The sequence below is a fragment of the Eptesicus fuscus genome, chromosome 10 (assembly GCF_027574615.1).
Source record: "Eptesicus fuscus isolate TK198812 chromosome 10, DD_ASM_mEF_20220401, whole genome shotgun sequence".
Taxonomy (NCBI): Eukaryota; Metazoa; Chordata; class Mammalia; order Chiroptera; family Vespertilionidae; genus Eptesicus; species Eptesicus fuscus.
This window is the reverse complement of record NC_072482.1, coordinates 46,766,967-46,911,145: the sequence shown is the minus strand read 5'-3', so window position 1 is coordinate 46,911,145 and position 144,179 is coordinate 46,766,967. Positions and strand designations below refer to the sequence as shown.

Here is a 144,179-nt window from a genome sequence, read left to right as displayed (position 1 = left end):
AGAGACAGTGTCAGAATTGAGTTGAATGGCAGGATACCCAGTTGGTGTCAGACAGTTGCTGGTGGTGTGGCGGAAACCATTTATTGGTTTTGGGTTCAGAACCCCTTAAAAGTGGAACATACAATGACATAGAATACCAAGAAACAAAACCCAAAGGAGACAGAAGCAGAAACTGAAAGACACAGATGAAGAGGGACAGACAGAGCTTGAGGGAGACAAAATAAACTCAATAGATTTCTGAAGTGCATTTATCAAGATAAGTTGCTTTTGTCACATCCTGCTGTTTGTGAATGGGAGTAAATCCATTGCCTGTTATCACTGACCTTTACAATTCTGATTAGCTGCTCAGCAACTAACTAGTATTCCCCAGACAGCCTTAACTCTGCACTAGAGGAGATAGCCACAACAGGTCCCTGGGGTGGAGGACGAGGGGAGGGAACCTGCTGAGGAGGCAATGACCACACTGGCTGTACAACAATGATGCCTCATAGGCTTCTTGCCTATGGATCTAAAAAGTAATAATCATACCATACATTTATTAAATTTAAAAAATACGTTCTATCTTTGCAACAGAGAAACTGCTTAGCTCCACTCCATGTACTGCAAATGTAAGGCAGATCTGGTTTAAGTTACACAGCAAACATCACACAGACTACTGGGACACAGAGGTGGGAGGTGAACGCCTATCGCCTGGCTCTGAGCCACAGGTGCTTTCTCGCCCACCTCATCTCCTCAGTAACCAGGGAGAGAGCCAGACACTTTGCTGGACAGCAGCCTGGAAATGTTTGTTCTTCTGAGCCTTCATTTCAGAACACCTTCCTTGACTCTGGTTTCAGGCAATGAGATTAGCAGATAGTTTCTCCAACACAAAGATCTTGGCAACCATCTCAAGCAGCAATTTTAGGTCTCCTCTCCCCATTAGTCACCACCACTACCCCCCAACAAAAAACACGCAAGAGGAATTTAAGGCAGAGAGTGTAGACTTACACACAAAAAAACTTCAACCCAGGACTAACACAGAGATCTTCAGTCACTCAGCACTCCTCCTCCTCCAGCTCCATCAGACTTAAAATATCCCACACTGAGCCCACAGGCCATTGTCCTCCTCACCCCTAAGAGAATGAAATAGTTCCACTATTATGAGAAAGATGCCGTTCCAGGGTAATGATATATAAATGATCTAAATATGGTTCATCACATAATTATCCTAATTATAATTTGAGATGAATCAGACATTTTCCTATCAATAATAAGGGAAACTTGTATTTTCGTTTTTATCCACATAGACGCACCATAGCGCCTTTTTATAAGTTTCTTTAAGGTACTTCAGAGATCCCCAGAGTTTTAGGAGCTATAGGCCAGGAAATGGGGGAAGAGACCAAATAAATATTTTGTATTATGTTACAGTTTCTTTATTTGTTTTGCAGAAAATCTGTAGTGCTGGGTTAAGTTAATGCATATTAAATTGTGTTTAATAATCAAATCCTTGACCTAAAAGAGCCTTATGTTAATACACAATAGTATTAGGCTGAGAATTGTGCTCATGATTAAGATTCCCTTTGCAAGAAACTAAGTCAGAACATGGAATTTGCTGTTAGTAAAAGTCACATTGCCAACAGTTCTATGAGGCCGCTGAAAATGATCAAGTTGACTTAGAAAATAAAGATTTGCCAGGCAGATGTCCTTGGCAATTCAAGGCACCTTGAAGGGAAGAGCATGCTCTCCCAGAATCATTGACATAGCATTAGCTTTAACAGTCCAAGTATATGATTTCTGTTCACAATTAAAGACTCTCAGAGGCACCCATGTACTCCACATCTATGTCTCTGGAGTAAAAAAAAAAACAACCTTTTTCTTAAATTGATTTGCCCTTTGTCACTGTCACAGATATGTTTTCCCTGTTTTGACAGGTAGTTGTAATTCTATTAGCAGCCCATCGACTTCCCTCTGAAATCGATCAGTGTTGGGCTGGCTGGGTCTTCTTAAACTGGCTGATTTATTGCTTCTGCATGTTTTTAGAGAGAGAAAGCACATGCATGCTCACAAGTGAGCTAAAGGGGCAAGGGGTGGGAGAGGGGAAGGAGCAGAAAAGAGATACTCCTCTGTCACCACGGAGCATAAAGTATCTAAACAATGTTTGAGAATGAATCATCTTTAGCCTCACTGTTGGCTGTCTCCATGGCAGTGAGCTGTAACCTTTTGTCAGCAGCCTAGCTGAGAGGCCTGCTGATATCAGCGGTATAAATGACTGTCAATTTCTCCCATTAATTTATCTTGCTGTCTCCTGTATAAACTAGAACAACTTGCCCACGTCAAATGTCCTCGATGTCAACCTATCACGTTTTGCTCTTGCACGTAACATCTCTAAGTAACTAGAACATGATGAGTAGCTGCCTCCAGGTACTCCTGTCTCTGCCTGCAATCTTGATCATTGAAAGGAAAGCACCCAAGCCAATTTGTAGAAGATCAGTTTGCCAGAGGTCAGAGACAGAAATTGCCAGTGCATTTTGTTTAAAGACCTATATCAGAAAAGAAAAAAGGGGAGGGGAAGAGAAGGGAGGGGAGGGGAGGGGAGGGGAGGAGAGGGGAGGGGAGAAGCTTAATAAATACCCTGGTCTAAAAGTTCCATCCCAAGATTTATAATGGAATTAGCCAATGCTAAATTAAAATAGTATGTGTAAAGACCAGGCAAGCTGAAAATCAGTTGATTTTTCAGGTACTAAAGAACAAATCATTGCACAGTTAAACTGAAGGTGATTCTGTTAACTTTATGAACATGAATATTAACACCTCACATGTACCATTTATAGTTTTTTTTTTCTTCAGCAGTATAGTGGAGAGGTAGAATTATTACTAGGAAATACAGTTAAGTAGGCCAATTCCACTTTTGCACACTTTCTTCTCCAGTTATATACCTCCTATATCTTTAGGGGTTTCCTCCAAAATACTCAACTCATCCTTAACTTCTAGGATAACACTGGAGCTTTCTCCATCTTCTCTACCCAAACCTTTTTAGATGTCAGACTAACAAAGTAAAAAAGTATGGTTGATATAAATGATGAACTAACAAAATTTAAGGTATTAACTCTCCCAGTAAGATTATGCATTTTAACTGGGAATTTTTATAGACATAATACTGTAATGCAAAGGGAGATAAATGGTGAGAACTCTGGGCACCACTGAAGACAGATTGGTGGATATTTCTCAGCAGGTACGCCTTTCAACAATTCTCAAATAATAGTCCTAATATGGTGCTGGTTCTAAACCGCAAACAATAACTCTACTGTCCTACAGAGCCCTGTGAAGAGGTAGCAGCCACACAGAAACAACACCTTCCCAAAGACTTTTCCATGGTCCCAGTTTGGAACTGGAAGAGCTTGGCTTCTCAGATCAGGAATACAGACTTCTCTTGCAAGCTCTGACTTGTCCATCTTGGCCAGTACTTCAGGTTAGTTACTCCTTTTCAGATCCTCCAACTCCTCTTCACTACATTTCTTCCCCAGTTCCTCACACATTTCCTATAAGAAATCTCCCATGCCCAAAATACTCGTGGTACTGCTTCCTGGCTAAGCCCAGACTTATACAATTCCCTGCAGAGGCCACGTCCTACACAACAAAAGGCTGTGCACGTGTGCATCATGCACAGTCATAAGTGATTACCCGTTACCAGGTACCATAATCAAACATAAACCTACACTATCTGTCTGAGCCTCTGATTTATGTTGTGATAGATGTAGTTTACAATTCATTTTTTAAAAGTATCATTTTGAAAGCTGAGACTGATTTTCAACATGAACTCTCTATGCATCAGCTAAATTAATGATATATACAAATTCAAGTTTCAAAAAACAAATTACTAATGAAGTGATCATCACCAAAAATCTTGAAATCCCAAGCTAAATAGGTCATGGTATACCATATATCCTCTTAAGTAAGGGTACTAGGTCATGAATATTTATAGTTTCTGATCAATATTAGTCCTAAGTCAGAGGTTTAAATGTTCTAGATCTCAGGACACAGAGCACTCAAGACAAATGCAGACATCAATGTGTGTCCTACATGAGATTTCAAACAAGTTGTCACAGTGGAAGGGGGATGAATAAATGGGAGAAAGGATTGTTTTGTTTTGTACACTTAACATGAGATCTACCCTCTTAACAGATTTTTAATTGTGCAGTATGGTGTTGTTATCTATAGGCGCAATGTTATTCAGCAGATCTCTAGAACCTATTTATATTGCATAACTGAGAAACACAGGCCATTAAGGTCTGGTCATACCTCCACTAAAACCAATGTTGATTATGTGGTCTCCAGGTGTCATGATTACAGAGTTGAATCAGTCAGGTATTGACACTGATGCTGACTAGAATTTAGCATATCATTTTGAGTTGTTCAAATCTAAATCCACTAAAATTACATCTTGAAACTCTACCATATATAAGTGCATTAGTCTGTTAGGTCTGCCATAACAAAGTACCACAGACTGGATGGCTTAAACAACAGAAATTTATTTCCTCACAGTTCGGAAAGCTAGTAGTCCAAAAGCAAGATGCTAGCAGTGTTGGTTTCTGTTGAATTCTCTCTCCTTGGCTTGCAGTGTCTTTGCCTTCTCGTTGTGTCCTCACAAGACCTTTTCTCTGTGAGCAAGTATGCTTGGTGTCTCTTCCTCTCCTTATAAGGACACCACCAATCATATTGGATTAGGGCCCCACCCTATGACCTTTGTAAAGTTCCTCTCTCCAAATATGATCACATTGGGGGTTAGAGCTTCAACATATGAATTTGGGAAGGTAGGGAAGGAATTTGAATTTGAATTCATTTTTCGTATGTCCATGACTCAAGTTGGAGTCTTATCATATATGCCAAGCAGAGATGTTATCCATTCACAACTGCTATACATTTACAATATTAAAATTTGATGTAACATTCATAGATACTGATTTCTAATTATTTATTTGAAACTTGAGTATGTTTGTAATGGAGAAAGAAGGAGCTTAAGAAAAGAAGAGGCTGGAGACATACAGTAGGAACTAAATGTGCAAAGAAAGGTAGAAAATCAGGTACTGGGTAGTAAGTAGATGGAATGGTGGTATAAACAGATAATAAGGAAGGCCTGGAGATGTAGAAAAAGAAAGAAAATGGGCAGAGGGGAACACATGTGTGTGAGCATGCTGATTATAAAGCATAAGGCCAGGGGATTTGGGAGGTCAACATATAAAAGGGATAAACTGGCCAGCATATAAATGCTGTTTTGTTCTAATGCTCACAACTGGGCCAATCAAACTGGATCAGAGCCAGGTCCACATATTGCTGTGGAAAGGTGACTGCTCACAAGAAAGCTGTGCAGGTGACAGGTGCTCTAACATCTCTCTAAAAGGGACACCTGTTTCTGGCACTTAACATGCATGATAACAAATTGGGACTTCAGAAGGGAATAACACAAACTTCTTTCATGAATTTTACCCCATTTACTGTACAAATTGAAGAAAAAATATTTTTTTAAAATATACATCGAGTTCAGCTCTCTCTAGGAAACACTCTCTCACCTTTCCCCACCTCCTTTCTCAAGGTGTGTTTTCCTTGCCTCTCTCTTTCTCCTCAGCTTCAAGGGCCCTTCTTTTGCCTCTGTAACTTGTTTATTAAGCCCATTTCTTCTATGGCTCACTTCTACCTCTGTGACTTTTAAATAAACTTTCTCTTATAGTTTGAGTCTTGGCTCTAAATTCTTTCTTAGCTGTAACTCAAGTACAGAGGTTGCTGAACCAAGGTCAGGTCTGAATCCACTGGTCTAACACCTGGTGCTGTCTTGCACAAGCACACTCACCTCAGCCCACACCCCACAGCCTTACAGCAACATACCCAATACTAATAGGTCAAGGCCTAGTTTAGCTGCTACCTTCTCCATGAAGACACTTTCAGATGAGCTATCTCTCTCTGAAAAAAAAAAAAATACAACAATAGATACCATGGTCGAAGAACTCCCAGTACAATTTCTTCTTCAGAGTGGACTAAGTTTTAAAATCCCATCTTTAAAATCTAAGAAGCTAGAAAATAACTCTAATACGCAGAGCTTTTCTTGTTTGCCATTAATATCAAGTGCTGCTAGAGTGCTCCAAATTGCACAAGCCATACAGATAAGCACAATATCTACCTCTGAAAAAGCAAAAGCATTTTTCAGAACAATACTGTAAATAGCACAAATAAAAGGCGGCTTCTCTGAAGTTGCTCAGGTGTTAGATTACATCTGCAAAATTAAAATTACATCACAATATTCTTGTCTGATTTTTAATTTGCTTTAAGCCAAATAAACATGAATAATGAGAAAGAAATTTCAGCCTAGAAGCCGATAACATCATAAACCATATATAGGACACTTGATTGGTTTCAATCATAGATTTCCATCATAAAATCACACCTGCATGGAAAAAAGTTTTTTCCAGTTTCTGTATTGTCCCTTCAAAATAGCCATTCCTTGCTAAAGGACATTCAGTTCGATGCCTGGGACTATCAGTTATTAGGGCTTGTCAGCAGTCAAAATCATTCAAATATATTTCCTGCACCCTTTCAAAACTATAAATAAAAATTTTACACTAGCACCTACTGAACAAAAGGATTTAGGCTAAATGACAGCAGTCAGGATTTAGGTTAGAAAGAAATATTCTGTGATGAGGGAAGTTAAGATATCAGAAAGGGTCATATTGATAAAGACTAGAGCCCCTCTCTCTGAAACTATTTAAAAACTAGATGTGTTTTTCTCAAAGATCCCATAATAACAAAAAAAAAAAAAAAAAAAGAATTGCATCTGTTCATTGCTATATTGATTATCAAATCTCACAATTCCATTTCCAGCCTGGAGGTAGAGACAAAGAAAATGAGTTGTGTATGATGCTTAATGAATGAGAAGGACCAGAAAAGGTGTAATGGACGTCAAGCTAGTGTGCTTAATAATCTTCCTTTGTTCTCACCACCATGACTGGAGAGCCACACCCAGTCACAGACCTTCCTGAACCGGCCCTGCCAGTGTTCTACATCTCAGTCTTTTCATTTACCTGTTCTTACTTTTCCAATGTGTCACCATAATCTGGTTCCAGGATTTACTGGGTACCATTTAAAGTCTTCATAAGTTCAAATAAATGTGATCCTAGATTTAAAACTAACTAAAAAATTTAACAGCTTTATTGAGATACTAGAGGCAAAATGTGTGCATGGGAGGGGGTGTCCCTCAGCCCAGCCTTCACCCTCTCCAATCTGGGACCCCTCGAGGGATGTCCTACTGCCCGTTTAGGCCCGATCCCGGTAGGGCCTAAACGGGCAGTCAGACATCCCTCTCACAATCCAGGACTGCTGGCTCCCAACTGCTCACCTACCAGCCTTCCTGATTGCCCCTAACCGCTTCTGCCTGCCAGCCTGATCACCCCCTAACCACTCCCATGCCAGCCTGATTGATGTCTAACTGCTCCCCTGCCAGCCTGTTTGCCCCCAACTTCCCTCCTCTGCCGTCCTGGTCACCCCTAACTGCCCTCCCCTGCAGGCTTGATCACCCACAACTGCCCTCCCTTGCAGGCCTGGTCCCTCCCAACTGCCCTCCCCTGCTGGCCATCTTGTGGTGGCCATCTTGTATCCACATGGGGGCAGGATCTTTGACCACATGGGGGCAGCCATCTTGTGTGTTGGAGTGATGGTCAATCTGCATATTACTCTTTTATTAGATAGGATAGAGGCCTGGTACATGGGTGGGGGCCAGCTGGTTTGCCCTGAAGGGTGACCTGGATCAGGGTGGGGGTTCCCTTGGGGCATGGGGCAGCCTGGGCAAGGGACCTGTGGTGGTTTGCAGGCCAGCCATGCCCCCTGGCGACCCAATCGGAGGCCCTGGTATCTGGGATTTATTTATCTTCTATAATTGAAACTTTGTAGCCTTAAGCAGAGGCCAAAGCAGGCCAGGGCTGTAGAAACTTGGCTTCCTCCATCACTGGGGGCAACCCTAGCCTCCTGCTCTCTCCAGCTCCATGGCTGCTGCCATTTTTGTTGGGATTTATTTATCATCTATAATTGAAACTTTGTAGCTTTAAGCGGAGGCCTGGGCCAGCCAGGGTGTGTGGAAAGCTTGGCTTCCTCCATCTCCGGGGAAACCCAAGCCTCCCTCCTGCTCTCTCGGTGGCTGCAACCATCTTGGTTGGGTTAATTTGCATACTCGCTCCTGATTGGCTGGTGGGCGTGGCTGGTGGTGTAGGGGAGTGATGGTTAATTTGCATATTGCTCTTTTATTAGATAGGATAATTCACATGCCACACAATTCACCCATTTAAAGCATATATTTTAATAGCTTTAGTATATTTACAGAGATTTATAACTATCATCACAATTTCAGAACATTTTCATATGAGCAGAATCATAATATATGGTATTTGTATCTGGCTTCTTTCATGTAGATAACATTTTCAAGGTTTATCTATGTGATAGCATGTCTCAGTACCAATTCCTTTATTTTTATTAATTGTAAAATATACATAACATAAAACTTAGCATTTAAACCATTAAAAAATCAATTAACTGCTCTGAGTTTCAAATTATTCATGAGTAAAATAACTCCTGCCCTACCTACATCACAGGCTTGTCATAAGGATTGCATGTAACAATGTCTATGAAAGTGTTTTGCAAACTCTAAAACATAAATCATTTGATGGTGTCATTACCGTATTTTCCGGCATATAAGACGACTTTTTAACCCAGGAAAATCTTCTCAAAAGTTGGGGGTCTTATACGCCAGAAAATACGGTATTTACAATTTAGAATTAAAGTGAGTTATTGCCAAATGATGGGTGGGTTACCGTATTTTCCAGTGTATAAGACCCCCAACTTTTGAGAAGATTTTCCTGGGTTAAAAAGTCGTCTTATATGCCGGAAAATACGGTACCATTATAGTAGTTCCCCCATTATCCTTGATTTCACTTTCCACAGTTTTAGTTACCCATAGTCAACCACAACATCAAAATATCAAAAGGAAAATTCTATAAATTAACTATTCGTACATTTTAAATTGCGCATCATAGTATTCACTTTATCTCATCACAAACGCATTGTATCATCTAACATCATCACAAGAAGTAAGGTGACTATAGTACTGAAACAGGAATTTTAGGGGTAAAATAGGACAGGTTTAGGAAATTTTAGAAATTAAGGGGACCATGGAGGAAGCACAGGGCTGCAGAGCAACCGAAGGTATATTTCCATAGAATAGGGGAAGCTGGAAACAGCAAAAGGTCCATATTTACAAAATAAAGAGAAGGAAGCCCTTCATCCAGAGGAGACAAAGAAAGCCCAAAGGGAATAGAAAAACAATAAGGAAGGAGGGGGGAGAACCTCACATGTCCCATGTGAGGTTCAACCTTTGAGCCTAGGAGTTACTATAGTGACCAGGCTAAGGGAATAGTGACCAATCAGAGGGTATATCTAGGCACTAGGATCTGCAGCCTTTATAAGCCAAAGGGAAAAAGAACTCAGGGGGACCCTTTTCCCCCTTCCCTACTTGGGAGTCCATTCTGTGGGACTCTTTCCCTCTCCCCACGTGGGAATCTGTACTTATTCTTCAATAAATCTCCACCTTTGCTATACTGAAGCATCCATCTTATATAAAAACTGCTGTTTGAAATTTTAACCCTGCTATTTGGCTTCTGTAAATGTTTTCTTGCTTGCTTAAATAATAAGAAAAATAAGACTACTCCCACTTCAGAGAGGCCATTAAACCTTCCTCAGACAAAATTATCAGTGCAGACACTAGGCCAAGCCTTTGGTTGAGGTCTCAAAGCCCCAACATATAGGGGCTCTTTAAGAACTTGCAAAGGGTGCCAGAAACACCCCATATTTGGGAGACAAAGAAGGTAAAAACATATAAATAGGGAAAATTCCTCCATGTTGGGGCCCAGAATTTGAGAGACATTTTCCTCTGGACCCACATGTAATAAATGTAACTCCAAATTCTCCGAACATTGCTTGATTTATTCCGGTTCTCTATAACAATACCACTTTCTATCCCTGGATTCATTCTTCGATTCTGGCGGACAAAGAATCCAGGTTCAAATCCAAAAATTCCATCTCAGTACAATAAGATATTTTGAGAAAGATAACCTTTATTACAGTATGTATTTATAATGGTTCAATTTTATTATTAGTTATTGTTGTTATTCTCTTACTGTGCCTAACTTATAAACTAAACTTTAGCATAGGTATGAATGCCTGGTTAAAAAAAACAAATACCAGGCATTCATACCTATGCTAAAGTTTAGTTTATAAGTTAGGCACAGTAAGAGAATAACAACAATATATATATTAGAGTCTAGAATTATCTGCAGTTTCAGGCATCCATTAGGGGATCTTGTAACATAAACTCTGTGGATATGGGGGCAGGGGGGTGGGTGAGAGTGGCTACTTTATATGACAAGTAGCTGTACAATCAGATTCAAATCACAGAAAAGCAGACTGCACTCGGTTAAAAATATATACATAATACACATGCAGTGAAAAGTAACCAAACACCAGCAGGATGAGGGCAGGGAATAAAAACCAACTGAAATGTTTACCCAACTTTTTCTTGGACGGATGGAAACCACAAGGTCTCTGCCATACTTCATATTCTCTGGGTCTCCTGTGTTTTAGGAGACAGCTTTGGCCCTTCCACTTTTCAATCCTTGATATGGTTTTCAACCACTTTTGCTACACTGAGAATCACTGTATTAAAGTCTGCTGACATCCAGCTCTCAGGAGTCTAGACACTTGTGCAATCTTAGAAAACATAGAATATGAATCATGATTCTCTTTAGTGTCCTGTGTTAGGCCCATGAGGGTTTACATTTAAATTCTAACTGCAGGCTCACCTGTGTTTGCCCTGTGGTACATTGTTAATCTGGGAGACTTGAAACTTTTTTGAAGGCAGTGGCATGGCAAAACTTTCTTATACACAGGAGATAGTAAAAAACCCAGAGAGATCAGGAAAAGTCATATGGAAATTTCTATAGAATCACACAGTATTTCTAGAACACACTTGTCATAATAATTAAAATTACTTCAAGGTGCCTTGTAATATATGAAAGTACTAAATAATAATTGCAAAACTGTTTGATAACAGACATGAAGAAAAGATGAAGTGTCACAGATAAGTTCTCTTTTATTTTAAAACCTAATGTAATAGAAATAAATTATGGATCCCAAAGAGGCATATAAATTCTAAAACTCAGCTAAATATTACCAAGACATAACCAAGTACTTGATGGCTTATTATGTGGCTGCTTTCTTTACAAAATTCATTGAATCTATTTTTACTCTGAACTTTTAAAACAATATATAACTTGAAATTGCACTAAATTTCTCCAGGAATTAAAAGTGGTATCCTTAAAACCAAAATGTTTTTATGATAACGTAGATAATTCAATTCCTAATTGCACAATTTTAAATGATGATACCTAAACCCATAATGCCCAAATTAGTATTGCATGTAAATACCAAAAATAATTCAAGAGTTAATTTTTTATTTAATAGACTATTTAGGTTCTTCAATTACCCATGTCCATGCTGGTGTATGATTTTTTAAATCATCTTACAGGTTTTCCTTCCAACAGAGCTCTACCTTGGTTATTTTGTTTGGCTATGTCAAACATCGAGGTTATAGTCTATTCCTTACCTTGAGAAATGTGTATGCTACTGAAAGCTAAAATACCAACATGTATTTATGGTGTGTTAGGCTTTGTACTCTGTTAGGCTGTGGTAGAAGATGGACCCCACACAAGATCAGTTGAAAATCAAGTCTATAGATAGCTAAATTGTGATACAGGATACAAATGCTCTTGGAAATCTAAGGAAAGGAGAACACTAAGGAATGAAATAGTTAAGTATAATCTCCCGGGAGCAGAGGATTTGAGTTGATTTTTAAAAGGTAGTGTAAAAAAATTAGCAAAAAAGAAAGAGAACTCATGGCCATGGACAACAGTGTGGTGATTGCAGAGGGAGGGGCAGGGTGAAAGAGTGCATGGAGAGGATAAATGTTAATGGGGAAAATGAAATAAAGTAAAAAGATAGTGTAGGATTCAGAGGGAAAGGTACTGGATTTTCAAGTGGGGAAAGGATCATGATCAAATTCTTTAACGAAATCAGTCAGAAATCTAAACTGATGGGAGATAAGGGGTGATGTTATAAGGTAATGAAAGATAAGCTTGACTAAGTAGAAATCATTTTGTAGAATCTTGATAACTTGACAAAGAAGTCAGACTTAATGCAATAGGCAACAGGGAGCCATTAGGCTAGTTCTGAACAAGGATATAACATGGAAGATTAGTGTTTAAGGAAGCTTCAAGTGACAATTATATGCATGGGATTGAATGGGAATGACACAAAAGCTATGACACCAATCACCAGTCACTTATAATCTAAATGGTAGTATCAGAATCAGAAAGAAAATATACAGGACTAAATACCTGGAAGAGAATTCACTGGCTATCTAATTCAAAGCCCTCCTTTGTTCAGATGTGAAAACTGAGCCTTTGGAAGATTGTATGGCTTGTACAAGTCAATCATCTTTCCAGTTAGTAGCAGAATCAGGTCTAAAACCTAGGTTTTTAGAAAAATTTTGAAGAAATTGCAGGACTTAATAATAAGCAAGTTTGGTAATCCTATATAATAAAAGGGTAATATGCAAATCAACCAAATGGAGGAACAACTGGTCATTATGATACGCACTGACCACCAGGGGGCAGATGCTCAACAAAGGAGCTGCCCCCTGGTAGTCAGTGCGCTCCCACAGGGGGAGCACCACTCAGCCACAAGCCGGACTGGCGGCTGGTTAGTGCAGCAGTGGTGGCAGGAGCCTCTCCTTCAGCGGCAGCACTAAGGATGCCCAACTGCGGCTGTCAGTCAGACATCCCCCAAAGCCTCCCGGACTGCTAAAGGGCGCAGGCCAGGCTGAGGGGGAATGTCACACACCTGGCCTCTACTATAAATAATAATAATAAAAATGAAAAGCACAAAGCTTACCTCTGTGACTTAGAGTCTAGAGGTGAGTAGTTTAACAGTGCCACAATTAACCTTGAGGGAGAAAACTGGCTTGGGGAAAAAACTAATGACCAAGAATCTGATTATGAAGAATTGCAGGTGATGGTAGACTATCTAGGTCAGTGGTTCTCAACCTTTCTAATGCCGCGACCCTTTAATACAGTTCCTCATGTTGTGGTGACCCCCAACCATAAAATTATTTTCATTGCTACTTCATAACTGTAATTTTGCTACTGTTTTGAATCATAATATAAATATCTGTGTTTTCCGATAGTTTTAGGCGACCCTGCAAGCGGTTCTCAACCTGTGGGTCACCTTTCTGTAGCCTAAGACCATCGGAAAACACAGATATTTACATTATGATTCATTAACAGTAGCAAAATTACAGTTATGAAGTAGCAACGAAAATAATTTTATAGTTGGGGGTCACCACAACATGAGGAACTGTATTAAAGGGTCGAGGCATTTGGAAGGTTGAGAACCACTGATCTAGGTAGACATGTCCTGCAACAATTGGAAATAAGAAACTGCTGGGAGCTTCTACAGTTCTACAGTTGCTGCCTAGAGCTCTCCCCAGACATCTAGTTTCATCATATATCCAACTGCCGGGGTTCTTTTCCCAGCCTTACAAAGGGTTCAGCATTCTGGAGAAAGGGGCTGCATGTAGATGATTAAGGAGTCCAAGGACGAAAGATAGTTTTGAAGGGCATTGGGGGTCAGAGGAGCTTCAGCTGAAGGAGTTAGAAGACTTCCCTTGACCAAGGACCCGTGCTTTTATTATACACAATTTGTCCCAAGGCAAGGTGGAAATACACACTTCAAAGGGTACAGTATCAAAGGATATATAGAAACATTGTCAGTTTGGGGAATAATCTACAGCTGTTCAGGTGTTTGGCCAACAGGAGGCAATAAAATGCCCTGAGCTGTCTGGCAGCAAACAATCCTATTCAGGTTTGGGGGAAGTGCCGTGTAGCCGTTTCCAACAGGTAAACTACATGTGTGGCTCACTCTTGTTGAGCCTCCAAAATCCCATCAACCTTTTGACGGAACTCTTGTAATTATTACATCCTGGAATTGGTTCTCGGCATCCAACCACTCATCTGAGACTGGCACCTCCAATTTAAATTGGCCAAAACTGAATTAATTATATTAATTCTCTACCTGCATTAGTACCATTATCCATGCTGTTAATTCACTGGACAAATATTTATTGTCACTGAAGTCACAAACATGGGATTCATCTTCATCTCCTTCTTTTACCTCATTGACTCTGGCTAGTGAGTGACCAAATCCTAGTTGGTTTTTCCTCCTTTCTATCTGTTCATTCTTATTATTGCCATCTTGGTTTAGACCCCTGTCATCTCATGCCTGGTTTATGACAACAGTCTCCTAACTGGTTTCCTGGATTCCATTTTAGCCTTCCTTCATAAAATTAATAGAATTGTCTTCTAAAATGCAAATTAGACCATCATATTACTCCTGTACTTATAATTCTTTAATTACTATTCTTATAGTCTATATAGAGTTTGAGACCCTCACAATTTTATTCTTATTTTCTAGAGCTCCAAGCAATGGAAATGTATGGAATTATCTAAATATTTCTATCCAGTTTACATCAGTATCTTTGATTGGATAACTCTCTCTTCTTGGAATACCTTTCTCTCCAAATCTCCCCTATTCATAGTTTCCACCCCTTCTAACTGCTGAACAACTACCCCTGTTTCAAAACTGAACTAAAAAAATGATCTTATCTATATAAACTTTTTTTATCTTCCCTCATAAAGTAGAATCAATAAGCCTCTCCTGTGTGTCTTCTTTGTACAGAACCCATATTAGTCCATTGCAAGTGAACTTGAATGCCTTATATCTTCTTCTAGACTGGATGGTCTTTGAAAGCAGAAACTATATCCTATTCACCATTGTATCTTCTAAAAAAGAGCCTCGTTAACAGTGGGTATTTCTTAAAGGTCTGCATTTATGTATTGTATAGACACCTGAGATTTATCTGAATAAAGGTAACACTTGAAGGATACTAGACATGCAAAATTCCCAAAAGGGGTTGCTTCAGAGACCTAGATAACAGTTAAGGTCCAAGAATAGCTAAAGAAGTCATTGGGGGCGGGGGGGGGGAGACAGAGAAGAAATGAAAAGTACTTTCTAAAAAGCCAAGGAAAAAAAGAGTTTTAAGAATGAATGAGAGAAAATCATTCAAAAAGAGTAAAAAAAAAAAAAATTAAGATATTTGTAATACCATTACTCTAACAGTGAAAAACTGAAGACAATCCAAATCTCCAAAATGGGCACATTTTGACATAGAATACATGATGCCAATATAGAGTTAATTATAAAATATAGGCAGATCAATACTCATGTAAAATAATGCTAAGTGAAAAAGTAGAAGATAATGTTGTACAACCCAATGATTATGATCTTCTTTTTTTTTAACCCTCACCCAGGATATTTTTTCCATTGTTTTCTAGAGAGTAGAAGAAAGGGAGGAGGGGGAGAGAGAGAGAAACATCAATGTTAGATATACACATCACGATTGGTTGCCTCCCCAATGCAGCCGAGGTACATGCCCTTGACCAGGAATTGAACCTGGGATCTTTCGGTCCATGGGCCAACACTCTAACCACTGAGCCAAAACAGCCAGGGCTGATTGTGATCTTATTTAAAAATACATGAGCTTAAATTAAAAAACTAAAAATGAATGAAAATACTGTACTAAATAAAGGAATTAAATCAATTTTTTCTGAAATATTTTTGTTTCATTAAAATGTTGACTTTTTAAAATGCTGGGTGTTAGTATTAAATTCAATTTAAAAAGGTCAAACAGTTATTTATAATCATAAATTACCTGGGCTTGATAGTTACTACTAAAAAGTATATAGCGCTGGTTCCTTTTATAAAGGAACTAAACAGTACATAACAAAAGTCATAAAGGCATGGCTTAATAAGTTCAAATCTTTATTTTGTGGGCTTTTTAAACAAATCATACCTTCACTGATCAGCATGTGTTATTTTATGCTTGTGGTGGCCCTCTCTTTAAAACACATATAAGCATATATTGAAGACCTAATTTTAGGAGTAAAAGTGTTAAGAATACCAAGTCCCTTTATTTCTAACCAGACACCTACCCAAGGCATTACTGCCTTGGCATATCATGAGATAAGATAAGGTTTGGGAGTAGATAACAGGTGGCAATAGAAGGAATATACCTCAATGTAATAAATGACAAACCCACAGCCAAGATCATACTTAATGGGGAAAAACTAGAAGTGTTTCCCTTAAGATCAGGAACAAGACAGGGATGTTCACTTTCACCACTCTTATTTAACATGGTATGGAAGTTCTAGCCATAGCAATCAAACAAGAAGAAGAAATAAAAGGTATCCAAATTGGAAAGGAAGAAGTAGAGCTGTCATTATTTGCAAATGACATGATACTGTATATAGAGAACCCTAAAGATTCTACTAGAATAAATAAATTCATTAAAATAGCAGGATGCAAAATAAATATCCAGAAATCAATTGCATTTCTATATACCAATAATGAACTATCAGAAAGGGAAAATAAGAAAACAATCCCATTTACAATTGCATAAAAAAAATACATTGGAACAAAATAAACTAGCCAAGTGGAGACAGACTCATGGATAAAGAGAACAGACTGATAGCTATCAGGGAGGAGTGAGGTACTGGCTGGGTGAGATGGTTAAAGGGATTAAGCAGAGAGAAAAAAAAAAGAAAGATTCCTAGATACATACAACAATGTAGTGATTGCCAGAGGGAAGGGGGGGTGGGGAGGTAGAAGAAGGTAAAGGGGGATAAATGTTGATGGAAGGAGACTCCAATTGGGATGGTGAACACAATGTAATATACAGATTATATATGTAGAATTGTATACTTTAAAACTATATAATTTTATTAACCAATGTCACCACAATAAATATAGTTTTTTAAAGAAAGAGATGATAAAAATTAAATTGACAACAAAAACCATGCTTATCACCCTGTCTGGTATATAACAGGCACTCACTCATTACTTTATTCATTCTACCAGAGCATGCAGAGCTTGCAGAGTACTCTTCCATGTGCTGGAAAGGCTCCAGCCTCCCAATGTTTATGTTGTGGAGATCAATCAATAAGTATGTAACACAAAAATAGTGACATCCCTCACTATCTAAATCAAATCAATTACTGACAGTGTATTAGAAGCAATTATTTTTAGGGAATAGGAGTAGCAAATTTTTTATAATGAATTATTTTCACAAATATTATCAGAACTACTCAAACATGTATTTAACAATATATCAAGGATATTTATACAATATTAAAAAAAATAGGTTGAAATAGAAGGGCCAAATTAAAACACCATAGACAGGCAAGGTAAATTAATGAATCAAATCGAGCTTGAGAGCACATGCCTGTCCATAAGAGAGTAGTAGCTACTCAACTCCATGACCAGTTGCTCTAAAGAAATGCCAGCACAGTGTTACTACAGCTTCACATTAAACAAGAGAAGGAAGAAATACAGATTGAAATCTTCCAATTTTAAACGTCTATTGAATGAATGATGGGACTAGTGAGTAATTGGGGTCTATAGCCCCAGCTTGGCCTAATAATCACAGGTCACACATGAAGGTCATAGCTTGGAGATAGGTTTTATTTCACTTATGCTGTGTTTTGTTTTGTTTTTAATATTTTTTAATGATTTCAGAGAGCAAAGGAGAGGAAGAGATAGAAACATCAATGAGAAACATCATTGATCGGCTGCCTCCTGCACATCCCCTGCTGGGGATCGAGCCTGCAACCCAGGCATGTGCCCTGACCAGGAATTGAACCGTGATCTTGTGCCTGGTTCATAGGTTGATGTTCAACCACTGAGTCACCATTGCCGGGCTCTTATGCAGTGTTTTTGAAAATGTTGAGCTTCTGCTTCGTTCCAGGCACTGAGCTAGGCAAAAGATTAGTAAGAGTTTTCAGGAGACATCCCTCTGGTCACACCCCTGAATAAAGTTCACAGAGAAAACTGGGGAGGCCCCATGAGAAAACCAAAAGGAGGACTAGGGTGTGCCATGGCATAGAAGTCAAGGGACAATAGAATTCCAGTGGTATAAGGACTGAACAATATTGTTAAAATTGAAAACAATATTGTTAGGAAGTTATAGGTGACATTAGGGAGAGATATTTTTGGTAAGTGCTAGTGACACAGGTGCAAAAGCATAGAGACATAAATGGGAGAAGAGGAATTAAAGGCACCAAATATGGATCATTCTTTTGAAGAGTTTAAATAAAAAGGAGAGGAAACATTGTATAGTAGTATAGAATGACATGAGGGAGGAATTTATTTTAAGAATTTTTAAGGATGATAAAACCTTGAGTAGGTTTGCAGTCTAAGGGACAGCCAATCAGAAGACCTTTTCCCTGTAAAAGGGACTAGGGCATAACATATCTATTTGAAATAGTTAATTTCAAAATATCTTCTGAGATAGTATTCCAGCTCTAGAGGATAATGACAGTTACCTGAATCCAATCCACTCCACATATGCTCTTTAAAAACAAAACAGTAACAATAACATGAAATCAACAAGAAACATAAATAAAATCACACATGACCCTTCAACATTCCTAAGAGAGAGAATATTCTGAATTTTAAATTGCCATAAATAGAGAAATGAACATGATAATCCAACAAAATTTTTAGAATTACTGAAAGCTTGTGGAATTAAAGTATGGGAAAAGGGACTCTGTGAAAAAGAGGAGTGGAAAACAGAGGACAGAGACTAGACACAAACAAAAATACCCCCAGAAGAAGAAAATCCAACACTAAGTGCCAAAATCCTGAAAACAGGACTTGATAGTTCATAGCACCAGCTGTGGAAGGAGCTAAAATGGAAGAAGGATAGAAAGTAACAACCTTCAAGAAGCACTGTTTCTGGGGAAGAATCATGTTAAATAGAGAAAGAATAGTACCTCTGGGAGGCATAGCATCCTACTTATTAAAGTGAAATAAAAAAGAAAGCTTTTAAAGTTCTACAAAAAGAAAAAAAGAAATACCAATCCCTCCACCTGCACCACACTACCAATATCATTTATAATAATAAAAGCGTCATCTGCTAATTAGACCAGACATCCATCCGGACGACCTTCTAGACAAAGCCAGGGCTGCGAGGGGAGGGAAGCCCAGGTTCTGGGTGCCTGCCGGCAGCCAGAGGGAAGCCTGGGTCCCAGGCCTCTAGTTGATTAATAAGACTGAACATCATTATACTTCAGGAAATAGTGCTCTTTTTTAAAAAAATATATTTCATCGACTTTCCACAGAGAGGAAGGGAGAGGGAGAGAGAGTTAGAAACATTGATGAGAGAGAAACATCAATCAGCTGCCCCCTGCACATCCCCCATTGGGGATGTGCCTGCAACCAAGGTACCTGCCCTTGACCGGAATCGAACCTGGGACCCTTGAGTCCACAGGCCGATGCCCTATCCACTGAGCCAAACCGGCCAGGGCAGGAAATAGTGCTCTTAAATTAAAAACCCTATCTAAAAAGTGCCTAGAAGTAGGAAAAATTAGCTCTATATAAAGCTGATATGCAAAATTGTATTTCAGTTGATGAAAATTCTCTTGCTCCAAAAAAAATCATTTGACACAAGAAAACTACCATTCTCTCCTAACTAAATTAAATAACATCAAATGAATATTTTGAAAATTAAGAGAAAATTAGATTTAGAAATTCAAAAACTAAGGATTTTCTTTTAAACTAGAAAAATAAGCATGGATATTGATTAAATAGAGAAATTGATGTAAAGGACAAACCATCCCAGTAAAGAAATATAAATTATAAGTTGCCCAGGACAGAACAAATTCAAATGAACATTTAATAAAGAATGATTAGAAGGCAGAATAACTACCAAGAAAATTAAAATAAGATTTAAAAAAGAAAAAAACAAAAGAGATCATAAAAAGATACTTAAAATGGAAAACAGGAAAAGAGGGTCCAACATACTTATAGTAATTGGAATCCCATAGAAGAAACACAAAATAATACACCAGAACTAAAATTTAATCAAGAAAATTTTTCTGAAAATGTGAGATAACAAATTTTACATATTTAAAGTTATAACTGATACATGAGAAAACTAAATAAAGCAGTCCCAGTAAAACTACTGTACTTCGCAAACAAAGAAAAATTCTCAGTACCTGCAGACAAAAATATCAAACTAGTTATAAACTACTTTTGAACACTGGCTAGAGAGTAAAAGAATTGCAAACAAGTCTGGAACTCATCTTAATAGGTTTATTTTTGTGGTTGTAAAGGTGCATGAATTCTTAAACTATTTTATGTGCATTGAAGGGATAAGCAAATAAGTGAATGTGTTGATGTTGCCAGAAGCCAGAGACATGCAGAAGAGACACGCAAATATGGAATGGAGAAAAGCAAGTAAAGGCAACTATTTTTCCTAATTTGTCATCTTCCTTTTAATAAAGAGACACTTTTAATTTTTAAAAACTCCTTCTGACAGTATATGCACATTAAGAAAAATACCTATATTTATATTCCCTCAAACATATTCCTGAACTTTTCCTCACAAATATAAAATGTACACCCTCCACCCCAAACCCTAGAAGTCACCACTCATGCCAAAATGGAAAAGAAAAGGAAAGGAACAGAAAAGAGGGAGACTTTAATGAACTGTGAGGGTTGGTGGGAGAGGAGTCATACTCTCTCTGTTGTGCCTTAAACCATACAATCGCAGTAGGGAAGGACATCAGAAGAGAGAAATATGATCCTCCTCCACAGAGAAATTAAGTATTTTCTTAGGTTTAAAAACTTTTTAATGAAAAAATGTCCTGTTTCCCAGAAGCACCTTTCCAGTTAATGATCTTTAGTTTCTCAGTTAGCTTATGCTGCACAAATTCCTTCTCAGTTTATAAGGGAAGGGGCATTTAAGCTGTGAACTGCAGGATATGAGCTGAAGCTGGAGTCCTTAGGGCCTACTCATGCTTGGGCTACAAGGACCTTTGCTCCTTGGATTGGTGGAGCTGACTCAAGGTTCTAGCACTTTCTTGAAAAATCACTGCACAGTTAACTTTTAAATTACTGAGAATAATTGTAGAGATCAATAGAAGACACCAACCTCTAAAGTAACTTCCAACAGCATAATTTGAAGAAGTAGAATACATGAAGCAGTGATGCACAGAAAACCAGGTCTCATCTCTAATTAGAACATTTTCTAAGCTTTCTCTCTCAAGAAAACCAGTTCATCGGTTAAAGCCGTGGTCGGCAAACTGCAGCTCACGAGCCACATGCGACTCTTTGGCCCCTTGAGTGTGGCTCTACCACAAAATACCATGGCCTGGGCGAGTCTATTTTGAAGAAGTGGCGTTAGAAGAAGTGTAAGTTTAAAAAATGTGGCTCTCAAAAGAAATTTCAATCGTTGTACTGTTGATATTTGGCTCTGTTGACTAATGAGTTTGCCAACCACTGGGTTAAAGGATCAATTTGAAACATGGTTGGTTTACAAATTTTCATTTGGGGTGAAAAAAATTACAGATAGATATATTCAAACCAACATTCTAAGTAAAACTGTGAGACTGATTAATTACTGACAGTTAATAAAATTATAATGGAAAATTGATTATTCACTAGTAATTAAAAGCTATTTTCCACATGTCAGAATGAAGACAGCCTAGGAAGCAGAAAAACATAAAACACCCACTAGAGCACCTCGTTCAATCCGAAAAAGAGGAAAGACGTTTAATACTGTGTCCCCAGAAACATAACTTCCTCCCTTAAACTTTGATTTTATAACATTTACTTGCAACAACTCAATAAATGCTTGCCTCATGACTAGCCATTAATCTGATTAGCAAAACAATTTTTTTTCTTTTATAGCTCAATCCTGTTTGACCTAGAGTAGAGATGCCACAAAACTCTATTGTTTGTGTGTGTGTGTGTGTGTGTGTGTGTGTGTGTGTGTGTGTGTGTGTGTGTTTTCAAGTAAATAGTTTAGAGGCTATTTCCTATCTATGGAAATTCCTGCTTAACCTTCATCACAAATGCACCCATCTCATTTCATTTTTGTATGTGTGGTTCAACTATTCACTGATGTGATGTCTGAATTACAGTGCCCTGAGCTAAAAGCTATTCTTTTAAATAGAAATAAGAAAATAAACTCTCCTTGAGCAGATCAATTGAACCATGATTTTCCTCACTTGAAGGGATACACCTTTATAGAAATAGGCAGCTAGGGTGCTAGCTGGCCCTTCATCTTTCTTTAAAGGAAAGTCACACCTTCTGTCCTGAGTGATTGGTTTGACCAATCATTATTCTATCATCATCCTTCCCAGGTACAGACTCAAAATGTGGTAAAATTTAGATCAATTTCCTTTTTATTTCATTTTTCCTAAATGCCCAGGTCACATACTCTACATAATCTGTTCATATTATCTTAAATATTTACCTCTACATTTGCAAAATTAAAATTCAGATCCACTGTTCAATTGTCCTTTTTTTCTATTTCTGAGTAGAAATAGCTTCTGTAGTTTCTCATTTGTGTGAGACAAATTAGGTATTACCTATGTTATATTTTGCTAAATTTTAATACTTATTGTAATAAAACATGTAAAAAAAAAACACAGAGAAAAAATGGAATAAATAGGAGTTATAAATATATGTTAGGACCAACTAAATATCATCAATAGTATACAGTTGTATTCTAAAGCCATATGAAGGTTTTCCTGCTAAACATTAGGCAAACTGGAATACTCTGTCCTGTTTATTACATAATTAAGTATATTTACTGTAGGAGAATTAGGAAAACACAGGTATAGATATAGAAAATTAAAATCTCCCATAATTCCAGTGCCTGCAATGACTGTTAACATTTAGTCCTTTCCTATTTTAACTATGTCCTTTTCAATTTTTCCCATTTTTATATATATTGTTTTTTTTAATGTATTTTATTGATTTTTTTACAGAGAGGAAGGGAGAGGAATAGAGAGTTACAAACATCGATGAGATTGAAACATAGATCAGCTGCCTCCTGCACACCCCCTACTGGGAATGTGCCCGCAACCAAGGTACATGCCCTTGACCAGAATCAAACTTGGGACCCTTCAGTCTGCAGGCCGATGTTCTATCCACTGAGCCAAACCGGTTAGGGCCATATTGTTTTTTCTTACAGTAGTTGGCTTCATACTGTGTAGCCTGTTTTATAATGTACTTTCTATGTCAATAAATATACATCTAAAACATCATTCTTTATGGTTGCATTTTATGCATTTTATGGATATCCTATTTAGATTATCCAAACCTTAGAAGATTTTTAGGTACTATATCTGAATCCATTGTTTGCACATAAGTTTGACTTAATGATTGCTTTATAATAGTTAATGCATACTGTCCAGGCTCCACTTAAGGCCTACTAGTGTATAAAAACATCAGCAATAATGTTTAGCTCTTAGAGGAAACCATGCATAATAATGTGAAATCCCATTAAATACATTTTCTTATTGAACTACAGAATTTAGTTCCTCAGGCTCGTCTTCTATCAATTAGAGTGATAAGCAGGCACTCAAAAGCTAGCTTTTCAATTATATTTTCTACCTTTCAACTGAAATGTTCCTGTCATTGCATATTGTGTAGTAATTTTGAAAAGGCTTCATCTTAGCAACCAAGTGATAACTTTAAAACCAAGAATCTGAACCAATTAATTCCTAACATTAATTACCTCTTTTAAAACAAAGGCACTTTAAAGTAAGTGACTGCAAATATACTTTTTATTCCGCTAACAGTCCTTATCACTTTTTCCCCAGCTCACAATTCTGTTGACAACTCATGCTCAGACTCAAATCGTCATTCAAATCATAATTAAAGCATAACTCTGAACTCTGTTTATACATGCTAATTCCATAGCCACCAGATGTAAAAGCCACACAGAAATTCCTATAGAGTATTATTAGCTGGCAAAGAGCAGAATTAAGATGCACAAAAGTATCTTCTATAGCAAGTAAATATTTTGGTTTTAATTACATTATTACCTAGTTTTATGCTACTAATTACTACAATTTATTCTATAATTGACTCTCAGAAAAAAATATTACCAGAGCAATTCTGCAGTCTTAAACTGGAGATAATATATACTTGCAATTTTGCCTAACTCCTCAGTTTCCTTAAAAATATAATGCAATTTTTTGTAGTAGGTTTGATAAATCTTGTTCCTGTTCTTTCATTAATATATAAAGTTTTCATAGAGTACTATAGTTATTTGCTGATTTATTTCTCAGAAACTTTTAAAATTGTATTTTCAAGCCAAAGAAAATGTATTAATTCATCTTTACTGCCCAGCACCCAGTCCAGAACTTGAAATTTAGTAGGTACTCAATTAATTTTATCAAATAAATTAATGAATTAATCCTTTAAAGTAGTCCTTTGTAGGAATCCCTTTCCACGTCCCGCGTGGTCCAGGGTTCCGGTTCAGGGTTCGAGTTCTGGAGAAGGGCCGCACACAAATGAATGGAGACTTGAAGAAATTCAATTTGGCGAAATGGGGGGCCAGGCAGTAGTCCACCTCTAGTGGGAGAACTACCCACTGCTCTGGCCCTGCCATCCCTTTTATTGAGGCTTTGGGGAAAACACCTTAGGCAAGATAAACAGAAATGTACATGTAGCCCTTAGGCAGGAAATAACAGAAACTTACATGGGACAAACAAAGGTGGAGGCTGCTTCAGCTAACAATGTCTCAACTAAAGGGTGAGTGGTTAGAGCAATTAAGGTTGTTGACCAGCCTTCCTGGCTTCCTGTCAACTTCTCTCTTTTAGTGAAACTGATTTGTTTCAGGCAGTCCTTTAACTTAACATCATAAGAGCATTATTGTTAAATACTAGCAAGTATCTATTTCAGTCTTTACAGATTAAAAACCTGAAGCCTTTAGAGCAAAAGACTGAACATTAAAAACAATAACAGTTTGCCTTAGATGGAAAACAAATGAACTCATTCTGAGACTCAGCAGTCATTCATAAGCCACTTGAGCTGCCTGCCGTCTTGCAGTTTATGACCTCAGTGAAGCCTTTCTAGTGAAATAAAGCCTTGTGTTCACTCTGGGGCCATCTATTGTTCTCTTTGTAATTTGTAACAAATTTTAAAGGTTATAAATGTTTGTGGTGAAGCATAGTTGCTGAGCTGCATCCATTCACACATAGGTGCCCCCCCCCCTTTTTTTTTTTAATTAACTACAAGACCAGGGACTGGCATTTACTTGCTTCATAATAACTTAATCTTACGTACCTTTGAACTCAGGATGTTTTTCAAATGCCATGATTTATGTCCTCCTTAGTCACAAAGTAGTCAACCTCATCAGATTCAACTAGGCCAACCTCATTCTCCTAGGAGCAGTAGCTAGCAACGAAAAGTTACTTCTTAATGAAACTGTAACTGGACAAACAATGGGTTACAGTTTTTCTTACAATATTAGTTGGTACCCCAAATTCTATTGCTGCCCACTTTCAAAACTATATATACTTGAATTCTTTTCAAATTAAAAAAAAAAAACACACCCTGACAAATTGTTGCAAATTAAAGTGAAATGAGGGGAAATAAGCATAAGTATACACATTTTAATCTGTCTACCACTTTTAAGCCTATTTCCTTTTTGTTGCTGTGCTTCTTCTTTAATTTCTCGTGAACTAATGTGCCCTCTTATGGTTAAAATAAAAATATAATCAGAACCATAAAAGAAGTGCAAACATATTAACTGCGAGGAATACTTTTATTTAAAAGGTATTTATTTGACTCAAACCTATGCCTTCAAGATTAAAATGGAAATGTCTTTAATAAATAATAAGAATATGCATTTTATTTGTTCTGAATGGTAGACAATGCAAATAAGGTTCAGTAAACAGACCTTTGTCGAATAGATTTGTGCTAGTTCCTATTTTAAAGTGTTTAAATGTTTTTGTTATTTTGTTATTAATTATGTCTATAATTAAGTCTTGCATATATTGAAGTTGAAATATAGACTGAGGTTATTCCTATTTGGATATTATAATTCAAGCATTTAATTTAAGAAAGCTATTACTGAAAAATAGATTATTTGGATTCTTTCTTCATTTTTATTTCTTTAACCTGAAATGAAAGTCTACCACAACCTCTAAAAAATATAAACATATGCATACAAAAAATTAAATAGCTATGCTATTTATTTGTTCACAATTTACTCTCAGTGATCTCTTATTTTTGGTTCAATTAAAACATCAGAAAGTAATAAAGATTCAGAAACTACCCAGTTAATGTGACCTATACCAATAGTCCACTGAGCTAAGGTAAGGATTTAGGGAGAAATTGTGTGGATGATTAAGCTTGGTTTACTAAGTCCAGGAAAGTTAATGTAGTTCTACAATATAATATTTCTAACAAGAATTTAATCAAGAAATAAAAACATATATACAGAAAATATAGTTAATTCTGTCTATCTAGAAGACTAGAATGGAAATCAAAGCCATAAACAGAAAATATGCTTAAAGATTTTCTGCCTTATTCAACCATTATTGTTAGTATTTTATATAATTTGCTTATCAAAGAATGATAGCATGTTCATAATATGGAACTTTCAAGTCCTTTCAATTGTTGAGATGTTCTTTAAAAAGGGACACCGCCTTTCCATGCTTCAGAAGATAAAGACATTCTTTTTCCTATTATATACATGGGGCAACCATCATTGAGGTGAACTGATCTACCAAATACTGCACAGAAACTGTGACGGAAGCAAGATTAGAATTTAGAATTCCTTATGCAGTTTGCTGATTTGGTCTGGTGCTTTGTGTGCATCCCAGGAGTGTGATTTTGTTAGAGAGAAAAAAAAATTCATTTTCCTGAATTAGATTTCTGACTTTATCTTTCAGCACTAGATTTATAGAATACTAGGGGCTCAGTGCACCTTGAATGGAACTGTGGGCTGCGAGGCTGCAGTGGGCACAGGGACAGGTCTCAGATCATCCTCCATGCCCCTGTCTGGCCTCTCCCACCATGGCCCCTGGTCCCTTTCTGCCATCAGTGCCGCTCCCTCCACCACTGCTCCCACATGCTGACCTAGCAGGCCCTGCTCGCACCCACTGATGGCGCAGAGTGATTGGGGCCGGTGCCAGAAGCAGGTGCAAGCAGCGGCTGCTGCCCAGATCACCCCTGAGGAGCAGGGGGTGGTGGAGAAACCCTGAGGGGCAATTGGGGCCAGCAGCTGCTGCTTGCACCCACTGACAGCGCTGAACCATCAGGGCTGGCGCCAGGCACTGGCAGTGGGTGCGAGCGGGGCCAGCGCCGACAGCAGGTGCGAGTGCACCTCACATGATCTCACTCATTTGTGGAATATAATGAACAACATAAACTGATGCACAAAAACATATCCAGAGACAGAGAAGCATTGATCAGACTGTCAAACCTCAGAGGGTACTTACAAAAGGTAGATTAAACCTGGTCTGATAGGTAGGGGAGGGTGCGGGAAAGGGAGAGATCAACCAAAGGACTTGTATGCATGCATATAAGCATAACCAATGGACACAGACACTAAGGGGGGTGAGGGCTTGAGTTGGGGGGGGGCAATGGAGGGATAAGGACACATATGTAATACCTTAAACAATAAAGAAAAAATAAAAATAAATAAAAACTAAAGGGATTTTTAATAGTATATATGGCCCTAGCCGGTTTGGCTCAGTGGACAGAGCATCGGCCTGCGGACTGAAGGGTCCCGGGTTCTATTCCAGTCAAGGGCACATGCCTGGGTTGCGGGCTCGGTCGCCAGTAGGGGGCCTGCAGGAGGCAGCCAATCAATGATTTTCTCTCATTATTGATGTTTTTATCTCTCTCCCTCTCCCTTCCTCTCTGAAATCAATAAAAATATATTTTTAAAAAATAGTACATATGGAAAAAGTAGTACATAAGCTTTTTAAGATAATACTTTGTTTAGATTTTAACGCTGTATTTTACTATTTTGCAAAAATACTCAATAAGATTCAAACAAATTAGGGTAGGATAAAATATCTGGTGAATGCATTTTTAAACTATAATCACTGAGAATTACTGTAGTTTCCATTATCATTTTCCTACTACTTATGTTACTTTTGATTAAATTATTTATCTTTTATTTTGTTTTGCTTTTTGTTATATGTTTCTACTTCTATACTTTGAAGATGGAAATTATTTTCTCCCCATAGTACCAATATTCAATAAAAGGTCCTCAATAAGACTGACCAACACAATCAAGATTGAGATTGCCAGTTTAAGAAATACAAGCAATTAAGACCCAGGTGAATGCTATGTTCTCATACTAAAGAAAAACTCAGACACAATATATCAAAGGGTTTAAAAGTATATGTCATAGATGTATGTTTACACCAAAGTCAATCTAATGATAAATTATTATAATTAAAGATATATTGGTTGATAAGGATGAAAATAACTGCCTAAAAGACAAATAGAACATATATTAGAATTGGCAGTATATTGCTCCCAGTTCCTGAATGTCATAATTCCCCACTACACAGAGAGCTAAAAATTAAGAAATGATCAGTCGAATGGTTCCTCAGTGATTTCTCAGCATAGCCTCAGCATGGTAGAACCTCTGTTAAGGTCTCCAACAGGTTAGTGGTAGCCAGGACTGCAGCCTGTGCCAAGAAGCCACAGTGCATTGACTAGAAAAACCTCCCTTTGTCCCTGTTTCTACCAGCTCTTTTTCATCCTAGTATTCCCTGAAAGCAAGAGCAAGGCTTTCTCGTCTACTATAAAAAACTGCAGCCAAGGTAGAGTTCATGGGTGATCAAATAAATAAATGGTCAGGAACCTCCATTCCCTATCTTTACTCCCCACCTCAGTCAGATGCTCTTTTTGCCTCAGACTGTTCATCCTGGGCTCACCGCCTGGATATCACTCCTTGAAGCCATATACAAGACCCACACCTTAGCAAGCGCAATGAAGGGCACCCATAAGTGCAGCTTCATTCTGTAATTTCTGATTTATAATACCAGATATTTTACAATTGATCTCTAAGTGTCTACTTCAAAACCTCCTACCCTGGACTTCCAATTTTTTATGACTCCTAGGATTGCAAACCTCTGAGGTCTGCTCAGCCCTTCAAATATCACTGCTGTTCTATGCCTGCCTCCACAACCATCAGTGCTAGCAGCATGAGAAGCAGAATAAGGTAATGGCTAAGACACTGGAACCAAAACGCTTGGCTTTGAAGCCCATCTTTTTTACAGTGTACTTACTAGCTTTGTGACTTTGGATAAGAAATTCAACCTCTCTAGAAATCAGTTATCTATAAAACTGGGATGAGTAACAATCTTACATAGTTATCATGAAAATTAATCACATTTTTACAAATAAAATACTCAGAATAATGCCTGGTACATAATAAGTAATCAAAAATGTTAGCTATTCTTAGAATGGAGAATTTAACTTTTCCCTCTGTCATAATGGCAGAAGACCTAAAAAGGCAATTAAATTAATTTTAATGACTCAACCATCTGGTAATATTAGTTTCTTTTTTTTAAAATTAAGGTGCTCATAAATCCAAGCTTCCCAGTTTAACCTTGTTGTCCTGGGATAATTATTAGAGCAACCTATTTTGTTCTTAGTGTCCAGATTTGGACAATAAAGTATGTAATCACCCTAATTATGATATAGAATTCTCAGTTGTTCTCCCGTACAATTAGGAGAATGAATTAGATGGACTCTGAAATCATGTAAAACATAAGGGTTTGTGTTAAAATAGATAATATTTCATTAAGATACAAATGTATTTTGAATTTTGTTAAAATACAAATGGAAAGAAATATTTGAATGTTTTATAAATATAGTCTAAAATATTATAAAGTGCTGTTAGGTTTTGTTAAGATGACATAACTTGATGGATTTTTAAATTTTAAATAAGAAGAGTTTGAACTTACATGTGGAGATCTTTAAGTTCACTTGTTCAAAAATGTGTGAGAGTCACTCTCCTTCAGTTTTTCCTCTCCTACTTGCTTCCACTCCCTCTTCTCTCCCCTAGATGTGAGGGTGAGTGAGGGGTGTTCAAGAAGAAAGAGAGCTTCTTCCTCTCCTTAAACTCAACCTTCAGATCAGGGTTTCCACCCAAAAAACTGGCCAGTTTCCCATTCCAGCCTGGAGAGCAATCATTCCGATAAAAATATTATCTGAACTTCTTAAATGTAAGGAAGGAAAAATAGATTTTTGCAAGAGTCTTTTGTCACTGCGTGATATCTACAGAATGACAATATCAAACCTGAGAAGTGCTAACATCTTCATTTAGATCATTACTAACATTTCAAAGTACTTAAAGCAGAAATAGCTTCTGGAGGATGACAGAAATTTTTAAAGATTAAATTTAAATACACCACATGAGAACTGTTTTTATTCCTTATCTCTTTTCCCATCACACAGAATAGTTTCTCCAATTTGAATATTATACTATTTATGTCCACCTTCAAATTAATTACATTGCTTTATTATAAGTCATGGATTGATAAAACTTATAAAATTTAGACGAAATAGGTATTACTTATAAAGCATATATTGCAATCAATGCTACTTACTTAAAAAGTTGATTAATTATATAAACATAGTTCACAATTATGAAAAAAGAGACTTTTATATACCTCAGTAGACATGCAAAATTTAATCTTAAATAAGAATCACACTATAATTGCTTGATTGTTGCAATGAGATGAAAGGAAAAAAACAACAAGGGTCCTACAGAGAACAAGACATTGTGAAAGTAATCATAGAGGGAAATAATTGTTACATTTATGATTCTTTCGATTATGGATTATGGAGACGACTTCTTAGCAACCTCTTCAGTTTCAAGACAGCATGATGTTTTATATAATAAGGCTCTGAATAAAGCAACTATTATCAATAGTGTTTGCAACTTAATTGGCTACCTTTGAAGTTAAAAGGGTCTTTTTGCTTTCTAACTTTGATTCACAGCTGTATTTTAAAACATTGCCATTCTGTCCAGCTGTTTAACCTCCATTTATGTTCTTAGAGTCTCTGGAGGATAGTGCATATATGTTTTATTAGAGCTGAGCAACATTTTCACAAGGGAGGAATAAGCGCAAATTCTATTAAACATCTGTTAGTTTATGTGTTTATCCAACATGTCTACACTGCACCCCTATCCTATTCATGCCCTGGAGGGGGGGTCCCTCAGCCCAGCCTGCCCCCTCTCACAATCTGGGAGCCCTCAGGGGTGGGAGGCAACCCGGCGAACAGGGGAAGGCGACGCCCCCATCACACCTCTGCTGCTGCCATTGCTGGCAGCACAAGCCTCGGCCAACCCTGGTTACCTGGGCCTCGGGCAGCCCTGGGCAGCTGGGCAGCTGCCATCCAAGGCTTGCTTGCACCTCGGGCTGGCCCTGGGCGGCTGGGCAGCTGACATCCAAGGCTTGCCTGTGCCTCGGGCCGGCCCTGGGGCGGGGGCTGAGGGACTCCAGAGGCAGGCACATGCAGAGTGGCCAGACCCTCCTGGGGGTGGGCCCGGCTGTGCCACGCACCTGCTGTCCTGGCGGGGCTGAGGGGACTGGGCACCACCATCTTGTGGCTGTGGGCGCTGCCATCTTTGTGGGCGGGGCAGTCAATTAGCATATTCCCTTCTTATTGGTTGTGGGTGCCACCATCTTTTGTGAGGGTGTGATGGTCAATTAGCATATTCCCTCTTTATTAAATAGGACTTAACATTAAAAAGAACTTCACCTTAAACCATAAGCAGAATTTCTTAAGTTCTTAACCAAGGCTAGCCTCTAATGCCTAGCCCATTTACCAGAAATAGTACTAAGAAGGGCGCGTTCCCTGTTTAAAGGTTTGTCTGGAAGAAGTATTGGTGAAGGCTGATGTTCTCAAAGGTATCTACCCCAACAAAACACCAGTTAATGAAGATGGCTGCTTGAGAAATGAATTTCAATGCACTGGTTTAACCAACCAAAAAGAGAGGAAGATTTGGTGTAACCAAAAAAAGGGGGAGACTTACTAATATTAATACTGTAAAGAGGGAAGGAAAGAAGGTAAAAATGTACACCTCATTATTAAAGGGGAGATCAAGAATTACATGACCTAAAAATCTTGGAAGGTTAAATTTGGGGGAAGGAAATATTCATCTCAGGTTAATCTCAATGATCCGTTTCACTTGATTTTTCTGCAGTGAGGTCTCCACTATAATATGACAACATCCTCTTTAATTAATGCCATAGAAAATAAGTGTTTATTTGATGCCTGTTAAGTGTCATTTGATCAGTAATACCAACATAGAAAGTGTAAGAGAGTGTATTATTAGATACAACAATATTTAAAGAGCAATACACTGATCACAAAGTGAACTTTCCCACTGTGATATCACTTCAAGTGACTTTGTGTTTTGATTGGTTTCACTTAGAATCTATGTTTTTCCTGGATCATCTATGCTTATACAAAACTATTTGGAAGGAAGTAAATGCAGTTGCAGGCAGTAAGGTCCCAGTCTTAGATCCCACTTCATCAGCCCCTGTAGGGAAGGAGTCCTGTCCCCCAGCCAGTTCCTCCTGCTGCTGGCTCTACACCCTGCTGGCCCTGAAGAAAGGTATATTATAATTTCAGAGACATTGAAAGGCTCCCAAAAAAATCTCTCTGTGAAATCCGGTACTGATAAATTCCCCCTTTTATGGCTTGTCCTGCATCTCAAACAATTGACTCCAGAAAGCCCGTATTAACCCTTTGCACTCGCTTGCTTTTTTCTCGATTCCTTTATTCTAATGCTAACCGTGTCGAGTCACACTCGACATCTGAGTGCAAAAGGTTAAAATATAAATATGTTACTGGAAAATATAATACTTTAGCATCCATTATGATAGCAACACCAACTTTGTAACTTCCTAAGCTCTTTGTTAGAAAAGGCATTAAATAACAAAGTTAGTTTTCATTCATTCAAATATATATTGTCAGTCTACCACAGCTAGACTAAATGCTGAGAATTTCAAAATAAATAAAACAGTGTCCTACCCTCAGGAAGTTTACTGCCTGGTTGGGAAGTTGGACATATATACAATCATTTTGTTGCATGTACTAGATAAGTCTTAGTAAGAAATAATTTGAAAACAACAAACAGAAACACTTGGAAAACTTGGAAAAAATAAATCAATTACTAGAAGCATACAGTCTTCCAAATAGGAAGAATTAGAAAACCTGAATAAACTTATTACAACTAATGAAATTGAAGTAGTAATTAAAAATATCCCAGCAAACAAAATTCCTGGACCAGGTGTCTTCACAGGCAAATTTTACCAAACACTCAAAGAAGAAATAACACCCATCTTTCTCAAAGTATTCCCAAAACTTCAAGAGGAGGGAAGATTCCCAAGCTCATTTTATGAGGCTATTATTCTAATTCCATTATCCTAATTCTGTAGATAAAGATGCTACAAAGAAAAAAAATTATAGGCCAATATCCCTAATGAACATGGATACTAAAATTCTCAACACAGTATTAGCAAACTGGATCCGGCAATACATTAAAGAGATCATGCACCACAATCAAGTGGAATTTATTCTGGAGATGCAAGGTTGGTACAATATTTGCAAATTAATAAATGTGATACACCACATAAACAAAATGAAGGATAAAAACCACATGATCATATTAATAGATGCAGAAAAAGCATTTGATAAAATCCAGCACCTATCCTATATAATAAAAGCCTAATATGCAAATTGACCGAACGGTGGAACGACTAGCAGAACGACTGGTCACTATGAAGCACACTGACCACCAGGGGGCAGATGCTCAATGCAGGAGCTGTCCCCAGCCCACAGGCCCCAGGCCAACCAAGGCGGGTGCCAGTGGGGGCCCACCCAATTGCCTCACCGGTCTCCCCGCAGAGGGAGGTGACTGGCAGTGAAGGCAGGGGGCAGGGCAGGCGAGCGGGTGACACCAGGCTGGCCAAGGCAGGTGCCAGCGGGGGCCCCCCGATTTCCCCGCCAGTCGCCCCACAGGTAGGCCCTGATCGCTGGCCAGGCCTAGGGACCCTACCTGTGCATGAATTTCATGCACCGGGCCTCTAGTTTATGATAAAAAACTCTCAGCAAAGTAGGAACATACTGTATTTTCCGGCGTATAAGACAACTGGGCATATAGAAGATTTTCCTGGGTTAAAAAGTCGTCTTATACGCCGGAAAATACGGTACCTCAACATAATAAAGGCCATATGTGATAAAGCCACAGCCAACATCATACTGAATGGGCAAAAACTAAATGTTTCCCTTAAGATCAGGAACAAGACAGGGATGACCACTTTCAACACTCTTATTCAAGATAGTACTAGAAGTTCTAGCCACAGCAATCAGACAAGAAAAACAAATAAAAGGAATCCAAATTGGAAAGGAAGAAGTAAAGTTGTCATTATGTCATTATGTCATTATTTGTGATTACATGATTCTGTATAGAGAAAACCTAATGGCTCCACCAAAAAACTACCAGAATTTATAAATGAATTCAGTAAAGTAGCAGGATACAAAATTAATATTCAGAAAACGGTGGGATTTTTTAAAATATATTTTTATTGATTTCAGAGAGAAAGGGAGAGGGAGAGAGAAATAGAAACATCAATGATGAGAGAGAATTATTGATCAGCTCCTTTTCGCATGCCCCCTACTGGGGATGGAGCCCACAACTTGGGCATGTGCCCTGACCAGGAATTGACCTCCTGGTTTGTGGGCAGATGCTCAACCTCTAAGCCACACTGGCCAGGCTCAGTGACATTTTTAAACACCAATAATGAACTATCAGAAAGAGAAACTAAGAAAATAATCCAATGTACCACCCATAGCCATGTAATTCACTCTCTCTATCCCCATATCAATTTCTTTGAAAGAGAATCTGAAATAATTGTCACTTGAATACAATAAAGGTAGTTTCAAGGTGAGCCTTGAAGAAAAGGTAAGCATCTTCCAAGGGAACAAATGGGAAAAACACAATCCAAGCAGACAGAATGTCATGTTCAAAGGTATGGATGGAGCAAAGTGGCCTATATAAAAATCTCTGGCCATGAAGCAATTGATTATGCTAGGAAGACAGCCAAGGACCAGATGACAAAGTACTTTTTATACTCTGCTACAAAGTATGAATTTTATCCAATAGTTTATAGAAGTGGGGTGTCAAATATTTTAACCAGAGGAGGGACAAGTGCAGACTTGGGTTTTAGGGGGGGAAAAAACTCTGACAGCAGGTAGAAAGATGAACTATAAGAAGACTAGACTGAATGCACCACTCAATAAGCTATTGCAGTAATTCATACAAGAGATGGAGCTATCAAATAGGACTATGACAAAGGGGATATAGAGGAAAGGATTAAAGCATATTATGAAAACAATCTAAAATGTAATTAAGTCAGTTCAAAAAACTGAAAAACCATACGCTTTAATATGGGAAGAGAAGGAAAGTCTAAACCAAAGCCAAGGCAGATGCTAAGGGGTGAACCAGACATAGGAAGAAGAATACACTGGCAGAGAAGAGCACAGAAGATACACTTTGCATTCTTTCCGATCTTTCCTTGGGGCAGCCTTTCCTATGGTCTCTGAATATTTTAACCCAAATAAAGGCAGACTCCCAGTCTTCAGGATGTGAGCACCAGGGGCGGCAAAATAATTGGTAATCAAACCTTTATCAAAGGTTTACTCTAGTTATCCTGCCATTTTATTAAAATGAGTGTCAATTAGGCCTACCACATAAAAGGACAAGAATTCATTCCTGGTGAAGCCTTAACTTGCAGGTGCCAGGCCTTGTGTCATTATGTGTTTAATTACAAGTTTTTGTGGTATTGTTTTCCCTTGAATTCCAAGAATAAAAATTTAAAAATGAGAAATGTGAACTTCTCTGATGATCCCATGACTTTGAAGCCACATATCTGAATATATGATCTCTTGCTTTTGCATTTAGAAGCCCTGGGGAGTAACATTATCAAACTGATTAAGAATGCGTAAATTTTCATAAGAATATGCAATCTTGGCCAGCTCAGCACAGGGCACTGAAGTGACTAAGTATCAAATTAAAGATTATTCATTTTTGTGTGGAATTCACTCCAGCAAGAAATTGAACAAGGGGATTTAAAATCCAAAAACAGTGGGACCACCTCCTGAGACATTATTAATTATTAGTGGGCCTCGGTCTTTCAGTTTCTTATCTCCCTATACACCCAATGCTCCCATTGCTTTAAATTATTATCATTATTTGCTAAATGCCTTCAATGTACTTGGTACCCTGGCAGGCATAGAAAAAGGTATCATACCTGCCCAGGGGTTTTCTTTTGAAATTGCACAGATATAATTTAAGTTTGAAAATGGTCCTCAGTTGTCAGTTACAGTCTTTTCTACAGGCATAGAAGCAATAGAACAAAACTAAAAGTATATAAGTTCATCCACCTTCTTTTTTCCCCTTGGGTCTTCTTTATATTCCACAGCCTGGTCTACTACCCAGAAAACAATATCACAGAAATATGCCACAGGTCAGTAATGAGAGGCAATCAAGAGCTCTGAGTAAATGATGAACACTTAGGAACAATCCTGCATCTGACTTCTCACCTTGCTCCCTGCTGTGTGTGCTGTGTTCACAGGCAATGGCAAGTGACAAGAGTTGATTAAAGGGTAAAGTCGTCTTCCCTGTCCCTACCCCAACCAGTCCAATAGTTTATAGAAGTGGCCATGACATTGCCAGCAATATCCACACCCTGTTCAGATCTTCACCATTCTCTCAGAAACCTTGTTCTTCCCAGACATTTACTGGTATACTCCAACTCCTGTGACAAATGTCTCAAGAGAGAAGTGGAATCTGAAACATAGCCTCTGATTTAGGTCTTTCTGTATACATTTGTGTTTCCATAAATATCTAAGTGTATAAAAGAAAGGAATAATGGCAGTAGCCTTTCACCTCTATTTGTTCCTCCACCCTGTTATTACTAATAAAAAATAAAAAAAAAATTCTTTTTAAAAACAAAAAAGGCTGTGTTTGTTTACCTTAAGGTCAGATAAGTGATGGGGCAAAAGCAGTGTTCAGGGCTCTATTCTACCATAGGATAAAGAAAACCCCAGACTAAAATCCGCATTATTAACAGGTGTACTGGTTAAAAATGGCGGAATTTGTAATCAAAGAAAACACGATAATTTTAAGAGAAACATCAAAAGTGCTTTATTCAAAGTAATGCCCATCGCTAGCTACACATTTTCCCCATCTTTCAGGTAATTTGTGGATATCGTCCCAATAGAACTTTTCTTGTTTTGAGGCAAACCATTCAGAGACCCAATTTTCTACTTCTTGGTACGTTTTGAAGAGCTGCTCAGAAAGTGCGTGTGCCATCGATGGGAACATGTGGTAATCTGAAGGAGCAAGGTCGGGTGAATACGACGGGTGGGTTAATACTTCCCAGGCAAGATCTTTTAACGTGTCTTTAACTGGTTTTGAAGTGTATACTGGTGCTTTATCATGAAGCAAAATTACTTTGCCGTGTCTTCTGGCCCATTCTGGTCGTCTTACGATCAAAGCATGGTTCAAATTGACCTGGATGTTCTTTGTCTTTCACATCGAAATCATCACTTTTAAACCGTTTAAACCAGCATTCACAAGTATCTTGAGATGGAGCATGTTCACCATAAGCTTCCCAAAGTATACGATAACTTTCAGCAGCACTTTTCTTCAAAATAAAGTAATGAATTAAAACTTCACGCAAATGCTCTTTTTTTAGCATGAAATTCAACATTTTTAAACGTAAAAATATCTATGATGTTAACACCTTCAGAAAATTTGACATAAGAAGTTTTGAAGCTTGTTGTCAATACAACAAAATAGCATACATATCAAATCACATATATATCAATATATGTGTAACTCCATCTATTGAAAAAAATCCGCATAAGTAACCAGTACACCTAGTAACTAGGGTATTCCCTGCTTCCTCTGTCCAGCAGAGAAGAAAAGGAGGAGTTCTTCCTGACGGCACAAAAAAGAACCATGAGGTAGACCCAGAAATTCAATCACTGAAAGTCACTCCCTTATACAACATCATTACACATAGTGAATTATCTAAATATGAGCACATGTTTTCCTTTGGAATACATATTCCTTGAAGGCAAAGCTCTTATCTGAGCATGAATACAATGAACAGTGCATATGGATACATTTCCAGAAGTAAGTACTTAGATATCTACTGCATTATTGCCTACTGGCTTTACCCTCTGCTTTAATTCCCACTAAAGCCAGCTCTTCACTCACTGCAACCCAGCAAGGCACTACCAACCATGCCCAATTCCACAACTAGCAATATCCAACTTTGTCACTTCCTCTGGTCTTCTCTTTTCAGTTTCCTCTCTGTATTCATTCTATCCTGCATTCCTTCCTCTAGGCATGTTACACACACATTCATTACTGATATAAGGATTATTTACTGAGTGCCTACTATATACAAGACATTGTGCTGAGTATAGGCACAGTTAAGTTTGGAGTCCCTGGAGTTTTAGCATTCCATTCATGTCTACTCTAACCTACCAATTTCTAAAATGTCAACTAGGTCTTAGTCCACTGAAGCAATATGAACCTAAGTTCTTATTTCTCATACTCCTGACATTTGTCTAGATTCTTGAATGCATGCATAGTTCTTTTCTTACTGATCCTTTGCAGTATTATTGTTTGAACCACCAAAATCCTAGCCCATTTTCTCAGAATGAACCCCAGATGTTCAATCAAATAAATAAAATTGCCTTCAATAGATAGCTCAGTGAAACTTTTTTTACAGAGATTGTATAAAAGTAATTTTAAAATGGTTTTGTCCAGAGATAATTGAGGAGATAAAGAAAGAAAAAAGGATGAAAATTATAATAAAAGTAAAATAACTAAAATCCTCAAAGTAAGAGGTACAACTGTATCATGTTTGGTGAAGAAAAAAAAAAAGAGATTTCTCAGGGGTAAATGAGGCAGAAGCAAGTGTTCCTTTGATCAAAAGATTTACAGCATCACCTTGCAATCTGAATAAAGTATGGTTCAGTCTATAAAAATAGAATATACATACTTTTTTCTGATTATATGGATATAGCACATCTGTAATATTTGTACACTAATCATGCAAAATAAGTTTGTTAAATAACAGATGCCCATTTCTCAAATTTTAGCCCCCATTTCATCTTTAAAACCTTGCCAAATACCTATAAAAATAAGAATAACCAGGAGGGAAGCATATTTTAAGAACAGGTTAAATGATTTATGTTTGGATCAGTCCTCTGCTTTCTCTTATCCACCCAGACAAAAGCTAATATATGATTGTCAGATCTGGAATCCCTAAATGTCATAAACACAAAAGCTGGATAATCTATATCAGGATGGGATGTAGGGCACAGAAGGGAAGGGAGAGAGAGGCAGAGAGATTACATTTAAAGAAAACATTTCATATTACATAGTTTCTAAATGTTGGTTAAAGGAATAGTTTAATCTTACTGAAATATATTTTTCCTAGTTTCTGTATTGCCTTAATTCTTTCCGTCCAAATTACTACTTGTTATTCTTCCTTGTCAGTAAATATCCTATTTTTTCCATCTTTTCTATAGATATTTTATTCTTATATTTCTCCAGGTTTTTTCATCCTTGCCTCTTCTCCCCTTTTCATTTGTTTATGTAATCTATTCCTCTCTCAGCCACTTTATTTTTTTTAATAAATTGTATCTTAAATCTGGTTTGTATACAGTCAGATTTATAGATAACAGTGGTAGCAAATACAGGATGCTAAAAACAAGTATAAGAACAATAGATATATCATCCTATTTTTAAATTTTAAAATATCAGCTTTTTGTTTTTCTCAGGGAGGATGCTTTCTTTCTTTTTATTGTTATAGCATGTTTACTCAGTTAAAGGTATACGTGTGAATCAACGTTTCCAACAAGAACCCAAACCCCAAGCGAGAAGCCCAGAGAATCCAGGGTCTATAGAAACTTGCCCGGCCTCCACTTTTCAATAAGAATAGATTTGGGTCTGGATGAAGTCACCCATGTGCCTCTGAAGAAACAAATGTCAGAGCGACCTATTAAAATCAACCCGGAGCTAGGTAGCAACAATGAGCTGGGGATTAGCATTGACAGCTCCCTTAATGTGATTCTTTGGGACAGGGATTAATTTAATGTGTTGCTGTCAAATGAAACAAAAAACGAGATGGATTTACTAATGACTCTATTCTATACCACACATTTTTCCACCCCTGATCTATGTCAGAAAGAATCTGACAGCAGAAGAAAATAATTTTTTAAATGAAAAGGAAGAAGGCACTGCCTTGTCGACAAACTTTCAAGAAGAGAGTTTTCACTGGGCTCACAAGAGGGAGGAAGAGCATAGGATGCGGGGCCACGTGGCGGGAGGTAGGTCTTCGGAGCAGTCTGGCCACCACTGCAAGGAGGGAGCTCGCAGAGCACCAGAGCAGGGACCTGGTGTCCGGTCCCGGCTTGGGTACAAACTTCCACGATGGCCTTAACTTCTCCAGGCCTCCTTTGCCTCTGGTGTGAAAGTAAAAGTTAGGAGGCTTCCAAATTTCCTAACTCTAAATTGCTAATCGCTCAAAATGGAGGCCCCTGAACCTGCTGGGAGTTGCAAAGAAAACTCCGCGGTGAGGCTGTGACAGAGAGGGGGCGAGTCAAAGAGCTAAGGTTGATCTTTAGCAACAGTTTGCCAAGTCAAAACGCTAAAGCCTCCTTAAAATAATTTGGATTCTTCTTTGTTCTCCCTAACAAAGAAACTTTAATTTGCAGTTCTCTGCTGAGAAAGACAATGCAGACAAGCCATTTTCAGGTGAAAGGTGTCTCGTCAATTAATAATCATTAAGCAATCACTACGGATTGGCAGGAGCTATTCATCGAATAGAATGCTCTCATAACGTGAAACTGCATCGATTTGCGATATAGACTGTGCGGGGCATTGTTCCTTTGTGACTGTTTTGTTTTTGTCCTAGGAGGTGCACAGCTCCCTAGTCTTAGGTATTTGTGTACATTTATGTACGTTACCCTGAGGTTCGTAAACACCCCCGTTTCCTCGGGTCTGAGTCTGGTCTCATGGAGAGGGGTCGTTGTCCCCGCCCGGCGCCTGAGCCCTGAAGCCTGTGGTTATATCGGCACCCATCAAGCGCAGTCCCCACCCGCAGCCCTCCGGGAGCATTGTTGGGTCCGGTCGGAGCTGGAGGCGCGGCCCCGAGGAGGGGGCATCCCCGTGGCTGTGAAAACCGGCTGCAACCCAGGAAGAACCTGAAAATGACGGGGAGCGGAGAGATGTGGCGCCTCTCGCCTTTCAGCTCGCGCCTCACTCCTCGGCCCAGACGAGGGAGGGGACCTCTGAAGGCGCCCCCGGGCCGCGCCCCTGACAAGTGCTCTCGCTTGGGGAGGCAGTGACGGCTCCCCGCCCCGCCGTCTCCACGGCGATCTCCTGGTGCCGAAGCTCAAGTCCCGCGCGGGTCCTCGCTTCGCCCGCCCCGCGCGTCCCTTCCCCGGGCGGATAGCGGCTGTGGAGCCGAGAATCCTGGCTCTGGCACTAAACTCGGTGGCCTTGGGCAGTTACCTAACCCCTTAAAAATCCACGTTTATCCACCGGGTAAACGAGACCAAAGATGCCGTCTCCATCTTCGTTGGAATCCGTTTCCTTTTCTCTGTTCTACCTTCTCTCTTCTCTGGCTTTTGCTGTCACTTTCGATCCTGTGTTTTCCCTTGATTTTGTCTCTCCAATTTCTCAGAATCCTTTTTCTTCTCTTCTCCCCACCGTCCCCCGCCCCCGCCCCCCGCCCGGCCACTCCACCCCCATGTTCATTATTGTAGCCAGCAAATTCATCCAAGATTTGTTTCCACTTCCTGGGCTCTGAGCTCTCCAAAGCAAATCTTAATCTCCGTACGCCCCGCTCCCTGGGCCACCCCAAATAATAGGGCAGTCAAGAAAGAACTCTGCAAGACACATACATGTCCCATTGCCTCCCCGACTTCCAACCATTAAATTTCTATAATGCGAGACCCCTAACACCATCGCTGCCCTGAGGTCAGAGGCCGCTGTGACCCAGAAATCTATGCAAGGGCTCAACAAAAGTCCTCCAGCCACCAGCGAGCGGAACCGGGAGGCTGAAACCAGAACCCAGTCTGGCAATTATTCGTCTTGTTTCGTACAGAGAAAAACAAACTTGTATATGATGTTCCATACTCATATATGAACATATTTTTAATCTTCGAGTAAGCTGAAATATGCAGTATAAGAAGAAACAGCACAAGATCTACTCAAGGTTTTGTGTGTCTTTTTAAGCATGTCTGTAAATTTTACCTATATAACTGAGGTTTATTTCAAATCAAGTTCTTAATTATTGAGGTTGGTTAGAAGAGACAGAAAATTTAATTGCCTAAAACTTGAATTGCCTAAAAACGAAGAGCTGCATTTATACTCACTTATGGAAACATTTTAAAAGATGTCTGATAATGTTATTTCTTTAGAATAACAAAAAACTACTATATACACTATCATAGTACATATAGTATAAATAAAATACTGTAAACTATAGGCAAAGTTTGTATAAGAATTTCTTTTTAAAAAGCTAAGGAGAGAAAAACTCTTAAAGAAGGCTAGATAGAGAATTTTTAGTTGCTTGCCAGTTACCTCAAACCTAAAAGTATCAAGTTTCCTTTGAAATTATTTCTCAGTTTTATTAGAATCTAATTGAAGATCACCTGTAAAAAATGTTGGAGGAAGGAAGACAAGTAGGAAAATATAAATTCAACGCTTAGTTTTTGAAAGAGTAAAAGAACCACAGTACCACCTTGTGGAGAAGAGAGATTTTTTTTTTTCATCTTCTATATTCTGGTTGTTTTATTTCCCTCTATTACTCAGTCACATAGACCTACACACATTTTAAATAAAAATTAATAAAGGCATAAGACAAAAACTTGGGTCTATATGAATAAATTATAATGTCTTCTCTAATATTTTAAACACACTAACATGTTTATAGCAAAATAAACTGTAAGTTTTATCAACAAGTTAAACATAATATATGGTATTAAGAAATTGTGCTCCTACCTGGGCTGGGTGGCTCAGTTGGTTGGAGCATCGTCCCCTATGCTGATGTTTCACACTCCCTTCCTCTCTCTCTAAAATCAATAAAAACATATCCTTGGATGAGGTTTTAAAAAATGGTGCTCCTAAATTACTAACAATACCAGAAATTAAATGTTAGGTATGAAACAGTAAAAATAAAATTATGTGTACCTTTTAAAAGAAGAATAATTATTTTAAAAATGAGTTTAAATTTCACTATTAAATACTATTTGTGCTTTTTAAATACGTATTTTTTGTTCAGTTGTTAGGACCTGGAAAATGCATATTCTTAGATAAAATACAAAACAATGTTCTATTTTTAAAGTTGTTTGTCTCATTACATTTAAGATTGGCAGAGCAACAAGACATTTATAGAACCTATATTTGCTATTTTAACAAAACTGTTCTAGTCACTTTGAGGATATAAAAAGGGCATAAATCATAAAACTTGGATTTTAAGAAGTAAGATTATAAGCCAAGAAATGCAAAATAAAAAGTGTTTCTCTACTCTGGTACATCTGGAAATATCTTACATGACACAAATGTTCCCTGTCTTAAATATGTTTTCTGTAAGGCATGAGAGAATTCCAGGGTTACCTGTAGGCATTCTTTATTCTCTGTGCTTTAGAATCAGAGAGCTTGTATATCCCTCTGACCTTCAGGAAGGACTAAATCAAAAGCATCCCGGGAAGAGACCAGTGTATTTCAAATTGTGTTCAGCAGAGCCCTGGGGGCTGTCAAAAGATTATAAGGGGAGAAGAACATGGAGAGAGGCCCCTCACTCCCAGCTTCTACCAACTGACTCTGCTTTTATCATTTTATATAAATCCAGTAAAGAACGTTTATTAACAAATGCACTTTAAGAGCAGCCTACCAGGCTTCCACATACCACATTCTTCTTTTTTCTTTAAAAAATAGTTCATTACAAAATGTATACAAGTTGGTTGTTTTAAACACACACACACACACACACACACACACACACACACACACACATTCAATTAAAACAGAAGTATATTAAGTTAAAAATCTCTGTATCACAACTCCAACCATTCATTTCCCAAAAATAGCAGTTAACATTTTGGTTTGTTTCTCCCAGAAACGTTATCTCTGTGGGCAAAGATACAAGTGTGTGAGCACACACACACACACACACACACACACACACACACACATACACACACACATACACACACACAGATTATTTGTTTTAAGAAAACAGGATTATATCAACTTTTTCTCCCTCAATAATATAATAGAAATATCTTTCTGTGACATTACATAAAGAACCACCTAATTCTTTGTAATGATTCTATATTATCCAAAGTATAATTTATTTAATCTCACATCTATTGTTGAATAGTTGGATTTCTGCTTTTATATCATGTTCTTCCCCCGACCAAAAATACATTTCCTACACTCTACAGGCTAACATCCACACACACACAAGTTTCTGTTTTTTATGTTACTTCAAAGTAACCACACTAGCAACCTATGAGAAGCAACAATTTCAAAAAATGTAAAACATAATTTCTCAACACAATATACTTCTCTACCCAAACATTTTAAACACAATAAAATAGGGTTGGTGTTAATTTCTTCTCAAGAAAACAACAAACATACATCCTTTTTAGATTGCTGCAGTGCCTCAAGAATGGGGTTTATGCTTTTTGGAGCAATTTGTCTGTGTCTACCAATACTTAAAATGTGCATATCTTTCAACCTAACACAACAGTAGCTTTTCTATAGGACTATTCATACAAATTCATTAATTCATTCAACATATTCATTGAGCCAATCTAAGTGCTAGTAATTTTGCTAGATTCTCATGGAAGAGTGGTTAAAAGAAGAAAAGAAAAACTCAGGGGTATATTTATCAGTGGGATAAATCTACACTGAATAAATAATTACATAGTATATGTGTCATTAATTACAATAAATAGTAATAGAAAAATTATAATAAACTATTTTAGCACTGGATTTTTTTTTCTCAAAGAGCTACAAACTATTACTAGTATACAATCTCTCATTAGACTTTACCTTTTAAATCCAATCTTTGGTAGTAAATTTCTAAAGCATTCCACATATGTCCTTTCATTTTTTTAAAAAAATACACCTCAATATACAGACAAGCCACTTAAGTCTAATGAACATTTGATTGAGATTGGTAAATCACGGCTTTCAGCTCACTTAATAAATTTAATCTTTTTCCCAAATTCATTGTTAAAATACTTAGGCCTTTATGTCTTACCATCCCCTTCATTTTTCTATTGTGAATTCATTTTAAAAATAAGGATAAAATAGGATTTTCAAATATTTAATAAATACTGTGCCTAAATAAAACCAAGAAAGGTAAAGCTAAATTTTTGGCTACCAGTCAGTGCCAAACCTGCACTATTTCAAAATCATTGATGATAAGATGGTTTAGAAGAATCCAAATTCAGTGTACAGCAGGTAGTTTGGATGTGCCATTGTTTAATGGATTAAAGTCTGCAGTTTAATACATGAAAAAGAATGCATGAAAGCTAACATCCAACATAAAATATAAGATATTTGTATTGGAGGAATAAGACCTAGAAAAAAGATGTGGACTTTATCAATGGTTTAGTTTTCAGGGATGTCATTTGGAATAGTAGCAACAGATACCAAGATGAGCCCACAGAAAATGTTTGAATATATCTAGAGGACAAGTGAGATTTGGCCATTAAAGGTCTATTTCTATAAGAGACCAAGGATGCTCCTGGGAAGTAACTCATCTTTAGGTTAGCAGAGACCTTAGGAGTACCAGTAAGGTACCAAGTAAGTGTAACAAGCTAATGTCAATACTAAGAGATACTTTTGGCCATGTTAGCAAGCTTATGTGAGATGTGTGGAGACTTCCTGAAAGCACTGGTAAGAATTTAAGAGCCCAGAATGATCTCAGAGCGGGCCTGGGGGATTGTGGAGGTAAGAAGGGTGGAAATGGAGGGGAGAGGATAACCAGAGAGATATTATTTTGTTTCTCTTAGTGTGACCCTGTGACCCTTGGCCCTGGTGTACCCTAAGGAATGTGAGTTAAATAACATAACTCAATGCCCTAACTGGGAAAAGTCATTAGGAAGTTGACACTGTGCCAAGTTCTTTCTTTCAAGTTTGGGTTGATTTTAAATTTTGGAAGCAGAGTTCTTTTCTATTAGAATCATGAGAAGAACAGATCACTGGAGAAAGATTATTTGAGGCCTCATTAATGACACTAACTGGTGTAAATCAATGTCTTGAAACTATGATGGGGAGGAGGGGAAACCCTGGCCTCTGGAGTTTGGGACAGGAATTGACAGGGAAAGGGGCATGAGGAAACTTACTAGAATGGTAGTAATGTTTTATATCTTGATTATATAGGTGCATTTATTTGTCAAAATTCAGCAAAAGTATACTAAAGAGTTGTGCATTTATTATATGTAAATTTTACCTCAAAAGAAAAATGTAAAAAATATTGAACTCTTGTTAATGATATGAATGCTGAAGTATGTAAAGGAAAATGTATCAACGTCTGCAATTTACTTTCATCAGTGAATACATCAAAAACTAAATGCATTTCCCTAGCCCCGTGGTCGGCAAACTGCGGCTCGAGAGCCACATGCGGCTCTTTGGCCCCTTGAGTGTGGCTCTTCCACAAAATACCACGGCCTGGGTGAGTCTATTTTGAAGAAGTGGCGTTAGAAGAAGTTTAAGTTTAAAAGTTTTGGCTCTCAAAAGAAATTTCAATCATTGTACTGTTGATATTTGGCTCTGTTGACTAATGAGTTTGCTGACCACTGCCCTAGCCGGTCTAGCTCAGTGGATAGAGTGTGGGCCTGCGGATTGAAGGTTGTGGGCTCGGTCCCCAGTAGGGGGCGTGCAGGAGGCAGCCAAGCAATGATTCTCTCTCATCAATGATGTTTCTGTCTTTTCCTTCCTCTCTGGAATCAATAAAAAATATATTTTTAAAAAATAAAATACTAGTATTGAGGAGAAAAATTAATTTCTTGGACATAAGATTTTAAGATTAAAAGAGGCCACAGTAGGCTAAGATTTAGTGTTTACACCCCATCTAAAACCAACAAAGAACCAGAATGAGATGGGACTAGGCAAGATCAGTTATGTCAGCTATCTCACTGCTCCTGCCTCTGACTTCCCCAGCACCCCAGGTTATACTGATTTTCCCATCTGTAGGGTCAATCTTTGCCTGTTTATCCTGCCATTCCATATGTAGTTAATATGGAAACATAAACAGCTGTCCACTATATGACCATCCCGACTGACATACACATCACCCTCCAAACAAAGAAGCTCAGAAGCTGACACACTTGTCCATATTCCCAGTCTCATCATGTGGCTTCCTGAGCCTCTTCTGCCCACACTCAGGCTTCAGATTCAATACCCCTATGATGACCAATGATTTCTGGGATTACTCTGGCCCTTTTAATTCCAGCTCTGGGGAACTAGTTGTAAGGGTGGAGTTTCTGTTTTGGTTCTTGTTATCTCATCAGGTTTCTGTGGTCACTCTCCCAGTTTGGTGTCTGAGGCCCAGACTATCACATAAATAGATGATGACTGCTGTACCAGAATGACCCCAGGACAGGCGGCTAAAGAAGGCTAAAAAGGGTCCTTGACTTAGAAGGCATGAGGCTCACAAAAGGGTTGAGATGGTAAAAGCTACATCTAAAGAGCCGGAGATCAAGCCTCATAGTTATGCAACAAATATATTTAAGTTCCTACAATGTGCCAGGCACTATGCCAATCACTGAGTAATTCGGTGGTGAACAAAATAAATATAGTCTCTGACCTCACAGAGCTTACAGTGGTGGAGAGGTAGTAAATAAACACAAATTAACAAATACATATACACATTATTATAAAACTACAGAAATAGGGTTCTTTGTCAGAATATTAAGGAGATCCACTTTAGACTGGGTGGGGAGTAATGTCTCTCTGAAGAAGTGTCATTTAAGCTGTGACCATGTGAGGTGTCAAGGGGAAGAAATTATCAAAATGAAAAGGAAAAGATACAAAAGTTTATGTGACAGATTAATGTTAGAGGAAAGGGAAGAAAATTTATTTGACTGGAGCAGCATGAGTAAGGGGGTATGAGTTCTTGGATAAGGTTTCAGACAAGTGAGCATGGGTCAGTTCCTGGTGAAGGCCTTTGGATTTTATTTAAGTACTAGAGGCCTAGTGCATGAATTGGTGCACTGGTGGGGTCCGGCTGGCCCACACCGATCAGGCTGGTTGGCACGTCATAGCAACCAGCTGTTACAATCGCTTGGCTTTTATTATATATATTATTTATATATATAGATAATGGGAAACCACTGGGTTTTAGACAGAGAAATGAAGTCTTCCTGAGTACTATCTGCTCCAGAAATGGCTCCAGTGCTGGGTACCAAGTCTTCTGGAATAATACAAGAATGTAAGTTCCAAGCAATCAGGAATTTTTATCTGTGCTGCTCACTGCTCTATTTCCATGCCCAAAGTAATAGGTAAACATTTGTTGAATAAACAGTATATCTCTAAAGATAAAAGATCTGATATATCATTGTAGATTTAGGTCATACTTAGAGTTTCAATGATTCTGTTCTCCTTTATGCATCTAACTATGGTTTTTACATCATAGATACCTCTTATTGCTTTACAGTAAAGAAAAGGTAACTCTCTAGCACATACTCCAAGAGCAGAAAGGCTTTTAAAAGAGAAGACTATTTATTTGGTGTTCTGATCACAAGTCTTATTGGGAAAGGGAGAGTCTCCCTTATAGTTTCAGATAGTCTAAATAGTAAGCAATTGGAACTCAATGGTTCATGTAAGTAAGAGTCCGGGGAAGTATACCCAGGCACCACTGGACCCAGATGCTCAGGCCTCATCATAGGATGCTAGTTCCCTCCATCCATGCTACAATTCCCTTTACAGGCTTTGTTCTCAAGCAAGCTCTTCCTAAATGGCCAAAAAGACAGTTACTAGGAGCTCCAGACATTCAGACTACCAGTCCAGCAATCCTAGCAAAAAGAGAATGCCACTTTCCCACAGTGCTAGCTGAAGTCTATTGGCTCTGATTCCCTGACTCGGTTTACATATCCACTCCTGAACCAATCACTGTGGACAAAAGAATGTACTATTTTTCATGGCCACATCTATTTGGTGTTCCCACCACTGAAGCGGGGGAACAGTTGATTTCGCCTAAAACCCAAGTATAGAGAGGGGTCATTCTCCAAAGGAAAACCAAGATGCTTATGCCAGAAGAAGGGAAAGTGAATGTTGGGTGGACAAATAAAAAGCCAACTACAGACTGATAAGAATCATTTCTATGTGCAAAGAATATTAAAGACAGAGAATAACTAATAAACAATTGGTCTTTTTTTTTTCCAAAGGAACACACATATTATACAAGTGCAAATCTTAAAATAAGTTTATGTATATAAACTTTCTGCTGTTTCCTCCAGGTTTGGATGAGTGCAAATTTCAAGTGAATACTCCAATCCAATGCATGAACATGAAAAAAAAAAAAAAAAAAAACCCTAACTCTTAAATTATAAATGTTTACCCTGACTTATGTCAGGAAGGCAACAACCATTTATAAGAATTTTGTGCATTTCTAAGGAAGTTTTAACTTAATATTTTATAAATTAAGCTGAAAATTGCTACAATGTGGAAAGCTAAATGTGGTACTTATTTCAAACTGCTAGATGCTATTCTGCATAACATTAAGAATAATTTGTGGGTGGTGAAAACATAATACCATATACAGGTGAAGTATTATAGAATTGTATTCCTAAAACCTATATAATTTTATTAACCAATGTCACCCTAATAAATTCAATGAAAAATAAAAAAAAGAATCATTTGTCTTTTGGACCAGTTATTTCCATAATTTAAAATGTATTCTGTTTTGAGCATTTTTATATTTAATCAGAAACTTAAAATCTTAAGTGTAAATATCATTGAACCAAATATGAGAACATTGAAAAATGCTGATCTCAATGAGACATTAGTGGAATAATAAAGTAGACCCTGAAACAAACAAATTCTACAATAATGAAAAGTTATTTTTTAATAGAATTCTTGAAATAGAAGAATGACTGAAACTGAAAAGAGAAAAAAAAAAGAATTAAGTAGTCCTACCAAAAATGCAAAATCAGTTAACTATAACCAATAGGAAAAGCATAACAGAGGAAATCTGAATCTTGCAATGTAAGTACTGGGGGGGAGGGGATTTAAACACATTGAGTAGAACCAATGACCTATTAACAACTATTAACATTTGTGAGACTCACATACATTTGCAAGAACATCATGTAAACATAGCTGGAAACTTTAAGCTTCCATGAGGGTAGAGAATTAAAACTAAATAATCATTATTCTTACTCTGCTATAGCTCTAAAGCCTAGCATAGTGCCTGGCACATAATAGACATACAATAAGTTGCATCCAATTCAAAAATCCTATATATTAAAAATGCAAATTGACCGAACGGCGGAATGACCAGTCGCTATGTCATGCACTGACCATCAGGGGGCAGATGCTCAATGCAGGAGCTGCCCCCAGCCCAAAGCCCTAGGCCAGCCAAGGTGGATGCCAGCAGGGGCCCCCCCGATTGCCCTGCCAGTAGCCCCACAGAGGGAAGCGACCGGTGGCGGTGGCAGGGGTGGGGCCAGCAAGCGGGTGGCACCAGGCCAGTCAAGGCAGATGCCAGTGGGGGCCCCCTGCCAGTCACCTCACAGATTGGCCCTGATTGAAGGCCAGGCCTAGGGACTCTACCCATGCACGAATTTTGTGCACCAAGCCTCTAGTGGCATATATAATCACTTAACCCAGTTATTTCCATTATTTATTGGGTTATTTGATCTGGAAGTGAAACCAGTTAATATAATAAAGCATCTACATAAATTTAAATCTACAATCAAATATGCCACTCATATGTTGGGGTATGTTTTTCAGGCCTGAAAAAGATACAAAACCCCTACCATCTGTATTTAGTAGAGTTGCACTGCCACAACCAAGATCCTTCTTGGATTGTTTGCAGAATACCAAATTCTTAGTTGGGTTTCCCCAAGAAGCAAATCCTAAGATAAGGATTGAGTGCACTTGGTTTATTTGGAGCAGTGACCCTCACAGAGGGATGGGAAAGTAATAGAAAAAAGGAAAGACATTCAACACAGGAACATTGTAAGGCAATTACCCCAGTCGACACCACAAGAAAGCTCTAAAATTATTACAGCAAAGGGGTGAAGAACCTGAGTATTTATACCTTTACCCCATAGATCAGTGGGTTAAGGGCGATCACCTGAGAGACATTAATTTCCACATTTTTTTAGCCTCCCCAAGCATGTGGGCAAAGTGGATTAAGGTTGGCCCCTCAACAAAGATGTCATTGCTGGCCCTTGGAAGTCAAGCTGGGATGGGTGGAAAATAGTAAAAGAATCTGAGAAGATATGGGTGAGACACTCATAGTGTCTGCTACACTAGGCAAGCAACAATAATCTCTCTATATATAAAACCCTAATATGCAAATAGACAGAACAGCGGGATAACCGAACAACTAACCCAGTCGCTATGACATGCGCTGACCACCAGGGGGCGCACGCACGGTACATGGCGGCATCAGCTGCAGTGGGATGGTGGAGCAGGTGAGTGGGGACCCAGACCAAGGCAGGGGGCTAGTCGCTGTCATCAGGGTGAGCCTCTGGTGGTTCCTGAAAATTATTTGCTCTTGCGCGCCGTGGTCCCACCTAGTGCTCACACCTGCTGCCGGCACTGGCCCCGCTCACACCCTCAGGGCTTCTGCACCTCCCCCTGCTCCTGAGGGGCGATCAGGGCTGGCATCTGCCTCTCGCACATGCTGCTGGCAATGGCCCTGCTTGCACCTGCTGCCAGCACTCAGCACCGGTCCCGATGGCTCAGCACCATCAGCAGGTATAAGCAGCAGCTGCCAGCCCCGAGGGGCAATCAGGGCAGCAGCCGCCGTTCGCACCCGCTGTTGGTGCTGGCCCCAATAGCTCTGCGCTGTCAGCATGTGGGAGCAGCAGCAGTGGGAGCAGGGCTGTCGGCAGACAGGGGACTGGGGGCCAGAGCGGGAGGGGCCGGGCGGGGTTGTGGAGGATGGGCCAAGACCCGCCCCTGTGCCCACTGTAGCCTTGTGGCCCACAGTTCCTTTCAAGGTGCACGAATTCATGCACGGGGCCCCTACTTGTTATATAACAAAAGAGGCCCTAGAGTAAAAAAGAGGATATGATAATAAAATGATTCCACTTTGTTAGTTTAATAACAAAGATGGCTTATATTGATTAAGTTTTGAATTGTCTGGATGTATGAGTAGGGTAAAACTTACTCTCAGTTGATCATGTATAACTTCTTAGCACCAGGCTAAATATATTTTAAGGGCACTATAGTTAGTGGCCACTACTATCTACACTCAGTAAATCACTGTTGCTTGATGAAGGAGTGAATAAATGACTTATGACTGAGCTATCCAGGAACAAATATACCAGAACAAAATATGCACTCATAGTAGCCCACTTGCTATGAACTTAAATTTTTTTAATTCACTTTTGACAACAGGGATTACTTTGATGCAGGACTTTTTCTTCTGTGAGACAGCCATATACTGTTTTAGCCATACAGTATCAAGAATATAAATAATATATTAAACCCCAATAATTTCCCCCTAATATAAACACAATTACACAGTAAATTAAAAATCTAAAGTAAAAAAGCATCTTGAAAGATGTACAGTTATTTAATTTCTTTTTCTCTGTATGTTCAATGTCCCACATTCTTTCTCAAGATCTAATGGCATTTCAAAGCTAAATTTTTTTGTATCTTTTATCTTATTTTTTTAAATTTAATAAAACTTTATTGTTCAGATTATTACAATTGTTTCTCCTTTTTCCCCCCATAGCTCCCCTCCACCCGGTTCCCACCCCACCCTCTGCCCTTACCTCCCCTCCACTGTACTCATCCATAGGTGTACGATTTTTGTCCCGTCTCTTCCCACACCCCACACAACCCTTTCTCCCTGAGAAATATCAGTCCACTCCCTTTCTATGCCCCTGATTCTATTATATTCACCAGTTTATTCTGTTCCTCAGATTTTTAATTCACTTGATTTTTAGATTCACTTGTTGATAGATATGTATTTGTTGTTCATAATTTTTATCTTTACTTTTTTCTTCTTCTTTCTCTTCTTAAAGAATACCTTTCAGCATTTCATATAATACTGGTTTGGTGGTGATGAACTCCTTTAGCTTTTTCTTGTCTGTGAAGCTCTTTATCTGACCTTCCATTCTGAATAACTTTGCTGGGTAGAGTAATCTTGGTTGTAGGTTCTTGCTATTCATCACTTTGAATATTTCTTGCCACTCCCGTCTGGCCTGCATAGTTTCTGTTGAGAAATCAGCTGACAATCGTATGGGTGCTCCCTTGTAGATAATTAACTGTTTTTCTCTTGCTGCTTTTAATATTTTCTCTTTGTCTTTTGCTCTTGGCATTTTAATTATGATGTATCTTGGTGTGGTCCTCTTTGGATTCCTTTTGTTTGGGGTTCTGTGTGCTTCCTGGACTTGTAAGTCTATTTCTTTCAGGTGGGGGAAGTTTTCTGTCATTATTTCTTCAAATAGGTTTTCAGTATCTTGCTCTCTCTCTTTTTCTGGCACCCCCATAACTCTGATGTTGGTACGCTTGAAGTTGTCCAGGAGGCTTCTTACACTATCTTCAAATTTTTGGACTCTTTTTTTCTTTTTGCTTTCCCGGTTGAGTGTTTTTTGCTTCTTTGTATTTCAAATCTTTGACTTGATTCTTGCGTTCCTCTAGTCTGCTGTTGGGTCTCTGTATATTTTTTATTTCAGTCAGTGTATGTTTAATTTCTAGTTGGTCCTTGTTCACATCCTCGAGGGTCTCGTTAAATTTATCAGCCTTTTCTAGGAAATTTTTGAAAAACCTTATAACCGTGGTTTTGAACTCTATATCCAGTCATTTGTTTTCCACCATTTCTTTCGTTTGTGATCTGTTTCTTTGTCTCCGCATTTTCGCTGCTTCCCTGAGTTGGTAGGGTGGCTTTGTGTGCTAGGGGTCCTATATGGCCCAGTGGGTTGGCCTCCCAGTTACCTGAGGTGGACACTCTTGGTGCACCCCTTTGTGTACTGTGTGTACAGCCTTGTTGTAGTTAAGTCTTGATTGTTGTTGGTGTCACTGGGAGGAATTGACCTACAGGCCAATTGGCTGTGAGGACCTGCTGTGTTTATAATGGAAGAACTGCTGTGCTGGAGACACGCTTATGGGGCAGGACTTGTTTCAGTGGGACTTTGGTGCTCACTGAGTCTGCCTCTTGAATGTGTCACTTATGGATGTGAGAAGAAATCTGGTGTCGTCTCACACTGGCTCTGGATCTCCAATGGGGTGCAGGTCAGCTACTGTCTGAGGCCACCCAGCAGGAGCTACAGTGAGAACTACAGTTTTCTCCTCTTTGCTTGGGGTTTTGAGGTTTTGGAGCTGTCTGACCAGAGCTGCAGTTTGTTAGGTTAAGCTGCGATAGGGTAGGCCACTTATATGCAAAAGCCACTGCGTGGAGCTTGGGTGGGTTTGTAGATTGTGCGGGGCGGGGTCTCAGGGAGTCACTAGGCTAGGGCGTGACAAACAGCGATGGCTGCCAGTCAGCCGTCTCTGCGTCTCCTCGTTTCCAAGTCCCCGTGTCCTGCGCCCCAGCACAGTAAACAATGATTGCTGCGCACACCTCTGCAAGAAAGTCACCCTCACTTTCCGACCTGATGGCAGACAGTCCAGCTTCTCCCCGTAGGGAATTGGGTCCCCAGCATCTCCCCAGAAACTGGAGTTCAGAGTAATAGGGAGCTTGTCTCCCTTTGGGTTGAAAAAAGCAGCGCGCCCAGTCGCCCGCCACCAGCCCGATTCACGCGCCTCCGTACCTCAGCTCTTCAGCACTTGTGCACGTCTCAATGCTCTTTTCTCTTTCCTTCTAGTTGTAGAACTTCCACTTAGCCAGCTTTCCTGTGGTTCTGGGTGATAGACCTTTTGTCTTTTAGTTGTAGTTTTGAAATTGTTGTGTGAGGCAGCAGTTTAGGTGTTTACCTATGCCGCCATCTTGGTTTTCCTCCTAAATTTTTAACATAGATTTTATTTCTTATTATAAACCTCCAGTTAAATTTTGTTACTTTCAGAAATCGTCTGTATGCCTGTTCAGTATGCTTCAGTGGAGGTGAATTATCATTTCTGATACCTATTTTTCTTTACAAATTAAGCTAAAGGCACAGGAAATAATGTATTCTTTGTTTTTCAAAGGGGATCGATTTGAGTTATTAAAGTTGATAATGAGCCTTTTAGAAAAAAGCAGAAATCAATTCTGAGCAGGAAAGTTAAGGTAAGCAATATTATAAGAAACTGAAACCAAAGATGACTTCATTTTTGTTAATTTAATAAGTACCATGTGTCAATTAGAATGTTATTGTTTTTCTTTTAATGAAGATGGCTTATACCAATTAATTAAGTTTTAAATTATCTGGATGTATGAGGTGTAAAAAATATTTAGGTTGATCAAGGATTGCTTAATTTGATCTCAGAATAAAATTTCCCTTTAGGCTATGAATTGCATCCAGTGTAGACCAGGATAATGATATACCTTAAGCAATTGCCATTTATCAAGAAAACCAGAAGTATTTACTAGAATAAATCTCTAAAGAAATTTAGAGATTTAAAACCCTAACATAAACTGAATGATAATACTTAATATTTTTATCCTCCCCAAATTATCAGTATCTCCTTAATGCCATCCAGCATAACATCACATTTAATGCACTCATTACTTTGAGTAAACCAATAAAATGGAGTTACTGAATTTATAAAACCAAAGATTACAGCCAAAATCAAGTTGTTCTCAGCAAGGTGAATGGTCCCATGGACCCTACTGTAAACAGTTTTCAACTTCAGTCAAAAGAAATATATATTACAAATCAGAACAAAATCACTAACATCAACTTCCTTTTTTTAAACAATAGGAAAATGGGCCCTCCTCCCTGTTTGTTCAGTGGTTAGAGTGCCAGCCCCTACACCAAAGGGTCTAGATTCAATTCTCAGTGAAGGGCACATACCTCAGTTGCAGGCTCAACTCAATGTGCGTGGTGCAGGAGGCAACCAAATGATGTCTCTCTCAAATCAATGTTTCTCTCTCTCTCTCCCTCCTCCCTCCCTTCCACTCTAAACATCAATGGAAAAACATCCTCTGATGAGGATTAAAAAATAAATAAATCTATTAAACAATATTAAAGTGATACCAATAAATTTTAGTTCTTCAGAATGAATTAAAATTATTTATTAAATATATGCCAGTGCGTATATAGTATGACATTGATGGTTCTGAACTCTGACTGGGCTATGAAATAGAAAGTAAGGCTGCCCCAGTCACATCTTAGACCTAGTGTATCAGAATCTCAAGGAGTAATACTCACTAACTTATCTGTAGGCTGAGGCTAACTTGTTTCATCATGTTATCTATTTCTGTTCTTCTATATAGAATTCATTCATATTAACATTTTGGAGCACCACATATTTTCCAGGCACTGTACTATATATTTTCACATACCATTTCAGATACATTAAGCTTTAGAGATAGACTGACATGTTAATAGTTAACAATATTGCCCTAACCGGTTTGGCCCAGTGGATAGAGCGTCGGCCTACAGACTGAAGGGTCCCAGTTTCGATTCCAGTCAAGGGCATGTACCTTGTTTGCGGACACTTCCCCAGTAGGGAATGTGCAGGAGGCAGCTGATCGATATTTCTCTCTCATCGATGTTTCTAACTCTCTATCCCTCTCCCTTCCTCTCTGTAAAAAATCAACAAAATATATATTTTTAAAAAATAGTTAACAATATTGATATGATTCATATCCCTATAAATAACACAAACAAAATAATTTATTTATTTTTGTTAATCCACACCTGAGGATATTTTTTTTTCCATTGCTTTTCAGAGAAAGAGAGTGGAAGGAAGGAAGAAAGGAGGAGAAAGAGAGAGAGACATCGATTGGTTGCCTCCCACACAAGCCCCAACCAGAGGTGGGGAATGAACCTGCAACCCTGGAACCTGCCCTTGATTCGGAATTGAACCCATGACCCTTTGGTGCACAGGGCAATGGTCTGACCACTGAGCAATACTGGCCAGGGCCACAAAATATTTTAATTTTGATAGGAATATAGTATAATTCACATAGCATAACCCACTTAGCTCAATACTGACCTCACAGTTAGGCTTCAAATGTTAAAAATTTATCATATTAGCCCTGGCCAGCATGGCTGTTGGTTGGGCTGCATCCTGTGCACCAAAAGGTTGCTGGTTGGGTTCCAGGTCAGGGCACATGCCCAGGGTTTCAGGCTTGATCCCCAGTGGGGTTCGTGCAGGAGGTGGCCAAAGGATGTTGAGCTCTCACACTGATGTCTCTCTCTCTCTCCCTCTCCTTTCCTCTCTTCCTCTAAATGAATAAAAATATTTTTTTAAATTATCAGATTATTTCCTTGTTTTTAACAATGCAAGCTAAAACTACTAGTGTGGGTTTAATAATCCATGCTAATATTGTCATCTGCACTTCAGGTATGATATTCCCTTAAGAACAGTTGTCATAATTCATTGCCTGAGTGTCTTATAACACTTCTAATATTTCTTCAAATATCTGAGCACTAAATACTGATTTCCCAAACTTAGATAGAACATGTGAATATTGAAGATTAAACTAAAACCCCCTTTGAAGATTTCCTGTTTAGACTATTTCCCTTAATGTTCTGAATGCCCCTGGGCATAACTGAAAGGCCCTGTTACTTTTCCTGTACCATGTGTTAAAGTTTAAGTGAGTTACATCATTGAATCGATTAACAGTTTTTAAAAGATTAATTAGCATCCCAACAGAAATTTAACTGAACTTTTCATTAACACCTTAATCTTGATAGTACCAATTTTCCTCTCTGAACACTCTGAATACCCAGAGACGGCTTCTAAATATGGAGCCTCTATTTACTTAATGGAGCTTTATACCACTGAGAGCAGCTCTGTGGGGTGCTGGGGAGCTCAGAGGAAGATGTGAAATGGGCCGCTAACGAAAAAGAATGCAAACTAGGCCCTCTCAGCCTTGCAGATTTCAAGCACTATATATCCCTTACTCTGATTGCAACTTCAGCAGAGTGAAGTGGTTTGTTTATTGAAATAATGAATAGTAGATGGCATCCATTTTAGTGGAAAGTTTTAATTTGTGATTCCCTGAGGCTGTGTGAAATGAAGCACCCTTATTTATTCCTATAAATGAAGCCAAATTGCTTCTGGAATTTCTTCAGAGAAAGACCATCAAGAACATTGATTTGACACATTAGTCTCTGAAATAAAACATTTAATAAATGTGCTTTTGTAGTGAAGAACATTATTTCTATCAAGATTATTTTTATTCCTGAAGTATGTTATTAACTGATTAAGTTTCTACTTTTAAAAAGTGCCCTAGCCCTGACTGGTTTGGCTCAGTGGATGGAGCATCAGCCTGCAGACTGAAGGGCCCCGGGTTCGATTCCAGTCAAGCGCATGTACCTTAGTTGCAGGCACATCCCCAGTAGGGGGTGTGCAGGAGGCAGCTGATCAATGTTTCTCTCTCATCGATGTTTATAACTCTCTATCCCTCTCCCTTCCTCTCTGTAAAAAATCAATAAAATATATTTTTAAAAAAATAAATAAATAAATACTGCCCTAGGGCCTAGCCAGTTTGGCTCAGTGGATAGAGCGTCAGCCTGCAGACCAAAGGGTCCTAGGTTCAATTCCAGTCAAGGGCACATGCCTGGGTTGCAGGCTCGGTCCTACGTGCAGGAGGCAGCCAATCAATGATTCCTTCTCATCATTGATGTTTCTATCTTTCTCTTCCTCTCCCCTCGTCTCTAAAATCAATAAAAATATATATATTTTAAAAAACTGATGCTGAGGACATCGTGATGTTTAAGCCTGCCTCAGAAATTCAGAAAATAAAAATCTCTATTCTGTCTGATTTTACGTTTATTTTAGTTAAATTATCAGTTATTTCTGAAAGCAATCATTAGCACCACAATAAAATCTTATTATAAAACTTCAATGAGCAAATGGATTAAACAGTAGTGAGTTTTTAGAAATATGAGGCTAAACTTTACCCTTGCAAAATCTTAAAAGAGAACTATCTTAAAAATTAGTAATTTTAAGAATGGAGAGATTTAAATTGCCTAGGAGAACAAAACAATTTCAAAACTCTCAAATACTTAAGAAATATCCATGATAGAGAGGAGAATAAAGATGGCGGTGTAGGCAAACACTTGTACTCACTGCCTCCTACAACCACATCAAAATTACAACTAAAATACAGAACAACCATCACCCAGAACCTCTGGAAAGCTGGCTGAATGGAAGTCCTACAACTAGATAAGTAAAGAAGCAAGCACATTGAGACTGATGGGAGGTGCGGAACGGGCTGGTCTGGCACCCACGTGTGTCGCTTAATCAGGAGGGAAATCACCTCTGTGGAGGCCAACCAGAAGAGCAAGGGGTCCCAGGCCCACACCAGACGCCCATCCCAGGGTCCTAGACCTGGGAAAAGAAGTCCCTACTGGCAGTATGAACTACCAGCTGTAAAAACCAGTGCAGGTGGACTGAGTGACACACAGGCTGCTAGAGACCCAATTGCTCCCCTTAAAAGGCTGGCACCACAAACTGAACTTACAAGTTCCTGCTTCCTCTGAGCTCCAGTGGCGGGTGAGGCTCTGGGGGACCCAGACACATATGAGGAGAAACTGGACTGTCTGGCAGGAGCTTGGGGGTGGCTTTCTTCTAAATAGAGGTGCTTTCAAGGATCATTGCTCCCCTCCTGGGACAACCCCCCCCCCCCCGGCCCCCGGTGCAGAGCTGACTGGTAGCCATTTCTGTTTGCTCTGCCCTGGTGATTCCCTAAGATCCCACCCCACCCAATTTACAACCCCACCCAAGCTGTGTGCAGCAGCTTTTGCATATGAATGGCCTGTCCTTTCTCAGGCTAAAAACCTGTCAAACAAGCTGCAGCTGGGTCAGGGAGCCCCAGATCTATCAATAAAAGGCCCAAGACCTGGCACCAGCACCAGCACCAGCCTGCCTTGCCTCACAGCTGGGCCTCATCTGGGCACTTCCAAACCCAATACAAAGAGGAGGATTCTGCACATCTCTCTGTAGCTCCTGCTGGGTGGCCCTAGACAGTGGCTGACTTTGCACCTCCCTGGAGACCCAAGAGCCAGTGTACCCAGTGGTCAGAGTCAGACCATACCAGATTACAGCTCTTCACATCCGTAAGGGACACACTCAAGGGGCAGACTTAATAAGCACCAAAGCCCCACTGAAGCACGTCCTGCTCCATAGGAGTAGCTCCTGCATAGGAGCTCTCCCACTGTACTCACAGGCGGCCCTCACAGCCAATTGGCCTGGAGGTCAATTCCTCCTAGTAACACCAACAGCAATCCAGTCTCAACTACAACAAGACTGTGCTTACAGCCCACAATGGGGTGCACCTAGAGCCTCCAGCTCAGGTGACTGGAGAGGCTGAGCCACTGGGCCCTATAGAACACCTACTACATAAGGCCACTCTACCAACTCAAGGAGACATAGTAGCTCTACCTAATACATAGAAACAAACACAGGGAAGCAGCCAAAATGAAGAGACAAATAAACATGTCACAAATGAAAGAAATGGAAGAAAGCAAACCACTGGATACAGAGTTCAAAACCATGGTGGTAAGGTTACTCACAAATCTTCTAGAGACCTCCAAAAAAATGGAAAAGGACCAGTCAGAAATTAAGCATACACTGATTGAAATAAAGAATAATATACAGCCCTAACTGGCTTGGCTCAGTGGATAGAGCATCGGCCTGCAGACTAAAGGGTCCCGGGTTCGATTCTGGTCAAGTGCATGTACCTTGGTTGCAGGCACATCCCCAGTAGGGGGTGTGCAGGAGGCAGCTGATCAATGTTTCTCTCTCATCCACGTTTCTAACTCTCTATCCCTCTCCCTTCCTCTCTGTAAAAAATCAATAAAATATATATTTTAAAAAAGAATAATATACAGGGATTTAACAGTAGAGTAGAGGATTCTGAGAATCAAACCAACAATTTGAAATATGAGGAAGCAAAAAACACCCAACCAGAAGAGCAAAAAGTAAAAAGAATTAAAAAATATGAAGATAGTGTAAGGAGCCCATGGGACAATTTCAAGCGTACCAACATCCACATCATGGGGGTGCCAAAAGAAGAGAGAGAGCAAGATATTGAAAACCTATTTGAAGAAATAATGACAGAAAACTTCCCCCACCTGGTGAAAGAAATAGACTTACAAGTCCAGGAAGCACAGAGAGTCCCCAACAAGAGGAACCCAAAGAGGACCACACCAAGACACATCATAATTAAAACATCAAGGTCTAAAGACAAAGAGAGAACCTTAAAAGCAGCAAGAGAAAAGCAGTTAGTTACCTACAAGGGAATGCCCATATGACTGTCAGCTGATTTCTCAAGAGAAACTACGCAGGCCAGAAGGGAATGGCAAAAATATTCAAAATGATGAATAGCAAGGACCTACAACCAGGATTACTCTACCCAGCAAAGCTATCATTTAGAATTAAAGGTCAGATAAAGAGCTTCACAGACAAGAAAAAGCTAAAGTATTTCATCACCAGTATTATATGAAATGTTGAAGGGTATTCTTTAAGAAGAGGAAGAAGAAGAAAAAGAAAAAGATAAAAAATATGAACCACAAAATGGCAACAAATATATACCTATCAACAATTAAATCTAAAAAAATCAAAATAAATAAAAAATCTAATGAACAGAATAAACTGGTGAATAAAATAGAAACAGAGGCATGGAAATAGAATGGACTGACGAGTCTCAGAGGAAAGGGGGTTGGGAGGATGGGAAGAGATTAAATAAAGATCTTATATGCATATATGCATTACCTATGGACACAGACAATAGGGTGGCAAAGGCCTGGCGTGGGGTGGGACCTGGGTGGAGGGGGTAATGGGGGGGGGGGAAAGAGGGACATCTGTAATAATCTCAACAATAAAGATTAAAAAAAATAAATAAAAATACCATTGCTTTCTCACACCATGTAATTTTAAAAAATAAATACACAGTATTAGAGACAATGTTAAACACTGAATTTGTATAAATATCAAATATATTTTTCAAATTTTTGGTAGAAATTTTAATAACCTTTTCTTCATAACTTTTAATATAAAAATGTATACTTGAAATGGCTACTATCAATTCCTGATCAAGACATTTTAAGAATGAGTTCTTTGAATTCTTTATTGTCATCATCAAAGAAAACTTTGTTCACACAAGTAAATGAAAAAAAGTATAAATTATGTTAAAGACTAGTAATTCTTTCTTTTCTTTAAATGGCAAATGTAATGGTCAAATTCTTGTGATAATATAAATAAATGAATTTTGAAACCAGTTGAATTTTTCATGCCACATATTTCAAAGACAATGGTACTTTATCTGCAGGACACAGGGGCACCACAAATGCAATTGCCTTGCAGCTAGCTTGGATGGAGGGGGACTAACGTTAGCTACAAAGAGAAAGGTCAGCTATCTGTAATGTCAGAACAAAGGCTGCCTTGAAGCTGCATCTACCAGAATACTCTACCTTCACAGACATACTCTTACCGGCCACACAAACCCTTCTAGCAACTCCATGGTTCTGTGAAAAACCTAGGATGAAGATATGAGATAAACTTAAATATTAAAGAAATGCATACATTTGGGGAGCTGCTTTCCAGCTGTGTCATTGAAATGCCATAGCTATCTTCTGTGTATTGCAGTTTTGAATACAGTGCAGCTGAAAACTACTACTGAACTTCCAGAAAAGAATATTTGATCAAGTTGGACTAGTTTGGTTCTGTGACAAGGAGTTAAAAGTAGCACTTTCTAGGTACAGAGCTCAGCCTAAACAGACTTATGAATAACTAGTAGCCCTGTGCACGAATCCGTGCACCAGTAGCTCTCTGCGGGGCCTGGCCGCTCCGCGCCCACTGCCCAGAGGATCTCCACGGCCCAGGGGCCCATCTGCGGCTGGGCACGGAATGAAGCAAGCATTCCGCCAGTCCGCTCATGCTGCCCGCTGTCAGTGGCCGCCCCTCCGGGACTGGGGGACTCTGGTGGGGCTGAGAGGACTGGGTGCTGCCATCTTGTGGCTATGGGTGCTGCCTTCTTTGCGATGGAGTGACAGTTAATTTGCATATTTCCCTTTTATTAGATAGTATGAACATGTGTTGGTTGCATACCTTTCCCTGCTTTGCACCTCCCAAGAGTCTTCAGATTTTCCTCTGGTTAGCAGCTGCTCCTTCTCAAAGCCCATGCTTCCTTAAGTTCTGGATATAAGCTAAGATATTTGCAACCTCAAACCTCCTGGCCTCCATTCCTCACTCAAGAGTAAAGTTGCCAAGGGCTTTTTCTTTTTTTATTTCCATTACTTTCCAGAGAGTGGAAGACAGGGAGGGGGAGAGAGATAAACATCAATGTGAGAGACACATAGACTGGTTGCCTCCTGCTCACACCCAGAAGACTAACTGGGGCTGGGGTACATATATGCCCTTGACTGGGTATCAAGCCCGAGACCCTTCAGTCCCTGGGCCTACACTCCAGCCACTGAGCCAAACCAGCCAGGGCACCAAAGGCTTTTGAAAAAGGAAGTTCCTGCTCTTCTGAAATCGCTACCAAAGAGATTCTCTCCGTCATTACACTGGAAAGTGCAGTATGTCAGATGAAAAATGACCCACAGGGATGAAAACAGGGGAAAGGAAAAAATCTTACTCTTTTTATATATAAACAGAAATATGCACAGAGTATAAAAACAAATATACAGAATATCTGTGGTATTAACACTTTAGAGGGCATTAGAAAAAGTCTTAAAACATTCCTTGGGGAGGCAATCCTATATAATAAAAGCCCAGCAACCAAAACAGTGGAACGACCAGAATGACCAGAGACCAGAACAACCACAGCCCCTTGCCCAGCTGACCCCGTCCCCCAGCAGGGACCCCACCCCAATCCAGGGCCCCCATCAGGGCAGGCTGGCCAGCCTCGACCCATGCACCAGGTCTCTATCCTTTATACTATCCTATATAATAAAAGGGTAATATGCAAATTGACCCTAATGGCAGAATGACCAGAATGCCCGCTTGACCAGTCACTATGAGGCAACCCGCAACAGGGGCGGAGCCGATGAGTGGGCAGGAATGGCCGACCTCTCGGTCCCTTCCCCCGGCCATCAGGCTCCAATCGCCCGATGGTGAATGGGGAACCGGGGTGGGTGGCGGTAAAAAAATTGAGGTTAACTAAGATGGATTCAGCTCCTCTCCCTCATTTCTCTGTATTGACCCTTGAACAACACAGGGGTTAAGGACATTGATCCCCGTCATGCAGTTGAAAATCCATGTATAACTTCTGACTCCCTCAAAACTTAACTACCCTTGGTATCCAAGGGGAATTTGTTCCAGGACCCCTCACAAATACCAGAATCTATGGATGCTCAAATACCCAATATAAAATAGTGAAGATCTATGCATACAGTTGGTCCTCCACATTTGCAGACTCCTACCCACAGATCAGAAACAACACAGATATTTACTGGGGCGGGGGAAGACACCCACAGCCCTAGCCAGTTTGGCTCAGTGGATAGAACATCGGCCCATGGACTGACAGTTTCCAGGTTCAATTCCAGTCCAGGGCATGTACCTCGGTTGCAGGCTCGATCCCAACCCTGGTCAGGGATCATGTGGGAGACAACCAATCAATGTGTCTCTCTCACATCCATGTCTCTCTCTCTCTCTCTCTCTCTCTCTCTCAAAATCAGTGGAAAAATATCCTCAGGTGAGGATTAACAATAACAAAATAAAACAACACCCACAAATCTGCATATAAGAGAACCCACCACTTCAAACCCCTGTTGTCCAAGGGTCAACTGTACTTAGGATTCTGATCACAAGTGACAAAAATACAACTTGAATTACCTTAAATGAAATATGGAAATTTACCAGTTCACATAATCAAGTCACAGAATGGGAGAGGTAGATTGGACCTTGGTGATGACTGAATCCAGAAATATAAACACTGCTGGGACTTTATCAGATGCTAGTGAAAAGGTGTCAGGCAGACATCCCTCTCCTCCCCCCCCAAAAAAAGACAAGATGGTCTGCAAGCAAATAGACATGAATTGATTTTAGACTAATATGAATATCCTAAGTCAAAATCAGTGGATAAGACACAGAAGCAGAAATATTGGGGTAGATGTTCAAAATCATGTAGGAAATTCACTTTAAAATGCATCCAACAACAATAACAAAAAGAGCCTGGCCGGTGTTGCTCAGTGGTTGAGCATCGACCTATGAACCAGAAGGTCACGAGGGTCATGGTTCATTTCCGATCAGAGCACATGCCTGGTTTTTGGGCTCAATCCCCAGTACGGGTCGTGCAGGAGGCAGCCAATCAATGATTCTCATCATTGATGTTTCTAGCTCTCTCCCTTCCTTTCTGAAATCAATAAACATATATTTTTAAAAAGATAGATTCATGTATGTATGTATGTACTGATGGACATATGTGATAAATCAAGCACAATAAAATATTAATGGTAGAATCTTGGTAGTAAATATATGTCTTCACTGTAAATTTTTCTGTATGTTTGATATTCTTCATAACAAAATGTTGGGGGTGGGAGGGGTTACAGGCAGAACAGCAGAACAGCTTCATGGCTATAGTGATTAGTCCCTTGTCAGCAGAATTCTAGTCCTAAACCAAAGGTATAGAAAACACCTCTTGCACTCCAAGGGAGGACTGGCAAAAGCTATTCATTCATCCAGAACATATAACAAATATTTCTTGAGTTCTCATTTGGTAGCATCCACTGTATTAAAATCAAGGTGTTAAATCAGGTATGACCTGCAGAGTGAGAGCACAAGGTTAAAAGGTGATCATTCTAGTTTGGGAATTCGTATAGAATAACTACAGGTAAAAATGGTTATCCCATTGCTTCAAATTGGTTTTATTAGTGCACTAAGCATCATTTTACATGTAGAAATAAAGCTGATTTCTTACTTGGACAACTGAGTAGATGATGGGATCCTTCATGGAGACAGAAAATGCACACAGAACAAGTATGTGGTATGTGATAACTTTTAAATTTGCTTTTAGAATCTTGAAATTTATGTGTTACATCTCAATAGAGATGCCCAATGGGTTCAGAATTCTGGAAGAAAACCTGAGTGCTGGGAGAGATTGAGAGTCATCATAACAGTGTTATAGTCAAAACCCTGAGTAAAATCATCCAGAGTATCGTGAGAAGATATTATTCTTTCATTCTTTTATCCATTCACCAAGCTCTCATCAAGTGTTTCTAGAACTATGAATAAAAAATAACAGTATTTTCCAGGAATTCATAACTTTTTTCTTTTTTAATCTTCACTTGAGGATATGTGTTTATTGATTTTTAGAGAGAGAGGAGGGGAGAGAGAGAAACATCAATCTCCTACTGAGAGAATTTGACATCCTTGGTCCTTAAACCTTCATCTCTAACTCCAATTTTCTCATTAGGCTTCAAGTCAAACTAACTAAATAGAGAATAACAGCTAGTTTAAAACTAAAAATTCTATTGATAGCACAACACAGGCCCTACTATCCGCTTTGGAGATACATTGACCTAGGTTCTACTAGCTTGTGAGGACCATAATTGTTTTGACAAGGAGAAATTGAGATGTTCTAAATCACAGCCCCTGAAGAGCGAGACAGAACTGTTCCTTTATTGCCTGTTGGAGTTTTGGATTAATATCCAGGTGGCTATTTCCATAGATTATTTTAGTCAGGCATCATTTAACTGCAGGAGCCTCTGCTTGCTGTTTACACCTGGGCTTTCCAGAATGCTGCCCACAGCCAATGTACAGGAACAGGCATGTCTTTATGTGGACATAGAGCTGGCCTCACTTCACCTCCTCCCACCCCTCTGCTTATAACTAATGTAAATTTTTGATGTACAAAAATGCTTGCAAAACTCTACATGCTACACATGCTGTCTTTTCTACCTAACCATACTTCTTGTGATTTAGACTCCATGTCCCAAGACTGGTCTTCTTTTTGGCTAGCATTCAGGCTCAATGAAACCTTACTTAAAAAATACACTTCACTATGGAAGTCAATTTTTTTGTTTAACATTTTAATCTTTGAGTCTATTTTCTCATGTCCTGAAAATGGCAAAAAAAAATTTTTTTCAAGGCTATTATTAATGGTTAATTATAAATGCCTGGTGCTCCACACTCTATGTGTACTATTAATGCAACCCACAACTTCAGATAAACACAACAAATTATATCAAATTATAAATACCTACTTTATCTAATATTAACTTCTGTTCCTGAGCACTCAGTCTATGTATTGTTATTCAGGTTACACGCGCTGGCTTGCTCTGTATTATCTGCTTTAGAATCTCTCTTAAGAGTCACGGGCTGGTTCAAAGTAACAGTAGTAACTGCTTCCTTCCCTATATATTGAGGGAAACACATTTTCCAAGAATCCTTAAAAAAAATAGTTCAGCTTGGTTTAGGAGTACAACTAGAAAGTAAGTTTCGTCACAAAAACAGTCCAACACTAGCCCGGCTGCCTGCCGGTCTCTGAAAAAACGGGAGCGGGTCCATAACAGACGTCAAGAATCTGAGTTGAAACCAGAGCTTTCAACTTTCCCGCTGGTTCCTACAAGGCCAACCGCACCGACGTTCCGTCTTGCTCTGCGCCACTTCCGTTCGCGCATTTTAAGTACGTCAGAGCGTTAGCTCTCGCGGTACCAACTGTTGCTGAGGCACTTTAACAAAGATCTCGCGAAGTTTGTTCTCCAGATCCCAGTTAGCCTCTTACCCTCCCCCACCACACCCTCAAAACTGTTCTTCCTTTCTCTGTCTCAGTTACAACATTCTTCCCTCCCTCAGCTCTCGTCCCCCCCTCCCGTTTCCGATTTCAAGCCGGAACCGGAAGTCTAGTGGGCGGGGCTCGGCGGCGGAAAGCGCAGAGGAGCCGGAGCGGGGACTCGGCTGTGGCCGCGGCCCCTGTCCCTTCCACGGGTCGCCGTGGCTCCAGGCTGAAGGCCGGTCCGGAGGCGGGTGGGCGCGGGTCTCCCCCGGAGTGTCCGGGCGGCAGCCTCCCCGGACCCCCCCGGGCTCCGCGAGAGAACATGTCTACAGCCTCCGCTGCTTCCTCCTCCTCCTCGTCTTCGGCCAGTGACATGATCGAAGCCCCCTCCCAAGTCCTCAACTTTGAAGAAATCGACTATAAAGAGATCGAGGTGGAAGAGGTGAGCGAGGCCCGGCTAGGAGGTGCGGGCCCCGGCCGGTCCCGCCTCTGCCTAGTCCCGACTCTTAGGGCGCCTCTCTGTCCCTCCGATTCGCGGCGCCCCGCGGGGTTCACCCGGGAGTCCTCATCACCCCACAGAGACCGGGTGTAGAGGGAACTCGAAGCGTACAGCTGCTCCGAGGTAGTTCTCTCTTTGCCTTACTTAGGCATTCTTGAGTTGGATTTGCTGCTCAGGTGCCCGGATTTGAGTCCTCTCAAAGGGGAAGGTGAACTGGTGAGACAGTTCATCTCTAAGTAGTGAATCCATCCGAGACCGTGGCCGTTCTGGAGTGTCCTTTCACCGAGACGCGGCGCTCTTCGGGGCCGAGGATTGTTCATCTCGCTCTGCCTGGCACGTAATGGGTGCTCGGTAAATTTCTTGATAAATTAATGCATCTTCATGTAGAACAAAGTGTTTTCCCCGAGTGTGGAATGGTTTCTTTCGCCGATTCCTTAGAGCAGTAGTCAGAATATTAAATGTTCTGCCTTCAATTGGACTCATTTAGATGAATTTCAACATGAGTAATGCAGGCTGCTTACGATGAAAAGCTATTTCAAGTAGCATATTCTGAGGAGATAACTAATGATTTCCGTGACAACTAGAATATAACATCAGCTCAGAAATCTCTGTTAGAAAATCCGAATCCATTCTCTATGCTGTCGTAATTTAAGTCTAGAGCAAGGTAATAACGTGTCTTTAGTACATTGCTTCTTTTCAAATTCACAGAGGAGTAGATTGGTTCTAAGGACCATTAACATTTAGAAAAGTAAAAACTGTATATATTTTAAAGACTCACTTTGTAAAGTGTTAAACTTTGGTTGAAAATACTATCAAATATTATTTGTGCATCATTTTTAAAATTATTAAGTACTTTGCATTACATATGCCATGAAGAACCCTGTATGTCCTATATTATAGATTCTCAGTTATCACTACTTTCAAAGTCCAAATTATTTTTAAGTAGTGGAACACTAGAAGTAGTGAGATAATTATCATTTAACAAGTAAGTGTTTTTCTATGCATGTTTTGGAAAAATAATGTATTAATCATATTTTTTATTTCATAAAGTAACCTTAGAGATCACTGAGAACAACCTTATTTTACAAGGTAGTATAAGTGGGATGAGAAAGGCCTTTGGAGTTAGAGGAAGGTCCAATATATCAGCTATACCACTTTATAGCTGTGTGGTTCAGAGCAAGTTTCCTATCCCCTTTGAGCTTTAGTTTTCTAACTATAAAATAGGGGTAATTTCTATTTCATTTATTTGTATAACAGATCCTACTAGGCAATATGCAAAACACCAAACACAGTGTCTGACACATATTACTAGGAAACTGAGTTCCAGAGAGGAAGTGACCTGCTTTAAGGTCACATGGCTAAAAAAGGACCTGTATTTTGAAAAGAGGGGGGAATTTTTTTCGTGTGTATGTGTTTTTTGTGGTGTTTTTTTTTCTATTGACACTATGATAAATTCCTTTTTCAGAAAGTTGATCCAGCTTTCATGGCTAGCATTCTTTCTTTTTTAAGAATAAAAATTCAGTGAGTCAGTATAAAAGAATTGCAGTTTTTAAATAAACATTTACGTCTACTCTGGTGAACTGTCACACTTGTAGACTACAAATTGTTATATAATAATAACTTGTACTTCATGGTCAACCAAATGCTTTCACAGACTTACATCATTTGATCCTTACAAATTTAGTTTTTGCACACTAGTTTCTAAAGCATTTTACATTCTTGCTTCTTAGAGGAATGAAGGTTACTAAGAAGATATTTTGCTGCTCTTCTCCCAATGCCATTTAACTTCTGATTAGGTTTTTATGTTTCCAAAGACCCTTCTTTGAGTTTAGATAATGTTTCAACCTTTCTTTGGTATATTTAGGACATTCCTGAGATCTAGATTTTTGTTTTTAAATGAAAATTTCTAATATTAGGCAGTCATTTAGTTTTATAGTTCTTTTAAATATCCAGTTTATTTGCATTTTAAGGTTGACTTTCAGCCTTTCTGATGTTGAAGCCATTACATAATTTCCATCACATATTCTTCATATGCACACATTGAAACAGTGTTATGTGATCAAAAAAGTATTTTATATGTACATGTAAATTGCCTATAAATAAAAGAAAATCATAATCTGTATTTCTCACATAACAATGTAATTGAATCAGAATTATATCAATTCAATTAGAAACTGTTAGGAAAACATTCCAACTACAAGTCAAATAAATATGCAATCATTTAATAGGTGTACATGTTCCTGATATTGTGACTCAGTAATATCAGTGTGGCATTTCCTAAATTCAATTCTGATATCAAATTATGTAAGGTTTTAGCCTTAGAAATTTACATAGGTACTTTTTAAAAAAAAAGTAATTTAGTTTTTACCATCTGGATCTAAGTGTAGTGAATAAATTGTGAGGTATCTACTTCGGAAACTAACTTCAAGAAGTGGTTAAAGGCAGTGTGGTATGGTGACAAGTGTATTGAGCTGGGTATTTAAAAAATTTAGATGCTATACTGATTCTGCCATAATGTAATTCAGTAAATTTTAACATCTTCTGGACCTCTGATTTCTCACATGAAATGAGGGATTCGACAAGATCATTTAAGATCTCTTTCCATTCTAAAATGAAAACACATTTATTGTTTCCAGTATTTATGCTTTAAGGACAGTGATCATGATCTCCCATGGAATGTAGTTGGGGCAACTAATCCAAATTAGACAGGGCAAGTGATATCCCCATTTTACAGATACTGACAATTGATCATTGAGTTTGTTTTGTCAGAAGCCTTACGCCTAAAATGGTAGAGTTAGGAATTGAATTTGAGATTTCCTGAGTCAGTTGCTCTTACCACTGGATGTTTCTTTAGTTCTTTCTAAAGTACTCTATAACCAAACCTTATTTTTTGAATGAGGAAACAAATACTGATTTCCTTTATAGTAATTGGTCCTGAGCACTTAATGAACATTCTCCTCCCTGCACAGTACTGCTAAGGTACTGAGAAAAATGAATAGAAGAATCTTAGGATTCTCTCCTTTGAAATTGTGACTTGTGAGACAAGAATAAACACAGAACAGTTAATAATTACATTTTTAGGACGACAAATTTAAAACTATGAATATAACATAAATTGAGCACTAAAGCTATAATTCGAAAGTAAGTTTAACCACACAAGGCTTCATTGAGTGGAAAAGAGTTTTTAAAACTAGATGTTCAATAAAGTAAGCATCGAAGTTTGAGAAAAGCAGTAAGATGAATTTTTTGCAGTTGTTTCTCTGCCTGGAATGAATGCTCTTCTCCCCAGAAATTCAGGGCTGGCTCCTCACCATTCAAGTCCTACCTCAAATGTTACTTTCTTAAAAAGCTTTTCTGAGCAACCTAGATCTTTGTCACTTCTATTTATCCTTAGGGTGCTTACCAGTAACCAAAATTGTGTATCCCCCAGCAAAATGTAAGGTGCCTTATTCATACCTGTAATTCCAGTGCCTGGCACCTAGAAGATTTTCTATAAATGTTAGTTAAATGAATAAATGAAGTTATTACAGCATAGCAATGAACATTTAGTGACCATAGGTTCTGTTATCTGTGATAAAACCAGTGGTTAAGATTAGTGATTTGTCTAAGGCAGCATTTATACTAGAAATGAAATTTGATTCTTTTTGCAAATGTAGATTCCATAACACTCCATTTTGCCTAGCAAATACTTTTTGTTTATCAGGGGTCAGGTCCTGTGAATAAGCCAGGTATTGGTACCTTTAATAAAACGCTAAATAGACCATGTGTGGTATAGTTGCTTTTTAAAAGGAAGACTCACAGTGTTGACCTCAATTATAGCATACTAGTGGCCCAGTGCACAGATTTGTGCACATTGAAAGGAAATAAATTAGAAGAAATATTTTAATATTGCTATTCACCCTTTCTCTATAATAGAAGTGTCAACCAAATTCACGATCGACAATGACAGATCAAAACACACGTGTGCGATTGCGCCAGCGAGCGCTTTATATGTATCGTGTGTGCGCGCAAGTCAACTTAGCCTTTTATATATAGAATAAACTTGCTTAATTAGACCTGCTTTCTGAGGTAGCTAAACTTTTTCCAGCCCACTGAAGCACCCCAACTTCTCTTTCAGGTAATTGTCAGCAACACAGCAGTAAATATCAACACAAAGCAGATTATTATTGTAGATCACTCAGGGCGAACAAAGGGTAAAAAATTTAACTGCAGCAGTGTTTGACTATATTCTGCACAGTGAGAAAACCTGAAGTCATTTTCAAGGTCCACCATTTCTTACTTCTTTTCAGTTGGGTCAAGTTTCTAAACTTTCTAAAGCTCTGTTTTCTGGTTAATGAAAAGAAAATAGGATTCTACCAAGTCTCCTATCTACCTACTCCAGGACTGCTGTGAGGATCAAATGATATGAGGCACGGGAAAATGCTTCACAGACATTTGGTTAAAGTGTAAAATGTTTGCACCTGGCTATAAAACAAGTCGTGTTCCTGGGTTGAAGAAACTGCAAGGAGGCTAGTTGCTAGGGAGAGGAAGCCAGGCATTGCTACATGACGTCATTACCCAGCACCCACAGCGACCATTTCCGGGCTGGGCTGGGCTGTGGGTCGCATTTTTCGCCATGGGGTCTCAGCAGCGGCACTGGCTGCAATTTGGTGGGTTGTTGCTCCAGGGTGGTGGCGGGGCCTGTGTCCCACTTGGGGGAAGCCGAGTGTTGCTTTGTTGGCGCCAGGTCCGCGGTGCTGTTTCTTTGTAAATGGCCAGTGCACGTCATGACAGCTCCTGAATTGAGCGTCTGCCCCGCGGTGGTCAGTGTGCATCAGCAACCGGTCGGATTGTCAGAAGGACACTTAGCATATTAGCCTTTCATATATATATAGATGAGCAAGGCACATATAATCATTGCACCATATATATGTTCTTAAGCTTCATTATAGAGACATGCAAAGGCTTTGTTTTAAAGAGAAACGTGAAGAACTTTGGAAGTGATATATACTTTGTAGTTTTAGGTTATGAATATATGGGCAGCTGATAATAGAGAAAAACCTAATTTAATGGTAGTCTGAAAAAAACTGAGTCCGTAGGTTAGTCAGTATTTATTATGGATATCCAAAATTATTAAAAAACTCTTCTGTGTGAAACTTCGTGATCCTTGGTTTCAGTAGATCTGGAATGTGATCACATTGAAGAGGTAGGCCAACGATAACTTTTATGTTGTGCATGTATAGTTTAAAAGATGATACAAGTATATTATTTGAAAGAAAGGCCTATTAAATGGGTCAGATGTCTTATGGCAAGCTTTAAAGACATCTTATGGGTCAGATGTCTTATGGCAAGCTTTAAAATTTCTCGAAAAAAAGTTTGAATCTTTTGTGATATCAAGTCTGTCTTGTCAGCCCATGGCAGTTGTACTCTGCCATAGTTAATTAATAGATTTTGAAGTTCTGAAATAGCTGGAAGTTCCAAGTTCTAATTAATAAATGGAAAATCTATGCTTGTTCTATCACGTTCCAGATTTCTAGCTAGTGTAGTGGCAGCATAGCCAGGGTCCATTCACATAGTCCATAGAACAGGCCAAACCAAACTGACAGCTATAGTCACTGAACTAAAAATAACATGAATTGGGGACAATTAAGAAGAATTATTTCATAGTAAATTCAAAGCACAAGGGCATACATCCTTTTCAATTTAGTTTTTAGATATTTTTCTTTTTAATAAACTGACTTGGATGAAGGAATGGAGTAGTCTTCCATCCTAAGGAAATTAGTTTTTAAGGAGTTGCTTTCTTTATACACACACATACACACCAAATTCTGATTTTTTATTGTGCTTTTTAATGCTATTTGCCTGGAAATATCCTACGTACCATCTCTCTTATTTTTCTGTTACATTTTTAAAAAAATATATTTTATTGATTTTTTTACGGAGAGGAAGAGAGAGGGATAGAGAGTTAGAAACATCGATGAGAGAGAAGCATCGATCAGCTGCCTCTTGCACACCCCCTACTGGGGATGTGCCCGCAACCAAGGTACATGCCCTTGACCGGAATCGAACCTGGGACCCTTGAGTCCGCAGGCCGACGCTCTATCCACTGAGCCAAACCGGTTTCGGCCTGTTACATTTTTTATTAAGAAATTAAATTTAAGTCTGCCTTACTACATGAGACTAAAGTTGTGGACCCCTAATCAAGAGGAGACTAAACCGTGGATGGTGGAGATGCATATCGTAAAAAAAATATATATTGATCTAAGGACATTTTAATTTAGAAAACATTCATAAATTTAGAAGGGAATATTTCTTTTTTTAAAAAAATATATTTTATTGATTTTTTACAGAGAGGAAGAGAGAGGGATAGAGAGTTAGAAACATCGATGAGAGAGAAACATCGATCAGCTGCCTCTTGCACACCCCCTACTGGGGATGTGCCCGCAACCAAGGTACATGCCCTTGACCAGAATCGAACCTGGGACCCTTGAGTCCACAGGCCGACGCTCTATCCACTGAGCCAAACCGGTTTCGGCTAGAAGGGAATATTTCTAAATTGACTTCTTTAAAACCAAAGCCCTCTTTGCATTCCTCTGTTCTTTTATTTTTACAGATGAGCGATTGTGAAAAATATCTGAAATATTATTTTTAAGTTCACCATTTTAGATAGATGTCTATGATGGGGGAGATACTTATAATTTGGATGTACACCCTTTTTTACATTCTTGGTGAAAATTGATCCTTGGAGAAAGTTGGCATTAGGATAATGTATCAAAGAAATTTGTGTTACTCATATATGGATGCAATCCAAAAGCATATTTGATTTGTGAACTTGAATTAGAATTTTGGTAAAGTTTTGTAGTTTAAATTTAGGTTTTTCATTATTTATCTTAGTTGCCAGTGTATGTCAGTTTGCTGTCAATGCCACTTTTTTCTATGTGGCAAGAAAAACATTGGTTTGCTCACAAGAATTCTCCTTCTTTCTTATGCCCAAGATGGAATCTCAGTGCTCTGGAAAATTTCCATAAATAATATCAGCAGCAGGGGAGGACTCTCTGGTCTATGTGATGGCTTGCACTGAAGAATCCTGTCTCAGTGTTAATTATGTTTTTAATAAAACCTAATGCAGTGTTTCTCAAATATTAGAATCACCCAAAGGGCTTGTTTAAACATAGATTGCTGGGCCCAATCCTTGGACTAAGTAATTTGGAGTTGGAACCTGATAATTTATATTTCTCACAGATTTCCAGGTGATGTTGATGCTTCTGAACTAGAGACCATCCATCCTTTGAGAGCCATTGGTTTATTGCTTTTGCTGTTTTTATATCTGTTTCTTGAAACTCTTCTCTAGGCTTCTTGTGACACTCCCCTGGTTTGCCTGTCTCCTTATTGACTGTTCCATCTCAGTTTTTGCAGGTTCTTTCTCAGTTTGTGTTTGAAGTGCTTCAAAGCTCACTTTTGGGACCCCAGTATTTATATATTATTTTTTTGTGATATCATCCAATTGACTAGAAATACCAACTAAATGCTGATGACTGTCCCAAGTTCTTATCTCCTTCCTGACTTCTTGACTCATGTTTCCACTATATTTCTTGGTATTTCCACCCAGATATCTAGTAGGCATCTGAAACTTTGTATTACTGAAACAGAACTCTGTGTTATTTTTAAAAAATCTGCTTGCCCAATTGTTTTTTATCCTTTATGAACTGTTGCCTAGTCTACGTCTTCCTCTCCACCCATTTTGCCTACATCCAATCAATCAGCAAGCTCTTTTGACTTTAGCTGTAAAATATAACCCAGATCTGCCCATTTTTCTGCACTACCATCAACCTTGTCCTCACAGCTACCCTCTCTTCTTTGGGCTGCTATAATAGCCCTCATATCTGATCTCTCTGTATATTCTAGCTTCCCTCCAATCTATCCTTCACATAAGAGCTAGAATGAATTTTTTTAATGTGAAATCATATTACATATTTTCTCAAGTCCCTCCAATTGCTTCCCATTGCTCTTAGACTGAAATTCAGAGTCCTTATTATGGTGCAGAGAACCGTTCAGGATCTAGACTCTGCTCAGCTCTCCAGCCTTATTTTGCTTCACTCTTCTCTTCTCCAACTGTGCACTCCCCACACTGAACACTATTTCTCTGGGTCATTATTAAAATGTCCTGTTTCTCAATGAGGCCTTGCAGGACTACTATGTTTAAAATTTGGAGTGGGGAGAGTGCATGTACATGTATGCACATACAAATTACACTCCTTTTCTTCTTAGCACACTTATCATTTTCTAAAAATTATATATTTTTCTTATATCTTGCTTCTTCTTTGTTTCCAATGAGAATATAAGCAGTAAGAGCAAAGATTTTGATTTGTTTGTTTACTTCTATGTCTTGAGTGCCTAGCCTATATAGATGGGGTTCAAATGTGGTCCAGTAGGGAATGAGGGTGTTTTCCCCCTTAGGGCCTTTTACATTAGTTATTTCTTCTTTGGTTGGTTCCTTGTGCCATTCATTATAAAGTTAGTAACCTCCTCAGATGCCTCTCCCATACTATCTTGCCCTAAGTTTCCACTAATGTCTTTGTCACATCATCCTATTTTTTCCTACATGGCATTTTTTAGAATCTGATATTTTTTTTATTCATCTTTGTTTATTGACTGTCTTCTTTCCTTTCTCCTTTAATTGAAAGTATATTCCATGTAGATCAGGGACATTGTCATATTTACTGCTATATTTCTGATATCCCAGAGGCATTGAAGAAATATTGGTTTCAGGAGTAAACAAATGAGGTTCATTGTTCTCTTGGCATAAGCCTCACTTGCACCTCTTGAAAGCAGGAGACCTTACCCCATTTCTCCCTGCTTGCTGACTAGATCTTCCTCTTTGGCTTTTACTGATCATCAAACTTTCAATATGTCTACCATCCCACAGCTTCTGATATAGGTTCCAACACTGTGCCCAGCAACAGCCTCCTTCCTGCAGTCTGAAGATTATTTAATTTTCAGTTACCTTGCTTTTCTCTAGGCAAGATTCTTTCTGTGTCATTTCCATGTTCTGTTGGGGCTGAGCAAACCTGAGTAGGGCTTCCATCTGTCTGTCTCCCTTGCCATTCTTACTCATTTGTAGCTTCCCATGTTGGCAAAGCATATTCTATGAGGCTGCCTTCCTCCAGAGGTTCTTAGTGAAAAGTAGGGGGATAAATCCTTTGTGCCCTCTAATCCCTCAGCTTGTTTCAGAAGGGGAAGGGGTGGTTCTTAGCTGCTGTCACGTACTCTCATTTTTGGCTTTCTTCAGCTAGGGATTAAAAAAGTGTTTTGTTGTTTTGTCTTTAATTTCTTCTCTATCTCACTTTTATACCATAAAGGCAGGGGTCAATTCTTTACATATTGTTTAATTTTCACCCTTAATATCTCTATATATATGCCATTTAAAAAAATGAAGTCATTTTTTTGATACTGCGACATGGTGATTTATAAAAAATATATATTTGGTCTTTCAGATGACCAAAATAAAAATTTTATATATATTTGGTCTTTGTCCAGGGTTCCAGGCTCACAGTTCCCCAAAACCTCAGAATTTCATAAGTGAGGAGAGCCATAAGGATGTCTTTTGTTATGTTGATGTGGTTACTGTTGGACCACACCTGAGGATGGGGGCTGGTTGCCAGGGCAACCAACCTTGTGATTAGACTTTTGGAACTTTAAGTCCCACCTCCCTGACCTCCATGACTTGGAGTGGTGATGACTTGGAGGCTGAATCAGTGGCCAATAAGGAATGATTAAATAAACCATGCCCGTGTAATAAAGCCTCTATAAACACCCAAAAGGACAAAGTTCGGAGAGCTTCCAGGTTGATGAACACATGCGATTAGAGGAGATTGTCACACAGATTGGGTATGGGAAGTTCCCATACCTTGCTCTATGCATGCTCTTGGCTGTTCCTGAATTATATTCTTTTACTAGGGGCTCAGTGCACGAAATTCATGCACAGGGGGTGGATCCCTCAGCCAGACCTGCACCCTCTCCAATCGGGGAGCCCTCTCCAATCCGGGAGTTTGTGTCTGTCTTTGCAATCATATGAGTGAAATGTCTGAGACCCCAACCCAGTTTGGTTTGGTCTTTTTTTTTTTTTTTCTTTACTCCATTGGTGGAGATTTCCTAGAAGTTGCAGGATAGCTTCCTTTTAATTTTTCCTTTACACTCTGACTTTACTTATGTGTCTCACCTTTGCTTTCCCTCCATTCCCCACCTGCAACATTAACTTGCTCCAGGCTCACTTTGCTCTAGTGTCTAGGAGATTCCCTCAACGCATCTGCCACCATTACTACGATTCCCAGCATTCCTGGTGCTCCTTGCGCTCTGGGCTTCTGCTTCCGGTCCAGGGGCTGCCACCAGAACTACGATTCCCAGAATTTCTGGTGCTCCCCACACTCTTGGTTTCCACTTCCGGTCCAGGGTCTGCACAAACCACAAGGACTTGGAACTCCAGCCGCCCCAGGCTGGGCTGACAGAACCGGACACTCCAGTGGTGTCCCCAGGACCCCGGCCGCTCAGTGCCGGCGCACACCGGCCACAGGCTCAGAGTGGGCAGGGTCCCGGGGATGCCTGCCGCCCCCAGCTGCTTGGCGCCTGTGCGCGTAGGCCTGGAGCGGCTAGAGGGCAGGAACACCTGCCGCATCGCCACGGCAATGCTGTGGGCGTCCCGCCCTGCCCCCGGCCACTGAGCGCCTGCGTGCATAGGCCTGGAGCAGCCAGCAGGCATCCCGCCTCACCCCTGGCTGCTTGGCACGTGCGTGCTGCCTACAGGCCCACCATCTTTATCAGGTTAATTTGCATATTCACTTCTGATTGGCTGTGGGTGTCGTGGAGATACGGTCAATTTACATATTTGTCTATTGTTAGTATAGATAATAAACTGGCAATCTAGTAAGTAAAATATTTGTCTGAATAGCTGCTTTAGCAAATTAATTGAACCAAAGAAGAGTGTAGTTGGTTAGAAGCATAGGGGGGTGGGAGTCTTGTAGAATTGAGCCTGTAACATGTGAGATCTGTTGCTATCTCCAGGTAGTGTCCGAATTGAGTTGAATTTTAAGACACCCAACAGGTATCTGAGAATTGCTTGGTGGTGTGGATAAACTTCCCCCCACACACACATTGGAATTGGTGATCAGAATTATTAGATAGGCCGAAACTTAAATTCTTTAAACATTGACTCTATGCATCTAACCTCACTCCTTTGAAGTTATAGCAATTATTTTTCCTATCATGTAATTCAGTTTATATGTACAACCTGGGTGAGCATCTTGGACTTTATTATCATTTTTAGATCTGTTATTCCACCATACTTATAAAATAGCTTATGGCCTTAACTTGAGTCAAGGCTTTTTGAGGCCATGGGCTCTCATTTTACACGACTATTCCTATTTTGTATTTGAGTGTTCCAAAAAATTGCTTTCTTAAGCATTGTGTTCCCATGCTTTTAAGTTGAAAGCTCAGAGTCAGCCATAGTCTCAGCACTAGGTGGCACTTGTGCATCACAGTTAGTCATACATACCTAACACAATTTTTGCAACAAGTGCATGATGCACAAATAAAATGTTTGGAATCCCTATGTGGACATTCCTGAGAATAGGAAAATGAATCAAGAGGAGACCTACTAAATACTAGTTGCTTTGATGTATTTGTAAGTACATGGTTGAAGAATATAGCATATTACTGCATAATCATAATATCATAGTAATATCAAATAGATAGGAGGGTCTCCATCCATACCTTCTTAGCCTATGTTGCCATAAAGTTTAAATTTGATTTAGGACCTGTTTGCTATTTATCATGATCAATTGTAGAAATATGAGTAGTGCAACACTGGTTCATATCCAACTCCATGCACTTATTGTTCTTTTGTAGTATTTAAGAAATGCCTGGTTTTGACTTGTGAACCCTATAGATATTCACTGAGGAAAATGTAAGCATCTCTTTTTTACTGTTGAGAAAACAGGAGCTAAAAGACATTAACTTGCCCAGCATCATAACTAATACATAAACAGAACCAATGTTCAGACTCAAGTGTCTTGGGTTCTAGAGCCCAAATATGCTCTTTCTATTATTCTGATGGTGCCAGGTTTACCCAATGTCCATTTATGTTAAAGCAACTGGATGACAAGTGCAAATTACTAATGTCGGTTCCTTTCTCTTATGAGAGGTGTGGAGTAGAGCAAGAATCTAAAGAGCAGGAAAAACCTGAGCACCCTGGGCTAGGAAGGGAAAAAGGGAAAGTCACCAAAGGAAAGACTGGCTACCAAAAGTGTTGGCTTACTTTTGCCTAGCGTCAGTCCAGTTTCCTTTAAATAAGCCGATGACACACAGAAGCTGAATGGTGAATTGGTCATTACCTACTATAGGTTTTAAATCCTGGCTTCTCTGAATACTTACTGACCATGTGATCTTGGGCAACTTGCAAACTTGTGACTTGGTTTACTTACCTTTACAATGGAGGAGGATTAAATGTGTCATTTTATGAAGCACAAAGACTGGTACCTGGCATATGGTAAGCAATAAATGTTAACCATTTGGGTGGTTTTATATATTAAGCAACATGAGAAATGTCTATAATTACCCTAGTAACAGCCAACTTTGTTACAGAAGAGTTTTGTGTCCAGGAATTTGTTCATGTAATTTTGGCTCAAGTGAAGATTCCTCCTCCAAGGGAAGATATAGCTGCTACTTTCTGAGATATAATACAGATATATGTGTACAAATTAGCATTCCTAACATTCTAGTGTTAGATTGCCTGGTATCAACCAGATTGCTATTTACTAACCATATAGCTTTGGGCAAGTGAGTAGGCACTTAGTTGCCTACTACATAGAAAGTACATCATAAATGAGAACCATATAGGGAGGTAGATTTTTCACTTAAGGAAAAGTAAATAGATCCAATGGAAGTTGAAAGATCGCAGTAAATGGCACTTGAATAAGGTTCTTTACAATGATAGACTCTAATGATGGTTCTATTTTGTTTAGTTGTTATTTTTATATTATGGCAAATCTCAAACATTTATAAAAGTAGACTAGATTGAGAGAGCAGAGAACCCATGAGGGACCTATCAGTTAACTTCAATAATGATATAATACATGACCAATCTTTATTTTATTTTTTAAAGAATAATTTTAATGATGTATTTTACATGTCAAAATACATGCATTTAAAGTGTAACAGTGATATGTACAATTACTGAGTTGTACAGCCATTACTATAATTCAGTTTTCAAACTCCCCCCCCCCCCCCCCCCCGGGTAGTATTCTTCCTCCTCATTTACAGTTAATCCCTATTTCCGCTCTCAGCCCCAGGCAAACCACTAATTTACTTTGTATCTCTATGGATTTGCCTTTGTTGGACATCCTATATGATAAAAGGCTAATATACAAATGGACTGAACGGTCACTATGATGTGCACTGACCACTAGGGGGCAAACGCTCAATGCAGGAGCTTCCCCCGGTGGTCAGTGCGCTCCCACAGAGGAACGCTGCTCAGCCAGAAGCTGGCTTCACGGCTGGCAAGTGCAGCGGTGGTGCTGGGAGCCTCTTCTGCCTCCACGGGAGTGCGAAGGATGTCCGGGGAGTGGGCTGAAGCCGTCAGTCAGACATCCCCCAAGGGCTCCTGGACTGTGAGAGGGCACAGACCGGGCTGAGGTCCCCCCTGCCCCCAAGTGCATGAATTTCGTGCACCAGCCCTCTATAGTTTCATATAAATGGAATTGTATAATATGTGGTCTCTCATATCTGGCTTCTTTCACTTAGTGTAATATTTTTTTAAATTCATTGATGTGTTAGCATGTATCAGCAGGGTTTCTTTTTCTTGACAAAACATTTTATTTTAGACATAATGCCGCATTTTGACTGTCCTTCACAGTGGCCAATCTTTTATCTACATTTTAACCATTCCCCTTCCCTGCCCTTCCCTGTCTAATGCTACTGAATTATTCAAAGCTATTTTTAATTTTATAAATATGATAGCTTAAAACATTGATTATGTTTCTTTTTATCTTTTCAGACCATTTTCTCTCTCCTCATCTTGTCTCTTTTATTTCCTATCTTCAAGAATCTTTTTTTGTTTGCTGTTTTGGCTTTACTTGAGAATAAAGAGATATGTAGGTCATAAACTTTCAAATATAGAGACAGATGCTTTTCTGTGCCGCGCCAGCACAGCCAAGGGTTCAGCGAGCCTGAGGGAGGGTGGTGAAGGATGAAGAAAGAGACAGACAAGAGAATAAGTTGGGTCTAGGTGGATCTTCTGTGCCTTGCTGAGGCCACAGAACAGATCCAGACTGCAAAGCTAATGCTTTATTTATAGTCAGGGGTAAACAAGGTGATTTACAATGCTCTTGTAAGTTTCACTTGTTTTGGCAGCACTTGCTGCCCCTCTCACAGCTCACTAGCTACCCAGGAAAGATCTAGGGAGCAGTCACAAGATCAAGCTTAATTATGCTAAGAGGGCTGTGCCCTCTAAGCTGGGACTTGTTTGCGACTTTGCCAGCAGGTCAGTCTGAGGCTTAACCCTATAACCACTCCCTACACTTTTCATTTATCCTCACTTTAGTAAGTATTTCAGATTGGCTTTAGTGTTATATGTTGGGCTGGATTTGCTTGTTTCTGATTCTCATGGTGTGTGTTTTTTCTTTTTTAACTTAGGTTGTTGGAAGAGGAGCCTTTGGAGTAGTTTGCAAAGCTAAGTGGAGAGCAAAAGATGTTGCTATTAAACAGATAGAAAGTGAATCTGAGAGGAAAGCTTTTATTGTAGAGGTAAGATGAAATGTCACTTCTATTGTATAGTTTTTTCACCTAAGATATTCTGAATTTAATTATGAAAAAATGTTTCTCAATTGTCACTTCTCCGCGAACTTGAATATCAGCTATCCTATAGAATAAAAGCTAATATGCAAATAGACCAAATGGCAGAACAACCGGTCGCTATGACGTGCACTGACCACCAGGGGGCATGTGTGGAACATGGCGGGCGTTGGCCACGGCAGGATGGTGGAGCAGGTGAGCGGGGGCGCCAGTCGCTGTCATCGGGGCAAGCCTCTGGTGGTTACTGAAAATTCTTTGCTCCCACACACCACGGTCCCACCTGGCACTTGCACCTGCTTCCGGCACCAGCCCCACTCACACCCACTGCCAGAGCTGGAGCCGCTGCTCGCACCCACTGTCAGCGCCAGTCCCGCTTGCACCTGCTGCCAGTGCCCGGCACTGGTCCCAATAACTCAGCGCCATCAGCGGGTGCGAGTGGCAGCTGCCGGCCCTAATCATCCCTGAGGGCTTCTCCACCTCCCCCTGCTCCTAAGGGGTGATCGGGGCAGCAGCCGGCCACTTGCACCCACTGATGGCGCCTGCCCTGCTCGTACCCGCTGCTGGCTCCGGCCCCAATTGCTCTGTGTCAACAGCGGGTGCGAGTGGGGCCGGTGCCATCAGTGCATGGGAGCGGCAGTGGTGGGAGCAGGGCTGCCGGCAGACAGGGGACTGGGGGCCACAGTGGGAGGGGCTGGACAGCAGCACAGAGGATGGGCCGAGACCCACCCCTGTGCCTACCGTAGCTTTACGGCCCACAGTTCCTTTTAAGGTGCACGAATTTGTGCACTGGGCCCCTAGTTTGGATAACTAAAGGTAATGTCATAGGAACATATTTTCATTCACAGTCTTCATTCTGATTAAAAATAAGGGGGAAAGGAGACTTAACTAACTAAATGAATTTATCCCTGAATTAAAATATAATTCAGATCTATTTCAAGGCATAAAATTTAAATTTTAAAATAGAAAAGAAATACTATTCTCTCCCATTATCTAAAATTAAGAAGGGAAATGCATTCATTTTGACTGGATATTTTTAGAAATTCGAATGAGATTATTTTAAGGAAAAATAATTCCAAATTTGGTTTTTCTCATGTAGTGTGAAAATTTACAACTCTGTTCTTTTATAGATATACTAGTGACCTGGTGCGCAAAATCGCGCGAGATCCGGGGCCCCAGGGCTCCTCAATGGATTGCCCCAAAGAGATAGGCAGAGTCAGGGGTCCCGCCTCTGAGGCATGCACAGCCGTGGGACCCCCAGGCCTTGCCGCATGGAGCGGCCGCCGGGCCCCGCCTCCGCGCCGTGCATGCAGCGTCAAGTCCCCGCCCTGTGCATGCAGCCTCCTTGTGATGGGGTGAGGGCGAGATGACCACCTAGGCTATTATTAGTATAGACTAGAGGCCCAGTACACAAAAATTCGTGCACTTGGGGGAGTCCCTCAGCCCAGCCTGTGCCCTCTCGCAGTCCGGGACCCCTCAGGGGATGTCCACCTGTCGGCTTAGGCCCAATCCCCCAGGGAGCAGGCCTAAGCCGCAGTCAGACATCCTTAGTGCTGCAGAGGAGGTCGGAGAGGCTCCTACCACTGCCACTGCGCTCGCAGCCATCAGCCCAGCTTGTGGCTGAGCAGAGCTCCCCCTGTGGGAGCACATTGACCACTAGGGGGCAGCTCCTGTGTTGAGCGTCTGCTTCCTGGTGGTCAATGTGCGTCATAGCAACTGGTTGTTCCCAGTTGTTCTGCTCTTAGGGTCAATTTGCATATTATCCTTTTATTATATTGGATTGATGGAGAATTTAATAATCATGAAATTGTTATATTATTAGACTTATTCTCTTAATTTTGTACATTAAATCACAGTGTTTCACTAAATCAGTGGTTCTGTTGCTTTTTAACCTTATCAGCCAGTGGATAAGTAGTCTTTATAAACCTGAATTCATATCTGTGACTTTATTTAATTATAATTTTTAAATATACTGCATGATATTTTTAAATGTGTAACATTGAGAAATGAGAACTTGATTGTGATATGATGAATTGGATTTTGTAATTAATTGAATGAGTTGAGAAATACTAATGAATGGTTTGATAGTATCATAAAGAAAGATAATCTCCAGTAGTATGCTCCAGGAGTCTGGCCTCAGCCTTGCTTACTCATAATTTTTGTTTATAGTTTAGATTAGGTCATTGATTATATACTCTTCTGCTGACAATTTCACGAAACTAGGTAAAAGAATAAGTGTTAAATGCTAGGAAATGAGTTAAAAAGATTATAATAGCTTGGAGAAAAAAATTTAATCAAGGTTATACATATGTTTAATTTAAATTGTCAGTTCTCCATATACTCTTACTAAAAAAATTTCAGTTCCTTATACCTCCTACTATCAAGTTTTCTGCTTCTCAGAGGCAGCTACTTTGAGCTCATTTGTTAATTTTGTTTGGTGTCCTCAATCCAGAGACTCTTTATTATACCTTCTCTAAAGTATCCACACCTCTAATCTTTGGGATGATAAAGAGCCACTAAGCTGCTTGAAGTCAGGGAGGGAAATCTTTGGGTCTAACTTTCAACCCATCTCTCTGTTCTTTTATTAGCTTATTTTCTTACGTATTAGCTTATTTCCTTACGTATTTCATGCTGTCACCACTGCCCAACCATTTGGAGGTTTTGTTAGCTAAATCTGCTTACTTCTGACTTTTTCTCATTTCTTTTTAGGTCTGCTTTGTCAGTTATTGCTAGTCATTTGCTTTCCAACTTCCAAAACGTTTACATTCTGTTCATCCTTCTGAGTTTATTATGCCTTGAAAAAAAAGTGCCTTTACTGTCTTAGTGGGATTTGGAGAGAGAGCAGGAATAAATGCTTGAATAACCTGCCAACTGAACCTCAGTGCTAAATGTTAACAATTTGGAATACATTAAATATGTGTTTATATGTAATAAAATGAATATGTATAACAAATAGTGTTATAATTCTATTAGGACCGAAGTCACAAATATTGGCTGTAGAAAAGTACAGCTTTCTAGTTGCATATCGTAAAAAGGTTTACCTTAATGGACTTCATATGAGCCAACAGTATATTGTAGGTAATAGAGAAGAGAAGGAAGAAGAGGGGGAAAGACAGAAAAGAGAGGAGAAGGTAGAGAAGAAAGGCAGCAAGGAGCAGTTTGAGGAGACATATTAATAGAAGTTTGAGATGTAAACAAGAGAAATGAATACAGCCAAACCCCTCACTGACCTCAGTATGGATCATTGGATCAGGTAGGATTAAAACTGGAAGTAAGGAGACCAACTAGGACAAAGCTGTAGCAATTACTGCAGTGGTTCAGATTGTAATTATTAAGGCAATGGTAGTGGGAATGAAGAGGAGGGAATTTATTCATGAGATGTGATCTGGAGTGTAGTGAAGAGAGTACAAGTATGTAGAAAGAGTACCGGTTTTAAGTCAGATAGACCCAAGTTCAGACCCTGGTTGCAGGGTATTTAGCAGCTCACTTAACCCTCTCTGAGCCTTATCTTAAAGATCCCTCATCTTGTAGAGTTATGAGAATTATACAATATCTATAAAGTGCCCACCAGGGCCCAGCATAGAGTAGATAGATTATTCAACCGTAGCTATAAAGATGATGATGACAACCACAAGATGGCTTTTTCTGGCTTCAGTAACTCAGCCCAGTGCCATCTCTGGGATGCTGTCCTAACATTTCTGGGCAAGTTAATTTCTTCTTGTTTGTACTTGTTATCCTGTCTATAACTCCTGTTATGACACTTTGCACATTGCTTTAATTATGTGTTTACATGTCTATTGCCCAACTAAACTGGGAGATCTTTAGGGCAGGGATTCTGTGCCATTCCGGGCAGGCACTTAAGACCACAGTGCTGCTATGTAGTAAACAGTGATTGTTGAATGATTAATGTTTTGTACAACCTTAAGATTTTAATGATGCTGTGAAATCAGTTCCTCAAAAGTTAGCACTTTTTAAAAGAAAGCTTAATTTGTTACAGCTTCGGCAATTATCCCGTGTGAACCATCCAAATATTGTAAAGCTATATGGAGCCTGTTTGAATCCAGTAAGTTTGACACCTTTTCATTGTCAACAGTATAAGAAATGACATGACAGATGTGTGCAGGTGTGTAGTTTAGCTATTTTGCTGTTATATTATTTGGGGGGAGGGGAGGATTGTACTTTATATATTTGTTTTTAGCCAGTATTATTGAAGGAGTTGTCTTAGGTGTTCTTATCCAGTAGCCTCATCTTATGAGGCTTACGCTATTCTGTGACGACACCTACTCATTAGCACTGGAGAAAGCCCCCAGAGATCTTGTGATTATGTTTTTACATACTTCTCTACTCTTAGACAGTGGGTGCCTAGACTGACAAGGTTTTAGATCATAGATACCTTTTTTTCCCCTGAGTACAGCCAAACCCCTCACTAGTGCCATTTACATAGGGGCCAAAAGAATCTCTTCTAATGCATTTATAAAATCAAAGGTTGAACTAAGTTTTTTTTCAAGTCTTCTGAGATAGCTGTAGCCCTGTGGTTAATTATTCTGGCATGTTTCCTTTAGGTGTGCCTTGTGATGGAATATGCTGAAGGGGGCTCTTTATATAATGGTGAGTGTCATTAGACCTATCTGTATCTAGTAGAATTGAAAAGCTTTTAACAGAAACTGCAAGGTTAATGTTTTTCACATTTACCTTCACAGTTCCCAAAGGAGATAATTTAAAAAAGAAATCTGCTAAAGATTAAAAATAAAAAGATAAGACACTACAACATTAGTATGTAAAATTTAGAAATCGAGGTATATCTACCTTTTAAATTAGTCCTTTTCATATTAGAAGCATTTAAGTAAAGTAAAATTTGCTTTTAAATAGATTTTAAAATATCCTCTCACTTTTTTTTTTTTTTTGCCTCTCTTAACTTTGAGCCTTCCTATTTTAGAACTCTTTAACTATACTTCCTTTTCAATCTGCTTTATTTTGCTTTCTTTACAAGAAATAAAACTGTGAAAATTCACTTCGTAAAACATTTTAATTATAACAATGAAAGAAAACTGTATTATTAACTAGTTACCTTTATAGAACAGAACTCTTTCACTCTAAGAAACACCAACCATATATGTAAATGTATCGTCTCTTGTTGAACCATTTATATAAAGTAAATTGCATTTTATACTTATATTTACTGCCTATGCATTCATCATTCTTAATAGGTATACTCCATTGTTTTATTTGGTTAAACTATTTCTAGTCATTAACTATTATAGAAAGCGTAATTGTAAACATTTTGATACACATTTTGTCTCCTTCTGTACTTACTAATCTATCTCTCTTATAATAGTGTGCATCATTTTGCTTATAATTTATATAATTGTGTGAGATACTTCTATCAATATGAAAAAGTATGGTAATATATATTAATTTGACTTCAATTTATGTATAATTTAATGGAAGTGCTATAAAATGTTAGGTGCTTATGTGGTAGTTATCCATTTGAAATTATTAGATGTTTCCATCTTTTTATTTAGAAAATAATTAAAAACAGGACTGCTAGGAGCCTGTATGAAAAAGTACCCAGTCATGTGTTCTGATAGTGCTTGCATTCATTTTGTATCTTTTGTTATATGCAATAAAGTTCTTTTTAGTTTGTGCCTTTCTTTTGCAGTGCTGCATGGTGCTGAACCATTGCCATATTACACTGCTGCCCATGCCATGAGTTGGTGTTTACAGTGTTCCCAAGGAGTGGCTTACCTTCACAGCATGCAGCCCAAAGCTCTAATTCACAGGGACCTGAAACCACCAAAGTAAGTGTCTCTCTGCCTCTATCTCTCTCCTTCTCCCTCTCCCTCTCCCCACTCCCTAATTCAAGCTATAGGTCGCACATGAGCTTCTCTTCTTTCTTCCCTTTTGGCTGGCTTAAGAGTGTTTATTTTTACTCAGCATCAGTTAGTAATTTATCTAAGCTTGCATTTTAAAATTTATTTTTATTGATTTCAGAGAGGAAGGGAGAGGGAAAGAGAGAGATAGAAACATCAGTGATGAGAGAGAATCATTGACTGGCTGCCTCCTCTACACCCCCTACTGGGGATTGAGCCCGAAACTCTGGCATGTGCTCTGACCAGGAGTTAAACCATGACCTTCTGATTCATAGGTTGATACTTACCATTGAGCCACACTGGTCAGGCTAAGCTTACATTTTAGAATGTTGTCTTTAGTGGCATTTTTATTTTAAATTTTATTTTTAATAACTCCTACCTTATATTAGCATACTTAGAATCTTTTAGCCTATCTTATTTGTGCCTGCAGTATATATTGTTGCCTCTAGACAGTTTCATGGGAGCAGAGACAAGTCTATCTTGGTCCCTTGTGTATCCCTAACAGCTAGCACAATGTCCACATATAGTAGATATTCTAGGAAAATTTACAGAGTGGTTATTACTTACCCTTTCATAGGAAGGCAAAAGGGCAATTCTGGTATCTGGGTAGAATTTGAAAATATTCTGGATTTCTCCATATTGAGGATTCTGGGACTTTGAAAGAACTTCAAAATTCCCTAAGTAGCCCTGGCCAGTGTTGCTCAGTGGTTGGAGCGTCAGCTAAAACACAGAAGGGTTGTGGGTTCGATTTCCAGTCAAGGGCACGTACCTGGGTTGCAGGTTCCATCCCCAGCCCCTGTCGGGGAGTGTGCAGGTGGCAACCAATCGATGTGTCTCGCACATCAATGTGTTTCTGCCCCACCTCCCCAATTAAAAATCAATGGAAAAAAACACCCTTGGATGAGGATTAATAACAAAACAAAAAAATCCCTAAATACGTACTTTAAAAGGCTAAAACTTTTTATGACAGAGTGAGAGAGTCCTCACATGTCTTTTTCTCTCCCCACATCTCATTAGTGTACTATATTTCTATTCCGAGGCTTAAAGTGATTTCTCTATCCCCAGGTCCCTAGTCAAATAATGTTTAAACTCCAGATTCATGACACTTTTATTTTTTTAACTTGCCTTCTGAGACTGTTGGCTGTTGTCTCAGCTACCTATTTTGGCTAAGTGAAGAAGAAATCGCTTAGCCACTTAGCTTTTTTCTTTTTTTGCTGGTTATGAAAATTCCATCCCCCCTGTATGGAGTTGAATAGCAAAGCAAAATCAGGGAAATGATAGCTCTTTTCCAGCAACAAATTGACGATTCAAAGGATATAGACAAGCATCAGGCACAAAGTATCCTTTTCCTGGAAGAGCCAGAAACATCAGATGCAACTCCCTAAAGTATTCCTTTCCTTCTGTATTAGAGCATGTTTTGGCTTTGGAATAACTGCCTAGTTATTAAACAACATACATGAAAATATCTCACAAAAGGAAGGAATTCGTTTCAGTTTTTAATGTTTTATATTTCATAATTACACAGCTTAAATGACTACCTTCATTCTCTATCTACCCATATACCATAAATCTGTAAATTTTAGGATTTAAATTTTATTTTGGCCCAGAGAAAATTATAGTCAGGAAAGATTATGGAGATAGAGATGGAGATATCAAAATGTGGTTCTAGCAATTTTCCTAAGAGGTCAATTAATTTTTCCTGATATTCCTCTGAACTCTTAAGTTGTCATGGTGACCAGGTAACATTTCACAGAAGTTGAATGGTGACATTTTGCTTAACCCTATTTCCACCGATGTCTCTTGTAGAATCAAACATTAACCTTGCAACCTATGATATATATATATTTTTTTAACAGTTTGCTGCTGGTCGCAGGGGGGACAGTTTTAAAAATCTGTGATTTTGGTACAGCCTGTGATATTCAGACACACATGACCAATAACAAGGGAAGTGCTGCCTGGATGGCACCTGAAGTCTTTGAAGGTAAAATGACAAGCATGATGTGATTAGTAATCTTATTACCAATATGTTCATGATCTTCCCCATTGTTTTATTTTGGTATGGTATGTAATTATAAGGTATATACTAAAGTCTCAGGAGGTATTAAGTAAACATAGACTTAGATTTTAAATCTCATAGCAAGATTTAAGTTGTCTAGCACCTTCTATGCAAGTTCAAGCATATGTGCAGTTGATCCTTATTCTCAGATTCCCTACTTGTAAAATTACCTGTGTCTAACCTTCAAATCAGTACTCATGGTGAAGCAGGGAAAATTTTTGAGTTCCCCAAAACACATGATCCCACCTAAGGTCAAACAAAGCAGCACTTTGCCTTTAGTGTCTTGCAGAGAAAATACATGTACTAGCTAATCTTCATTCAGGCATGAGTTATAGTGCTGTTGGTGATGAGTTCAATATTAATGAATCAACAAACATATTCAATAAAGTGTCTTAAACAGAAACACACATGTTATGTATTGGTCAGTTGACAAATCTGTTATGAAGAGGCTCACAGGAAACTACCCCTGTATTTTCACTAGGAGCAAATGATTCAGTGTTCACTAATTTAATGTTCACAGCAACTTTATAGAACATAAATACCAGGAATAATGGGAATTAACTGTGCTTTTGTATTGGTTTCCTAAGAATTAAAAATTGATCATCTAAATGAGCATGCCTTAGGAAGAATGCAAGTAATTGGGCAAAAATACAGTAGTAAGAGTAACAAGGATAAGCTTATGTTTACTTTCTTTTACATCTCTATATTTCACTCAAGTTCTAAAAGAGTGATCCATAAATTTCATGCTAGGTTTCTCTATAAAAACATCAAGTTGTTTAAATATGAAAAGTTTAACTGAATATGTATGATTTGTATGTTAGGACACAAGAATGCCCATAAAATTCAAATATGTTCAGTAATCAGATTCTGATTAAGGTTTATTCTTTTATTTTTTATGAATTTGAAGGCTTTTTTTTTTTTTTGGTTTTCGTTTTTAGCCACCCGCCTGAGAGAAAGAAATTTGCTATGCAACTGGTCATTTGAGTGGAACCATTTTGCCATAAAATTCAATTTAAAAGTTAGTGGACAAGCGAGTATTAAATTATACAGAGTTAAACAATGCCTCATAATAATAATAATGTTTTCAAGTTCAAATACAGAGTGCATATAATTTAGCATTGTTTAAAAATCATGTATTTAATATACCTTTCTGTGAGTTAAAATAACAGCATTCCTATAGTATGGAGACCAAAAATATTTGTTTACACACACACAAAAAAAGGAGAAATAAAAGTTATTGTTAATTGTTTAGAGCAACAAAGCTCAGACTATTAGGCCTTGCAGATTTTTTTATTTCCGAAAGGTGTCAACACATTTAGCCCAAATTAGATTCTAACATCATTGTAATGCTTACAGTGCACTGCTAAATGCATGTGTAGTACATAAGGTACGCTAAGTACATGAAGAGCTGCTATTATAATTGTTCATTCTTATAGTGGGTTGTTTGAGGTTTGGTTTTTTGTTGGGGGGTTGGCTGTTTATTGTAATGATTCACCCACCAACTTATAAATCCTTTAAATTTTGCTGCATAATCTGCCAACTGTAAATTTGTTATTCATAATATTCACTGTTTACAACTTATTTTTAAGTTTTCAAATTAAGAATTCTATCTTACCATATATTGAAAAGAAAATCTTAACACTAAATTAGATATTTCTTCTGCTTCAGTAGTGGGATAGTGCTTTTCAACAAGAGAATGGGAGAAGAAAATTTAAGATTAAAAAAATATAGAAAGTAATGTACAAGTGTTTTATTCTCTGCCCCAAATGAAAAGGTACAACATGACTAACTTTCTAAAGTAGATTTTCTAGTTTATTATTAACACTTAATTCATTAGAAAGGTATTTTTTGCAAAGATTTAAGGAACTTCAGAAAGAGTAATTTCTCAGCTCTGCATGTGGGCTCCTCTTGTTTGTACACATTCTTAAAATTTATGAAAACAGTTGTTTCTTTAAATCACGAGGAAAAAAGTATTGAAATTGTACTACATTTTTTTGTAGGTAGCAATTACAGTGAAAAATGTGACGTCTTCAGCTGGGGTATTATCCTTTGGGAAGTGATAACGCGTCGGAAACCCTTTGATGAGATTGGTGGCCCAGCTTTCCGTATCATGTGGGCTGTTCATAACGGTTTGTGAAACAACATTTTAAAAAATATATTTGAATATTCCCTATATGAGAAATTGTTTCTCCCCCAAAGAAGACCATTTATCTTTAACATCTATTGTACCAGAATACATTTCTGCCATCAGTATCCCACCATCCCCACAACCCAAAATCAGGCAGGGCAGGGCTTAGAGTGATCCTGACCTTTGCACAAGGCTGAGGGGTTCTGCTGGTTGTGCTGATTTGAGCAAGGTTATCAGTAGTCAGCGGGAACCAACTAACTACTTAGGGGATAGAGAAGCATCGGCCTGGACTCTGTGGAGGAAATAAATTTAAAAAATTAATAAGTGTATAAAATCTCTTACATCATTAAGATCATTGGGGAGTTAGCTCTTTCTCCTGAGGAAGCACAAGGATCTCACTGGAGAGATTAAAGCAAAGAATAATAATAAGAGTTGTTATTTAAGCTATGCAGAAAGGCAAAACACAAAGTGTTCAATATATTTTTCTTTATATCTTACTCATCCTTATGAGGCGAATACTATGATTGCCTCATTTTACAATTTTACAGATTAGGAAACTGAGACCTAGAGAGGTTCAGTACCTTGCCCAAGGTCACACAAGATTAATAGCTGGTGCCCCAGCCGGGTGGCCCAGTTGGTTGGAGCATCATCCCATACCAAAAAGGTTGTGGGTTTGATTCCTAGTCAGAGCACATGCCTGGGTTTTGGGTTTGATCCCTGGTAGGGACAAATACAGGAGGAAACTGATCAATGTTTCTCTCTCTCCCTCTCTTTTCTCCTTCAAATCAATAAACATATCCTTGGGTGAGGATTTAAAGAAAGATTATAACTGGTATTTATATATCCTGGGATTCAGTCTATATCTTTCTGACTCCAGTCTTCACATTTTTAAGTTATGTTGATTTATGGATTCAATGTCCTTACATCCCTTCTATTCATTTTATATTTCTAATTAGAATGTTTTTAACGACCCATGATTTTAGAATTCATCTTCTTCATTAATCAAGTTACTTCACATTTGCTTTGGGAAAATAAACTCTTCATGAAGGAAAATTGCTTAACCTTCCTAACATCACTGTCTGTTATTTAATTTCTGTCACTTGATTATAATCATTCTGATTACTGGCATTTTAATGCACTATTTCACAAGTGATGCACAGATGTCTGCCTAACTATTTAGGTCATTTGTAGACCTATCAAACAGTACTATCATCTGAGTAATCTTAACACTTTACCAGTTTCCTGTACTACCTATCATTTTGCTTCCTGTGATGTCATTGTAGAGAATACCAGAGCATTGACCAAGACTTTTTTTCCCCCTCTGTCAGTTGTCAGTAAATAATTGAATGTCAGTGAAGTAAGGGATAAAAGAACTAATTTATTAATTGGTAAAATTACAAAGGTTTCATTGTATTTGAGGCCTTCTTTAAGTTGGAGACCTTACTTATAATATTACAGTTTGGTAATTACACAGGGATTGTCTGTTTTCAGCTTATGAAATGATTGATTCACAGCAGCCAAAAGGACTCCCTCCCACAAAGGAGTCATTTGGAGATAAGTTTTTAGGAATGGAAGATGATTTTTCAAACACTTTTGAAATTTTTGCAGTGAATCTGAAAATATAGTTCAAGTAAGATTACCCCAAGCTACCATTTCATTTTTCTTAAACACAAATTAAGCCATTATTATTTGTTAAAGAATATTTGTAACAAGTGAAATATTATTCTCAGGCTTACTATTACCATATTGAATATAAACTTTTTCATTGAACTTTTTAAAAGGTGTAGCTTCTCTCCTTTTTGAAAATACAGTGTTAACCTAAAAGACAAATAAAATTTTTAAAAAACCCTACTTTTATTACTCAAAAAAAATCTTAAATTACAGGTCTATAAAATAAATACTGTTTTAGAAATACATATAAAAAGCTGACAATATTCTTTGGGTAAATAATTCTTTCCCCCTCCTTTAATTTTTATTCATAGGTACTCGACCACCACTGATCAAAAATTTACCTAAACCCATTGAGAGCCTGATGACTCGCTGTTGGTCTAAAGATCCTTCTCTACGCCCTTCAATGGAGGAGATTGTGAAAATAATGACTCACTTGATGCGGGTATAATCCTTCTTTTGAGGGGCTTTGGGTTTAGGGGAATGTGATGTGTACTCAGTTTCAATGGAGTTTTAAAGTAAAAGAACATTATTGCTAATTTCTGCTTTATATTTTTCTGTATTTTCCAAGTTACAAAAGACATTTATTACTCAATAATCAGAGGAGGAAATGCTATTGGGCGGAGGGGGAGGATTTAAAGTTCTTTATAATGAAAAGGGGCTAGACTAGGTTTGGGGACTTGCTTTTTCTTCCTGCTTAACTTAGTGGGTAAATGTGTTTGTTTCTGGGCCCGTTGCCTCATCTGCAATTAGGTGGTCTCTAAGGTCTTTACAGGACCTAGGTATTTTATGACTCTTAACACTTGCTAAACTAAATATTTAATTTTCTTTATCAAGCAGTCACTTACGCAGGGCAATAGAGAAATTGCATTTGTAGACACAAGTGATTTTTTACCTTTTGTTTTTTCATTGAATATTTTCTGCCTTTCATTTGCCATTAAAAAGTTAAATTATTTTCTAGAATTTATAGAATTTTTTAAATTTAGAACAACCTTTTTAAATGATTATCAAAATTTCCTAGTCTATAAATCAGATGCTTTTAGAATTATTTGAATAATTTTAGGACTCTAAATTTTAGGACTCTAAAATCTATCAAGTGGTACCTTGACTTTAAAAGTTAACATACTATAAAAGTACCTGAATTTCAAAACAATTTGCTCAGTAGAAGAATCTTCAAATATCCTTAACTATAGCTAAGTGATTTCCTAAATGGCCAAAGATTTAGTTTGTTCATTCTGTTGAAAATAATTTAGACAAATCAGCTTGAAACTAATCTGATTAAAACTAACTATCATATTTGGGTATCAGCAACATACATATATAGAATTCTGGGCCATAAAGATATTTTCATAAGAAAACAACTTAGTCTCTAGAGTCACATACCTTAAAACATTGGGATATATAAATTGGTCAAATTGTAATTGTGCTTAATATGTTTTGTTTAATTTGAAAAGAAAATTTTTTTCTCTTAAATTCTAATTTTTGTGTGCACTAAATGTTTCTAATATGTCCAGGTCATAGAGAGATATGCATAATCTTTTCCTTTTGTTTAAAATATTAGTTCTAACAATCATTCTGTGGCACACCAATCTCAGTTATCAGACTAACAATCATTTCAACAATTTGGAAGTTTACATCACTACTTTGAGAACATAAATATGTTTTAGATAACTGTGAGGAATGATACTATTGTATGTCATATGATCCCTTAGAGAATATTTGCTGTTTTCTTCAAGATTCTGGTCTCTGCATTCTTTAATACACTAGAGGCCTGGTACACGAATTCCTGCACCAGTGGGGTCCCTTGGCCTGGCCTGTGGGATAAGGCTGAAACTGGCTCTCAGACATTCCCCGAGGGGTCCTGGGTTGCGAGAGGATGCAGGCTAGGCTGAGGGACGATGCACGATCGGGGCTGGGGAGGGATACGGGTGGTTAGCCAGCCTGGGAGGGACCATGGGAGGGCTCTAGGGTGTGTTCGGCTTATCTCGCTCAGTCCCAAACAGCCAGACCCCAGCAGCAAGCTCACCTACCCGTCGAAGAGTCTTCCACCTGGTGGTCAGTGCACGTCATAGGAGCGGTTGAGTGACCTTAGCATATCATTAGCATATTATGCTTTGATTGGTTGAACGGCCGACCGGACACTTAGCATATTAGGCTTTTATTATATAGGATGGCATTGATCACAATTGAAATTCAGAAAAGGAGCATGTTATTGTCATCTTTATAAATATCAAAAACTTAGATATCTACAAATTCACTATGTGCCTTAAGGAAAATAAAGCAGCATCTTTGCTGCATTCAAGTCCCATGACAGCAAAATAATTCAGATGTACTTTTCAAGTTAATTGTATAGGATTTCAGTTGTATGAAAGGAATTTTAAGTTGGATTTGCTTTTTATCTGTAGTACTTTCCAGGAGCAGATGAGCCCCTGCAGTATCCCTGTCAGTACTCGGATGAGGGACAGAGCAACTCAGCCACCAGTACAGGTAAGCAGAGAGATCAGAAGAATAATCATCTAAATTTTTTGTGTGTCTTCCCCATAAAATTATAATTCCCATTTTCAGTTTAATTTCTTCATTTCATAAGACTGATTACATTTTGAGTTTCCAGGTGCACCATTCTCCATGAAGGTCCAAGATTAAAGAGTTACTAAAGTTGTGCTTCCATGTCTTGGAATTCTTGCATAGTTATATATAAAGCGATTGGATATTATATTACTGTGAATGCTATTCTTTCTTTGAAAGATAGTTTATATATAGATACTGCTAGATCAAATACTATTAGAAATTATTGTAAATATATGTAACAACATAGTTCTTCATTATGCTCACCTTATTTTTTTTGCTCTTTATAGAAGAGTTTACAGAGACTATTCTACAATTTTAGTTCAGAGTTCCTCGGTTTTCTAAATATGAAGAAGTGGGATTGATTCATAGATTATGGTCATCAAAAAAGATAGTAGAGCTCTGGCTGGTGTGGCTCATTTGGTTGAGCATCAACCCATGTACAAGAGGTCACTGGTTCTATCCCAGGTTGCGGACTCAACCCCCAGTAGGTGGCATGCAGGAGGCAGCAGATCAATGTTTCTCTCTCATCGATGTTTCTATCTCTCCCTTGCTCTCTCTCTCTCAAATAAATAAGAAATTAAAAAAAAAAAAGATAGTAGAAATAATAATCTAACTTCGAAAAATTGTACTAAATATATATTTGGGAATACATCATGACATTTTATTATTAAAATTAAAAGGTATGTGTATGTATATACTCAAAATTTTATTTTCATTGACAAATATTTTCACTGACCTATATCTCCCACCTCAAAAATAATTATATTTATTTTAAGCTGGTTAGTGTTTGGCTAGTTATTTCCAAATTCCAGTTTTACTGAATATTTTAGTTGTGCTAAATTTTAAAGTGAACTCTAAAATTCTGTTTTGTTTTGTGTTTTGCTTCTGCTTTCAAACCCTCTCCCTGTTTTTATACTTGACTTTTAACCCTTTGATGTTTTCACTGATCCTCAGTCCTCCTAAGTTCTTCCTTTTTTCCTCCATTTAATTCCAAGTAGCTATTATAATTCCATTGGGAATAATTCTCAGCCTTCTAGCCCTTTACTCAAGCTTGCTTGGCTAAACCACAGGCCTGGTTAAATCTGACTCTCAGCTTATTCCACATATCAGTGCAGCTGAATGTGGCTGGAGATGACACACATTTACTATCCTCAAATCTCTATTTAATGCTCCTGGACAGTTGTACTTTATTTTAGTCCATCTCGCCTCTCCTAGATGATTTAATTTTATATTTTAGCCTCTCTCCTCAAACTTTAAACTCTCCTCACTCTCAGCTGACCTTGTTTACTATTTCTCTGAAAAAATGGGAGTAATCAGTAGATGGTTTCCACAAGCTCCTTCACTATATCTGCCCATCTACTCGGCATTTTCTTCTGTTACTGTGGCTGAACTGCCCCTGCTTCTAGCCAAAGGCAAGCCTGTGAACTTGTGTATTAAATCCCATTCCAGCAATCCTTCCCTCTGTCTCTGGCGTCATCAGTGTTAGCCTTTCTACTGGTATCATTCCCAGAGCATATACAGTCTATATTTGATTTTCTAGCTTCTCTTCCCATTCTCTCTTGTGTCCTCTCCTCTTCAAGCTTTTATTATACCAGTACTTCAGAATTGTTCTTCTCACGTTGTCACCAGTTATCTCCAGATTATTATATATAAATGAATAATTTTAAGTTCTCATCTTTTTTGACTATCAGTAGCATTTGATAAAATTCTAATTCTACACTCCTTCTTAAAGTATTTTCTTCAGTTGGTCTTCAGGATCCCATACTAGCCTAGATTGTCTTATATCTCTGGCCACTATTCTGATGGTTTCCTATGCTGATTATTTCTTATCTTCCCAGGCTATATGTTAGAGTGCCCAGGGCTCATTAATTTAGACTCTCTGCTTATCTGTCTACACTCATTTCCTTGGTAATCTCATTTAATATCATAGCTTTATGTACTGTCTATTTACCGATGTTTTGCTCCATCCCAGACCTGAACTCTACACTCATCCAACTACTTGCATGATATCTAATAGGAATTCAAACTTATCATTTTTCACACTAAGCTCCTGGTACTCCCTTCAAACTCACTCCTATCTTGATCTTCCCTATCTTGATTAATAGGCACTTCATTCTATTAGTTCAGGCTAACAACTTTAAAGCATCTTTGACTATGAGAAGACTATTTAAGTATTTTGGTTCCCTTTTTGTGCTATTCTTAAATTTCACTTAAAAGTATTTTGGGGGGCTATCTTCATTAGCTTAGAAAGTCTTATTTTCTATTTATGTCTTGCTAGTTTAGAAAAGAATTTACATTACATGTTGATGAAGCATTTGTATTTATTATTCATAAATGTTTCTGCTTTCCTAGGCTCATTCATGGACATTGCTTCTACAAATACCAGTAATAAAAGTGACACTAATATGGAGCAAGTTCCTTCCACAAATGATACTATTAAACGCTTAGAATCAAAATTATTGAAAAATCAGGCAAAGCAACAGGTTTGTTTTGTTATTAAAGTAAAATCATATGGTAACCTTGGTAGTCATAATGTTATACCAACTGAAATGATTTGCCATCTTTCATTATACAAATTCTGAATCTTGTTTCTGAAACAGATAAGCTTAAGAGTAGAGACATATGAGAAACTCCTATTACCAAATAGTTTTCCCTTCTGATGATTGCTGCCTTTGCCAACTGTGCAGCTCGCTCTCTATGGTGATTCCTAACTTTAATGGTTAATGTTTAAAAATGTCCAGTGGCTATTTCTTGGTTGTACTATTCAGTTAAAGTTGTCCTAAATCTATCATTTCATGTTGTTCAGATATATTGCATTTTTGCTATTTAAGGTGTGATTTTATTCATCTTGCCTGAGGCATTTAGGTTAACTAATAATTGGGGCATTTAACTCCAGTGACCACCCTTCTCTGAAGGCCAGTATTACAGCTTGCTCTCCCTTAACCCCGTAGCTCCCTTTCCCTGAAAACTTCCCTTCTCTTTCAGAAACAGAACTCATAAGAATCCCAGTTGGTATTTTTCCTCCTTCTAGGCTGTCTAGGATTTTAAATCCAAAGAGTTTCAAGTAATTCACATTGACCTGTAATTTTAACAGAGTGAATCTGGCCGTTTAAGCTTGGGAGCTTCCCGTGGGAACAGCGTAGAGAGCTTGCCCCCAACCTCCGAGGGCAAGAGGATGAGTGCTGACATGTCTGAAATAGAAGCCAGGATTGCTGCAACTACAGGTAAAAAGGAAATAAAAGTGTGAAGAGAAGTGAAAATGATAGTTTCAGTTGTTTCAGTAGTGGGATTTCAGGGATTTTTGTGTCTTAAAAATTTTTGAAGCAGGAAGTAGGCTTACAGTATACTTTCTAACTTTTAGCAATAATTTACACATTTCTCTCAAATTGCAAATAAGGAAGATGATAGGACTTATAAAATTATTTGGACCATACAGTATACGTTACTAATTACAGATTTTATCAAATGTTATTCTTTCAGTGTAAACATGAGCAGAAAATAAATCTAAATGAGAAGTTGAAATTTTACCAAAACCTTGTTTTGCAAGTTTTTTAATATTTTAATTTTTTAAGAAAGAGAGAAACATTGATGTGAGAGAGATACATTGGTTGTCTCCCATATGCACCCCGACAGGAGATCGAACCCACAACCCAGGAAAGTTTCCTTACTAGGAATCTATCCAGCGACCTTCTTGTGCATGGGAGAACACTCCAACTAACTGAGTCACAACGGCCTGGGCTGGAAGATTGAGTGATTCTACTAGAATTTGGTGCTAAATTCAAATAATAGCAAATATCTTGTTTTGGATTAGCAAAAAAATGTACTCCAGATTCATATATAATTTGGTTGTGGTTAATGCTTTTAATTGTAAAATAAAAGATTATGTTAATTATATTTGATCTTGAAAACGCTAACTTTTCCATTTTATCGGTTCTTAAAATTATTAATTATGGAAGGACTGGTCACACACAAAAATTATATGTGTTGTTACCTGAATAAACATCTAACCTTCTTTTCTAGCTAGGCTTCGTTTTAGTAATGGTGGTTTAATTTGCCTTCTTTCTGATTCCTCCAGAGGTGGAGGGAAGCTCATTATACAAGTAAATACATTTCTTTTGTGAAAAATGTGGAAATATAAACAAAAAAATAATCTTTCATAGTGTCCCATAGTTATATATGTATGTACATGTATATTAGCATATATATATATTTTAAAAATTAGCTAACCAGGTTTTTGTTTTGTTTGTTTTTTTACATTTTTTGTCATTCATTTGTTTTTTTCCTAAATTAAATATTCTCATTTTGTGTGGAGCTCTTTTCAGATAGAAGTTGTCCAGAGGACAGTCATACTATACTTGACTTCAACTAATCATGATCAGTGATTTTATTAATCAGCGTTAGAATCGGGTCGATATAACAGAATGTCCAAAATAACAGTGTCTAACACATAAACTTTTATTGTTCACACTTAAACAAATCTGGAGGTAGGCTCCATGATCATTAGGCGACTAGATTCCTTCTGTCCCTTTGTGCCACAGACCCTATTGTGTGGTTTCCATCCTCATAGATACTTGGGTGCTCCAGATTGTTGTTACAGCTCCAATCATCACATCCACACAATCCAGACAGCAGGAAGGAAAAATTAGGAGAAGGCCAAAGGGCACATATCCAAGCTCTTCATGGAGCTTTTCCAGAGTAAAGTCAGGGCTCTGTTGATAAGAAAAAGGAGAAAATAATGATTGGGAGGGCACCAGCAGTCTCTGCCATACAGATGGGTCTTCAGAAACCATCAAGTTGATTGGAGGTCAGTAGCCACTGGTAAGCTCTTCTGGTCTCTATGAGTCACAAGTGTTTCTGTGGAGGAATTGTGTCTCACTATAGTATTAGATGAATAGGGATATGCCCTCACACTTTGGGGAATCTTTTCCATTTCAGGGATATCATTCAAGATAGACCTGCCAAATAGTGATTTCTTCCTTAAAACAGGAAATAGTGCTATAATAATTTTATATCTGCCGGTTTCAATATTCTAGTCAGGTACTGGTTTATAATCTTTACAGAAATTATATTTCACTAGGTTAAAGATAACCATACGCATTTAAATTACCCTATCCTTTTTCTGCCTAAATGTAGAACAGGTGCTATTGAACAGTCACTGAATTCTACACAGTTCTGATGTTTTTAGTAAATTACCTTACTTTGAAAGGTTAATTTTCTCTAGCTTTTCAACACTATTCATGTTTAGCAGGAATGCACCCTTAACTTTGGAAACTACAATAAATAACTCAGTCTACTAGAAGTATACACTGAGTGACCAGATTATTATGATCTCTGAATGCATAATAATCTGGTCACTACATATATATATCTCTATATATATAGATATATATATAGAGATATATATATAGATATATATATGATATATAGATATATAGATATTAGATGCCCGGTGCATGAATTCGTGCATGGGTGGGGTTCGGCCAGCCTGGCCAGGGGGAGGGGACATGGACGGTTGGCCGGCCTGCCTGCTGGTCGAACTCCTGGTCAAGGGGACAATTTGCATATTAGCCTTTTATTATATAGGATATACACTGAGTGGCCAGATTATTATGCGTTCAGAGATCATAATAATCTGGCCACTCAGTGTATATAAATATTTATAATTATAAAAACATACACATTTTATACTTTGATGCAATAATTATCATTTAACCAAAGAATTCTACTTTATAGCACACTTCAAAAAACACCTAACTTGAACATATATTCCTGTATTTTTATATTATAACAAATATGGTAGCTTATTTCTTTTAACTCCTCCCTTCCTCCCCACTTTCATCCTAGCCCCTCCATGGTATATGAGTGGTTTCACTTAGGTAGATTATTTCTATGAACATATTTGTATTTAGCTTCCTCATTACCTTGCAGCTTTGTTTGTCTCTGTCCTTTTTTTTTTTTTTTTTTTTTTTTTTTGCTTTTCTGTTTTTTTCTTCTGCTAATTAAAGCCAGTGTGTGAAACATCTTGTATTGGTAGTTGTTTGCTCCTTAATCACGCCTTTTCTGAGCATGGATGAAAAGTCAGATAGTTCTGCATGCCTTTCTGCACGGAGTGTTATTAACATAACTATTTGAAAACTATTTTGTTTTTGTAATTTATTGTTTTCTGTGTTACTTTTGTGGTTGTTTGCATGTATACTGTGTATATGTGTTTTTGCAGCCTGTTCCAAGCCTAAACGGGGCCATCGTAAAACTGCTTCATTTGGCAACATTCTGGATGTCCCTGAGATCGTCATATCAGGTATCATAGACCACCTGAGTTGGTCTAATAACTGTGGAACCGGAATAATGATCCCTGGTACTTACAAAATGCTTCTTGCTCCAATTTTTGTAGGACATGAAAATAGATACCTTGCATGCAGTAATTAGGGAGACAGATTGAAAATGTATACATTTATCTACACTGAAGTGGGCTTGACAGGATACCTCAGATATCCAAAAATGAGGATAAAATAGAAGGCAAAGTAAATCTTTTCACAGAAGGGAGAATGCCTGCCCAGATTTTACCAACTTCCTCTCAGCTTTTAGGTGAGTAGATAAACTGAACCCAGACCTTTTTTGCATCCAGCAGAAAGAGGAAACAACTATTTAAAAAATATTTGTTGTCCTTGGCTCCTTTCTTTCTTAGTTACTATTTTAGGGGTGTCCGCTAGGCTTTCTATCCCAGCCTCTTTCTGTTGGTAGCAAGTGAAATATGAAGTTGAGAAAAGAGGACTGCTAAATACCTTTTTGCCTTAACTTAGAAAACAGAAAGTAAAATTAAATGAGATTTGCTGTTTCGCATGGTATCTTGCCAAAGAATCATGTTCAATTCTGACTCTTGTGCATTATCAGGAGAATCTTTCCACATATTACTTTTTATACCTAACTCACACATGGTACTTCAAGTTGGTAAATTGCTTTTATTTCTTAGGATGATGATCTTATAGATGAATCTAAACCACCATTTTTGATAGAAGCTTTAATGGCATGTGTGACCTTCAATATTGGTTAATACATGTTATCCAAATTACCATTTCTTTATCCCTCTGCTTTAGGTTTTCCTTTACCTCCCGCCCCCAAATTTTGATAAGAAAATTACAATTTCCCTCCCACACATTCATGGGTGTGCTTTGGGTGAATTCTCTAGCACTCTGGTACTTTGCCTATGATTATGCTTTTAGCATACTATTGAATACCTAGTGTGTGTTTTTTTTCCTCTAGAAAACTGAAAACTGAGGATAGAGACAGTGTCTTTGTTATTTAGTTTTGATTGTATCAGAACTGTCTGGTCAATGTCTTTTACATAGTGTTTAATAAATTGTGCCTGTTTAACAAATTATAATTGAGGTTCAGTGGCCAGGAATTAGCATACATATAAATTATAAATATGTATAAAATATAAATTATACAATTCCTAGGGTCCATTTTGTGTATACAAAATCATTTCTTTTAGAGGAATTACTTTTCATTCTGGTTATCAAAGTAGTTTGTTTTACATCATTACTATTGCTGTTCAGAGAATAGAGTTAACCTATTTCTTACATTGTAATTTTATTTATTGAGTCATGAGTTGCTTTCAAAATTAACAAGTACTTGAGATCATTTTATTTCATGGTAAAAGGTACTATATGTTTAAGGGAATAATATTCTAACTAAAGTGGCAACATTTTACATACATATTGCTGAGCTGTGAATATATTAAATGTTTGAGGGAATTAGGAAAATTTAGGCAAATGGTAGTACAATCTTAATCCAGGTCTTAGGGGTAAACACATACACAGACACACATACACACACACACAGTGGACAATGCAGCCAGTACTATACAAGATGAGAGAGAGAATAGGAGAAAATAATAGTCTCAGTGGTTCTCAATCAAGGTGAATTTACCCCCCTCTCCTCCCCCCAGGGCACATTTGGCAATGTCTAGAAACATTTTTAGGTGTCGCAGTTGGCAGGTGCTGCTGACATATAGTAGGCAGAAGCTAGGGAATCCTGCTAAACATCAACACTATACTGGACAGCCTACCACAGCCAAGAATTGTCCAGCCTAAAATGTCAATAGTGCCAGTGCTAAGAAACCCTGGTTAGAGAGGCATCTTGCTCCTCTTTTCTACTTTTTGTTCTTTTATATTACCATGTGTAACATAGGTATGCACATATCAAGGAACCATTAAAAATGTAAAATAAGTGAGTTTCTAAATTAGTATTTAGTTGCAAAAAAATTCAGAATCAATCTAAATTTACTAAGAACACACCCAGTAATTTCCATTTTTGATGATAGGCATTTGATTTTTTCTTACATTCATATTTCTAAATTACGACCTAAAACTTAATATTGGAGCAACAAGTATTTGTTGATTGTAATCCTTTTCTGCTTTGTCTGAACTATTTGCCAGATGGTTTCTGCTATGGTTATGCTAATTAAATACATTGCTTAATATTGCTTGCTTTGACTCATGCTGTAGCTTAAAGATTTTTCATCTTATGGCATTTGTGAACTGTCAGCTCTTCTTTACCCTATTTCCTTAAAAGTTTTTACTTCCCTGTTCTCTTACCTCCACCTAGATTTGAGTTTGTTTTTGTTGTTATTGCAATGGTGATGTAATGATTTTTAGACACATGTGCTGGGTGGTTCCCTAGGTTCACAAATGTTGCTTATCTGAAAAGAGAATTCCAGACACTTTTACAAGCCTATCTCATGTAAGCTAATTTTAGAATGATTGTGTTGAATGAAATGTGCCTAAAATTGCTTATTAGTCATGGTAGTGGGGATCTTTTCTGTCTTCCAAAAACAGGAATAGTTAAAAGTTTTCATAAAAGTATCTTAGTGTGCCTGATTCAATAAATGTGCAGTTTATTGCCTTGTTAGTTTGTAATCAAAAGTTGGAACTGGAATAAAATGAAATTTTAAGTATATGTTTGAGTTATAATTATATAAAGAATTCTAAAACACTTTTCAAGGGTGGCTATACATTTGAGTTTTTGTATTCACTACACATTATTGCATCAGACATTATTTTATTATAAGATCCTTTTAGTTTATGTGTAAAGTAGTAATGGGGTCTAATGGATTAATATGCTAAATTATATTGCTGATTGGTTTAAAATAAGATACTTAGGGTATGGAAGTGTAAATTTTAAGAATGAGTTCTGCCTGCTGATCAGGGCACAGCTATTAGAGTACATGTTCCTGGGGCTGCCCACAGTTGAGAAGTTGCATAATATAGCTTTCAGAGTCAAAAGAATTTCGAGTATTGTGTCAGCTGTTACTCATAATATTTTGGTGTTTCCTTTTAGACAGCTGATCTCTCATCCCAAATAAAAGTGCTGAGTGAAGCTAATGCTTAATTCATTCTCTTTTGTTGAAGACTTAAATTTGTAGAATTCTTTCATTAATTGATTTTTAAGTTATTACAGCACAGAAGTTCCTAAAGCAGGATTAACTCAATAGCCCATTTAAACAAGCTGTATATTTGAGAACAGAATGAGAGTCATTCATCTCCAGTGGGATATTAAAGAGTTGTTGTTCACAACCAGTAGATTACCTGATTCTGACAAAGACTAATGGGCTTAAGTAAGTGTGACTGGGTTTAATAAATTTTAAGCCTAAGCATCCTTTTAGGCCCTGAAATGAAGAAGGTACTGTTGTTGGTTAAAGTCAGTCGTGTCTTACAACCTGATAGCTGTCTTGCTGTAGAAGCTGTAACGTAAGGCCCTTGAAATAGATGCCGTCATCAGCCCCACCCCCCCAGCATTCATCTATTTAAATACATGACAGAAGATGGTGGGAGAGAGTTCAGCAGCTACTCGTGTGGTAGGAGTGGTTATTGTATTAGGACATGCTTTGTTGTAGGCTGGCAACTTTTGAGTTAAAACATTCCAGCTGTTTCTCTTCCCCCCTTTTTTTTTTTACACCTTTCTCTCTTTTTATTTTTTTAAATAATAAATTCAGTTTTTTTCTCACAAACATTTTGTATAGATTCCAGGAGCAACAAATTTGAACTTCCTACTGTAGCGATTAAATCCTTACTGTATGTCTGAATAGATTTTGGTATTTTACTTTTTTTATTTTTTAAAAGGCAACGGACAGCCAAGACGTAGATCCATCCAAGACTTGACTGTTACTGGAACAGAACCTGGTCAGGTAAGACCTAACATTCAAATTCTCAGTCTCCGAAGAAGAATAGGCAGAAATAAAGAATTAACTGTAATTTATACTCTGCCAAATTATTTTATGAGTTGACCTAAAATTGTGATAGAGAAGTTTATTTATACATGAATTAAGTTCATAGAAAAAAATTTAGGTGCCATTATTAATTAAACTTGAAGTTTAATTTAGGAAATAGCTCTCTGCATGTTATGTGGTTCTTGTGTATGCTTTAATAAGGAAGTATTTAGTCTTGTAATTTAGTAATTTAATAATTATCATTGTCCTCTAAAGGAAATCATGAAATATTTCCCCAATAAGATGTCATTCCTCTGAAATCACATAGAACACTGACATACGTGGAGGACTCTTAACATCTTTTAATTTGTCATATTCACTGTATTTATAATTTTATGAAATACTAAGTTAAGACAATATTTACTAAGCAGATGGATAAACTGGAGAATAGCTTCTATCCCAGTGGTTAAGATTTTTATTCTTCATCTTTATATTTCTGGATGCTCTGCTAAATTCCTCTTATCTCTTTATCATTGCTTTTTTGTAGATGATCCAGACAGTGCTATAATTAAGCCATTACTGACTAGTACAGTGTTTTAACCCCCCCAAGTATATAAAAGTTGCAGCTTAGTCATTGTTTTTTTATCTCTTATTCAGATTGATAAACTTGATATATATAACATATTATATATGTCATATTCTTAAAATGAATGAGAACTAATTATGAGGTGTTTGTTGATTCTTTTTTCCAGTTGTGCAGAAAAAGTAAATTTTGTGAGTACAGCATCCATCTGAATTAATGAAAATATCACATAATGGTCCATATTCATATAAAATTATAGGATTATATATTATAAACACTGTGATTTAATTTATGGTTAAATGTATTAGTACTTTATGTCCTAGAAAGGTGTTTCATTTTTATAACATACTTTTAATTTTGGAGGTTCTTTGTAGTTGTTAATAAAAATTTGAAAACCTTTATTGCCATCAACTTAATTAACAAAAATCACTTGAGATATTTAAATGATAAATATCCTTGATCTTCATTTATATCTGGAAATATTTTTACTTCTCACAATACCTATACATACACTCATACATACAGATATATACATACATAGATAAAATATGTATACACATATTAATTTATTGTGTATTTTATTATATTAAGTCACTCTAAATCTTGATTTTATTTATTTAATAACAGCTTTTTTCAATATATCTGCTTTTGTGAGACTCCAGAACTTCTGAATGAAGTTTTCCACTTTTCTCCTCCTCAAATACTTAAAGTATTAATGAGGGCATTTAGTAACAGATAGTTTAACATCTGGTATTTGCTTTGATTCTTTACAGGCTTGATGAGCTCAACCTTTTTAACTGTTTACTATTGCTCTTGATATTCCAGTTATGAGAAACTCTAGCCAAGTGTTCTCCTGTTGACTAGGAATGAGAAGCTTGCCCTAGACAGTTCAGGAGCATCTGCTAGAACAAGTGCTTTTCTATGTCCTCTAATAAAGGCCTTGCTATAATTCAGCACTGACCTCACCACACCAAGCCTTGCTTATTTCCTCACAAGTTCTGTGTTACTTGAGATTATGATTATTACTCCTTTCATTACTTATTTCCTCACAAGTTCTGTGTTACTTCAGATTATGATTGTTATGCTTTTCATTTACAATATCTTCAAGTAGGAAAACACTGGAACTGAGGCAGACCATGATTGTGGGACAGTCATTTGCCATGGATTACTCCAAAAGAGCTGGAGTGAAGGGAGTGTGACATGGCAGTAAAATGTGTTCTAAAATAGGTGATATATAGCCACTGTTTAGCCAGTTTTTAAAATTGATTCACTCTTTCAAAATTACTGAAGTATTCGAAACTTAAAATGCTTAATATCCAGTTTTGGATGAGAATGGCAAACAGTAAGCCTAATGTACTATGAAAACATGTTCCCCTAAAGCTGTTATGATGACTGATCATTAAATAATTTATATTACTTATGAAAATAACATTCATCATTTGAAGAAGAAAAGTATACATAATATGGATTTTTAAAATTGAAGGTATAATTCTTTTCCAAGTCTGGCTAAGCAATGATTAAACATATACACCAGGTTTGCTTGTTTGCTTTTTGTTAAGACCATGGTGATTGATGAAGAAAATAATTTGCCCACCTAGTGCAATCATCAGAGGAAGAGAGAACTTACTAATGAAGTTTAATGTTATGTCTTATAGAGGAAGGTAAAATGACCAGAGTCTGTATTTTAGCTCTTGATTCAAGACTGATCTTAATAAGATCACTTCGACTTTCCATCTGTAATAAAATTAAATTGGTTGTTTTTATACTGCCACTTCTTTTGAGAGGTATAGTGAACCAAGCAAGCTTCTTTATTAAAAGTAGTTGCGTAAGTATTTTTGTAGACTCAGTTTTAAATTAATTAATTCAGGAAGCTTATTAAGCACATGTAATGCATCTGGCCTCCTAGATATTTTGAAAAGATACTGAGAAAAAGCAGCCACTGATATCCAGGAATTGATCTGACACTGAGGCCTCAGTGTTGTTAGAATATAAACAGTTTCTCAGAACACCAGTAGACAAGGTTATGTTGAGACCATGATAAGATGAGACAAAACAAGACCATTTTGAAATGTTGTCTAAGCATACACAAAAACAAGGTCACTGTGTCACCCACAAAATGCCAAACTGCCTTCTCCCAGCTGATATGAGGGTGCTGCTGCTTGTCCAGTTGTTGCTTTAGCCTCACTCTGGTCTGTCCTCCCTGTAGAATTGCCCCTGCTTTGTGGCAGTAGCCAATCTAGAGTGAACCCCTCCTTCCTTGGAACTTCCCCAAATCACAAAACAGAATTCCAAATCCTATAATAAGTTCCTTATAAAGCCCTCTAACTGAGACACTCCACAATGCCCCATGGTGAGCTTTCTGGTTCTTTTCAACAATAATTAAACCCAACTTCTCCTACTCCAGGTGTGTTCCTTTTGGTCTTTGGCTGCATGTGGCAGGGCGGGGCGGGGCAGGAAGAGGGGCATAGACTACCAAGAAGGCCCAGTCCCCAAGGAGCATATTTGAGCAGATTTTTTTTTTATTGTCTAAAGTTTTACATATGTCTCCTTTTCCCCCAATTGACCCCCCTCCCCCCGCAGCCATTCCCAGCCCGGGCAAGCCCCCACCACCCCAGTGTCTGTCTATTGGTTATGCTAATATGCATGCATACAAGTCCTTTGGTTGCTCTCTAACTCCCCCCCCCCCTCCCTACCATTTGTCTCTGGATCTATTCTTATTCATCAAATTATGTTGATTATTATATTCCATATATGAGTGAGATCATGTGATATTTATCTTTCTCCAATTGGCTTATTTCGCTTAGCGTAATGCTCTCCAGTTCCAGCCATGTTGTTGCAAATGGTAAAAGTTCTTTTTTATAGCGGCATAGTATTCCATTGTGTAGATGTACCAAAGTTTTTTAATCCACTCATCTGCTGATAGGCACTTAGGCTGTTTCCAAATCTTAGCTATTGTAAAATGTGCTGCTATGAACATAGGGGTGCATATATCCTTTCTGATGGGTGTTTCTGGTTTCTTGGGATATAGTTTGAACATATTTTATCCCCAGATCACTTAAAAGCTATGACAATAACAGGTGCCATTTATTTGTGTACCAACTTTGTGCCAATCAGGCCTTTAATATATTTATTTAATCTAACCCTATAAATTTATATTGCTTATTTTCCTCATTTTGTGGCTTGAGAAACTGAGGGTTAGAGAAACTTACCCAAGTCTCTTAACTTCCCTTACACCGTCAGTAATTGCTATCACCAAGTTTTGTTTTTTTTCTTTTAATATATTTTTATTGATTTCAGAGAGGATGGGAGAGGGAGAAAGAGATAGAAACATCAACAATGAGAGAGAACCATTGATTGGCTGCCTCCTGTATGCCCCACACTGGGGATCAAGCCTGCAAGCCGGGCATGTGCCCTGACCAGGAATCGAACCTCGACTTCCTGGTTCATAGGTCCACGTTTAACCACTGAGCCATGCTTGGCTGGGATATCACCAAGTTTTAAATCCAGATCTGAATCCAAAGCACCCAAACTCTACACTGCATCATTCCATCGTGTATATAAAACTAAATGGTACACATGCTAAAGTAATCCTAAATTTCTTTAATGTCAAGTGTTTTGGCTTCTGATAGTCTGCATTGTCATTAATTATTTAAATAGTTCTCAGTGATGTTGAATGTTCACTGTATCATATGATTGAGCAAGGCTAACCCACCTTGATAAAAAAATTCTACAGATGACTGCACAAATTTGTGTTTTATACATCTCGGTGAGGCTTTCTGTTTTTCACTAAAATTATACATTCTCATGTATACCTGCCTACCCTTTCTGAGAATGTATATAATATAGATCTATTTTCAAGATTTCTTTTAGTGGGGGCTGATGTCAGTAAAAATCACAACTGGAAGATGATGCAATTATGATTATTAAGAAAGCTAGACATACTATATTGTTGTAGGGAGTTTAGAATCTACTTTTACTAGTCAGATATGTGACTTTGGGCAAGTTTCTTCATTTCCCTAAACTTCAGCAACCTTATCTCCCAGTGGGGACCATAATACCCATACCTCATGGTTCTTATAACATATGAAAATACCAGACACACAGTAGATGCTTAATACATGTTGTATGCCTGCTCCCCAGAATGTGCCTTCCAGGGCTCTTACTACTTCCTTATTCTCACTATAGTGTATTACTATCTAGAAGTAAAGCAAAAAAGCACTTGGAAAGAAGTAAAACTTACTGGCATTCTGTTCTTTCTGTATCATAAGAGAAGCTTCTATAAGGGACTATGGAAAATATTCGCCTTAAAGGCCTTTAATCACATATCCAGAGATGTATTATCATACACTGTTTTTATTTAAGGGATATAATTTATGTCCATCTTTAGCTGCACCCTTCTTTGGTATAAATATTTTCTATGAAAACTCTAAATCAGAAGCTTACATAATAGTTTTAAATAATTATTGGTTCATAGAAATTTTGTGTCTTTATATTAGAGAATTTAAAGACCATATAAGAATAATAAAATTCTAAACTTTTCTTATTGTGCACTATCGTGAAACCAGAATTAGATTGAACCTGTACATTCAGATTAGAAAAAAAATGTTTTCAGTACACCCTGCCATGTATGGATTTAATTGAATTATCTGTTACTGTCATACCAGAAGAAGTGCCCTTATAAATCCAAATTACCAACTGAGGTCTCTTTCTTTTTAATATTTATGTCATTCAAGTGTTCCTTTAGCAAGAATATCATATAAATTGACATTTAATCTCTGTGTTTTGTGCTTGTATAATTTTAGCAACTAAGATTTCTGAGGGTTTTAAATAACTTTAAAATGTCATTCTAAATAGTTGCACTGGCCATAAATTCTTGCCTCATGAAAATATTTTCCCAGTCTTTCAGGTGAGACATAAAAAGAAGCAAAGCTTTATTTTTGTCTGTAAAATAACACCCAATTTCTTTTTATAAATATAGAGATAAAGTTCTGGTCCACGTCCAATTCTTATTCGTGTCTATTGATGGTAATTTGCCCCTGCGGTTTAAATTTGGCTTAGTATTCTTTTGCTGTCTTAAATTGCTATGTGGGTATTTCTGTTTTTCGTACCTACTTTAATGTCCAATTCTTATTGTAATTCAGGTTTCTCTATAGCTCTTAAATTTTGCAGTTCATGTAAGCATAAAATAAAGTAATTGCAATGTCTTGAAGGAGCAACCTAAATAAGTTAATAGAGAACATTATGGCCATTGTAATTTTACCAGTGGTTTTTTAAAAACAGCTACTATAAAATAAGACATCTTCCATAGCAACTTGTAATCAGTAACACAAATTGAGCCCACAAACTAGATTTTTTAAAGATTGTCAGGTATTACCTATACCTCTTATTTATGCCTTTTATTTTTCAGGTATTCAAAAAATACAGTTATGGCTTATCCTATCTAATAAAAGAGTAATATGCAAATTGACCGTACCTCTGCTACGCCCATAAGCCAATCAGTAGCAAATATGCAAATAAACCCAACCAAGATGGCTGTGGCCACGGAGAGCAGGAGGGAGGCTTGTTTTCCCCAGCAATGGAGGAAGCCAAGCTTTCCGCCTGCCCTTGCCAGCCTAGGCCTCCACTCAGTGCTACAAAGTTTCAGTGATAGAAGATAAATAAATCCAAACAGAAATGGTGGCAGCCACGGAGCTGGAGAGAGCAGGAGGCTAGGGTTGCCCCCAGCAATGGAGGAAGCCAAGCTTCTGCAGCCCTGGCCAGTCTAGGCCTCCACTCCAGGCTACAAAGTTTCAATTATAGAAGATAAATAAATCCCAACAGAAATGGCTGCCGCCACAGAGTGAGCACAAGGCTTGGCTCCACTCCAGGCTACAAAGTTTCAATTGTAGAAGATAAATAAATCCCAGATACCAGGGCCTCTGCTTGGGTCGCTGGGGGTTCTGGCTGGCCTGCAAACCACCACAGGCTCCTCGCTCAGGCCACCCCATGCCCGAGGGAACCCCCACCCTGATCCAGGACACCCTTCTGGGCAAACCAGCCAGCCCCCACCTGTGCACCAGGCCTCTATCCTATCTAATAAAAGAGTAATATGCAGATTGGCCATCATTCCAACACACAAGATGGCTGCTCCCATGTGGTCAAAGATCCTGCCCCCATATGGACACAAGATGGCCACCACAAGATGGCCAGCAGGGCAGGGCAGTTGGGAGGGACCAGGCCTGCAAGGGAGGGCAGTTGGGGGCAATCAAGCCTGCAAGGGGAGGGCAGTTAGGGGTCACCAGGCCGGCAGAGGAGGGAAGTTGGAGGTGACAGGGCCTGCAGGGAAGGGCAGTTGGGGGTGGACAGGCCTGCAGGGGAGGGCAGTTAGGGGCAAACATGCTGGCAGGGGAGCAGTTAGGCATCAATCAGGCTGGCAGGGGAGTGGTTAGGGGGTGATCAGGCTGGCAGGCAGAAGCAGTTAGGGGCAATCAGGAAGGCAGGCAGGCGAGCAGTTGGGAGCCAGCAGTCCTGGATTGTGAGAGGGATGTCTGACTGCCCGTTTAGGCCCGATCCAGGTAGGAAATGGGTAATCGGAAATCCCTTGAGGGGTCCCAGATTGGAGAGGGTGCAGGCTGGGCTAAGGGACACACACACTCCCTCGTGCATGAATTTCGTGCACTGGGCCTCTAGTTTTAAAATATTTCTTTAGTTTTTTTATATAAACATATGAATACTATATTATTCATTGAGATACCAGTTCCTCGAAATCTGAAGACTTTAGAGGGATTTATATGTAGCTCATTAGAGCTTTTCTTGAAGCTTTAAAGAAATACTAGTTTTGAAACTTGACCTAAAAATATTAGCCTTGTTTTTTAGTTTTATAACTGTAGGAAGTCTCAAGTGAAAAAAAAATGGCTGCACATGAGGTGAAAAGAAATAAGTAACAAAGAATTGTCTTGGGAAAGATATAAACTTAAGGAATACTATAATTCATAGTAGTTCCAAATAGGATCCTTTGTCTTAATATGACAGAGGTTCAGTGGCTTTTTTAATATACAAAATCTATTCTTATATTTTGTAAACCTAATTATTACTTGTGTTTTATTTAATATCTCATAACTGATACTGAGTCTCACATGTCACAAACATATTTATTTTTCTTAAAATGTTAAAGTAAAACTATTAATATAAAATTAGATTGATCATGAAACCCTCCTCTGCTAGCATTTTGGAAAGTGTTTTATAAATGTTTTACAGTACAAATTACAGTATAACTATGGTCAAATCATTGTACTATTTTTAAATCACAAGACTTGCTTTCAGTAAAAGAGTTTAAAAAGACTTAGCAATAATGTCATAATATCTGTACTTGTACCAGGGTAACAACAATCTAAAAATAAGAGATATATTTCATCACTGGTTCTCTTTGGTGTGTATTCTTACTCTTCTTATGTATAAAAGGTAAATAAGCCTAAGCACTAGTCTTATTTCTGAGTGCCAACAGCTTATAGTATCATTTTATTCAGTGAGTATTGATTATGTGGTTATTGTATAGTCAGTAATTTTTTGAATCCTGGGGACTATAATACAAAAGTACACATGATCTCTGCCCTTAGGAGATTTTTATGCTTTTTCAAAATCACAAACTTTGAAAGTATAAAGCATTTCTGACTAAAGTTGAAGTTTATGTAGGACAGGCTATGAATACAGCTAAAATTCAAGGAGAAAAATGTCTTTGTGATAGGGTTTAGTCTCTGAATATGTTTTATGTAAGAACTGTGATTTATTTTATCTAGAGAGGGAATTGGTGAGTGCTACAAATCTACTCATACATTCCCATCTTTATGTCAAGACACTTCAAGTACATTATTTCATTTGATTTTTCACAACCTGATGAGGTAGGTAATACTGTCTTCATTTTACTATTGAGTCTTAGAGGTTAAAGAACTTAGCTAAAGTCACAGTGCTCTAGATAGCAGACCAGAGACTCAAACTCTGTATTGTCTCCAAGGCCTGACTTCTAACTATTGCTATTTGTCATCCATACTTGATAAATGACGAGTCTACTGCTCAGAGAGGCTAAGTTACTTGTTTCAGTTTACACAGCTATAAATAGCAGAACTGAGATTTAAACCCAGGTCTCCCAAGTATTAGACTAAATCAGCGAGAATTTTTAAAATATATAGTACCTGACTATTTAGTCAGGGGCACTGACCTCTTTTTCCTTAGATTGTCAAATTGAAAAATAATAACCAACACAACAATAACTATCAGGTGTGAATGAATCAAAATTATACCTTTTCTTTTTCAGGTTGGAAAAAAAATATAGTATGTTTTTTGGTGTGCCACAGAATTTTAGTAATTAGCTTATGTGTGCCATGAGATGAAAAAGGTTGAAAATCACTGTACTAAATCATGTGAATTTGCTGACATTTGATTGTTTTTGACCTATAAAAGTGGCAGTTATATATATTTCCGTTTCATACATGCTCTTTGCACTATACCATATAATCCTTGAATGAATATAAGGACAAGCTTAAAAGTAGGAAGGGAAACAATATATAAGGAATTGTCAGAGGAGGGATGATCTGGATAGGTAAGATAAACTGCCTATGGAAATTGAGGAAGATCAGGGTGAGAATTTCAGAACTGATGCAATAATAACCAGTAAACATTTTCTGTTCTGCACACTGCTAGTCACTCCTCTCTTGTTACACAGGTTCTGGCTTTGTGTACAAAGAACCAGGGATGTAGCAAGAATGAGCAAATCTGTTGAAGGGAACCTGAGCTAGGCCTTACATGATGGAGAGGAATTAGCAAGGAGAAAACAGAATAAGCATGGTGGTACACAGGACTCCTTTATAAGTGATAAGAATGAACTAAGGTTTTGGAACTACCAGTCTGATACCGAGTTTTTAAATTGGTAATGGTATAGATAAGCTTTCGGGAATTTCTGAAATAATTTCAATAGGTACCCAAGAAGAAAGTAATATTCCACCACTTTTTCTTTTCTTCCAAATTATTTTATGATTTAATCACTGAAATTATTATGAGTGCCTTTCATTATTTAGTATTCTCAATCCACTGTGGGTTTTCAATGTTTAAACTCATAGAATTTTAGCACTAGAGGGAACACTGAAAGTCATCACATTTTAACTCGGCCCCACCCCTTCTTCCGATAAGGAAAGCAAGACTTCTTGAGGTAAACTAAATCAGATATTACACCATAATTAGAACTCACATCTGGTAATTTCTCCTGAAGGGTACTTTACACTACTGTGCCACCTCTCATTTTTATTTGATGCAGTCTTTGAGAGTTCGTGTGTTTACATACTGAAACTGGACAGAAAATCCTTTATGAATTTATATATTTTTTATGTTTGACTTTATGTAACTCCATATCCTACTGGGTATTTAATAACACCTCAAAAAAAAAATTCTTATGAAATCCATTTTAGTTTATATGTCCTTGAGAGTTTTAAATATATGATATACAAATACATAGACCAGAATACATGTAGTATGTAAGCAGTGAAACCTAATAATAAAATGAACACTTATGAACTCACCACCCAACATAAGAAAGGGAACATGATCAGTGCCCCTGAGTCTCCTATTTTTTTTTACCTGTGACCTCCTTGTCATCCTCTCACCAACCCACAATACCATTTTCTATTGTATATTCTGTTTCTGGACTTTTTATTAATACCCTTTGTCTGGCTAAGAAATTCTCTTAAATGACATTTAAGTTTGTTAAATGTATATTTTATAAATGGATGTTAAATTTTATCAAATACTTTCTATGTATCGAGGTTTTTCTTCTTTAATTTTTTAATATAGTGAATTGCATGAATAGAATTCCTGATGTCAATTGATCTGTGCGTTTGTAGAATAACCTCAACTTTTTAAATATTTCTGTTGCTGAATGAGTCAGGAACTGTTTCTCATTCTTTCAAGAATAATTTCTTTAAGATAAAAAATGTGTTGGATATTTGATAGAACTCACCAGTAAACCTTGCTATTTTCTATAAAGTATAGAAATTTTTATAATTTATGGATTGAGGTTTTTTTTGTATTTTTCTATAATGTATAGAAATTTTGGTAATTTATATGTTTTTTGGAATTTGTTTATTTTACATTGGTTTTTTTTGTTTCTTATTTACTAACCTCAAAATTTTTATGGTATGCTCTCATCTTTGTTTCGTTTGGGAAGCTTATAGCTTGGCTCTTTTTCTAACTATGTAAGTTAAATCCTTAGCTTGTATATTATCACTGCTTCTGACTTTTTCACATAAATATTTGAAATTAAATATTTTTCTCTAAGTGCTTCTTTAGTTGCATGCCACAAGTTTTAGTGTGATTTGAGTTAAAATTCAGTTCAAATAGTTTTTAATTTCCATTTTGTTTTCTTTGATTAGTGAGTTATTTAGAAGTGTTTTTAAATGTTTAAACATACGTTTCTTTAAAGATTAATTGTGAATCAATACAAAAAGATATGGTTTATATGATACTAAATTTTTAAACTTTTTTGAGAACTATTTTATTGCCTACCAGTTTTCATAAATGTTCCATAGGTGCTTTAAAAAATTCATGTTTTCATTTCTCAGGCATAGGGTTCATGAAGTTCAGGTTGTACTGTGTACATGTTTTGTTCCTTGGTCTGATTTTATGTATCATTTACAGAGGGGTTTTTGTTGTTAATCCTCGCCTGAGGATATTTTTCCATTGATTTTTGATTTTTTTTAGAGAGAATGGAAGGAATGGGGAGAGACAGAAAGAGAAACATGATATGAGAGAGACACATTGATTGGTTGCCTCCCTCACATGCTTTGACCAGGGCTAGAGATCGAGCCTGCAGTTGAGGTATGTGCCCTTGAGCAGAATCAAACCCAGGACCCTTCAGTCTGCAGGCCGACTATCCACTGAACAAAACCAGCTAGAGCTACAGAGGATTAGTAAAATATTGTGTCTCACTATGATTGATCGTGAATGTTTCTCAGAGTTTTATTGTTTTATCTGTTCGGAAGCTATGTATAGGTACAGCCTATGTTGTAATAGACACAGCATGTAAATTTTGAATTGTTATGTTCTGAATCCCTACTAATTTTTTTAAAATATATTTTTATTGATTTCAGATAGGAAGGGAAAGAGAGATAGAAACATCAAAGATGAGAGGGAATCTTTGATTGGCTGCCTCCTGCATGCCCCCTACTGGGGATCGAACCTGCAACCAAGCATGTGCCCTTGACTAGAATCGAACCTGGGATCCATCAGTCTGCAGGCCAATGCACTATCCACTGAGCCAAACTAGCTAGGACCCTAGTAATTTTTTATGCTCTAAATATATTCTCTGTGATACTAATGTCTATAATAATAAAAGCATAATATGCTAATTAGACCGGACAGCCAAACAACCTTCCGGATGTCATTCGGATGAAGCCGCCCCAGCGAGAGCCAAGGCAGAGGTGGTTAGGGGTGATCAGGCAGGCAGGTGAGCAGTTAGGGGTGATCAGGCAGGCAGGCGAGCGGTTAGGAGCCAGCAGTCCCAGATTGTGAGAGGGTACAGGCTGGGCTGAGGCTCCTCCTCCCCTGCCCCCCCACCCCCGTGTATGAATTTTGTGCATTGGACCTCTAGTAGCTCTATAACCTTATTTGGGGTAGTTTTTGCCTAGTTATCTTTTTTTATTCGTTAACCTTCTGTTTTCTCTATCACTGTGAATAAGATATGTCTGTTTACACAGCATTTAATCTAGCCTGATAATCTGATTAGGGTCCCTAAGCCTGGCCGGCAATCAGGGCTGATCTGTGGGGTGACCAGCAGGGCGATCGGGGGGAGGGAGGGGGGCCTCCCGCTGGTACCCACCTTGGCTGGTGGCTTGGCACTGCCTCCTCGCCAGCCCCGCCCCCCTGCCTACCGATCGCTCAGCAGGTTGTTGGTTGCTCCTCAGGTTGTTCTGCCATTTGGTCGATTTGCATATTAGGTTTTTATATAGATAGATGATTACTGTTCTCTCTTATTTTGTGCTTTATTTCTTTATCTCCTTTTTTGCCTTCCTTTGAATTCAATAAGTATATTTCTTATTCCATTCTTTTTTTCTAATTGGAGAGTTAGGTATATTATTACTTTTAGTAATTATCTGTGAAATTTTAACATGCATGCCCAACCTAAAGTTAATATCGTTACCCTCATCCTGAACAATCTTTAAATTTATGTTTCTCTTGCTGATGCTATTGTTATTCAGATTTTAGTACCATATTATTTATTTATTTTGTAATTCTATAAATCACTGTTTTTATTGTTTAATATTTTCGGTGTATGGATTCATACTTGTGTTTACCAATAATCCTCATTTCAATTTGGCCCTTCCATTAGGGAAACATTTTTCTTCTCCCTGAAGAACTTATGGAAAGAGTCTTATGGAAAGTTATAGAAAACTTATGGTAAGAGTCTATGAATACTAGACTCTGTTTTTGCTCATCTGAGAATGTTATTCTGACCTTATTCTTCACATTTTGTTTGCTAAACAATTCTGGTTCTCAGTTATTTAATTTTAGCAGTTTGAAGATAATTCTACTTTCTTCTGGTTGCTATTGAGAATCTAACTGGTATTTTTGTATAGGTAATCTATCTTTTCTCTATGCTGCTTTTTACTCTTATCTATTTGTCTTTGTTTTCTAGAATTTGATTATAATTTGCCCCAGGTTTAACTCAGTATCGTAAATTTTCTCTTACTTTTCTGCTTGGAATTTGTTATGGTCGGCATTTGTTGTCTTCATCAATTCTGGAAATTTTTTGCAGATTCACAGTGAACACATTTTCTTCCCTCTACCCAGAGCCACAAATTTGCTTATCTTCTTTTGTAGGATAGATTTATTTTTCCTAGCTCCTCCTTTCCCTGAGTGTGAAGCTTTTCTTGGCTTTTAGCTTTAAGCATGAAGGTTCTCTAACTTTACTCCCACCCTACAAAGGCCCAAAACTTTACATCTGGTCCTCTGGGTGCAGCAGTCAGTCAAAACAAACACTTTAGGCCATTAGTGCTCAAGTGTTCAGTATGTGTATGTATATATATTGTGTGTGTAGAGGATTTGAGTTTTTTTTGCAAGAGTGTTTTGGGACCTCTACTGATAAAAATGCAATTCTGTCTGTCCTTTGCCTTATAATGGAAATTTTTTTCTTGTCATTTTAAAAATAATAAATCTCCTGTAACTTTTTTCTATAGGTGAGCAGTAGGTCATCCAGTCCTAGCATCAGAATGATCACTACTACCTCAGGACCAACCTCAGAAAAGTCAGCTCGAAGTCATCCATGGACCCCTGATGATTCCACAGGTGATCAGTTTATTTCCTCATTTTAATTATGAAGTGGAATTTACCATGTTTATTTTCATTTACTTGTGTCATTACTGTAATTGTAATTACACAACAAAATGAAGCAGGCATTATGCAGTAGTTTGGATTTTCATATTAATAAAAAAATACTTAGTAATAAACTTAAAAATGTCTTTTTGAGTACTGAGACAGAGACTGTTAAGCCTTCTGCATTTTTTTTTCACCCAGATACTAAACATGTATTTTGAAGATAGTTTGTTTGGGGTTTCCCAAATAGGAGATATTGTATTAATACTTTAGTCTGTTATTGTCCCATTATGATCCATTCTACTAGATGGTAGTAGTAAAGTCTTTATCTTCTAAATCCCTAAATTCAGCAGAATGGTAAAAATAATCATTTTCATCTCAGTCTTTAGTGAGAAAAAATTTCTGATTGTGACCTTTTGAATCAATTTTAAATAATAGGGAAACTTCATTTTGGTTATATAGTCTGTTAAATGGGCCTTTAAAAGTCTGTTATCTGTTAAGAATTATTAAAACTCCCTAGCATGAATAACTTATCTGGTCAAAATATTAGTATTAAAATCTAGTGATAGAATAGTTTCATTATGGGCAAGCAGAAAATTTTATGTCATAGTGGAATTAACTTTTCCTCTGCATTAGAAGAATACCTTGATAAATACTCAGCAGTATGCTCCTATAAAAATTATTTATATGTTATGATGTCAGAGAACAAACAACAATCTCTTAGACCTTGGAAAATTAAACCATTTGGGATTTTATATAAAATCAACTGTTATTAATAGTGGCAATTAAATTGAAATTAAAAAGTCAACTCTCTGTGTTCACAAACTAAAATACTGCTTATAAGTATTTATAAATACTTGGCTTGGTTTAATCAAATTTATAATTTAATTTAAAAAATATTTGGGTGGCTTTTCTCTGTGTCATGTAAGATAGAACTATGTTTAGCCAGGGGTGTACTCTCTAGTTTTAGTAAGTTTAAATTTAGCGGTAGCAAAAACTCTTCTAAGTTTCACCCTTAGCACAATCCAACCTAGGATTGCTCAAAACATTTACCACTACTCAGCACATGTGCAGAATTCATCATGACGTGCTTCTGCTCAGAGGCAGACAGGGAAATGCTCTTGACAGATTTGATCACTGACAGTCAGATAATATCAGCTTTTTTTGGTTCTAAATCCTCAGTGAGGGAGTACTCTCCTTGACATTACAGCATTTGCCTAAACCTGGTACTACACATGGCAGGCCTCCTGACTTCAGCCTGGACTAAACTCAACATGAGGGTAAAATCAAATTCTCTTAGGTCCATCTCACTTAACTGCTATGTTTCCACTTCATGTGCTTTCCTACCCTTCCAACTCCCATCTCATATTTTTTCTTTTCTGGAACCTAAAGTACTACAAAATATCAATAGCTAGAAATCGTACATAGGTCCAACTTGTTATATTAACTGATTTTTTTCTTTGCCTTGAAATTATTACAAATGTGTGGTTATCATTTTTAAATAATGTTGAATGCAATTTTAGAAGTTGAGGCTCTGGTTTAAATTTATAATTAACGAAGTTCAGCTTTGCACAATTTATAAGACAAGTGTTGATAACCAAGCTAATATAATAAATTACAGGGAAGGGGTAGATAAAGCCTTTTTCTTTGAAGGCCCACTGATTCAGGAAAAAATTAGTGCATACATAAGTTAAAACAACCTAATTAATTCATTTTTTATTATTATTATTTAAAAGAGAAAGCAGTCTATGTGTTTTCCAGAGAAAAATAAAGAGCAGAATGATTTAATAATCACTGTACATATTGAGTGCTCATGGGTTTCTGGGTTTCTATTTATAACATAGTAGAGATTAAAAAAATAAAAAAAGATAAATGTATACTGAGAGAGTTGCCCAGGCCTAGTAGAGGAAGCAACAGAACTTGGGAAAAGCTCACTGGAGAGTTTCTCCTGGGCTTAGTACTTGGCCAAAGTAGAAGTATAAGACAGAGCCCATTGCTGCAATCTAATTAGAGCGTCATGATACAGACATATAAAAGTAAAGTAGTCATGATATGGAATAAACTACTAAATTTGTAGTGCCAGCTGAGAATTTTAATAGCTAAAATCAATTAGGTAAAACCTGGCATCTTCTGCAGCATTTTGTAAAATTGTGAGAATTATTCTTTAATCATAAAGCAGAAAGAAGACAATACTGCACATGAAGGGAACACCTTCTTAGAGAATATGAGATGGTTATAAGTATTGTGTTTGAGGAGCCAGAAGATATATTTTGGCCTAATTTCACCCAAGAAATGTGAGTCTCGACATTCAGGAAACAAGATTAAATTTGATTAGCAATTGAAACATTAAAGAACAAACTCTCATGGAATATCTCTTTGTTGTCTTATGATCGGTTATTACTATTAGACACTGAAAACTAAAGTTCAGTTTGTGTATAAGTGAGAAAGTGAAATCTCACTTCTTGGTTTAGAGAAAACTAATGTCTAACAAAGGACCTTAAGTTCCCACCATTGAAAGGTTTTAATTGTTTGAATAAATATTTGGACTTTTTTCCACCCCCAGAATATTGTGAAATTTTGATATATTATACTGAATTCTGAAACACAGATACAGGGTACTGATTAATAAGATCCATCAAGTGTCAAAGATTTAAGAATGCGTAACAGGAGTAGAAGTTGTTCCTATAAAGTCAAGGGGAAATCATTTATTTTTTTAATTTATTTTTTAATTCTCACCCAGGGATATGTTTACTGATTTTAATATATTTTTATTGCTTTCAGAGAGGAAGGTAGATGGATAGAGAGATAGGAACATCAATGATGAGAAGAGATAATCGTTAATCAGTTGCCTCCTGCACGTCCCCACTGGGGATTGAGCCCACAATCCCAGCATGTACCCTTGACTGGAATCAAACCCAGGACCCTTCAGTCTGCAGGCCGATGCTCTATCCACTGAGCCAAACCAGCTAGGGCTTGTTTATTGATTTTAGAGAGAGAAACATCAATGCAAGAGTGCAACATAGATTGGTTGCCTCTCATACTCGTTCCGACTGGGGATCGAACCTGTGACCTTTCAGTATACAGGACAACATTCCAACCACACTGGCCAGGGCAAGGAGAAATCATTTTTAACCAATTATAACTTGGTGGAGAGTAGTGTTCTGTGGGAGCATAGTTTGAAACAGCTGTTGGGAATGAGGAGAGAGTTGGTCAGAAAGATAACAAATTAACTATACTTCTCATTTAGCCATTTCAGAAAACTTTTATGCTAGTGTATGATTTCAGGGTAAATAAGGCTCTCCTAGGCAATACTGTTATTCTTTCTTTAATAAACATTACTTTTCAATCTGAAATACAAACTTGAGTGTTTTAAAACGCTCTCTCTTCCTTATTCTCCATTTAATATCAATAACAAGAATAATAATCACTGTGTGTTGAGTGCTTATCATATGTCAGTATTGCATGGTATTTCTTATATTCATTACTAGAGGCCTGGTGCACGAAATTCGTGCACGGAGGGGGGTTGTCCCTCATCCCTGTCTGTACTCTCTCCAATATGGGACCCCTTGAGGGATGTCCGACTGCCCGTTTAGGCCCGATCCCACTGGGATCGGGCCTAAACGGGCAGTCGGACATCCCTCTCACAATCCAGGACTGCTGGCTCCCAACTGCTTGCCTGCCTGCCTTCCTGATTGCCCCTAACCGCTTCTGCCTGCCAGCCTGATCACCCCCTAACCACTCTGCTGCCAGCCTGTTTGCCCCCAACTTCCCTCCTCTGCTGTCCTGGTCACCCCTAACTGCCCTCTCCTGCAGGGTTGATCACCTCCAACTGCCCTCCCTTGCAGGCTTGGTCCCTCTCAACTGCCCTCCCTTGCAGGCCGGGTGCCTCCCAACTGCCCTCTCCTGCTGGCCATCTTGTGTCCACATGGGGGCAGGATCTTTGGCCACATGGGGGCAGCTATATTGTGTGCTGCAGTGATGATCAATCTGCACATTACTCTTTTATTAGATAGGATAGAGGCCTGGTACAGGGGTGGGGGCCAGCTGGTTTGCCCTGAAGGGTGTCCCAGATCAGGTGGGGGTTCCCTTGGGGTGTGGGGCGGCCTGAGCAAGGGGCCTGTGGTGGTTTGCAGGCCGGCCACGCCCCCTGGCAACCCAAGCAGAGGCCCTGGTATCTGGAATTTATTTTCCTTTTACAATTGAAACTTTGTAGCCTGGAGCAGAGCCAAGCCTGGGGCTCCCTCCCCAGCCGGGAGCCATTTGTGTTGGGGTTATAATTGAAACTTTGTTGTCTTAAGCGGGTGGGCCCAGCCAGGGTGTGCAGAAAGCTTTGCTTCCCCTGTTGCCGCCGGCAACCCTGGCCTGCTCTCTCAAGCTCCATTCTGCCGCCATTTGTTTGAATTTGTTTACCTTCTATAATTGAAACTTTGTAGCTTGAGTGGAGGCTTAGGCCTGGCAAGGGCAGGCGGAAAGCTTGGCTTCCTCTGTTACCTAGGAAACCTTGCTCTCTGTGGCCGTAGACATCTTGGTTTGGGTTAATTTGCATACTCATTCTGATTGGGTGGTGGGCGTGGCTTGTGGGTGTGTCGGAGGTATGGTCAATTTGCATATTTGTCTATTATTAGATAGGATATCACTTGGTCTGTTAGCTTAGCTTTTGGAGTTATTTGCAAGCACATTCTCAATAGTTAAAGAACAAAACAAAAAACTACTAGAGCAACCGGTCAACAATCAGTCAGGATGTTACTGAGCCATCAAACTCTTAAATTTTTTCATGCATTGGATGCAGAGCCTTGCTGCTACCCTGACCTTGCCTTTATCCACACTGCTCTTTCAGTCAGTTGCTTGTCAGAAAAAGGGCTGAAGAGCAGCTCACTTGTTTATTCTCCACTAACAGTGGGAAAGCAGCTACTTCTGAAATAGAAAACTCCATATTACTTCACAGTTATCCTGCCTGCTTCTGGAATTGTATTTAAATATTAATGTTGGGAAGAGGCCATTCCATGCTTCTCAAGCAAGTAGTTAGGGCAGTTTACCTCTATTAAAAGACAAACAAAAGCTATCTGTTCTAACAGTTTGATAAAATTTGGTTGTTTGAATTAACCCATTTAACAGTTTGGGCATGACTTTGAGCCACAATTTTCTTATGTGTACTATACCCCCATCAATAATCTCGCTTATTTTCCATAGTGATTCTCATTAGGAGGGTTGGGGGCTCACTAGAATCTATATATATTGGAGGTGACCCACTGGAAGAGAATGTGTCTCTTGCTTTCCCCTTTCCCCTGTTAAGGAACACTAATGTTGCCGGACTTGACACAGCCTTATAGTAAACCTAGCATGATCAGGGGAAGAAGCAGATGTGGGTTTGATTAGGTAAAGTCTGTGAAGACTGAATTGCAAATGTAAAGGCCATGATTCTGAATTTAAATATAAAGAGTACTGTATTCATGGTTCTGTATAACAAAAAAAGTGTTAAAACAGCAATGTAAATTTAAGTTCTGAATTAACTGACAAAAGGACACAGATTTTCTTACTTTTAAAAGATCAGCACTTGAGTATATCCTTGTTTTTTGTTTTTAATTAAACAAGGGCTTATGAGCTTTAATATTATTTAACTTACTAGAGGCCCAGTGCACGAAATTCGTGCACGGGCGGGGGGGGGTGTCCCCTCAGCCTAGCCTGCACCCTCTCCAATTCAGGACCCCTTGGGGGATGTCCAACTGCCGGTTTAGGTTGGGCCTAAACTGGCAGTCAGGCATCCCTCTCACAATCCTGGCCTGCTGGCTCCTAATCGCTCACCTGCCTGCCAGCCTGGTCACCCCTAACTGCCCCTCTTGCCGACCTGGCTGCCCCATGCAGCCTGCTGTTCAGTCGTTTGGTCGTGCCTCACTAACCCCCCTGCCGACCTGGTCATAGGCAGCCATCTTGTGAGGGTGTGAGGGTCAATTTGTATATTAAATCTTTATTATATAAGATAGCCAACTTAAATTGTAAGTATGAGAGTATGGTTGCATTCTAATTATCTGGTAATTTGATATTCTCTGTTTAGTTTACCTTTAGAATTCAGAACTAGACTCTTCATTACCAATAATAACTTTTTAAAAAATATTTTTATTTCAGTGAGGAAGGGAGAGGGGGATAGAGATAGAAACATCAATGATAAGAGAGAATCATTGATCGACTGTCTCTGCACATCCCTCACTTGGGATCAAGCCTGCAACCCAGGCATGTGCCCTGACCTGGAATCGAACTGTGACCTCCTGGTTCATAGGTCAACCAACCACTGAGCCATGCCCGCCGGGCCAGTAATAACTTTTATATGTTATTTACTTTGGGGGGGGGGGGGACAATATTTCATGCATGCTTTCCTGCTTTTGTTTTAAAGTATTTATGACAGAAAATAAATAAAATCCATGCTTGAATTACAGATACCAATGGATCAGATAACTCCATCCCAATGGCCTATCTTACACTGGATCACCAACTACAGGTAAAGGAGTCCTGTACTTTGTCAGTCAGTGTTTACTTTTTCTTACAAAGAGTTAAGAGAATTTATCTTTAAAGCTTACATTTGTGTTTCTGTCATTGTATATTCATTTATTTATGTTTTTAACCTCCTTCGTCTTATTAAAATAAATGATTCTTTCAGTTAAGTTAATTAAATTTAAAATGGGCAAAGTCATGTTCTTATCCTAACAGTCATGTTAAAATACTCTATATCTTTAAGATTGCCAAGAATAGCATTTTTTGTTCTTTAATTTTAGTGCAATAAAATATAAAATTCATATAAGCTCATTTCTATGTAATAAATTTTGTGATATATTGTCATGTTTATAGTGGCTAAAATCTAAGTAATACACTTTAGTGTCTCCATTATACCAAATATCTTTTGGTATAATGCCTTTTGGCAACCTAAAATATAAAGCCTTGAGTCCAAGAGTACTCTTCATGGTTCTTAGGAACAACAACTGTTAAAACAGCAAGTGTAAATTTAAGTTCTGAGTTAACTCTGACAGAAGGACACAGATTTTCTAGGGCATGGTTGGACACTTATTTTTAAAAGATCATTACTTGAGTGCTATAAAAATAATACATCACAGTCATTATTTTAACTCTCACCTTAGCTAGATAATGAGATTTAATTATGTTTTAACATTTTTAAATTTATTTTCAGCCTCTAGCACCATGCCCAAACTCCAAAGAATCTATGGCAGTGTTTGAACAGCATTGCAAAATGGCACAAGAATATATGAAAGTTCAAACAGAAATTGCATTGTTATTACAGAGAAAGTAAGTTATCTTTTATGAATAAAAATTAAAACTCAGTATTTTGAGTTTGAAATATGTTAAGGTGCAATCTAATCTAATAAAAGGGTGATATGCAAATTAACCGTCACTTCGACACAAAGCTGGCGGCGCCCATAGCATCCCGCGCCCCAGCCATGGAGGGAGGGAGGGCTGCAGACACAACGTAGGGCTGCTGGGCTGGGGGTGTGCCCCCGGGCCACCTCCACGTGGCTCGTGGCACGCCCCCAGCCCAGCAGACACAACGTAGGGGGTCCTCTGCACATGAGCTGCAGAGGAAACACCTTTTCTGACCGCTCATTGGCTAAGCTCCCTGTACGCCGCCACTCGCAATGTTCTTGGTAACTTGGGTAATAAGAATCCAAGAAGGTGATCTAAGGTTTTTCCACCACTCTCCTGGAGGAAAAAAACTAAGGTCTGCTGCTGGAGGAGCTAAGAAAAGTCATATCCTGCCCTAGCTGGTTTGGCTCAGTGGATAGAGCCTCGGCCTGCCGACCGCAGGGTCCAGGTTCGATTCTGATCAAGGGCATGTACCTAGGTTACAGGCTCCTCCCTGGCCAAGGCCCAGGTCAGGGCTCATGCAGGAGGCAACCAATCGAAGTGTCCTTCTCACATTGATGTTTCTCTCGGTCTTTCCCTCTCTCTTCCAAGCTCTCTAAAAATCAATGGAAACATATCCTCAGGTGAGGATAAAAAAAAAAAGGAACGAAAGAAATGTCATATCCTATGAAAGACACATCTTGAAAATGCCTAAAGAAAGTTGTCATTTTTTTGTGGTGAAGGGCCTGTAGTCTGTGTTGATGAAAACACCTTGGCGGCTGTGGCAGTGGCAGCAGCAGTGGGGTGATGGGACTGGCGCCTTCCCCAGGTCAGCCTGGTCACCTCCCGCAGAGGGAGGCCAGACTGTGGCTTAGGCCCGCTCCCCGTGGGGAGCGGGCCTAAGCCGTCAGTAGGACATCCCCTGAGGGCTCCCAGTCTGTGAAAGGGGGCAGGCTGGGCTGAGCCCCCCCCCCCCCCGCCCCAGTGCACGAATTTCATGCACCGGGCCTCTAGTATTAAATAAAGACATGAAAACTTTATCATTTTTAGAATTAATCATTAAGCATATTTCTAACTTGGAGATTTTTGTATATGTTTATGTTTAAGCACCCTTTTGCTATTTTTCATGCAAAAATCAACCCTTTTGACTTATGATATTATAGTAGTACTAAGGAAAGTAAACTGGTAGTACATAAACATGTTTTATACTCTCAGAGTTATAGTTAAGCCACTTAGATTTGTTTTCTTAGACATAGGTAAAATAATTTGATTTACTAATAGTTGTGCTTTGTCTTAGAAACATAAAGTACAATTTTTACAATACTTTATTTGCATTTCTTGTTTTAAAAAAAATCTTTACTTTGCTTAAGCACGAAATTTTATGCCTCTTAAGCTGATTTATCATGGTAACTAAAATGAAATGTAGGAAAAAAATCATGGAAGCTATATATACACATGGTAACAGGATTTCCTTTATTAATTTTAATCAAACAAAAAATAATCTGGTTTTCTGAAGTAATCTGTGGAAAGTTTTCTGTTTGTACTTCCAAGAAAAATAAAAAAATAATTTCATCACAATTAACTGATAATAGTGATTTAAATGATTTCAACCTAATTATAGTAAACCCTCGATTTTGCAGACCTCAATTTAACAGACTTATATTTACTGGACAAAATTTCCTGTCCATATGTCATATGTGAAAATTAACGCCCCGTTAATTTTTAAATGCTTTTAACCAAGATTTCCTTATAATTAAATTAACAGGTTATTTATTTATTTATTTATTTATTTGTGTTACTAATTCACTGTTATTTTTAACAAATTTTAGTGAATAGGCCCTATGTTGGAAAAAAACACTGTAGTAATTTCACTGGCATAAACACTGTATTTCTTATTTCACATATTTAATCTATACTTTTTCCATACTTCAATCATTTGAAAGAGAAATTCTGTACTAGAAAAACCAAATAGTAGGTTGAAGGGTGTGAAAGCTATGATATGTTTAGTCAATTTAAATACTTCCTTTAACTGAGAAATATTACTCAGAAATCATTTTTAGGATTTTTCATTAATTATTGAGGTATATTCAGTAGCTTCGCTTCAGGAGCTAATACTTAATATCCCCCAAATAAAAGGGACTTTTAAAAGTTTACTAGGCTACCAAGGATCTTTCTTGAAAATGCAGACATGCAATTTAAAAGTAGTACTTTATATTGTTCTCAGTTTTAAAATAGGTAAGAGATTTAAGTTGATAGCATCTATTTTAAATAGCTTGCAAACGTTCTGCTGGCTACCACTTTGCACTGTAGTTAAATAGAATTGTGACTTCAGAATGTAAGTACATGAATATAAAAGTGGAACGCAAACTATAAAATCTTTAAGTGATATTTTCCTGTAGTCAGATGAAGTCCTTCCCAGCTTTTTTCCCTTCCTTCCTTCACAAAAAGGATATCAAATGAAATGTTCTGAGACTTTTATTATTCCATATTATCTGTTTTTACTAATTATCTAAGTACTTATTAAAAGAATTATGATATTTGTATATTTATACCAGAAGAGTGATTGATAGTTTCCATTCCAGCCCATAAATCTACTTGAATAGTGTACCTAAGATGTATAATGATAGACCCAGAATAAAAGTTATACTTCATTAAGCTTCCATCATTAGCTATTAAGATATGAATTTTTCCATCATGTGGAATATCTTATTATTGGTATTTGTTTTTAGGCAAGAACTAGTTGCAGAACTGGACCAGGATGAAAAGGACCAGCAAAATACATCTCGTCTGGTACAGGAACATAAAAAGCTTTTAGATGAAAACAAAAGCCTTTCTACTTATTACCAGCAATGCAAAAAACAACTAGAGGTCATCAGAAGTCAGCAACAAAAACGACAAGGCACTTCATGATCCTCTAGGACTGTTAAATTTTAAAATATGCAAAGAAAGACTTTTTTTTAAAGAAACAAAAACCTTTATAATGACAATCATGAGTGTTAGCTTTTTGGCATGTTCTGAATGCCAACTGCCTATATTTGCTGCATTTGTTTCATTGTTTATTTTCCTTTTCTCCCGGTGGACATGCAATTCAACTGTCTCCTTGCATAAGATGGGGGCATCTGTGACTTGAATAAGCACCAGTTCTCAATCAACTTCCAAACAGATGCGTGAGCCGTGGCTGTATATGCATGCTCTTTGTGTGAAGGCTAGCCTAACAAAACCAGGTGGTAACAAACTAGCTACTATGTGCAAAACACTTTTTTTCTTTTTTTTTTTGAGGTGGAACCTCAAGAATGATGCTGTTCTTGTATCTCATCTCAAAAAAAAAATGAATAAAAATTTTTCCCCCGGAGGATGGTATATACGAAGTTAAAGACAGGGTATGGTAAATCTAGAATAATTGGTGGTGCATTTTAGAAATGCAATACCTTGAGGAATATTCAAAGTGATGGCTTTGATGCCAACATCCTTGGATCAGTACTGAACTTAGTTTCATCCATAAAATATTTAAAGGTAAGTGGTGGCTACTGTATTTAATAAAAGCATATTTCATTAGATGAAAATTTGACTAGGACACATTAAACAAAGTGGAACCCTTTATAAGGTTTAAAGATTTTTAATTCTGTGATGGCATGTATGCGTGTTGAAATTGTAAAGCTTTTATGACTAATATTAATATCTCTCCAGTGAAATTAAAAAGTAAATGAACACTATCCAACTTAAATCATAATTCCTCCCTATAATGATTATTGGATTATTTTACTATATATTTGAAAAACTGAAGAGAAATATGTAAAATGGAAATAATTGCTCCAGTGAAAAGGCTTGGACTTAGATACTTTTACAACATGATATGCATTAAAAAACTAGGAAATCAGGAAATGTTAGTAAGAAATTAAAGAAGTAATTATAAATTTATCAAGTATCTATCGATATTAGAATAATTGATTTTCCTGGCAAGCCCATCCTAGAATGTCTATTGCCTTTCAACACTTTTAAGGAAATTCCAACACTTACAAAGAGAGAAAGTTTATATTGTTAACAGTAACTTTGCTACCAATTTTGAAAATAAAAGTAATAATAAAACTTCATTGAAATAATAGACTATATAAGATCTATTTTTTCAGTTGGTATTAAAATAAATAATATTTTGATACCAGTACAAGGTGTCTTTTAAATAAGGATGTCATCAACCTCATTTTTATAGCATTAATGTTTTTTTAAGAAAAAATTTAAAATAAAAGTATAATTGATGTGATTATTAGAACTATATCATGATTGTACTGTAGTTTTGCTCTATTTCAGATTAGCAGGTTGATCTAAGTTATCAAAACTATTCTTAAAAATGCTAAAGCAGGTAACTTTTTCTTTCATTATTTTTTTCCTCCTTCCACTCAGTTTTATAATGTAATCTTTGTGTATACAAGCAATAAAGGCAAAGGACAGTTTGTACTAAACTGTGTCATTTTTTAGATCTTCAAAATCTCTTAGTAAGTTTCTGATAAGTAAATGTCTACCATCACTTCATTTAAACAAAAGGAGGGTTATTATTTCCAAATAGTTTGATTACCTAGCTGAAAGTAATATTGGGCTTCAACATATTAATAGTGAAATAAAATTGGCACAGAAAATAACTGTAGACTAAGGAAAAGCATAACTCAACCATAGTATTGTTTGTATATATATTTGTCACTCCTCCAAAAGGGACCTAAGCAGTGTTTATGGATGTTTTTCATTATCAGAGAAGAGCATGAGCTATGCAAGCAGGGATACTAAGGCTTGACTTTTCCATTAGGATTTAGCATTATAAATTTTTATTTTATTTCTTAGTCATTAATGTGTTTTTGCTCTACATCGCATACTTAAAGGAGAAAGTTGTTATTATTGTTACTATTACATGTAGTCAATTCATAAAAATATCTGAATAGGTAAATGAAAGTAAATAATAGTTTTAAGTATGATGCCAAATACAAAAAAGGCTTTTTGCACACTTGCCTGTTTGTTAACATTAGCTCCTGGGATTTTCAGTACTGTAATATTTCTGGGCACTGGGTACAATTCAGCCTTACTTGGTTTTTAAGTAGTTGTGTTGCCAAGTTCATACTTTGTAAATCCTGATTATCTTTAATAATCAGAGAAAAAGATTTCAGTGCTCATTAAAATCCACAGCCAGTTTCATCAGTGTACTTAGCCATCAAACCTTCAATGAGATGTTAACAATGAGCCAAATCTTATATTCTGATTTTAGTATTCTAATCCTTTGAGGTTTTTTTGTTTTTGTTTGTTTAGTTTTGTGTGTGTGTGTGTTTTTGGTGGAAATAACAAACAGACAGGTGGCTAAAAGCTTCCAATATAAGAAATTCATGAACAGTCTCTGAACAAGCCAGAATTATGTTTGTTCTTGCCTCCAGGAAAAGAAGCAAAGCTTTAATCTAAAGGGAAGTACTCCTTAACCATAAAAACACTTAGTTCAGAATATTTACCTTAAACTTCAACAAATAAAAATTAGTTCAGAATATTTACCTTAAACTTCAACAACATAAAAAAAGAAATGAAAACCATAAAAAAAGAACCAGACAGAAATGAAGGATACAATAACTGAAATGAAGAATAATTTACAGGGTTTCAACAGTAGAGTACATGAAGCAGCGAATCAAGTCAGCAATTTGGAATATAAAGAAGCAGAAAACACCCAATCAAAACAGCAAAAAGAAAAAAGAATAAAAAAGAAAAGTAAGGATAATGTACGGAGTTTTGGGGACACCTTCAAAGGTAAAACATTCATATCATTGGTGATGCCAGAAGGAGAAAAGAGAGCAAGAAATTGAAACCTTTTTGAAAAAATAATGACAGAAAACTTCCCTAACCTGCTAAAGGGAATAACTATAGAAGTCCAGGAAGCACAGAGAGTCCTAAACAAGATGAACCCAAAAAAGCCCATTTGCATGACACATCTATAATTAAAATACCAAGGCTTAAAGACAAAGAGAATCTTATAAGCAACAAGAGAAAAGCAGTCAGTTACCTATCAGGGAGCTCCCATAAGATTGTCAGCTGGTTTCTCAACAGAAACTTTATAGGCCAGAACAGATTGGAATGAAATATTCAAAGTGATAAAAAGCAAGGGCCTATAACCAAGATTATTCTACCCAGCAAAGCAATCATTTAGAACCAAAGAATAGATAAAGATCTTCCCAGACAAGAAAAAGCTAAAGTTCATCACCACCAACCAGTTTTATTTTTTTAAAAAAAGGGGTCTTCTTTAAGAAGAAAATGATAAAAAAATATGAACAATAAATGGCCATAATAAAGAACAAAATCTTGACCTGGCCAGTGGCTTGGTTGGTGGGAGCATCATCCTGGTGTAGATTCGATCCTAGGTTGTAACACATAAGGGAGGCAACTGATCAATGTTTCTCTCTCACATTGATCTTTCTCTCTCTCAACAAAAACATCCTCAAGTGATAATTAAACAGACAAAATGTTACCATATGGGACAGCATGGATGCACCTAGATGGTATTATGCTAAGTAAAATAAGTCAGAGAAAGACAAATACCATATGATTTCACTTATATGTGGAATCCGAAGAGCAATGTAAACAAAACAGAAACAGACTCATAGATACAGAGAACAAATTAATGGTTGCCAGAGGAGAGGGGAATTTGAGGACTGGTTGTAAAAGGTGAAGAGAATGAGAAGTACAGGTTGTTAGCTACAAAATAGTCATGGGAATGTAAAGTGCAGCATAGAAAATATAGCCAATAATATTGTAATAGCTATGTATGGTGCCAGTTTGGTACTGGAAATGTTAGGGGGACCACTTTGTAAAGCGTATGATTGTCTAGCCACTATGCTGTACACCTAAAACTAATGTAAAATAATATTGAGGATAAACTATAATTGAGAAAAGGTTTTAATTTAAATAAATTATTTTTAAAAATTACCTTATAGCAGCATAGCATATTGAAGATACTTGTGTAAGTGTTGTTACGAATGTTTGACTATCTTTGCTTAAGTATTCTAGGGCTGCAGTCACCAACCGGTGGTCTGCAGACCACTGGTGGTCCATGAGGTCTGAAAGGTTGGCAACTGCTGGTTTAAGGAAACCTTTGGAGCAGCGGTTGCCAACTGGTGGTCTGTGAGGTCTGAAAGGTTGGTGACCGCTGTTCTAGGGTATTGAATGTTATTTTTTCTCCAAGTTTCTTCATTTGTTTTTTAAGAATAGTTTATTGATTTCTTCACAATCCCAATGAATTCTACTTCGCATGAAGAACAGAATGGCATGCACTGCTAAGTGATTCTTCTAATTAGAAAACTGATTTTTTGTAATTTATCTAAGTTACATTATTTTATTCCTTTACCAATGTACTAGACCCCTCCCCCCAACCAATATGTGTGTGACACACACACACTTGTAAATTCTACCTTCATTTTAGTAAATCCATCCATTCATTAACATGCCTGTAACAAAATTTTATTGAGCACCCACTATAAGCCAAGCTGCTATGGCTAATGCCAAGTTACATATCCATTTTAGTCGCATGGTAGTTAAATGATATTCCCATTTCACAGATGGGAAAATAGGCCCCTTAAGGTCGAGACTTATGCCTGAGTCTGTCTTTCCATTGTCTGTTTTAAGCAGAATCTTATGGAAGTGGACTCTGGCCACTATTAATCTATGATGTCAAGAAGAACATAGGTTCACATCCATTTACCATGGCATGTCCCATGGCCATCCTACCTTCAGGGATGCAAGGAAATGTCTGTATAATGGGCAGACATATGTCTAACTTAGAGGTGGGATAAAAGCTAGGCCACTGTCTCCTCTGAATCATCTGTCCCCACTTTTCATAATAAAAGGAGAAATAGGAAAGCTGGCCTCACAAGAATGTGAGGTAATTTCCGTTTTCATTAGTATCAAAATCTGACCAGTATGGTGTACAGTACTTAAGATTTTGCTGTGTTTATAATTGATGCATCTTGGAAATACAAAATTTCAAAATGTGAAGTTGGAGCACTTTAGTTGGAACACTAGTTGGGAAGTAGACTTGGAGTGATTTAGGTATTTAATAACAGATAATTGACCTTAGAAAACAACTTTCAATTGTATGTCAATTAAATGAATGAACTCATAGATACAGAGAACAAACTGACAGCTGTCAGATGAGAGGGGGTTGAGGGGGGGCTGGGTGAAAGAGGTCAAGGGATTAAGTAAAGAAAGGAAGAAAGAAACTTTGGTAGAACAACCCATTATGAGAAAAGCCATAAGAGGAAAAAAGTTTAATAAACAGATACTATTAGACACAATGGAATTAACATTTACTAAAAGTATACTGTTTCAGGCATTTATTTATTCTTTTTTTTTGGGGGGGGGGGGGCCTGGTGCACAGATTCATGCACATTGAAAGGAAATTAATTAGAAGGTGGCTGGCAGGGTGGGACTGGGCAAGATGAGCTGGACATGCCCTGGAGCCAACCTTTGCAGACCTTCCCCGGCCGGCTGCACCTGGAGCTTTGCTGGGGCTTGAAGGGCGTCTGCAGAGTGAGCGGGGTCTCTCTAGCAGGTGGGGTCTCTCGGCCTGGCCTGTGGAAATCTGGCCAAAACTGGCTCTCCAACATCCCCTGGGGGGCCCTGGATTGCGAGAGGGTGGTTCTCAGGTGAACCACCCCAGAATCCGGCTCCCTCCTCTCTGGTTCTGAGAACTGCCACTGCCAAGTCACCGCAGCTTGGCAGCTTCTGTGTTGAGCGTCTGCCCCTGGTGGTCAGTGCGCATCATAGCTACTGGTTGGAGCATCTGTCCCCGGTGGTCATTGTGTGTCATAGCTACTGGTTGGACAGTCGCGTAGCCTTTTATTATATATATATATAAATATTTGTATATATAAAGTCTTAACATTTCTTCTTTCCCCCCCATTGACCTCTCTCCGACTGTTCCCATCCCCCAGCACATGCCCTCACCCCCCTAGTGTCTGTCCATGGGTTATGCTTATATGCATGCATACAAGTCCTTTGGTTGCTCTCTTACCTCCCCCTCCCCTGCTTTCCCCCTGAGGTTGGATGGTCTGACCGATGCTTCTCTGTCTCTGGATCTATTTTTGTTCATCAGTTTATGTTGTTCATTATATTCCACAAATGAGTGAGATCATGTGATATTTATCTTTCTCCAACTGGCTTATTTCGCTTAGCATAATGCTCTCCACGTCCATCCATGCTGTTGCAGATGGTAAGAGTACCTTCTTTTTTACAGCAGCATAGTATTCCATTGTGTAGAAGTACCACAGTTTTTTAATCCACTCATCTGCTGATAGGCATTTAGGCTGTTTCCAAATCTTAGCTATTGTAAATTGTGCTGCTGTGAACATAGGGGTGCCTATATCCTTTCTGATTGGTGTTTCTGATTTCTTGGGATATATTCCTAGAAGTGGCTGTAGGAATATATGTAGTTTTTTGAGGAAACTTCATACTGTTTTCCACAGTGGCTGTACCAGTCTGCATTCCCACCAGCAGTGCATGAGGGTTCCTTTTTCTCCACATCCTCGCCAGCACTTGGGTTTGTTGATTCGTTGATGATAGCCATTCTGACAGGTGTGAGATGGTATCTCATTGTTATTTTATTTGCATCTCTCAGATGATTAGTGACTTTGAGCATGTTTTCATATGTTTCTTGGCCTTCTGTATGCCCCCTTTCGAAAAGTGTCTATTTAGTTCCTTTGCCCATTTTTTTTATTGGATTGTTTATCTTCCTTTTGTTAAGTTGTATGAGTTCCCTGTAAATTTTGGAGACTAACCCTTATCAGATATAACATCAGGCATTTCTTAAATGTTATCCTTGCGTTAGAGATAAACTGAAGCCCAATGATGTTTGAAAACTTGTCCAGCTAGTACGGTAAATGAAAGACTCCAGTTCAAACCCAGGTCTTAGCCTCAAGACCTTATAAAAACCTCAGTTTAGAACTTGTAATGTATTTTCTTGTAGACTTAACAAAGAGGAGAGCTAGGTTCCTAAGCCCATTCAAGAAAGTCTGTTTGGTCTTTAATGGAAATGAGATACTAATACCCCCGAATATTCCAACAAGGACTATGAGAGAAAACAGAAAAATGAAGTGGATGTTCAGATGTTGTGATTTTACTCTTTTAAAAGTTCTTTCCCTTTTTATTGTATGCTGCACAGTAAAAATAAAAGCCAGGCGGAAAGACCACCTTACCCATAACTCTACCCATGCTTCTTTGGCAGGAGCCCAGGGCCCTTTGCCATGGCCACAGTTGGAGCCCCTGCAAGAAAACTACAAGGACAGGAACTTTCCCTCACTACTGGCCCAACCTGGATGCCTGCAGGTAGGGCTGGGCTTGAGGGGCGGGGATTCCCAAGGTTCTTCAGAAGATTTGATGAAGATAAGCACAGTCCCAACAAGAGGTGGGAAAACTGATTCAGAACTATAGTGGCTTTAAATTTTTGGTTTTTGGTTTTTTAAATGCTCATTGTGGGGGGTCCCAACCTCAAATTCTGCTTCACAATGACAGGATATGATCCAGGGATAAACTTTTTGTCCCCCGTTTCACAAGCAATTCTTTTGCACAGACAAATTTGAGAATTACTGACACCATGGAGTGGATAGAAAGAATAGCAGTTATAAATTTTTTAGATCCTAACACATGCAGTATTGTGAAAGCTAAAAGGATGCATGTGATATTGTAAGTTATAATAAATATGTATTTGGTCTTGTCCCCTGTTCCTGGCATACAGCTCCAAAAACCCTTAGAATTTCCTAAGGTGAGAGTAATAAAGGTGTCTTTTGTTTTGTTAATGAGGTGACTTTTTGGAAAGCCTACCCCCTTTCCCCTCACGTAGTGCAGGGGTGGGGACGAGTTACCAGGGAACCAACTACAGGTTAGAAAGTTGAAACTTTTAGTCCGTCCTCCAGACTTCAGGGGAGGGGAGAGGGGCTGGAGATTGAGTTCAGTCTCCAATGGCCAGTGATTGAATTGATCCTATCTGTGTAATGGAGCCTCCATAAAAACCCCAAAAGGACAAGGTTAGGAGAGCTTCCAGGTCAGTGAACTCGTTGAGGACCAGGGAGAGTTGTACAACGGGGAGCATGGAAGCTTCTTGCACTTTCTACACACCTTACCCTATGCATCTCTTCCATCTGACTGTTCCTGAGTTCCATCCTCTTATAATAAAAGGGTGATTTAGTAAGTAAAATGTTTCACTGAGTGAGCTGCATTAGCAATTTAATTGAATCTAAGGAGGGGTCGTTGGAACCTCTAATCTGTAGCTGATCCACCAGAAAGAAGCACAGGTGGCAACCTGGGTTTGTGATTGGTGTCTGAATTGGGGTGTGGGGGAGTGCAGTCACTTGTGACTGAATCCCTAACTTAAGGAATCTGATGCTATCTCTGAGTAGATAGTGTCAGAATTGAGTTGACTTGTAGGGCACCCAGCTGGTGTCTAAGAATTGCTTAGGTGTAGGCAGGGAACCCACACTTCAGAATTGGAGTCAGAATCATTAATGAGTCAGAGAAAGATAAAATCTGCCATATCCCTGGGATTCACACAAAATAGGAGCATGGAAGTAAGGATAAGATTTGGAAAGATGCAGAGATAGGGTTTTCAAAAATAATGGAAAGCCAACTCAAAATGTTTTTAGATAAGTGGAGGCAGGGACGCGTGGTGGAGAGAAAGCTGACTTTCTATATAAGAAGGTATACCTGAATATCAGAAAATCAAAAAGTTTTAAGTATATGAGCTTTGTCTTTTCCACCAAAGGAGGAAGCAAAGCAAGTAAAGGTGAAATTAGAAATTATTTTAGAGGTATACTATTCTACAATTGTGTTTATCATAACAATGAGTATAAAAAGGCAACCTAAATAGGCATTAGTCATCAGGGTTGAATTTGTAGAGTGTGAAAAGCCACGGCCAGCATGGCTTTCGGGTTCAAAGGCTTAGAGAAAGAGCTGACACACAAATTGATACACAAAACAAGATTAACTTTGAAATTATGGGGGGAGGCCAGGGAAAACAACTCTAGCAGTCAAGTTCCACTGAGTCTCTTTTCCCAGCTGCTTTCATTTACTAGAATACACAATTGCCTTTTAGGAATGCAAACAGACATATCAATGGTAATGTATATAGTAAATAGTAAGATTATCAGGTTTGGGGGAGTTTGCTTTAGGCCATTGAGTCAGCAGTAAGTAATAAAATGTAAATATTCACCCTGTGAATATCAAAGGGGAGCCCAAACTCAGCCTTCTGGTGGACTCTCCCATTTATATTAATTACTGTTGATCTTGGTTTCCAGCAGTAGAGCTATACTATATAATGCTATATAGCCATTAAAAAGTATGATATAGTTCTGTCATCGCTGTATAAATCTGTCCAAATTGAGAGTGTCAAAATATTAAAAGATTGATACCCCTAGAAGTAGAGTTTATAAGAAAAATGCAACGTTCTTAAATCTCAGTGTAATTCATTATATAAACAATTTAAAGGAGCTATACAATTATATCAATAGATGCCTAAAGGACATTTGCTAATACTTACAAATAAAATAGATGGATTAAAATGTAATTTCCCAAACTTAATAAAAGCCACTCATCTAAACCAACTGCATATTAAATCAATGACTGTCATTTTAATTAAATTTGCAACATTTTAATTAAATCTGAAACAAAACAGAGATGCGCTATCTTCATTCAACATTTTAAAAGTTTTAATTAATGTAAAAAGGCCCCAAAGTAGAATAATTAGTGTAAACACTGGAAATTAAGAAACAAGACTATTTTTGTTTGCAGACTGTAAAATCGTATAGAAAGTTCACAAGATTCTATTTAAATTCTACTGGAATTATAGAATTTGATAAAGTGACTGTGATATGTATTGAAATCAGTAGTTTTTCTCTATAAAATAATAATTAGAAGTAGGAGTGAGATTTTTAAAAATTACACTGACAATTGCAATAAAACTATGAAGTACTGAAGAAAACCTGTAACAGGAAATAAGAAGTAAAGAAACCAGAGTCTTCATGAATAATATAAAACAAGATTCTGAATTTAACATTTTCCTAAATAAGAAAACAATTTGATAAAATATTGTAGCTATATGTACGTATAGATTATTTGTTTAATGTAATTTCAATAAAAAATCCAATGAAGTTAGGAATGGGTTTGTTTTGAACAGGACCAATGATTTTAAAACTCTTAAATACTCAACAGTTGAGGTATAATTTACAAATTGTACATATTTAGGTGTACAGTTTAAGTTTTGGTAAAATGTATTCACCTGTGAAACCATATTCAAGATTTTGAGTTTTCCCAATCCAAAAATTTCTTTGTGCCCCTTCATAATTCACTTTTTCTCCATTCCCTCCCCAGACAGCTGCTGATCTGCTTTCTGTAACTATAATTATTTGGCATTTTCTAGTATTTAATCCTACAGAATATAGTCTCTTTTTGGCTGGCTTTTCACCCAGCATAGTGATTTTGATGTTCACCCAAGTTATTGCATGTATTAGTAGTTTGTTCCTTTATTATTTTTGAGCAGGATTTTGTATAGATTCAACAAATTTTGTTATTGATGGATATTTTGTTTGGGTTTTCAACTTTTGGCTCTTACAAATAAAGCTCCTGTGAACATTTCTGTACAAGTCTTCATGTAGACATCTGTTTTCATTCCTTTGGGGTAAATACTTTGAAGTGGCTTAGCTAAGTTTTATAATAGGTTTTTGTTTAACTTCTTAAGAAACTGCCAAAGTTCTCCAAAGTGGTTGTACAATTCTGTATTCCCACCAGCAGTTATTAGAGTTCCTGTTGTTCCACATCTTTGTCAGCCTTTGGTATGGTCAGTCTTTTTAATTCTATCCAATAGGTGTGTAGTGATGTCTGATTGTGGTTTTGACTTGCATTTCCCTACTAACTAATGTGCTTATTGGACTGTCACATAATTTATTTTGTGCAGTGTCTGATAATATCCTTTGCCCACTTTTTAAATCGAGGTGTTTCTCCTCTTAATATTGAGTTGTAAGACTTCTATATACTTTTGTTAGTTCTTTCCCTGATATTTGTGCTGTGAATATTTTCTCCAAGCCTGTAGTTTGCTTCTTTCATTTTCTCATTCATGCTTGTTAAAGAAATAAGACTTTAAATTTTGATGAAGTCTAACTTACCTGTTTTAAAATTTTATGTTTCATGCTCTGTGTTCTGTCTAAAATATTTTTACAAAGATTTTTTTCCCTATGTTTCTTCTAGAAGTTTTCCAGTTTTAGATTTTACATTAGGACTGTGACCCATTTTGAGTAATTATTGTGTTTGGTTGAAAATAAGGATCAATGTTTACTTTTTTCCATACAGCTATCCAGTTGTCTTTGTAAAAACTTCCCTTTCCCCCTATTGAATTGCCTTAAGCACCTTTGTTAAAATCAATATGAGTTTATTGGTGAGTTTACTATTGATTTCCATTGATATGTATCAAATTGTAGCCTTATAACAAGTCTTGAAATCAATAATATAAGTTCTCCAACATTATTCTTTATTAAAATTCTTTTAGCAGTTTCCATATAAATTTTTATATTTTTATTTTATTTTTAATTTATCTTTAACATTGAAGATGTCCCCTTTGTTTGTTTTTTTCCTTATTGACCCCCTCTACCCCACACCTGCCCTCCCAGGCCTTCACCACACTATTGCCCACCCCCAATCTCCCACCTTCCCTCTGAAATTCATCAGTCTGTTCCATGCTTTCATGTCTCTGGATCTATTTTGTTCAGCAGTTTACTTTGTTCATTAGATTCCACGTATGAGTGAGATCATGTGATACTTATCTTTCTCTGACTGGCTTATTTTGCTTAGCGTAATACTCTCCAGGTCCATCCATGCTGTTGCAAATGGTAAGAGTTCCCTTTTTTTTATAGCTACATAGTATTCCATTGTGTAAAATACCACAGCTTTTTTATTCACTTATCTGCTGATAGATACTTGAGCTGTTTCCACATCTTAGCTATTAAAAAATGGACTGCTATAAACATAGG

General features: G+C 38.0%; 1 protein-coding gene across 3 annotated transcripts; it reads left to right on the top strand.

Moving 5' to 3' along the window:
- The first annotated feature begins 68,222 nt into the window (after positions 1-68,222).
- On the top strand, positions 68,223-142,849 carry MAP3K7 (mitogen-activated protein kinase kinase kinase 7). Of its 3 annotated transcripts, XM_054721912.1 has the most exons (19): positions 68,223-68,514; positions 83,236-83,346; positions 87,389-87,454; positions 87,954-87,999; positions 89,051-89,189; positions 91,118-91,242; positions 93,318-93,446; positions 95,428-95,558; positions 97,519-97,600; positions 100,034-100,164; positions 100,776-100,905; positions 103,899-103,979; positions 107,803-107,867; positions 121,671-121,779; positions 128,238-128,299; positions 128,984-129,099; positions 131,883-131,943; positions 139,391-139,491; positions 142,528-142,849. In XM_054721912.1, the coding sequence occupies exons 1-19, from the start codon at positions 68,395-68,397 to the stop codon at positions 142,550-142,552; spliced, it is 1,830 nt and encodes a 609-aa protein (XP_054577887.1). In that variant the 5' UTR covers positions 68,223-68,394; the 3' UTR covers positions 142,553-142,849. The 3 variants fall into 3 exon arrangements, with proteins under 3 accessions (XP_054577887.1, XP_008148416.2, XP_027991291.2); XM_008150194.3 differs by lacking the exons at positions 139,391-139,491; positions 142,528-142,849 and having other exon boundaries at positions 131,883-133,601; XM_028135490.2 differs by lacking the exons at positions 103,899-103,979; positions 139,391-139,491; positions 142,528-142,849 and having other exon boundaries at positions 131,883-133,601.
- Positions 142,850-144,179: the final 1,330 nt, after the last annotated feature.

Coding starts and splice junctions, on each gene's coding strand:
- MAP3K7 (XM_054721912.1), top strand. CDS start 68,395: ATGTCTACAGCCTCCGCTGCTTCCTCCTCCTCCTCGTCTTCGGCCAGT. Junction 107,868..121,670: donor CTGGAACAGAACCTGGTCAG/GTAAGACCTAAC, acceptor TTTTTTCTATAG/GTGAGCAGTAGGTCATCCAG. Junction 131,944..139,390: donor AGCAAAATACATCTCGTCTG/GTACAGGAACAT, acceptor CTTCTTTGGCAG/GAGCCCAGGGCCCTTTGCCA.